Source organism: Ranitomeya imitator, chromosome 5 (genome assembly GCF_032444005.1).
Source record: "Ranitomeya imitator isolate aRanImi1 chromosome 5, aRanImi1.pri, whole genome shotgun sequence".
Lineage (NCBI taxonomy): Eukaryota > Metazoa > Chordata > Amphibia > Anura > Dendrobatidae > Ranitomeya > Ranitomeya imitator.
The window spans coordinates 289,603,065-289,747,243 of record NC_091286.1 but is presented as its reverse complement, the minus strand read 5'-3'; the positions used below and the strand labels follow the sequence as shown (position 1 = coordinate 289,747,243).

The 144,179-nt window shown below is 44.0% G+C and overlaps 1 protein-coding gene across 1 annotated transcript; it reads right to left on the bottom strand.

Moving 5' to 3' along the window:
- Positions 1-37,459: 37,459 nt before the first annotated feature.
- DDO (D-aspartate oxidase) lies at positions 37,460-132,065 on the bottom strand. Its single transcript, XM_069767982.1, has 5 exons — positions 131,917-132,065; positions 95,811-95,986; positions 52,389-52,497; positions 38,802-38,978; positions 37,460-38,238 (listed from the first exon to the last, which is right to left on the bottom strand). Coding segments are annotated over exons 1-5 (1,032 nt in total). The 5' UTR covers positions 131,919-132,065; the 3' UTR covers positions 37,460-37,670.
- Between the last annotated feature and the right edge of the window lie 12,114 nt (positions 132,066-144,179).

Below are 144,179 nucleotides of genomic sequence, written 5' to 3'. Positions count from 1 at the left end.
TGGTAACAATTGCTTTAGTTATTCGGACCAGCTATAGTGTAAGGCTCAGGTGTTCATGTAAAGCTGCATGAACCAGTATGCAGCAGTACAGACACAGAGGGCTAATACTGCATAAAGTGTATGAGAACATGATGCGAGGAACCTTTTTTTTTTTTTTTTATTATAAATAGGCCACACAGGGATCGTTAGGTTAATGCATTGAGGCGGTAGGCCAGTCTGAACAAATGAGTTTTTAGGGTACGCTTAAAACTGTGGGGATTGGGGATTAATCGTATTAACCTAGGTAGTGCATTCCAAAGAATCGGCGCAGCACGTGTAAAGTCTTGGAGACGGGAGTGGGAGGTTCTGATTATTGAGGATGCTAACCTGAGGTCATCACTGTATGTGCTCTGACCGCTATGTCCATTGTAGTACTGAATTGCCTTTCATAACAGTACAGGAAGCCTAAAGTACTAATGATTCTCAATAGAGGGAAAAAAGAAGTTCTGAGACCATTTTTTTTTCTTTGCACTGTGTTTTGCCTTTTTTTTCCCCTAGACATTTGGGTGGTTCAGTACACAGGTGTAGCGATGGACATTAGAAGTCTGTCTTCATTTGTGGATCAGCTCTCGGCAAGAGTACAAAACATTCAAGACACTATTGATCAGAAAGCTATGTTGGAACCAAGAATTCCTATTCCTGATTTGTTTTTTGGAGATAGAACTAAGTTTCTGAGTTTCAAAAATAATTGTAAATTATTTCTGGCCTTGAAACCTCGCTCCTCTGGTGATCCAGTTCAACAGGTTTTGATTGTTATTTCTTTTTTGCGCGGCGACCCTCAGGACTGGGCATTTTCTCTTGCGCCAGGAGATCCTGCATTGAGTAATAGCGATGCGTTTTTCCTGGCGCTCGGATTGCTGTACGATGAACCTAATTCAGTGGATCAGGTAGAGAAAAATTTGCTGGCTCTTTGTCAGGGTCAGGATGAGATAGAGGTATATTGTCAGAAATTTAGAAAGTGGTCCGTGCTCACTCAATGGAATGAATCTGCGCTGGCAGCTATGTTCAGAAAGGGTCTTTCTGAAGCCCTTAAGGATGTCATGGTGGGATTTCCTATGCCTGCTGGTCTGAATGAGTCTATGTCTTTGGCCATTCAGATCGGTCGACGCTTGCGTGAGCGTAAATCTGTGCACCATTTGGCGGTATTACCTGAGCTTAAACCTGAGCCTATGCAGTGCGATAGGACTTTGACCAGAGTTAAACGGCAAGAACACAGACGTCTGAATGGGCTGTGTTTCTACTGTGGTGATTCCACTCATGCTATCTCTGATTGTCCTAAGCGCACTAAGCGGTTCGCTAGGTCTGCCACCATTGGTACGGTACAGTCAAAATTTCTTCTGTCCGTTACCTTGATCTGCTCTTTGTCATCGTATTCTGTCATGGCATTTGTGGATTCAGGCGCTGCCCTGAATTTGATGGACTTGGAGTATGCTAAGCGTTGTGGGTTTCTCTTAGAGCCCTTGCAGTGTCCTATTCCATTGAGAGGAATTGATGCCACGCCTTTGGCCAAGAATAAGCCTCAATACTGGACCCAGCTGACCATGTGCATGGCTCCTGCACATCAGGAGGTTATTCGCTTTCTGGTGTTGCATAATCTGCATGATGTGGTCGTGTTGGGGTTGCCATGGCTACAAGCCCATAATCCAGTATTAGATTGGAAATCCATGTCGGTGTCCAGCTGGGGTTGTCAGGGGGTACATGGTGATGTTCCATTTCTGTCAATTTCGTCATCCACCCCTTCTGAGGTTCCAGAGTTCTTGTCTGATTACCGGGATGTATTTGATGAGCCTAAGTCCGATGCCCTACCTCCGCATAGGGATTGTGATTGTGCTATCAATTTGATTCCTGGTAGTAAATTCCCAAAAGGTCGACTGTTTAATTTATCCGTGCCTGAGCACGCCGCTATGCGCAGTTATGTGAAGGAATCCCTGGAGAAGGGGCATATTTGCCCGTCATCGTCACCATTAGGAGCAGGGTTCTTTTTTGTAGCCAAGAAGGATGGTTCGCTGAGACCTTGTATAGATTACCGCCTTCTAAATAAGATCACGGTTAAATTTCAGTACCCCTTGCCATTGTTATCTGATTTGTTTGCTCGGATTAAGGGGGCTAGTTGGTTCACCAAGATAGATCTTCGTGGTGCGTATAATCTGGTGCGAATCAGGCGAGGAGATGAATGGAAAACTGCATTTAATACGCCCGAGGGTCATTTTGAGTATCTAGTGATGCCATTCGGACTTGCCAATGCTCCATCAGTGTTTCAGTCCTTTATGCATGACATCTTCCGAGAGTACCTGGATAAATTCCTGATTGTGTACTTGGATGACATTTTGATCTTCTCGGATGATTGGGAGTCTCATGTGAAGCAGGTCAGAATAGTTTTTCAGGTCCTGCGTGCTAATTCTTTGTTTGTGAAGGGATCAAAGTGTCTCTTTGGTGTGCAGAAGGTTTCATTTTTGGGGTTCATCTATTCCCCTTCTACTATCGAGATGGATCCTGTTAAGGTCCAAGCCATCCATGATTGGACTCAGCCGACATCTCTGAAAAGTCTGCAAAAGTTCCTGGGCTTTGCTCATTTTTATCGTCGCTTCATCTGCAATTTTTCTAGTATTGCCAAACCATTGACCGATTTGACCAAGAAGGGTGCTGATTTGGTCAATTGGTCTTCTGCTGCTGTGGAAGCTTTTCAAGAGTTGAAGCGTCGTTTTTCTTCTGCCCCTGTGTTGTGTCAACCAGATGTTTCTCTTCCGTTCCAGGTCGAGGTTGATGCTTCTGAGATTGGAGCAGGGGCTGTTTTGTCGCAGAGAGGTTCTGATTGCTCAGTGATGAAACCATGCGCTTTTTTTTCCAGGAAGTTTTCGCCTGCTGAGCGTAATTATGATGTGGGCAACCGAGAGTTGCTGGCCATGAAGTGGGCATTCGAGGAGTGGCGTCATTGGCTTGAAGGAGCTAAGCATCGCGTGGTGGTATTGACTGATCATAAGAACTTGACTTATCTTGAGTCTGCTAAGCAGTTGAATCCTAGACAGGCTCGTTGGTCGCTGTTTTTTGCCCGTTTTGACTTTGTGATTTCGTACCTTCCGGGCTCTAAAAATGTGAAGGCGGATGCTCTGTCTAGGAGTTTTGTGCCCGACTCTCCGGGTTTGTCTGAGCCGGCGGGTATCCTCAAGGAAGGAGTAATTGTGTCTGCCATCTCCCCTGATTTGCGGCGGGTGCTGCAAAAATTTCAGGCTAATAAACCTGATCGTTGTCCAGCGGAGAGACTGTTTGTCCCTGATAGGTGGACCAATAAAGTTATCTCTGAGGTTCATTGTTCGGTGTTGGCTGGTCATCCTGGAATCTTTGGTACCAGAGAGTTGGTGGCTAGATCCTTTTGGTGGCCGTCTCTGTCGCGGGATATGCGTGTTTTTGTGCAGTCCTGTGGGATTTGTGCTCGGGCTAAGCCCTGCTGTTCTCGTGCCAGTGGGTTGCTTTTGCCCTTGCCGGTCCCGAAGAGGCCTTGGACACATATCTCTATGGATTTTATTTCTGATCTTCCCGTTTCTCAAAAGATGTCAGTCATTTGGGTGGTCTGTGATCGCTTTTCTAAGATGGTCCATCTGGTACCCTTGTCTAAATTGCCTTCCTCCTCTGATTTGGTGCCATTGTTCTTCCAGCATATGGTTCGTTTACATGGCATTCCAGAGAATATCGTTTCTGACAGAGGTTCCCAGTTTGTTTCAAGGTTTTGGCGAGCCTTTTGTGGTAGGATGGGCATTGACTTGTCTTTTTCCTCGGCTTTCCATCCTCAGACTAATGGCCAGACCGAACGAACCAATCAGACCTTGGAAACATATCTGAGATGCTTTATTTCTGCCGATCAGGATGACTGGGTGTCCTTTTTGCCTTTGGCTGAGTTCGCCCTTAATAATCGGGCCAGCTCGGCTACCTTGGTTTCGCCATTTTTCTGCAATTCTGGGTTCCATCCTCGTTTCTCTTCAGGACAGGTTGAGTCTTCAGACTGTCCTGGTGTGGATACTGTGGTGGACAGGTTGCAGCAGATTTGGACTCATGTAGTGGACAATTTGACCTTGTCCCAGGAGAAGGCTCAACGTTTCGCTAATCGCAGACGCCGTGTGGGTCCCCGACTTCGTGTTGGGGATCTGGTTTGGTTATCTTCTCGTCATATTCCTATGAAGGTTTCCTCTCCTAAGTTTAAACCTCGTTTCATTGGTCCGTATAGGATTTCTGAGGTTCTTAATCCTGTGTCTTTTCGTCTGACCCTTCCAGATTCTTTTTCCATACATAACGTATTCCATAGGTCATTGTTGCGGAGATACGTGGCACCTATGGTTCCATCTGTTGATCCTCCTGCCCCGGTTTTGGTGGAGGGGGAATTGGAGTATATTGTGGAGAAGATTTTGGATTCTCGTGTTTCTAGACGGAAACTCCAGTATCTGGTTAAATGGAAGGGTTATGCTCAGGAAGATAATTCCTGGGTTTTTGCCTCTGATGTCCATGCTCCCGATCTTGTTCGTGCCTTTCATGTGGCTCATCCTGGTCGGCCTGGGGGCTCAGGTGAGGGTTCGGTGACCCCTCCTCAAGGGGGGGTTACTGTTGTGAGTTCTGTGGCAGAGCTCACTCCTGTGGTCACAAGTGGTACTTCGGCTGATTCTCTCTGTGAGCTTCTGTTGGTGGAGGGAAGTGGTACTGCTGCTTCTGAGTTTCCTCCCTCAGGTGATCTGGTGAGGTCGTTAGGTGCTTCTCTACTTAACTCCACCTAATGCTTTGATCCTGGCTTCCTGTCAATGTTTCAGTGTTGGACTTGCTTTTCCCTGGATCATTCCTGTGGCCTGCTGCTCTGCATAGCTAAGTTCTTCTTTGCTATTTGTTTGCTATTTTTTCTGTCCAGCTTGTCTAATTTGTTGCTGGAAGCTCTGGGACGCAAAGGGTGTATCTCCGTGCCGTTAGTTCAGTACGGAGGGTCTTTTTGCCCCCTTTGCGTGGTTTTCTTTAGGGTTTTGTGTAGACCGCAAAGTTACCTTTTCTATCCTCGATCTGTTAAGAAAGTCGGGCCTCACTTTGCTGAATCTATTTCATCTCTACGTTTGTCTTTTCATCTTAACTCACAGTCATTATATGTGGGGGGCTGCCTTTTCCTTTGGGGTATTTCTCTGAGGCAAGGTAGGCTTATTTTCTGTCTTCAGGCTAGTTAGTTTCTCAGGCTGTGCCGAGTTGCATAGGCAGAGTTAGGCGCAATCCACGGCTGCCTCTAGTGTTGTTTGGAGAGGATTAGGGATTGCGGTCTGCAGAGTTCCCACGTCTCAGAGCTCGTTCTATGATTTTGGGTTATTGTCAGATCACTGTATGTGCTCTGACCGCTATGTCCATTGTAGTACTGAATTGCCTTTCATAACAGAGGGGAAGTTTATGTAACAGAGCCGTGTGTGTACAAGGTGTACAGAGCGGAGCCGTGTATGTGTGTAGTGGAGCAATGTGTACGAAGTGTACGGAGCGGAGTCAGGTGTGTACGAGGTCTACAAAGCTGAGCCGAGGGTGAAAGAGGTGAGCGGATTCGTGTATGTATGGGGTGTATAGAGCGGAGCCGCGTGTGGACGGGTGGACAGAGCGGAGAAGTGTGTGTGTGAGGTGTACGGGCGGAGCCGCGTGTGTACAAGGTGTAAGCAGCAGAGCCGCGTGTGTACAAGGTGTAAGGAGTGGAGCGGCGTGTGTACAAAGTGTAAGGAGTGGAGCGGCGTGTGTACAAAGTGTAAGGAGTGGAGCTGTGTGTGTACAAGGTGTACGGAGCAGAGGCATGTGTGTACGGGTTCTCGGAGCGAAGCCGTGTGTGTACGGGCTGTACACGGCTGTGGGCAGAGCCCAGCATGTGCACTGTGGGGGAGTATTGCGTGTACTCGCCAGCATCAGAATGTGCAGTGCGCATGCTCCGGAGCCAACCAGTACACCCAATACACCCCCACACTGCACAGGTCCGGAAATGACGCACTGCAGCGTCATACCAGGAAGAAACAGCACACCGATTTCAAACGCCGAGAGTGCGCTTGGAATTAGAGCGAGGGAGGACATATTACTATAGGGACATGTTGGTTATAAAATCATTTTTCTCAGCGATTACAGGGCAGTATTAGGTCAGACTACACAACATTGCAACACAACTATAGTGTGCGAAATGAATAGGGAAAATGTGAATTTCGGTGGGAAATATTTTGGCGCGGGGGGGGCCCCATTTGAAAGTTCGCATCGGGGCCCCTCACTTAGTAGTTACGCCACTGAATGCAGGATATAGTGTGGATCTGTATATACAGTATGGTACTGTGTAGGACAGAAGCTGCAAGAAAGAGGCACAGACAGACAGACACAGACGGACACACACACACACAGACAGAGATCATACTCACCCACCGCGACACTGTGAAGATTGAACCACTTCACCTCTGGATCTTCAGTGACTTAAGATCCAGAGTGATGTCCTGCCGCGCTCCGCGGTGGAGAATCCTCTTCTCGTGCCGACATCGTGGCTCCGCCTCCCTTCTCGAAGGTAGCTGAACTCTCATCTGATCTAATCTGATAGCAGAATAGGTAGCTCCTAGGAGCTTCTGTTGGGATCGGAGAAGGCTGCCGTGTGGCATAAGCTAAGCATTAGGTACAGGGAGCGTACTAAGGAAAAACTTATATAGAAAAGGATGCCAGATATAAAATTCTTTATGGTCAATGAAAAGATATACAAATCATAACCTCCTAAAAAATTCATCAGACCAAAAAATATTTATAAAATATTTTATTTATACAATATTATAATAATAAAAACATAGTAATATTACTATAACCATAAACATATAAAAAGGAAATCTTTATTGAGACCATACAATAAGAAAAAATATATAACAAATAACAAAATAAAAAACAATAAAAAATATATAAAAAACAATATATTTGAATGCTTATTAATCCATGCGTAGATTTCAAACTTAATGACAGAGAAATTATTTATTTAGGGATTTAGTATTTTTTATTTGATGTTATTCTTAAATTTATTTCATTATCTTAATTAATATTAAATTTAAACATAATCCCTGTATGTGCAGGACAGGGCAAACCCCAAATGATTGGTACAAAGTACATACATGCAAAAATATATATAAAAAATGAATAATATTGTAAAAATAAATAAATATATTTTTACAATATATGTATGCTATATGAGAGCATATGTGATCCAGAAAACATATCTAAAATGACCAAAAAAAATGTAAAAAATAATAATATGTGAAGAAGTTATATATGTGAATAAATATATAAAAAAACTTTTTGTGTATATATATATAAAAATAATTATATATTTAATAATAAATAATAATAAACAGTAATAGAGTGCCCATAATGTGACAATCCAAATAGATAACAACTGAAATAATGTGTGTGCAAAATAAGTCACTGAGATATAATATTATGCCAGATCACATATATAGCAAAATATACCACACATATATGATATAATGCAAAAACATCAAATATAAATTGCACCAACCAATATAGGGAAGCCTGCCCGGCACACACCACTCCAACGCACGTTTCGCTCACCGCTTCGTCAGGGAGTGATGTGAGTGGGGCAGGAGGACTGATTATATAGCAAAATAACAGCTGCATCTCCTATGTAATCAAGAGACGCCATGGTTACATGGCGCCGCAATGCCGCACACCGCCGCCCACATCACGGCGATCGGAAACCGGAAGCGCGTCACCGAGGGCGTCATATGACGCCGTCGATAACACGCCCCAAGACTCCAACCACCGGACGGGAGCGGCGCATGCGCACAGCGGCGCACAGCGTCTCAGCAGCCATATTAAAGAGGGGCAGAAAACATAGTGCGATGGGCACCAAAATACAGAGTGTTACCACACAAGACACACGCAGCGTTACTGCAGCCACACAAACCTTTACTTATAATGATTGTCATAAAAATGAACGGCAAATATTCGGCATTACAGACATTGCTGAAATCAGAACTTTACACCGAAGGGAGCGGTGCATGCGCACAACAGCGCGCAGCGTCTCAGCAGCCACATGAAAAAGGGGGCAGAAAACATAGTACAATGGGCACCAAACCACAAAAGTGTTACCCACACAAGACACACATATATACGTAGCGTTACTGCAGCCACACAAATCTATTCTTATAAGGTTATCATACTGCTAAAGAACAGAACTTTACTTATTGCCGCATAGATGTATTACCAGCTTACAAATATGGGAAATAAAATATTTAATAATTAGTATTGCCACCAAATAATAATAAAACCACATACACACACATGTATGCTGCCATATAAATTATACATCCATACACACATGCATATACACTACCCCATACACAATATACCCTACAAACCAAGCATACACATCCACACTTACTAATATAATCATACACATAGTCGTATCCCATTATATCAAATACATGCATAACACATATAAAAATCATATATACACCCATATATCCATCCATATCTGTATACTAATAAACTAATGTGCACATGTATCAAAATAATTAAATACATTCAATAATTATATATCTATTATTACAAACACAAAAACTCTAAACTGATAAGCACTCAAACCATACAGACACCATCCATAACATACATGAACCATGCGATACATACAAAGATCATATAAAATATACGATGAATGTTGATAAACCTGTGAAATAAAAAATACATAATACTAAATTGTGACCCATACCCATTATGTATCCATAAATCCATGAAAGTGCCCGATATCTATTTCCATCGCAAAATGGTAACCCAGATTGTACTATGATTAATAGGCCAAAATACATATGATGTCTACCAGTAAAGTATCATATTGCCCATTGTATTTAACTAAACTATCCTAAACAAGAGAACCTTTATATAAATCTATATTTATAGATACCATAACTGTACCCCTAAACCTACATACACCCACATCTTAGAACTACCATAATGTACTTTAATAAATTCTGCAAAAGAATGAATCCACGTATATATGACAAATATATGATAAACCTACAGAAAACTAGAAAAACCCCACTGTTCGTTAAGACCTTTGGGAACCATACATTTAAGGAGCGTGATCCACCTACATTCCCTTTGTGCTAGAATACGACTATAATCCCCTCTCCTATTACCCAAATGTACTCGATCAATACCTCTAACCTTCAAAAGGTGGGATTGTCGAGGATGAAACCGACAAAAATGTCTAGCTAGCGGTTTTAATTTATAAAATTTTTCTTGATCTTCAATATCAATTTTATCAGCAGCTTTAATATCTTTAATATGTTCTAATGTTCTGACCCGATGTTTCTAGATCTTATTTCTAAATTTTGGCCAATTCTTTTACAAGATCCAAGCTTATCCAGAATATTGCCAGATAAACCAATGATTGTCGCGAAACGTAGTAAAACTTTGCGTGAATCTTTGGTTCGCAGTCATTATGTTCCTCCTATGTCACGCTTTATTTTTGATTCCAAGGGCCCCAAATGGGGATCTTATAGTTGTGGTACATGCAAAGCTTTCCAGTATATGGTGAAAACAAATGTATTTTACGATTCTGGCAACCAAACAGAATATAAGGTCTTGCATTTTATAAACTGTCGTACATCTATGGTTATTTACCAAGCCACATGCCCATGTAATCTCATGTATGTGGGGATGACTACACGAGAACTACGGGTCAGAACATTAGAACATATTAAAGATATTAAAGCTGCTGATAAAATTGATATTGAAGATCAAGAAAAATTTAATAAATTAAAACCGCTAGCTAGACATTTTTGTCGGTTTCATCCTCGACAATCCCACCTTTTGAAGGTTAGAGGTATTGATCGAGTACATTTGGGTAATAGGAGAGGGGATTATAGTCGTATTCTAGCACAAAGGGAATGTAGGTGGATCACGCTCCTTAAATGTATGGTTCCCAAAGGTCTTAACGAACAGTGGGGTTTTTCTAGTTTTCTGTAGGTTTATCATATATTTGTCATATATACGTGGATTCATTCTTTTGCAGAATTTATTAAAGTACATTATGGTAGTTCTAAGATGTGGGTGTATGTAGGTTTAGGGGTACAGTTATGGTATCCATAAATATAGATTTATATAAAGGTTCTCTTGTTTAGGATAGTTTAGTTAAATACAATGGGCAATATGATACTTTACTGGTAGACATCATATGTATTTTGGCCTATTAATCATAGTACAATCTGGGTTACCATTTTGCGATGGAAATAGATATCGGGCACTTTCATGGATTTATGGATACATAATGGGTATGGGTCACAATTTAGTATTATGTATTTTTTATTTCACAGGTTTATCAACATTCATCGTATATTTTATATGATCTTTGTATGTATCGCATGGTTCATGTATGTTATGGATGGTGTCTGTATGGTTTGAGTGCTTATCAGTTTAGAGTTTTTGTGTTTGTAATAATAGATATATAATTATTGAATGTATTTAATTATTTTGATACATGTGCACATTAGTTTATTAGTATACAGATATGGATGGATATATGGGTGTATATATGATTTTTATATGTGTTATGCATGTATTTGATATAATGGGATACGACTATGTGTATGATTATATTAGTAAGTGTGGATGTGTATGCTTGGTTTGTAGGGTATATTGTGTATGGGGTAGTGTATATGCATGTGTGTATGGATGTATAATTTATATGGCAGCATACATGTGTGTGGGTATGTGGTTTTATTATTATTTGGTGGCAATACTAATTATTAAATATTTTATTTCCCATATTTGTAAGCTGGTAATACATCTATGCGGCAATAAGTAAAGTTCTGTTCTTTAGCAGTATGATAACCTTATAAGAATAGATTTGTGTGGCTGCAGTAACGCTACGTATATATGTGTGTCTTGTGTGGGTAACACTTTTGTGGTTTGGTGCCCATTGTACTATGTTTTCTGCCCCCTTTTTCATGTGGCTGCTGAGACGCTGCGCGCTGTTGTGCGCATGCACCGCTCCCTTCGGTGTAAAGTTCTGATTTCAGCAATGTCTGTAATGCCGAATATTTGCCGTTCATTTTTATGACAATCATTATAAGTAAAGGTTTGTGTGGCTGCAGTAACGCTGCGTGTGTCTTGTGTGGTAACACTCTGTATTTTGGTGCCCATCGCACTATGTTTTCTGCCCCTCTTTAACCCCTTCCCGACCTTTGACGCCACGTAGGCGTCATGAAAGTCGGTGCCATTCCGACCCATGACGCCTATGTGGCGTCATGGAAAGATCGCGTCCCTGCAGATCGGGTGAAAGGGTTAACTCCCATTTCACCCGATCTGCAGGGACAGGGGGAGTGGTAGTTTAGCCCAGGGGGGGTGGCTTCACCCCTTCGTGGCTACGATCGCTCTGATTGGCTGTTGAAAGTGAAACTGCCAATCAGAGCGATTTGTAATATTTCACCTATTATAACGGGTGAAATATTACAATCCAGCCATGGCCGATGCTGAAATATCATCGGCCATGGCTGGAAATACTAGTGTGCCCCCACCCCACCCCACCGATCGCCCCCCCGGACCTCCGATCTGTCCGGTACACAGCTCCGGCTCCCCTCCGTCCAGTGCTCCGCTCCCCCCCGTGCTCTTGTCCGCTCCCCCCGTGCTCCAATCACCCCCCCGTGCTCCAATCACCCCCCCTGCACTCCGATCCACCCCCCCCGGTGCTCCGTTCCACCCCCCCGTGCTCCATTCCTGCCCCCCCGTGCTCCGTTCCACGCCCCCCGTGCTCCGTTCCACCCCTCCCGCACTCCGATTCCCCCCCCGTGCTCCGATCCCCCCCCCGTGGTCTCCCCCCACCCCATCATACTTACCGATCCAGCCGGGGTCCCGTCCGTCTTCTCCCTGGGCGCCGCCATCTTCCAAAATGGTGGACGCATGCGCAGTGCGCCCGCCGAATCTGCCGGCCGGCAGATTCGTTCCAAAGTGCATTTTGATCACTGAGATAGATTATATCTCAGTGATCAAAATAAAAAAAATAATAAATGACCCCCCCCCCTTTGTCACCCCCATAGGTAGGGACAATAAAAAAATAAAGAAATTTTTTTTTCCACTAATGTTAGAATAGGGTTAGGGTTAGGGGTAGGGTTAGGGGTAGGGTTAGGGTTAGGGTTAGGGCTAGGGGTAGGGTTAGGGTTAGGGTTAGGGCTAGGGGTAGGGTTAGGGTTAGGGCTAGGGTTAGGGTTTCGGTATGTGCACACGTATTCTGGTCCTCTGCGGATTTTTCCGCTGCGGATTTGATAAATCCGCAGTGCTAAACCGCTGCGGATTTATGGCGGATTTACCGCGGTTTTTCTGCGCATTTCACTGCGGTTTTACAACTGCGATTTTCTATTTGAGCAGTTGTAAAACCGCTGCGGAATCCGCACAAAGAAGTGACATGCTGCGGAATGTAAACCGCTGCGTTTCCGTGCATTTTTTCCGCAGCATAGGCACAGCGATTTTTGTTTCCCGTAGGTTTACATTGAACTGTAAACTCATGGGAAACTGCTGCGGATCCGCAGCGTTTTCCGCAGCGTGTGCACATACCTTTAGAATTAGGCTATGTGCACACGGTGCGGATTTGGCTGCGGATCCGCAGCAGTGTTCAATCAGGTTTACAGTACCATGTAAACATATGAAAAACCAAATCCGCTGTGCCCATGGTGCGGAAAATACCGCGCGGAAACACTGCGTTGTATTTTCCGCAGCATGTCAATTCTTTGTGCGGATTCCGCAGCGTTTTACACCTGTTCCTCAATAGGAATCCGCAGGTGAAATCCGCACAAAAAACACTGGAAATCCGCGGAAAATCCGCAGGTAAAACCCAGTGCCTTTTACCCGTGGATTTTTCAAAAATGGTGCGAAAATATCTCACACGAATTCGCAACGTGGGCACATAGCCTTAGGGTTAGGGTTGGAATTAGGGTTGTGGTTATGGTTAGGGGTGTGTTGGGGTTAGGGTTGTGGTTAGGGGTGTGTTGCGGTTAGGGTTGTGTTTAGGGTTATGGCTACAGTTGGGATTAGAGTTAGGGGTGTGTTGGGGTTAGTGTTGGAGGTAGAATTGAGGGGTTACCACTGTTTAGGCACATCAGGGGTCTCCAAACGCAACATGGCGCCACCATTGATTCCAGCCAATCTCGTATTCAAAAAGTCAAATGGTGCTCCCTCACTTCCGAGCCCTGACGTGTGCCCAAACAGTGGTTTACCCCCACATATGGGGTACCAGCATACTCAGGACAAACTGCGCAACAATTACTGGGGTCCAATTTCTCCTGTTACCCTTGTGAATAAAAAAAAATGCTTGCTAAAACATAATTTTTGAGGAAAGAAAAATTATTTTTTATTTTCATGGCTCTGCGTTATAAACTTCTGTGAAGCACCTGGGGGTTTAAAGTGCTCAATATGCATCTAGATAAGTTCCTTGGGGGGTCTAGTTTCCAAAATGGGGTCACTTGTGGGGGAGCTCCAATGTTTAGGCACACAGGGGCTCTCCAAACGCGACATGGTGTCCGCTAACAATTGGAGCTAATTTTCCATTCAAAAAGTCAAATGGCGCGCCTTCCCTTCCGAGCCCTTCCGAGTGCCCAAACAGTGGTTTACCCCCACATATGAGGTATCGACGTACTCGGGAGAAATTGCCCAACAAATTTTATGATCCATTTTACCCTACTGCCCATGTGAAAATGAAAAAATTGAGGCGAAAAGAATTTTTTTGTGAAAAAAAAGTACTTTTTCATTTTTACAGATCAATTTGTGAAGCACCTGAGGGTTTAAAGTGCTCACTAGGCATCTAAATAAGTTCCTTGGGGGGTCTAGTTTCCAAAATGGGGTCACTTGTGGGGGAGCGCCAATGTTTAGGCACACAGGAGCTCTCCAAACGCGACATGGTGTCCGCTAACGATGGAAATAATTTTTCATTCAAAAAGTCAAATGGCGCTCCTTCCCTTCCGAGCCTTACCATGTGCCCAAACAGTGGTTTACCCCCACATGTGAGGTATTGGTGTACTCAGGAGAAATTGCCCAACACATTTTAGGATCCATTTTATCCTGTTGCCCATGTGAAAATGAAAAAATTGAGGCTAAAAGAATTTTTTTGTGAAAAAAAAGTACTTTTTCATTTTTACGGATTAATTTGTGAAGCACCTGGGGGTTCAAAGTGCTCACTATGCATCTAGATAAGTTCCTTGGGGCGTCTAGTTTCCAAAATGGGGTCACTTGTGGGGGAGCTCCAATTTTTAGGCACACGGGGGCTCTCCAAATGTGACATGGTGTCCGCTAAAGAGTGGAGCCAATTTTTGATTCAAAAAGTCAAATGGCGCTCCTTCCCTTCCAAGCCCTGCCGTGCGCCCAAACAGTGGTTTACCCCCACATATGAGGTATCAGCGTACTCAGGACAAATTGGACAACAACTTACGTGGTTCAGTTTCTCCTTTTACTATTGGGAAAATAAAAAAATTGTTGCTAAAATATAATTTTTGTGACTAAAAAGTTAAATGTTCATTTTTTCCTTCCATGTTGCTTCTGCTGCTGTGAAGCACCTGAAGGGTTAATAAACTTCTTGAATGTGGTTTTGAGTACCTTGAGGGGTGCAGTTTTTAGAATGGTGTCACTTTTGGGTATTTTCAGCCATATAGACCCCTCAAACTGACTTCAAATGTGAGGTGGTCCCTAAAAAAAATGGTTTTGTAAATTTCGTTGTAAAAATGACAAATCGCTGGTCAAATTTTAACCCTTATAACTTCCTAACAAAAAAAATTTTTGTTTCCAAAATTGTGCTGATGTAAAGTAAACATGTGGGAAATGTTATTTATTAACTATTTTGTGTCACATATCTCTCTGGTTTAACAGAATAAAAATTCAAAATGTGAAAATTGCGAAATTTTCAAAATTTTCGCCAAATTTCCGTTTTTATCACAAATAAACGCAGAATTTATTGACCTAAATTTACCACTAACATGAAGCCCAATATGTCACGAAAAAACAATCTCAGAACCGCTAGGATCCGTTGAAGCGTTCCTGAGTTATTACCTCATAAAGGGACACTGGTCAGAATTGCAAAAAACGGCAAGGTCTTTAAGGTCAAAATAGGCTGGGTCATGAAGGGGTTAATATGGCTGCTGAGACGCTGTGCGCCGCTGTGCGCATGCGCCGCTCCCGTCCGGTGGTTGGAGTCTTGGGGCGTGTTATCGACGGCGTCATATGACGCCCTCGGTGACGCGCTTCCGGTTTCCGATCGCCGTGATGTGGGCGGCGGTGTGCGGCATTGCGGCGCCATGTAATCATGGCGTCTCTTGATTACATAGGAGATGCAGCTGTTATTTTGCTATATAATCAGTCCTCCTGCCCCACTCACACCACTCCCTGACGAAGCGGTGAGCGAAACGTGCGTTGGAGTGGTGTGTGCCGGGCAGGCTTCCCTATATTGGTTGGTGCAATTTATATTTGATGTTTTTGCATTATATCATATATGTGTGGTATATTTTGCTATATATGTGATCTGGCATAATATTATATCTCAGTGACTTATTTTGCACACACATTATTTCAGTTGTTATCTATTTGGATTTATTGTTGGACTATTGTTTGGACTACTGTTTATTATTATTTATTATTAAATATATAATTATTTTTATATATATATACACAAAAAGTTTTTTTATATATTTATTCACATATATAACTTCTTCACATATTATTATTTTTTACATTTTTTTTGGTCATTTTAGATATGTTTTCTGGATCACATATGCTCTCATATAGCATACATATATTGTAAAAATATATTTATTTATTTTTACAATATTATTCATTTTTTATATATATTTTTGCATGTATGTACTTTGTACCAATCATTTGGGGTTTGCCCTGTCCTGCACATACAGGGATTATGTTTAAATTTAATATTAATTAAGATAATGAAATAAATTTAAGAATAACATCAAATAAAAAATACTAAATCCCTAAATAAATAATTTCTCTGTCATTAAGTTTGAAATCTACGCATGGATTAATAAGCATTCAAATATATTGTTTTTTATATATTTTTTATTGTTTTTTATTTTGTTATTTGTTATATATTTTTTCTTATTGTATGGTCTCAATAAAGATTTCCTTTTTATATGTTTATGGTTATAGTAATATTACTATGTTTTTATTATTATAATATTGTATAAATAGGGTACTAAGGAAGTCTGGCTAGGCTAGCCAGTTCAGTGGATGCTGACGCAGGTCAGGTGCCATGACTCTGCTGCTCTGCGCCAGCCACTGAGATGTAGGACCGTAGTCAGGTCCCTACACTTTCAATAGTTTCTCTTTTGTTAAATGTTCCTTATCATTAGAAATGGTTCACAGCAAAGAGACGTGTATTTTACATGTTTTGAGATACTTATCCCTATTGGTGGGAGGCCCCTGCTTGGTGGGTGGCCCAGGGCCCGGGCACCCCACTAAATCCGGGCCTGCAAGGGACTACATCATAGCGCAGAAGGGAAGGCTTCAATCCCCACCTGGTAAGGGGGATTCCTGAGTCACTTCCAAGCCGGCCGGACCTTATAAGTACCTGTGATCCGGTACCCTGGACTGTGGCTGTCTGAACTCTACAGTAAAAAGGTAAAGAGACTGCAAACCTGTGTCCTCACCATCTTTATCTACCACACCGGGAGCCCTCGGGACCCAGCTTCACTTGTGGAAAGCCATACCATCCGAGCTGCCATAAGATCACCCCAGTGGACCCCTTTAAACAGCATCGGTCACCCCTGACCGAACACCACAGGTGGCGTCATGAACATTCTTACTCTAAACACCCCTTTAAAGATCTTTCCTTTAATTAGGACATCCAGGGCCATGGACCGGGTCGCTGCCACCGTGACCACCCCTTTAATGACGACCAGACCCGGTACCGTGTAACCCCTAGGCCCTGGCTGGGCGTTCCACGTGCCATAGGTTCACCACCACTGACCTATAGTATGTGCTCATAGGTCATACAGGAGCTGTGGAGTTCAGAGCATTATTTCGACTGATCAGTGAGGGTCTTAGGACCTGGACCAACACCGATAAACAGCACTGTGCAGAGCCAGTAATATATACATTTCTTTATTTCATGACAGTTACAGTTTATCCATTTCAAAAGCAGAAAATGAAATGCAGACTGACTTGAAAGTATGCCATCTACTGTACTTTCCTGCCATAGTTCACCCACTTTGTCTAAGGCTACTTTCACACTAGTGTTAACTGCAATCCGTCACTGCGTCGTTTTGCAGAAAAAACGCATCCTGCAAAATTGCTTGCAGGATGCGTTTTTTCCCCATAGACTTGTATTGACGACGAATTGCGACGGGGAGATTCCCGACGCTAGTGTGAAAGTAGCCTTAATTATCCCTCAAAGACCCAGTTGCCAGACTTACAGTTTCTTCTATTTTGCTGCCATCTGCTGGCAATAACATGAATTACAAATATTTCTACTATGATGATGTTTCACGTTAAGAAAACTAGACACTGACAATTAGCTTTGAGATAATAAAGCAATTTGATTTATGATGACAATATTTGTAGGTCATTTTGTGATGATACATTCCCTTTACAGGAAACCTGTCACAGTGAACATGAACATGTAGTTTGATCTGAAGTGCTATTAGTCATTGTAACTGATGATACTGTAAACTCTTCCTATAAGGACAAGACATTGCAGTGTAAAATAGCCCCAGTGGCCAATGGCAATGTCCGGTAGAAAACAACACATGTAAATGAAGAGTAAAAGAATCTCCTATACTAGTTCACATGGTGCGCTTCTCCATTATCATGCCCTGAAACTATGATCAGATACCTTGAAAACAAAACATACCCACATGCAGGCTCGGACTGGCCCACCGGAGAACCGGAGGATCCTCCGGTGGGCCCTGGCACTGACACCTGCTGGCAGGGCCCCCACTTCTCCAGGGCCCCCCCCGGCCGCCCGCCCTCCTTGAAGACGATACTCACCCTGCTCCAGCGATGGTCTCTGCATCTGCACTGCAGCTCGTCCTGAATGAGCGGTCACGTGGTACCGCTCATTAAGGTCATGAATTCATGACCTTAATGAGCGGTGTCACATGACCGCTCAAGCAGGAAGAAGGTGCTGCGCCGCCGCCTGGAGTCGGGACAGAGCGCGAGGGATGTCGGCACGGGCCATGTGTGAATAAAAATCACCAGGAACATTTGCACAGAAGCCAATAAGCCCAATGCGGCCAATCAAAGCTAAAGTAGTGAAGAGACACCAATGCTATCCCCAGCGCCCTCTACCCCAGTTTATAACCGACATAAACACCCTGACCCTCACAAGGATCGCACCGTCCAATTCTATGAACCCTGAAATATTTGAGCATCTTCACGCAGCAACATTGACAATTACAGTGTCCCAGCTATTAAAGTTTCCCAAGATTAAAAGTTATCTACTAACCATCCGCACCTCCCCTCTATTCGTTATGTATAGGACTTTTGCCATGTAATTAATACTATGTAATTAATTGTTTGTGTCTTTTTCAAATAAAATTTCTGGTTTTTATCTTAAAGCACTGACTCAGTGTTCTTTCTTTTTTATTTGTATCTTCAGGGTTCCAATATTGTTGCAATACAGTAGAGCATCAAAGAGCTGCAAAAAAAGTGTTTGCAAGAAGACAAATTTCATTGCTTCTGTTCTGTGTTAGTTACTCGCCTTACATTGAAAAATATTTAGAATTGAGAGTCCTCAGTGGTTGATACCTTTTAATGGCTAACTGAAAAGATGGTAACAAATTGCAAGCTTTCGAGACTACACAGGTCTCTTCATCAGGCAAAGCTTGCAATTTGTTACCATCTTTTCAGTTAGCCATTAAAAGGTATCAACCACTGAGAACTCTCAATTCTAAATATTTTTCTATCCACTGGCTATCACGGTACCAAGCTATTTATCTTTCCTGTATCACTTTACATTGGTAACTCCTGGTAGTATGTAAGGTCACAGAGGGGCGAGATAAAAGCATCAGTGGGACCGAGGTCAGGGCAGGCAGCACAGGTTCAGAGTAAGTAGCTGAGGTCAGGACATGAAAGAAAGACTGCATCATAATTGGAGGGCTAAACAACAAGGCACCTTGACAGGAACTAGATGCAAACAGCAACTGGAACCTAAGCTACTGATATAGCACCTGCTGGTTGGTGATTGGCTGGGGAATCCAAATCCTGCATCATAGCTGCAGCACCCCAGGGTCCTGGTCATTGCAGTAATATCATTCTCCTCTGGGGAGGAGTGGTGTTACGCTTGGAGGCAATGAAAGAGAACTCTGGCAGGTAACACAATGCATGCAACAAGTTCACACTCCAGACCAGAAGGGGGAGCTCTAAACCTGTTTAAGGTGAACTTACCTATAAGAACATCCTGATCTGTAGGGAAAGGGTTGAGTTCCTGTCAGGAAGACAGAGGGAGAGGAAGCATAGGAGCCTGTGGCCTGAAGTGCTGCAGCTCCTAGGAAACAGACGGATAGAAAGCAGAACACATTGCAGCAAGCGTAAAAGAAGTCATAGCAAAGGAGTGGATATCACAGGAGTCCTGCCCTGCACAGGCTGCTTTCTTCTGAGGCGCAAGACCCCGGTAGCTGGAACACTGAGGGAGCAACAGTCCTTCATGCCTTGCTCCAGAGACTGGCATGACAGCTAATTTCACGTTACCTGCCCGCCCTATACCCAGGAGGAAAGGTGGCACCCACGAGAGGCGGGCGCATGATAGAGTCCCTGTGAAACGCCTCAAGCTACCAGTCATACGGGTTTGTCCTATCCATCTGGGGGACAGAGAGAGAGACATAACATCTGTAACATCTTCAACAGTTTGTGAGGACCTTATGAGAAGCTTAGCAGTAAGGTACTACAACACACGGCGCTAGAGGAAGGCTACTGATTTCTACCTGGATAAGGGGACTCTGGACTTGCCTCCAAACCGGCCGGACTCTGCCTGCCCCGTGGTCTGTTCTCTGGACTGTGGATGCTGAAGCCTTCAGTAAAGGTACAGAGACTGCAACCTTGTGTCCTCGTTCTTCTCTACACATCTCACCATTCACCATCTACACATTGGGAAGACCTGGGGATACACTTCACCTGTGGGAAGGTATACCATCTAGCTGCCATAACATCACCCCAGCGGACACCTTAAAACAGCGTCGGTCACCCTGACCGAATACCACAGGTGGCGTCACGAACATATCCCTTTAAAAGACCTTTCCCCCTTTTTACACTTGGGCATGATGTTGGCAAGGCAGTTGGTAGCATGATACAATCCTCATTGAAGTACCTGGCCGATGAACAAGTCAACAACAGGATAATGTCGAAGCAACTATGAAAGGCCTAGAAAAACATGACAGAAAGATTTTTTTTGGAATGCTGAGTTCTGATCTACAGGGTGAATAGCATTGTGATATAACAAATAGGTTCTGCCAGGAGTAGTTCTTCAATAGAGGAAATAGACTTGAAATGATGCCCCTGTTGCATAGGGAGCTGAAGTTGACGGATCAAATCTAGATGGCCGAAATTACTTGCGGAGCCAGATGGGTAACCGTGGAGAGGAACCTATCCTGCCAGGACAGGATAGCTTCAATCACCGATTTTGGAGAGCAGTCTATCTTACCTAGGGTCACCTTTCTAACCAACCCTAGAAGCGGTGATTCTCCGGGATTTACTGGGCACTGATAAACATAATGTCCTTGCCACCACTGTACATGCACATGATACCTTCACTGTAACTCTTTTACAGAGAGTTTGACTTGCTCTACCTGCATCGGCTCTATTGCCTCAGGTGGAGCTTGTGGCAGCAAGGAGTACTGAAAGGTAGGAATCCACCTGGGTAGTTCCCAGAAAATAGAAGACACTTGAGCCTATTCGAGAGCTTGCTTATGTAAATGGATATCAATCCTAGTAGCGAGGAGAATAATGGCATCCATAGAAGATGGTAGATCTCTGCCTGCCAACTCATCCTTGATTCGACCAGACAGACCCTACCAGAAGGTCACCACCAGGACCTCTTCTTTCCAGGCCAGCTTCTTGCCAGAGTGCAGAAGCGTAAGGCATACTTAGCCACAGAACATGAGGTGCGGCCAGGTTCCTAGAATACTGCCCTAAAAATCTCCAAGAATCTCCCAGCATTGTGAGGCTCTGGACCACCATACTCTCAAATGGGGGTTGTCAAAGCCAGGGCTCACCCGGACAGCAGAGAGAGTATGAATGCAATCTTGGTCTGGTCAGAAAGAAAAAGATGAGTGTGGAGAGTGAAGTGGATCTGGCACTGGTTTATGAAACCATAGCTTTCTTTGGGGTCTCCATCAAAGTGGGACAGAAGTGGAAGCTGAAGCTTAGCTACTCCACCAGACACTAGAACTCCAGGAGGCTCCCCAGGAGATAATGACAGTGCTCAGAAAGGAGGGCCTGTTGCAGTTGAGGCACAGGACAGGGTGGACACAGAGGTGGACAAATCTTGCAGCTGAGTTGCCATCACATTAATAGCCTGCATCAGCTGGTCTTAACTTTCATGTTGCAAACGGACCTCCTCATACAGGACCTGCACAAGAGACTTGGCGTCTCTAGATTCTGATATGTCAGCAGGGCCCATGGCCTGAGCTTAAAGGGAACCTGTCACCCCGTTTTTTGAGATTGAGATATAAATACTGTTAAATAGGGCCTGCGCTGTGTGTTACTATAGTGTATGTAGTGTACCCCGATTCCCCACCTATGCTGAGAAATAACTTAAAATGGAGAAAAAGGCATTAAATGACCACATCACGTAGCTACAATGTGTGCGTGATCACGCAATTGCGTACTAAACGGACTTATACTGGCCTAGTCGTCAAAATACCAAGCAAACCAAGGGGGACTGTGGATACCACAGAGAAAACGACACTAGGAACAAAAGTAACAAAATACATCTTTATTGGTACAAAACAACATACACAGTAAAAAAATGGACCATAACATAGGACCCAGTGCCTAGACAGCACAAAACACTGAAAAGGACACGCTGTCTGTGCAGAAAAGACATGCAGAAACAGACCTGGCATAAAACAGATGATACTCAATAAATACTGAGGATAAGAGCAAACTAGCTAGAGAGTAAACTACTATGTAAGATCTGTATCACTGTTACACAGGGCACCTCCCCCACTCCGTCAGTATAAAAGACTCAAACAGGGCCCGCACGGTAATTACCAATTTAAGCAAGTGCACATAGAAGGGCCGGTATGTAAAATTAAAACGGGGGTGGGGTAATACCCATGCACAGGAATACAACAACAAAACCCAGTGTGTAACTAACACTCTAATAGCTACCAGTAACACTCACACCGCAACCCACCGATAACACCCATGAATCATATATAACAGAGCAGACCCAGCTGCTACATGGTATAGTACCTCTCGGTGCGGCTGCTAATGCTCACCAGGACCCGAAGCTGCACGTCCGCCCGACGCGCGTTTCGGAGGGGGACTCCTTCGTCAGGGGGCGTGCCGTAATGGCCAAATACTGCATCTTAAATAACCCACCACCCGATCAACCGCAGCGCTCACCGGAAGTGACGCAGGCTATGCCGGGACTGACTGGCACTCCCGGCGGTGGCGACGTCATGCAAAGGCGCCGCCATAACCATGGCGACCGCCCAAGCATCTAGACGCCACAAACCGCCCGGAGCGACAGCGCCCAGCACGCATGCGTATAGGTGCCGCTGTGGTGATACGGAGATGAATGCCCATGAGCGATGAATGACAGGTATTAAACCGGAAAAACCGGACAGCCGGGCATATCCGTTACCGAGGGACAGACAATATCAGTAACATACATATACTTGGAAAAGTACTAAAAAAGGACTATTCATAAGAGCAGCACATAAGACCAAAATGGCACTATATACAAAGAATATCCAAAATGGACGCGCTGCATAGACGACATTTTCGTCATCTGGCAAGGTGATTGTGTATCTTTTTCCAATTTTGTAGCCGCACAAATGTTCTATTGGTAGTGTTTTTGTTTTTTTCTTCTTTTTCCTATGTTCATTATTTTGTTATTTAGTTGTATGTCTTTTTGTTTTGTATTGTATAGCTGTCTATATTTACTTTTGGATATTCTTTGTATATAGTGCCATTTTGGTCTTATGTGCTGCTCTTATGAATAGTCCTTTTTTAGTACTTTTCCCAAGTATATGTATGTTACTGATATTGTCTGTCCCTCGGTAACGGATATGCCCGGCTGTCCGGTTTTTCCGGTTTAATACCTGTCATTCATCGCTCATGGGCATTCATCTCCGTATCACCACAGCGGCACCTATACGCATGCGTGCTGGGCGCTGTCGCTCCGGGCGGTTTGTGGCGTCTAGATGCTTGGGCGGTCGCCATGGTTATGGCGGCGCCTTTGCATGACGTCGCCGCCGCCGGGAGTGCCAGTCAGTCCCGGCATAGCCTGCGTCACTTCCGGTGAGCGCTGCGGTTGATCGGGTGGTGGGTTATTTAAGATGCAGTATTTGGCCATTACGGCACGCCCCCTGACGAAGGAGTCCCCCTCCGAAACGCGCGTCGGGCGGACGTGCAGCTTCGGGTCCTGGTGAGCATTAGCAGCCGCACCGAGAGGTACTATACCATGTAGCAGCTGGGTCTGCTCTGTTATATATGATTCATGGGTGTTATCGGTGGGTTGCGGTGTGAGAGTTACTGGTAGCTATTAGAGTGTTAGTTACACACTGGGTTTTGTTGTTGTATTCCTGTGCATGGGTATTATCCCACCCCCGTTTTAATTTTACATACCGGCCCTTCTATGTGCACTTGCTTAAATTGGTAATTACCGTGCGGGCCCTGTTTGAGTCTTTTATACTGACGGAGTGGGGGAGGTGCCCTGTGTAACAGTGATACAGATCTTACATAGTAGTTTACTCTCTAGCTAGTTTGCTCTTATCCTCAGTATTTATTGAGTATCATCTGTTTTATGCCAGGTCTGTTTCTGCATGTCTTTTCTGCACAGACAGCGTGTCCTTTTCAGTGTTTTGTGCTGTCTAGGCACTGGGTCCTATGTTATGGTCCATTTTTTTACTGTGTATGTTGTTTTGTACCAATAAAGATGTATTTTGTTACTTTTGTTCCTAGTGTCGTTTTCTCTGTGGTATCCACAGTCCCCCTTGGTTTGCTTGAGAAATAACTTACCAAAGTCGCCGTTTTCGCCTGTCAATCAGGCTGGTCAGGTCGGGTGGGCGTGGTGACATCGCTGGTTCTTACTCAGCTTTACGTTGGTGGCGTAGTGGTGTCCGCATGTTGAGGTGACTAATCCACTGTGGGCACGTGAACAAGCAGCGCGCGATCTGCGCTGTCATCCCTTTCGTCGGTGGGGGCGGCCATCTTCCTGGGGCCACGCGTGCGCAGATCGAGTGCTCTGCTGCACGGGGCTTCAGGAAAATGGCCGCGGGATGCCGCGCATGCGCATTAGAGATCGCGGCGGCCATTTTCCCAAAGCCGAGATGCAAACTCTGTCCATTGCCAGATTGCTCTCATTATGATTTGAGCGCCTGCGGTGCACATACCTTGGCTGGGAGCTTTCATGGCTATGTGCTGCAGACTATGCAGAATGGCAGGTAACTAAAGGGGTGCTCCTGTCACCTCTGCTGTGCCAGTGCAATGATGTCATCAGCTGGGGTTGGTGTGATGATGTCATCGCGCTAACATGTACACGTTGGCCAGACCAGAACTGGAGACTTGGGGGCCACTGCAGAGCGCCAATGGAATAAAAGCGAGGTGAGTATGTCTGCATGTGTTTTTTTATTTTATTAAAATATGGATGAGATGTGTGGGCTCACACTGTATTCAGGATGCATTATGGGGGCTCACACTGTATACAAGAGGTTATATAGAAGGCTATATGGGGCTCACACTGTATACAGGAGGCTATGTGTTGGCTCATACTGTATATAGGAGGATATTGGAGGTCTCCTACTGTATATAGGTGGCTATGTGTGAGCTCCTACTGTTCATTGGATATCTACGGCATAGTTCCAGGCCTACCTCCTACCTGGCTGTAACGTGAAGTCTCCTACGTACGACTTTCCCATCGGACACATAGACTTCGGCCAGCAGGGTACCTCGGGGATAGTTAACTCGCTGTCTAGAACGTTAGTGCAACATACGAGGATACAACTGTCCTTCACAGTGGCAAGGGCCCGGCCTACCAGTAGCCTGGGCGACGTCCCCCTGGTGTGACGGGCTCAGTCAGGACCTTCGGTCCACTTAGTCAGTGCCCAGCTCCCACCCGCAACATCAATATCTGTTCTTGCTATGGCAGAATCTTCATCGGAGTCCTTGGCGACATCCTCACTCGTCCAACGGACTGGGCACACAAGGTGCTCTTTTCCAGACTACAGCTGCTCACCATCTGCTGCAGAATCTTCTGAGTCAGCCAGTGTATGGTCGCCCGTTGCCAATAATCAGGCCCTTCTTTGGCATAGAGATGATGGTCTAGATTCCTCAGCATGTTCATTACCAATGTCACGTCCAATCCTCTTCGGGACGGATGGTTTATGAGCATGATCCCCTTCTTGCCAATGTCTGGCTCGAATAATCAGCCTCGCATCCAGACTATTCTTTATACATCCATCTGACTGTTATTGGCAGCCGTCAGTCTGATAACGCTTCCATCTTCCGGCTCCATCATGTGCACAAATGGATGAACTCCAGGGGCAAAATGATGCATTTCAACCCAGTGTCAACTAGGCAGCATACCTTCTGGTCTTCTAACTTGGTTCCTTAATGGGGCTGCTGGCATATAGGTCATGTTTATCTCGCACTTGACTACTGTGGCGGCTGGAAGTTTAATTATGGATCAGCCTATATCTGTACAGAGATGTCCCTAGTGATATGACCGCATCATCGACAGTGCCAGCATTGGGGCCTCCTGAGTGGTTGTTGTCCCGATCTCACATCCTGGCTGGTCTTGCCGTAGGGCCTTGGGTCCGTGGTACTGCTAGCTGTGCATGAAGTGACTGTGTCCTCATCTGAGCTACCGCTAAGTGGAGCTCCTGTATTTGTTCTTGCATTGCTGTCGTCAGAGTGTGGACGACCTTCCTGAGGGCTGCCGCCTTTTCTAATCTGGCCCGACCTTCTGTAATTTGGGCAATACTCAAGGACTTCTTGATCACAAAATTTGACTCCTCCTGTTCTAGGGCAGCTAGGTAGATGTCATAAAACACCAGAGCTAGGTTGCTTAGGGTCATCTCTCGGAACTTGTCCTGTAAGGACTTATTAGCTATCCCAACAATGAACTGGTCTCTCAGGAGCCTATTCAGCTCTTGAAAAGGGTCGCATCTCCGGATCTCCTATATCGCCTTCTGAAGGGCTTTCGTATACCGCATCAGTGTTTCCCCTTCACGCTGCGGACAGTTAAAGAATTTGCTCCTCAGCTATGCCACCTGCACACAGGCCCCATGGACCCTTTCCAGCAGAGCAAATATCTTTTTTTTTGGTGTCCATCTCGGATTCGGAGCACACCATCAATGTCCACCTAGCATCACCCTGTAAAGCATTCAGAGCTACCTCTGCCGGTAACTCCGGGATCAGGCTACAAACATTTATCACACTCCGAACCCTCACAATCGAGGCCTGAAGGCCTATGTTACTGCCGTCGAATTTGGCCATGTGATGCAGCAGGGTCCCTGCTGAAAGGTACCTTACCTGGGTTGACACTGCGGGGACAGGTCTTATCAGTGACACTGGGGCTAGTTGACTACACTGCGCCAGGTAAAACTGGCCTTGCAGGGCTTTGGTACCTTGAACAGGGCCCTGAGCTGGCCCTGAGGAATTGATTCCCTCCGCTTTCCTGTCCATAACGATCGCGGTATCTTGCGCCAAGTTGTAAGTTGTGTAACGGGGTCTGTTGTTCAGGATACAGTGATGTCGGGCGAGAACACAGTTCATCATCATAATTCTTTTACTTAGTTATTATCCGACTTAACTAGAAAATAGAAACCACTCAAAACATTATACATTCAGCTAGGAGGCTGAGACTCTTGTGTTGTACAGCATAGCACCCAAACAATCTGTTCCTACTATACTTTCTATAGATCTACCTACTGAAGTACCTATCTAAACCGTCTGCCTGTTACGTATTTGCATCCTGGAAACTGGGTCAATGATAGTGTAACATACGGGCTCGCCTGTGGTACAGAACATAAGTTTACAATCTTACAATCAATTACCTCTTTCCCCCAACCAAATATCCCTTTCCCATCCCGATGTGACTTCACTGAATGCAGAGAAATAGTCCGCCCTCAACTATATCGAAAATCCCCTAAAAGTTAACCAACTGCGATGGCTATTTAGCAGTGAACGAAGAATAGCGAAGTTGAACAGTTGTCCCGTACTATAATGTTCCACAGAAACTTTCTCCTGAAACAAAAGGAAGTTCAAATTTGGTCTGAAGTCCATGTAGGCAGTGCACCTAGGTGTGGATTAGGATTCTTAACCCCTTTCTGCCAATGGACGTACTATTCCGTCCATGTGGGGTGGGCCCTACTTCCCGAGGACGGAATAGTACGTCCAGTGCGATCGGCCGCGCTCACGGGGGGAGCGCGGCCGATCGCGGCCGGGTGTCAGCTGCCTATCGCAGCTGACATCCGGCACTATGTGCCAGGAGTGGTCATGGACCGCCCCCGGCACATTAACCCCCAGCACACCGCGATCAAACATGATCGCGGTGTGCCGGCGGTGCAGGGAAGCATCGCGCAGGGAGGGGGCTCCCTGCGGGCTTCCCTGAGACCCCGCAGCAATGCGATGTGATCGCGTTGCTGCGAGGGTCTCCTTACCTCCCTCCCTGATCCAGGCCCGGATCCAAGATAGCCACGGCATCCGGGTCCTGCAGGGAGGGAGGTGGCTTCACAGAGCCTGCTCAGAGCAGGCACTGTGAAGCCTGCAGTGCTCTCAGACAGATCGGTGATCTGACAGAGTGCTGTGCAAACTGTCAGGTCACCGATATGTGATGTCCCCGCCTGGGACAAAGTAAAAAAGTTTAAAAAAAATTTCCACACGTGTAAAAAAAAAAAAAAAAAAAAAAAAATCCTAAATAATGAAAAAAAAAAAAAAGTTATTCCCATAAATTCATTTCTTTATCTAAATAAAAAAAACAAACAATAAAAGTACACATATTTAGTATCGCCGCGTCCGTAACGACCCAACCTATAAAACTGTCCCACTAGTTATCCTCTTCAGTAAACACCGTAAGAAAAAAAAAAAAAAAAAACGAGGCACAAATCAATGCTTTATTATCATACCGCCGAACAAAAAGTGGAATAACACGCGATCAAAAAGACAGATATAAATAACCATGGTACCGCTGAAAACGACATCTTGTCCCGCAAAAAACAAGCCGCCATACACTATCATCAGCAAAAAAATAAAAAAGTTATAGTCCTCAGAATAAAGTGATGCAAAAATAATGATTTTTTCTATAAAATAGTTTTTATCGTATAAAAGCGCCAAAACATAAAAAAAGATATAAGTGAGGTATCGCTGTAATCCTACTGACCCAAAGAATAAAACTGCTTTATCAATTTTACCAAACGCGTAACGGTATAAACGCCTCCCCCAAAAGAAATTCATGAATAGCTGGTTATTGGTCATTCTGCCTCACAAAAATCAGAATAAAAAGCGATCAAAAAATGTCACATGCCCGAAATGGTTACCAATAAAAACGTCAACTCGTCCTGCAAAAAAACAAGACCTCACATGACTCTGTGGCCCAAAATATGGAAAAATTATAGCTCTCAAAATGTGGTAACGCAAAAAATATTTTTTGCAATAAAAAGCGTCTTTTAGTGTGTGACGGCTGCCAATCATAAAAATCCGCTAAAAAACCCGCTATAAAAGTAAATCAAACCCCCCTTCATCACCCCCTTAGTTAGGGAAAAATTTAAAAATTTAAAAGATGTATTTATTTCCATTTTCCCATTAGGGCTGGGGCTAGGGTTAGGGCTTGGGTTAGGGCTAGGGTTAGGGCTAGGGTTGGGGATAGGGTTAGGGCTAGGGTTGGGGCTAGGGTTAAGGCTACAGTTAGGGTTGGGGCTAAAGTTAGGGTTGGGTTTAGATTACATTTACGGTTGGGAATAGGGTTGGGATTCGGGTTAGGGGTGTGTCTGGGTTAGAGGTGTGGTTATAGTTACCGTTAAGATTAGGGTTAGGGGTGTGTTTGGATTAGGGTTTCAGTTATAATTGGGGGGTTTCCACTGTTTAGGCACATCAGGGGCTCTCCAAATGCGACATGGTGTCCGATCTCAATTCCAGCCAATTCTGCGTTGAAAAAGCAAAACAGTGCTCCTTCCCTTCCGAGCTGTCCCGTGTGCCCAAACATATGCCCAACATAGGGGTGCCCAACATATGGGGTATTAGCGTACTCAGGACAAATTGGACAACAACTTTTGGGGTCCAATTTCTCCTGTTACCCTTGGGAAAATACAAAACTGGGGGCTAAAATATAATTTTTGTGGGAAAAAAAAGGATTTTTTATTTTCACGGCTCTGCGTTATAAACTGTAGTGAAACACTTGGGGGTTCAAAGTTCTCACAACATATCTAGATAAGTTCCTTGGGGGGGTCTAGTTTCCAATATGGGGTCACTTGTGGGGGGTTTCTACTGTTTAGCTCCATTAGGGGCTCTGCAAACGCAATGTGACGCCTGCAGACCATTCCATCTAAGTCTGCATACCAAATGGCGCTCCTTCCCTTCCGAGCCCTCCCATGCACCCAAACGGTGGTTCCCCCCCCCCACATATGTGGTATCAGCGTACTCAGGACAAATTGGACAACAACTTTCGGGGTCCAATTTCTCCTGTTACCCTTGGGAAAATACAAAACTAGGGGCTAAAAAATAATTTGTGGGGGAAATTTTTATTTTTTTTATTTTCATGGTTCTGCGTTATATACTGTAGTGAAACACTTCGGGGTTCAAAGTTCTCACAACACATCTAGGTAAGTTCCTTGGGGGGTCTAGTTTCCAATATGGGGTCACTTGTGGGGGGTTTCTACTGTTTATGTACATATGGGGCTCTGCAAACGCAATGTGACGCCTGCAGACCAATCCATCTAAGTCTGCATTCCAAATGATGCTCCTTCCCTTCCGAGCTCTGCCATGCGCTCAAACGGTGGTTCCCCCCCACATATCGGGTATTGGCGTACTCAGGACAAATGGGACAACAATATTTGGGGTCCAATTTCTCCTGTTACCCTCGGGAAAATACAAAACTGGGGGCTAAAAAATAATTTTTGTGGGAAAAAATTTGTTTTATTTTTACGGCTCTGCATTATAAACTTCTGTGAAGCCCTTGGTGGGTTAAAGTGCTCACCACACATCTAGATAAGTTCCTTAGTAGGTCTACTTTCCAAAATGGTGTCACTTGTGGGGGGTTTCAATGTTTAGGTAAATTAGTGGCTCTGCAAACGCAACATGGCGTCCCATCTCAATTCCTGTCAATTTTGCATTGAAAAGTCAAGCGGCGCTCCTTCCCTTCCAAGCTCTCCCATGCGCCCAACCAGTGGTTTACTCCCACATATGGGGTATCAGCTTACTCAGGACAAATTGTACAACAAGTTTTGGGGTCCAATTTCTTTTTTTACCCTTGGAAAAATAAAAAATTGGGGGCAAAAAGATAATTTTTGTGAAAAAAACGATTTTTTATTTTTACGGTTCTGCATTATAAACTTCTGTGAAGCACTTGGTGGGTCAAAGTGCTCACCACACCTCTAGGTAAGTTCCTTAGGGGGTCTACTTTCCAAAATGGTGTCACTTGTGGTGGGGTTTCAATGTTTAGGCACATCAGTGGCTCTCCAAACGCAACATGGCGTCCCATCTCAATTCCAGTCAATTTTGCATTGAAAAGTCAAGTGGCGCTCCTTCGCTTCCGAGCTCTGTCATGCGCCCAAACAGTTGTTTACCCCCACATGTGGGGTATTGGCGTACTCAGGACAAATTGTACAACAATGTTTGGCGGCCATTTTCTCCTGTTACCCTTGGTAAAATAAAACAAATTGGAGCTGAAGTAAATTTTTTGTGAAAAAAAGTTAAATGTTCATTTTTATTTATACATTCCAAAAATTCCTGTGAAACACCTGAAGGGTTAATAAACTTCTTGAATGTGGTTTTGAGCACCTTGAGGGGTGCAATTTTTAGAATGGTGTCACACTTGGTTATTTTCTATCATATAGACCTCTCAAAATGACTTCAAATGAGATGTGGTCCCTAAAAAAAAAATGGTGTTGTAAAAATGAGAAATTGCTGGTCAAATTTTAACCCTTATAACTCCCTAACAAAAAAAAATTTTGGTTCCAAAATTGTGCTGATGTAAAGTAGACTAGTGGGAACTGTTACTTATTAAGTATTTTGTGTGACATATCTCTGTGATTTAATTGCATAAAAATTCAAAGTTGGAAAATTGCGAAATTTTCAAAATTTTCGCCAAATTTCTGTTTTTTTCACAAATGAACACAGGTAATATCAAAGAAATGTTACCACTATCATGAAGTACAATATGTCACGAGAAAACAATGTCAGAATCACTGGGATCTGTTGAAGCGTTCCAGAGTTATAACCTCATAAAGGGACAGTGGTCAGAATTGTAAAAATTGGCCCGGTCCATAACGTGCAAACCTCCCTTGGGGGTAAAGGGGTTAATTACTGATCTAGACAGGTTCTGGTCAAGGACACGATCAGTTTCAATCTGCTGCTGCTCTGGTCTCGGTCTGATGCTTCCACAAGAGGATATCATTGGATTCCCCTCTGGCACATCATCTCCCTGTTCTGAAAAACTGCAGACTGACCTTTAGATGGCCACACTTCCTCTTCCTGTGTTTGACATCATTCAGATTAAAGCCCCTCCTATGACATTTTGCATGCGTCTCAGTCTTTCAGCAATGCTTATGGTACCGTCACACTCAGCAACTTTGCAAAGAGAACGACAACAATCCGTGACGTTGCAGTGTCCTGGATAGCGATCTTGTTGTGTTTGACACGCAGCAGCGATTTGGATCCCGCTGTGCCATCGCTGGTCGGAGCTAGAAGTTCAGAACTTTATTTCGTCGCCAGGTCGGCGTGTATCGTCATGTTTGACATCAAAAGCAACGACGCCAGCAACGAGCATAGGGCCCCTAGATGTGTGTCGGATCGGTATACTCTGGCTGTTTGACATGTGGATCGCCCCCAGACACAGGGCCACGAGTTCTCGGTACCGGGCCTCTCTGGTTCGGTTCTGCTGCTGTCACGGTGGCTAGACCCGGTCCGCGACCCTGCTAAGGGGCGTCCAATAAAGGTGGTGCAGTCTGTCAGGGGTTCGTGACGCCACCTGTGGTGTTCGGTCAGGGTGACCGACGCTGCTGTGGGGTCCGCTGGGGTGATGGAATGGCAGCTGGATGGTATACCTTCCCACAGGTGAAGTATGTCCCCAGGGCTTCCCAGTACGGTGGATGGTGATGGTGTAAGGTGCAGTCAATAACGAGGACACAGGGTTGCAGTCTCTTTACCTCTTTACTGCAGACTTCAGGATCCTCACTCCAGAGTACGTTTAACAGGGCTATCTGAGACCGGCCGGTCCGATGGGCACTTCCAGAGTTTCCCTCGCAGATGGAAATCGTTGCCTACCACCAGCGCCTGTGTGTTGTAGTCCTACCCTGCCGAGCATTTGGAATAGTCCTCACAACTGCTGTTCTCATTCGTCGTTGTCTACAGCTCTCTCTCTGTCTTTAGTTCCAGATGTTGCTAGTTTCTCGTCCCCCAGTATGTTTTGGCTAGGACGCACCCGTATGACGGGAAGACCTGGAGGTCTTCCAGGACCCTAGAGACGCCCCTCTCCCACTGTTGCCCCCTATGTCTTCTTAGGAAATTTAAGGTAGACAGCCAACCTATAATTAACTGTCCTGCGGAGTTTGAAGTAAGGCCTAAAGTCAGTTACTCCCACGGTGTTCCGGCCACCGGCTACGCGCCTCAGTAGGATGTTGCCTCGGTCTCACGGCACGACTCCTACTGGTACTCCTTTTTGCTTGATCTCGTTTACACTGTTCCACAATATCCTTCCCTTCTTGTCTCTTTCTTAGGATACCATCGCAAGGAGGTGCAGGCGCGGCTCCGTTCGCTAGGCACCTGCCAGGTTCCCACGCCTGACAGGGACCCCCCTGTGTCTTCTCCCTGCATCACCCCCTGCAACAGGATGTTGCCTGAATCCAACCCAGTCAGCTTTAGACTAACTTTCTATCCAACCCCTAGTTTTACCAGTGTGAGGAGGGGCCCAATAAATAAAGCCTTTTGCTCACCCTAGTGGCCGGAGTGTGAAGTGTAAAGTGTGCTGGTGATACCTGGTCAGGAGAATTCCTTCAGTGCCATCAGACGTACCATCACTGCCCTTAGTGGCAGAGTGTCATACTGCAACGACCAGGTTTCTGGGGCACTGCACATGGAGCTAACAACCAGCGAGAACGAGAAGTAAGTCGCCGTTACGTCACTGGATCGCTCCTGCATCGTTCTGGAGTTGCTGTGTTTGACGTCTCTACAGCGACCTAAACAGCGATGCTCCAGCGATCTAGTTTAGGTCGGCTCATTGTCTATATCGCTGCAGTGTCGCTGAGTGTGACGGTACCTTTAGGCAACATTGACATCTAGTGACCGCATAACAACAACTGCAAAGATTCAAATCTATTTACAGCAGGTACAGTATTATACTGATGAGGACACAAATATACACATCAATACTACCTTGGTGAGCCGACACACATCTCACAGACCAGACCTTAATCACAGGACAATAAAACTTTAACACTCCTTATCTATTAACTGTTCCAATATTTATGGCCACAACTGCTTCTCCCTCTCCCATACTGAGTTCTACTCCATGTCACTTATTTTATCTATTGCATTATTCCTGTGTCCTCTTGTGCATAAATATGTGACTCTTCAGATTTTGTGTTATTATATTCTTGATGAAGCGACCTAAGTAGTTTTGAAAGCTTGCAATTTGTTACTTTGTAATGGATAACTGAAAACATGGTATCAACAACTGAGAACTCTCAAATCTCAATAGTTTTCTACACTTTAGAAAGACACTAGTTCAGCGTGGAAAGGCATTTTGGAATAAGAACCACTTCTTTATATTATTGGATCAAGGATCTTCATATAAATAAGTGCAGCGCAAACCGTAAATTCAGAGGCTAGCTAGAGGTTCAACTCAGGTAGGGGGGAGCGAAAAATCTGAGTGGACCCCTAACCAGTAACTCTGATTACAACTATGCTGGGACACCAATATTACCAACATATGGTGATGACAGACAATTATCAATAGTGACTTACAGATTATGTTCGTTCATTATTCACGTATTTTCTGTTTGTCCCAGACCAACATGGCAATTTCTTCCAGCCACAACTTATTTTTAGAGATTACAACAAAGACACATTTGATTTCTCACATTTACTACACAGTCCACATCTATTCCCAATCTGCACATTAGCCCTCAAACTGTATAATGGCCACTGCATTAGCTCCCATACTGTAAAAAGGCCCCAATATTAGCTTCCACGCTACATGATGACCTCCACATTAGCCCTCAAACTGTATAATGGCCTTCACATTATCATCCAAACTGTATAATGGGCCCCACATTAAGCCTCACCTGTAAAATGACCCCTGTATTAGCTCCCACACTATAATGGCCCCCACAGTTAGTCCCAAAGTTTATAATGGCCCCGGCATTAGCTCATATACTCTATAATGGGTCCCACATTAGCCCCTACACTATATAATGGGTTCCACATTCTCCCACAAACTGTATAATTGGTCCGATACTATATAATAGCCCCCGCAGTAGTCCCTATAATGTATGAGGACCCTCCCACTTTTTATGATACCCCCACAAGTTTTAATAAAAAAAAAAAAACAACTCTACTTACCTAATCCAGGATCCTGGTGACTCCACCAGCAAGTCTCAGGCGGACCATCGCCCGAACAAGACTTTGGGCGTGCGTCGGCACCTTGGCCATCCTGTAGACCTTAGAGCAACTTGCAATCTACAGAACAGAGAGCAGTAGAGTAGGGAAACTGTCTCCTTGCTCTACCGTGGAGTTTAACTTTATCTACGTGCTGTGCTTGCCAATACAGTTAAGGGTAGAGTAGTTTCGGGTGGGCCCTTATGAGCACGGGCCTGGGCCAGCCACACACTCTGCCCCCCCCCCATGGTAGCTACGCAACAACAGGAATTGTCTTTTTCTTCAGGAAAGACGGCTGCTCCTATTCCCTTCAACATATTTATTAACGATCTGGTAGAATGTTTAGAAGGTTTACACAGTAAAATATCAATATTTGCAGATGATACAAAACTATGTAAAGCAGTCAATACAAGAGAAGATAAGTATTCTGCTACAGATGGATCTGGATAAGTTGGAAACTTGGACCGAAAGGGGGCAGATGCTTTTTAACACTGACAAATGTAAGGTTATACACGTGGGAAGAAGAAATAAATATCACCATTACACACTGAATTGGGTAAATCTGACATGGAGAAGGACTTGGGGATCCTAGTTATTGATAAACTTACCTGGAGCAGCCAGTGCTAGGCAGCGGCTGCCAATGCAAACAGGATCATGATGTGCATTAAAAGAGGTCTGGATATACATGATGAGAGCATTATACTGCCTCTGTACAAATCCCTGGTTAGACTGCACATGGAGTACTGTGTACAGTTTTGGGCACCGGTGCTGAAGAAGGATATAATGGAACTAGAGCGAGTACAAAGGAGGGCAACAAATTTAATAAAGGGGATGGGGGAACTACAATATCCAGAGAGATTAGCAAAATTAAGATTATTTAGTCTAGAAAAAAGATGACTGAGGGCGATCTAATAACCATGTATCTACTATATAATTGACTAAGGGTCACTTCCGTCTTTCTGTCTGTCTGTCTTTCTTTCTGTCACAGAAATCCCAAGTCACTGATTGGTTGCGGCAAAAAGGCCATGACCAATCAGCGACGGGCACAGTCCGGCGGCAAAATGGCCGCTCCTTACTCCCCGCAGTCAGTGCCTGCAGTCCATACTCCCCCCATTCAGCGCTCACACAGGGTTAATGGCAGCATTAATGGACCGCGTTATGCTGCGGTGTAACGCAGTCCGTTAACGCTGCTATTAACCCTGCGTGACCAACTTTTTACTATTGATGCTGCCTATGCGGCATCAATAGTAAAAAGATCTAATGTTAAAAATAATTAAAACAATAAAAAATTATTATATACTCGCCCTCCATGGGCCCCCGGATCCAGCCGAGGCCTTTCCCGCTCCTCGCGACGTTCCGGTGACCGGTCCATGCATTGCGGTCTCGCAAGATGATGATGTAGCGGTCATCATCTCGCGAGACCGCAATGCACTCTTGGGACCGGAGCATCGCGAGGAGCATCGGTAAACCCCTCGGCTGGATCCGGGGGCTCCGGAAGGTGAGTATATAACTATTTTTTATTTAAATTTTTTTTTTTTTTAACAGGGATATGGTGCCCACATTGCTATATTCTACGTGGGCTGTGTTACATACTGCGTGGGCTGTGTTATATACTGCATCTCTGTGCTATATACTATATGGGCTGTGCTATATACTACGTGGCTGTGGTATATATTATATGGCTGGGCAATGTACTACATCGCTGTGCTCTATACTATGTGGCCTGTGTTATATACTGCGTGGGCTGTGTTATATACTACGTCTCTGTGCTATATACTACGCATGGCTGTGCTATATACATGGGCTGTGCTATATACTACGTGGGCAGTGTTATATACTACGTGTCTGTGCTATATACTATGTGGCTGGGCAATATACTACGTGGCTGGGCAATATACTACGTGGGCTGTGCTATATACTACATGGCTGTAAACTACATCACTACATCTAGTAAGTATATAAGGGGACAACACGAGGTTCTGTTTATACCAAGGAAGGTGACCGTCACAAGGGGGCAATCTCTGCATCTGGAGGAGAGAAGGTTTTTCCACTAACATAGAAGAAGATTCTTTTCTGTTAGAGCAGTGAGAATCTGGAATTCCTTGCCTGAGGAGGTGGTGATGGCGAACTCAGTCAAGGGGTTCAAGAGAGGCCTGGATGTCTTCCTGGAGCGTAACATTATTGTATTGTATTTTACAGTGATTAGGATCTTTGGAAGGACGTAGATCTGGGGATTTATTCTGAATATAGGCTGAACTGGATGGACAAATGTCTTGCTAACTATGTTACTATGTAATTCAAACTTTTAAACTGTATTCACCTTTATTGTTGATGGTAATAAATAAAAAAGACATTCAAAAGATACATACTTGGTTTGGAGGATAATGACAAACAAATGGGATAAATAATTAAGATTTTTTTTACTTGTTTTATTTCAAATTTTGCTTGTAGGAACAATTATAATCAAATTAGCAATACAAAAAGTATTATTAGTAAAGACAGTGTATCTAGTTTTTATTAAAACATTTTGTATTAATTTATAATCACCTTCTATTCAAAATAAGAATTCGGAAATGATAGATGTAAACTTTGAATTGAAAACATAATTTGAATATTTGAAAATATTTTTCTTATTATAATTTTGACTTCATAGAAACATTATGTATTAATGGAATCAACTCTTGTAGTAGTTTTGTAGCTGTTTTGGCAGTTCCCCAATGAATAGAAAACCCACCTCCACCATGACCATAGTTGTGAATAACCAGGAGCTGTTGGCCATTTTTAATTAGAATGTCTTTTTCTATCCTTAAGGCCGATCGAGTTGGCCTCAGGCCCACCTTCTCTTGAATTACTGAGACCCCACTCAGGGAAGGTTCCAGGTGACAACATCGATCTAAGATATCTTTTGTGGCCTGAGCATTTGGCATGCAACTCCAGTCATCCTTTTGCCTTGTTCCTCCAAGAGTAACCACCGATATTCCAGGGTAAATGTAAGAATTCCCATCTCCATCTCTAATGAAGTGTTTTATCCAAGGAGCATTGACTTCCAGTACTTGTCCTTTGACAGGATATATAGACTGATCACCAAACAGATCCCTTGAGCCTAGTGCCGAACAGTTAACAACCACATCATATGTTCCATGCAGATCCCAGACATTGTACACTTTTCTGCATTCCAAATGTCCTCCATTGCTTTTAAATCTGTTTTAAAAACAGTAGAGAAACAACAGGTATGACTAATTAGTAGATATCACTAATTATGTATATTCTGAAAGAAAGCCATCTTTCATAATCCTACACATTATAGCAATAATTTTCTTCTCTGTATCACACCCTGTAGACATGCGTTGCTGCCATCCTTCACAGCCAATTGTAAAAATGCCCCCAAACCTAACTTGTATTTCTTACTACAAACAGATGGCTGACAATACCATCCTATAAATTGTACCTGTCATTTCAGGTAACTTTTCAGAAAAAGTTCTCGTGTGTGCATGAGGAAAAATAATTTTTTCAACTAGTTTGTGTACATGAGTAATAACCAATTTCACCAATTGTCCACTTTGCAGGCTCAATTTTAAATTTTTATTGGTCTGAAAATGGGACCAAAGGAGGTCACTTCTAGATTTTTATTTATGCAGTCCATTGGTCAACAAAATATGTGACTTGTGAATAACGTCATAGAATGTTATGTGTCAATGTGCGGTCAGTGAAAAACACTGAAGCCCGATGCAGCTAAACATTTCTAAAACAGATGAAAAGCATACCTTTTCTCCATCCATGGTAAATATTGTGAAGCCTGACATTTTAATGTTGTGAAAGCCTGGCCAAATATGTAAGATGAGAACTTTGCCAGTTCTGCATCGCTCATAATGCGGAAGCCAAAGACGATTTGCCACCAAAATGGGTGGGTTTCTTTAGGGGCTGACTTGAAAATCTGCCATCTGTTAACAAAAAAAAGAACATATATAACCAGATACAATGTGAAATAACTCTCAAGACTGTAGCTAATACAAGTAATAAGAACTGCATAAGTCAGTACGATTTTAAAGGGAAGCCAAAAGCAGATCAACACCTATTAATTAAGTACGGTGTTGTATTTGTCTTTTAACAGCGATTTCAAGCAACCACATTGTTTGGGGAAAATAAACAGCATATAATGATTCTCATCTATACATAGTTCTCGCTCCATATATTCTGGTGAATAGGACTAGACCAGGTGGGCTACGAAGACTAGTCCGCCCTGCCTCCCAATAGCACGCCCACTAAGAATTGACTGAGATCCCTGACCTGCCAATACATTTTCCTCCCTGAATTCTAAATCACATGGATGCTTGTGAACACCATGACTTTTGTCATGCGACGTGGTCCACAGACATCTGGCCTGTAAGAAAAAGTCCACTACGTATGGAGAAGTCCACTACGTATGGACAAAGTCATGGTGTTCATGAGCATCCGTGAGAGTTGGAATTCAGGAAAGAGAGTATAAGGGCAGAACTAATATCTCAGTCCCACCTCAGTGTGCATGTTATCAGGAGCCTTGGGAGGACTGGTCTGTACTTAGCAGACATCTCTGAGATTAATCCAATTCATTAGAATATGTGGAGAAAGAACTTTGAAAAGGTGAGAATAAGTGTACACTGGACTTTGCCCAAAATAATGGGGTAAAATCATTTAAAAAAAAATGAACATAGGACAAGAGAATGAGGTATTGTTTGTGAACTTATGAACATTGTGAACATAATGTTGTGAACATAATCCTTTAAAACGTTTACATGTTATTTTGACTCCTTAAAAAATACCAAACCCAGTGTAGCAGAAACTCAAAAAGAATGTGTAAATGCATTTCAACAGTCTAAAATATCAGACCATGGATGATCCCATATACCTTTAGCATAACCCAAATACCTACAAGGTCCCTAGAAGTGTCCTAGACTGATCCTACCTGTCCGCGGAGGTTGGCACCCTAAGAGGTACGAGATGTGGCGCCCCCACTTGTCGGCGGCTGAATTTGTTTAATCTATCTGACCCTGTTCTGGGCAGGTGGGAAAAGATAGGTACCAAAAGTGATAAAAAAAACCAATATACAAATGTAACAAACCTTATCTAGAAGGTACAAAAGCTTATCAGGAATAAAGGGGGGGTTAACATTTTTAAGGAGATAATAGTATTCCTCTCACAGGGGACAGATGATATATCCCTTGTAGGTATTCATTAGTTACTGGAAGATAAAAGCTGAACTTCTAAAGGTACTGTCACACTAGACGATATCGCTAGCGATCGGTGACGTTGCAGCGTCCTCGCTAGCGATATCGTCCAGTGTGACAGGCAGCAGCGATCAGGCCCCTGCTGGGAGATCGCTGGTCGGGGAAGAAAGTCCAGAACTTTATTTCGTCGCTGGACTCCCCGTAGACATCGCTGAATCGGCGTGTGTGACACCGATTCAGCGATGTCTTCACTGGTAACCAGGGTAAACATCGGGTAACTAAGCGCAGGGCCGCGCTTAGTAACCCGATGTTTACCCTGGTTACCAGCGTAAAAAAACAAACAGTACATACTTACATTCAGCTGTCTGTCCCTTGCCGTCTGGTTCCTGCACTGACTGCTGGCCGTAAAGTGAAAGCAGAGCACAGCCACAGCGGTGAGTCACCGCTGTGTGACTCACCGCTGTGCTGTGCTTTCACTTTCACTTTACGGCCAGCAGTCAGTGCAGGAACCAGACGGCAAGGGACAGACAGCTGAATGTAAGTATGTACTGTTTGTTTTTTTACGCTGGTAACCAGGGTAAACATTGGGTTACTAAGCGTGGCCCTGCGCTTAGTTACCCGATGTTTACCCTGGTTACCGGGGACCTCGGGATCGTTGGTCGCTGGAGAGCTGTCTGTGTGACAGCTCTCCAGCGACCAAACAGCGACGCTGCAGCGATCCGGATCGTTGTCGGTATCGCTGCAGCGTCGCTAAGTGTGACGGTACCTTAAAGAACTTTGAAAAGGTGAGAGTTATTTCTGTACACTGGGAACTTTGCCCAAGTAATGGGTTAAAATCACCATTAAAAAACATATGAAAGCCATGTAATTAGTTGGTAGGTTTTGATCCTGCTGTCAGATTCTCTTTAAAGTTTTTTTCCTTGACTTTAACCCCTTAATCCCATATGACGTACTATCCCGTCCAGGTGACCTGGGACTTAATTCCCAGTGACGGGATAGTACGTCATATGCGATCGGCCGCGCTCACGGGGGGAGCGCGGCCGATTGCGGCCGGGTGTCAGCTGACTATCGCAGCTGACATCCGGCACTATGTGCCAGGAGCGGTCATGGACCGCTCTCGGCACATTAACCCCCGGCACACCGCGATCAAACATGATTGCGATGTGCCGGCGGTACAGGGAAGCATCGCGCAGGGAAAGGCTCCCTGCGTGCTTCCCTGAGACGATCGGTACACGATGATGTACTCACCGTGTACCGAGCGTCTTCTCCCTGCAGTCCCCGGATCCAAAATGGCCGCGGGGCTGCATCCGGGTCCTGCAGGGAGTATTTCCGGGTCGCCTGCAGGTGCTGGTAAGCCTGCAGCGATGTCAGTGAGATCGCCGATCTTACAGAGTGCTGTGCAAACTGTAAGATCGGCCATCTGTGATGTCCCCCCCGGGACAAAGTAAAAAAGTAAAAAAAAAAATTTCCACATGTGTAAAAAAATAAATAAAAATAAATTACTAAATAAATAAATAAATAAAAAAATATTATTCCCATAAATACATTTCTTTATCTAAAAAAAAACAAAAAAAACAATAAATGTACACATATTTAGTATCGCCGCGTCCGTAACGACCCGACCTATAAAACTGTCCCACTAGTTAACCCCTTCAGTGAACACCGTAAGAACCAAAAAAAAAAAAGAGCCAAAAAACAACGCTTTATTATCATACCGCCGAACAAAAAGTGAAATAACACGCGATCAAAAAGACGGATATAAATAACCATGATACCGCTGAAAACATCATCTTGTCCCGCAAAAAACGAGCCACCACAAAGCATAATAAGCAAAAAAATAAAAAAGTTATAGTCCTGAGAATAAAGCGATGCCAAAATAATTATTTTTTCTATAAAATAGCTTTTATCGTATAAAAGCGCCAAAACATAAAAAAATGATATAAATGAGGTATCGCTGTAATCGTGCTGACCCGACGAATAAAACTGCTTCATCCACTTTACCAAACGTGGAACAGTATAAACGCCTCCCCCAAAAGAAATTCATGAATAGCTAGTTTTTGGTCATTCTGCCTCACAAAAATCGGAATAAAAAGTGATCAAAAACTGTCACGTGTCCAGAAATGTTTCAAATAAAAACGTCAACTCGTCCCGCAAAAAACAAGACCTCACATGACTCTGTGGACCAAAATATGGACAAATTATAGGTCTCAAAATGTGGAGACGCAAAAACTTTGTTGCTATAAAAAAAGCGTATTTTAGTGTGTGACGGCTGCCAATCATAAAAATCCGATATAAAAAACGCTATAAAAGTAAATCAAACCCCCCTTCATCACCCCCTTAGTTAGGGAAAAATAATAAAATTAAAAAAATGTATTTATTTCCATTTTCCCATCAGGGCTAGGGTTAGGGTTAGGGCTAGGGTTAGGGTTGGGGCTAGGGTTAGGGCTAGGGTTAGGGCTAGGGTTGGGGCTAGGGTTGGGGTTAGGGTTGGGGTTTGGGTTGGGGCTAGGGTTAGGGCTAGGGTTAGGGCTAGGGTTAGTGTTAGGGTTGGGGCTAGGGTTAGGGTTGGGGTTAGGGTTGGAGCTAAAGTTAGGGTTAGGGTTGGGGCTAAAGTTAGGGTTAGGGTTTGGATTATATTTACGGTTGGGATTAGGGTTGGGATTAGAATTAGGGGTGTGTCAGGGTTAGGGGTGTGGTTAGGGTTACCGTTGGGATTAGGGTTAGGGGTGTGTTAGGGTTAGGGTTTCAGGTAGAATTGGGGAGTTTTCACTGTTCAGGCACATCAGGGGCTCTCCAAATGCGACATGGCGTCCGATCTCAATTCCAGCCAATTCTGCGTTGAAAAAGTAAAACAGTGCTCCTTCCCTTCCGAGCTCTCCGGTGCGCCCAAACAGGGGTTTACCCCAACATATGGGGTATCAGCGTACTCAGGACAAATTGGACAACAACTTTTGGGGTCCAAGTTCTCTTGTTATCCTTGGGAAAATAAAAATGTGGGGGGCTAAAAATCATTTTTGTGGGAAAAATAAGATTTCTTTTATTTTCGCGGCTCTGCGTTGTAAACTGCAGTGAAACACTTGGGGGTTCAAAGTTCTCACAACACATCTAGATAGGTTCCTTGGGAGGTCTAGTTTCCAATATGGGGTCACTTGTGGGGGGTTTCTACTGTTTGGGTACATCAGGGGCTCTGCAAATGCAAAGTGACGCCTGCAGACCAATCCATCTAAGTCTGTATTCCAAATGGCGCTCCTTCCCTTCCGAGCTCTGCCATGCGCCCAAACAGTGCTTCCCCCCTACATATGGGGTATCAGCGTACTCAGGACAAATTGGACAACAACTTTTGGGGTCCAATTTATTCTGTTACCCTTGTGAAAATACAAAACTGGGGACTTAAAAATCATTTTTGTGAAAAAAAAAGAATTTTTATTTTCACGGCTCTGCGTTATAAACTGTAGTGAAACACTTGGGGGCTCAAAGCTCTCAAAACACATCTAGATAAGTTCCTTAGGGGGTCTACTTTCCAAAATGGTGTCACTTTTGGGTGGTTTCAATGTTTAGGCACATCAGGGGCTCTCCAAATGCAACATGGCGTCCCATCTCAATTCCAGTCAATTTTGCATTGAAAAGTCAAATGGCGCTCCTTCCCTTCTGAGCTCTGCCATGCGCCCAAACAATGGTTTACACCAACATATGGGGTATCAGCGTACTCAGGACAAATTGCACAACAACCTTTGTGGTCTAATTTCTTCTCTTACCCTTGGGAAAATAAAAAATTGGGGACAAAAAGATCATTTTTGTGAAAAAATATGATTTTTTATTTTTACGGCTCTGCATTATAAACTTCTATGAAGCACTTGGTGGGTCAAAGTGCTCACCACACATCTAGATAAGTTCCTTAAGGGGTCTACTTTCCAAAATGGTGTCACTTGTGGGGGGTTTCAATGTTTAGGCACATCAGGGGCTCTCCAAACGCAACATGGCGTCCCATCTCAATTCCAGTCAATTTTACATTGAAAAGTCAAATGGCGCTCCTTTCCTTCCGAGCTCTGCCATGCGCCCAAACAGTGGTTTATCAAGAAGACCAAGAGAAAGAAAAGATCATGTCCATAGAGATGGGAGCACCTCAGACAAATATCAAAAATACAAAGTTTTTATTATTGATCAGCATAACAATATACCACACAAAAAAAACCACAAGATTTAAAAACATTTAAAAATGCAACACCAAAAAACACAGCAGTCATATCCTAGTATAGGGAAAATGACAACCCACAGCCCTATCCCCTCCCAAAAAAACAGAGATGTATGTATGTAAACAAATGTAATGATCCCAAACACGGTCACATATTCACATACACTGTATAGAAAAACAAAATATAACTCTCAACCTCAATTGAAGCAGTGCAATGCATGCAAACGCATAGAACTGCTAATATCACAGTACCATATAGCCCTGAAAAGACACAATATTGTGCTAACCGACACGTAGCAATCCATGCCTGGGCAGCTGTTGTAAAAAGAAGCTCATTGCGCATAGGTAGAGAACATGCTGGACATGGTAGTCACATACATGTCAAAATATAACAAATACCCACGCCTGAAAAAGTCCATATGCGTATAAACGATCAGGTCATATGCAGGTTAGAGAGGGAGAGATGTAGGAGAGAGGAAAAGGGGCTGTGGGGTGCAACCCACGCGTATCGCCGCAGCTGTGGCGGCTTCCTCAGGGAAAAGAATAGCATACTGTGTGGAACGTTAGACATGAATATAAACTAAATCATGATGAAATGAATGGTGTTCACCTGTTCAGAAGTGTCAGCGGAGAGAACACATGGAGCAAGGTGGTCGCGGCCATATTGTTAGTCCCGAATTGCGGCGTCTGGCTAATAAAGTTGTGTGAGGGCACAAAGCCGGCGCATGCGCACTGTGCGCGATATGCCTGCACACTCACGCGCCAGTGACAAGTCCCCAGCAACCTGATTCCCATACAGAAAGTATGCCTGCGCGCTGAATGGAGAAGACAAGGGAGAACGCGCACCCATTAAAGAAGCGGTCCCAAGCAAACACGGCACCTACCACAGTAGCCCCGCAGTAGAAACATCATACTGGACAACTGCGGTCTTGAATATAACAATATTGAAAATTAATCTAAATATGTGTGAGACGGCACAAGGAAGCAAGTAAACGTACACAACTCCCCTAGTGCTAGCCCAACTATTACCAAAAACAACCACACTCTTATCCAAATTATCATGCATCCTCCGATACATACTCATGGGACAAGAACGTGCACATTAATAAACAAAAATCCCAAAAATCCCACAGGTATCACACAGACTAGATCAAATGGAGGTCGACGATAGTAACATGCACACACAAAAACATGTATAAAACTATCTATACATAGGATACGGGATGCAGTGCGGTCATGTATAAATACAGAAGGACTTGGCAAAAAACTGCCTAAGTGCGAGATTAGACTCGTCACATAATGATGTGGCCACAGAGTCAACGACCCTCAGCCAAGTATGCCCATATGTACATTGATGGAAAACGCATGGAAAGCGTACAAATGGCCATAAGCGTCCGTAGATCCGCGTGACTAAGCATGGCCTAAAAATTGTGCTATGGTCCAGAGACCAGCAAAAAAGAGGAGGTAAAAAAAAAAAATGAGAAAAGTTGAATAAGTTGGAACCCCAAAAAGGAAAATATATAATAAATACTATAAGGTACTGTGATATCCATCATGTATCATATACAATATTTTTATTTCAAAGTCATGTTAAACAGCAACCCTAAAAAGAACGTATAAATAATAGACCGGTAATAGGGGCAATGCCAAAAAGACCCGAACAGGCCCAAAGAATAAGGGCACATATGAAAATAGAAGGGCCAAGAAATTGAAAGCACCAAATGCCATATGGTACTGTGATATAAACCAAAACCTGATAAACAGAAGCCAAACCATGCTGAATGCACGACAGGCAATACAATGTGTTACAACGTGCCAGAAGCCACACGACCAGTACCCCTATGTCAAATACCACCCCCAGTTCGAATATTAGGCATAAAAACCAGTGAACAAAAGTTCTTCATTTAGTCCATTTGGAGATGTAGTCTTCAGGTCATAGATCCAGCGTGATTCACGTCGTAGGAGTTCCTTAGTTAAGTCCCCCCCACGGATGTTACCCAGAACTTGGTCCACAACCATAATTCGCATGCCTTGATGCCTGCTGTTATGGAATTCCATATAATGGGATGCAACAGAGGAAATGGTCTTGGCTTTTGTGATGTCCGCCTTGGCATTTGCAATGTTTGACATGTGTTGTTGGACTCTCCGTCTCACTTCTTGTGTGGTCTGTCCAATATACAGCTTCGGACATGAACAGATCAGAATGTAAACCACAATCCTTGACCTGCAGTTGGCATAACTCCTCGCTTTTAATTCTCCTGGAAAGATCAGCAAGGTTAGAGAGTTAGTAGCAACCATATAAGGACAAACATTGCAGTTACCACATGGGTAAGTCCCCTCTATCCTGATTCCTGATCCCAATCTCACTGTTGGCCTTTTGAAATGGCTGGTAGTAAGAACGTCTTTGAAATTTCTAGCCCTCCTAGCAATAATCCTCGGTCTATCTGACAGGAAAGGCCTCAATTTCTTCTCATTCAACAATATTTCCCAATGCTTGCTCAAAATATTGTAGACATCCTGCCACTGATTGTTATATGCCGTAATTAGATTAATGGTTGGCATATCTTTAGGGGCTTTTTTCTCCAATAGACTCAATCTATCGCTCTTTCGTGAATGCTCAAAAGCACGTGCTATGGTCTTACGCGGGTACCCTCTTTTAGACAGACGGGTGCTGAGATCATACGCCCCCTCCCGAAAATCCAATTCTGAGCTACAATTCCGCCTTACCCTCAGGAATTGGCCCTTCGGGATATTGTTCCGTACATGCTGAGGGTGAAAGCTTGAATAATGAAGGACGTTGTTTGTCGCTGTGGTCTTACGAAAAATCTTGGTTCGAATCTGGTTCCCAACCTTCATCACCTTCAGGTCCAAGAAATCTACTCATGTCATAGATAAGGAGGCTGTTAAAGTAATATTCAACTGATTACTATTTAATGTGGTGATAAAATTCCTACAATCAACTTCAGAACCCGTCCAGAAAAACAACAAGTCATCGATGTATCGAGACCAACGAAGAACATTGGTTTTGAAATCCTGCAGGGGGCGCACCTGTGTTTCCTCCCACCAACCCATAAAAAGGTTGGCGTAGGAGGGCACACAGTGGGCACCCATAGCTGTGCCAACAATTTGTTTGTAAAACACTCTGTCAAATACGAAGTAGCTGTTGGATAAAACAAATAATAAGAGATCCAAGATGAAAGATTGGTGTCTGCGGTCACCTGTGATTTGTTGGTTCAAAAAAAATGAGACCGCCTCGATGCCCAACGTATGTCCAATACAGGTGTACAATGATGTAACATCCATCGTGACAAGGATGGTGTTCTCTGGAACCATCACATCTTGTAACTGTTGAATCAGGTGAGAGGTATCCTGGATATAAGAACCTAAACGGATGACAAGCGGTTGCAAAAAATGGTCCAAATAGATACAAGGCCTCTCATATAAACCGCCAATACCTGCCACAATTGGCCTACCAGGTGGTTCCTGGATCGATTTGTGTACCTTCGGAAGAAGATATAGGGTAGGGACGACCGGAGACACCGTGGTCAGGAATTTAAGTTCTTTGTTGTCCAAGATATTGTTATGCTTAGCAGAGGTGAGAAGAAGATCCAGCTTCATCTTGAAGATACCTGTGGGATCAGAGGGCAAGACCTGGTAGCATTTTGCATCACTCAGTTGACGTCGAGCTTCTTTTAAATACATATCAGTAGGCCAAAGGACAATGTTTCCGCCCTTATCGGCCTCCTTTATAATAAAGGACGTATTTTCTTTAAGCCTAGTCAAAATCTGCCTTTCTCTGGTACCCAGGTTTTCACCTTGATATTTATTGAGCTGAAGTCTAGCCACATCCTGACTTACCATGTCATAAAAGATTTGGATAGCTGGAGATACTGCAAAAGATGGCGTGATCTGTGAGGGTAAGTGCCAAGACTTCTGACCATCCCAGGCAGCTGAACACTCATTTTCTTCCAGGAGTTGTAAAAGGTCACTAAAAACCTGTCTCTCATCCTGCGGTAGGGAGTCAACAATAGAAGGCTGATGATACATAAGTTTGAATACCAGTTTTCTGCAAAATAAATACACATCCTTAATAAGGGTGAACTTATCCAGCCTATTCATGGGAGAAAAGGACAAACCCAATGACAATACACGCCTTTCCTCGTCTGTCAAGGCATATTCCGACAGATTTATGATTTGCAAGTTACCTGCATCATTAATGTCCGTCCCTAAGGCTGCTTCCTCCTGTTGTGCCTCAGTGATCTCTTGTAGGTCGGGGACCATGCTTGATACCTCCGTCCCTTTTTCTTTGGATTTGGCTGATTTCCGGCGACCTCTTCTATTGCGCTTTCTTGATCGCTTGCGCCTGAGGATAAAAAAATCGCTAGTGGAGGTGTCCCCAGCGGCCATAGGGGAAGGGATCTTTTTATGATGTTCTTGGCCGTCAAATCTCCTGAACCGACCCTGATGTGTCCATCTAAAAATCTGCTGGTTGTCAAAATCACTTTTATCACGAAGGAACTTCCTCCTTTTCTTTTGCATGATATCATTCTCCAAAGTTTCAATAGTCTCTTTTAGTTTAAGCTGAAATGGCAGAACCACACTGTTTGCATCTAAAGTACCAAGCTGTGACTCCTTTTCTTTAATGCTCTCCTTCAGTTTCTCCATGAGCTTCCAGTCATGGTCAATCAATAGATTGATTAAAATGGAGGAACATTTCAGGAGTCCAGCTTCCCAAATATCTTTAAAGTCCTTATCCGCCTCCCATGCTGGAAAAATTTTAACTCTCAAGCCCCTTGGGAAAATGCCTAATCTGTTATACTCTTCCAAACTCTTGGCGTTCCACCACGTTCTTGTGAGTAATTTATGTAGGTGAGTAATCTCAGAACATAGGGTGGTAACTAGTGTTGAGCATTCCGATACCGCAAGTATCGGGTATCGGCCGATACTTGCGGTATCGGAATTCCGATACCGAGATCCGATACTTTTGTGGTATCGGGTATCGGTATCGGATCAATAGGGATGTGTAAAATAAAGAATTAAAATAAAAAATATTGATATGCTCACCTCTCCGGCGGCCCCTGGACATCACACTGGTAACCGGCCGGCTTCTTTGTTTAAAATGAGCGCGTTTAGGACCTGCGAATGACGTCGCGGCTTCTGATTGGTCGCGTGCCGCCCATGTGAACGCCACACGACCATTCAGAAGCCGCGACGTCATTCTCATTCACTAAACTCCTAATTCTAGGAATTAAGGACCTGCGAATGACGTCACGGCTCAGCACTAGTACAACAAAAAACATCCTCAGCTTGACCCCTCCATGCCAACTCCCTAGTCTCCAAATTCATGATGAACACCAAAACAGAGAAACACTAAACAACGAAAAAACCTAAAAAAAATAACACATCTAATAACATAACCAATAGCAATAATTTCAAGGCAAATACTTATGTGCCAACACTCCACTAGAAACACCAGTTGACGAACCAACAGGCCAAAACAGAATGTAGATAAAATGAAAAAAGGCGGAGGGCACCACTAAATATATATCTAAATAATTATAAACTGGGGCTCACCATGGACTTGACAAACTAAAATAAGACCAAGAGAAAGAAAAGATCATGTCCATAGAGATGGGAGCACCTCAGACAAATATCAAAAATACAAAGTTTTTATTATTGATCAGCATAACAATATACCACACAAAAAAATATACAAACAGTGGTTTATCCCCACATATTGGGTATCAACGTACTCAGGACAAATTGTACAACAACGTTTGGGGTCCATTTTCTCCTGTAACCCTTGGTAAAATAAAACAAATTGGAGCTGAAATAAATTTTGTGTGAAAAAAAGTTAAATGTTCATTTTTATTTAAACATTCCAAAAATTCCTGTAAAACACCTGAAGGGTTAATAAACTTCTTGAATGTGGTTTTGAGCACCTTGAGGGGTGTAGTTTTTAGAATGGTGTCACACTTGGGTATTTTCTATCATATAGACCCCGCAAAATGACTTCAAATGAGATGTGGTCCCTAAAAAAAATGGTGTTGCAAAAATGAGAAATTGCTGGTCAACTTTTAACCCTTATAACTCCCTAACAAAAAAAAATTTTGGTTCCAAAATTGTGCTGATGTAAAATAGACATGTGGGAAATGTTACTTATTAAGTATTTTGCATGACATATCTCTGTGATTTAAGGGTAGAAAAATTCAAAGTTGGAAAATTGCGAAATTTTCAAAATTTTCACCAAATTTCCGTTTTTTTCACAAATAAACGCAAGTTATATCGAATAAATTTTACCACTACCATGAAGTACAATACGTCACGAGAAAACAATGTCAGAATCGCCAAGATCCGTTGAAGCGTTCCAGAGTTATAACCTCATAAAGGGACAGTGGTCAGAATTGTAAAAATTGGCCCGGTCATTAACGTGCAAACCACCCTCGGGGCTTAAGGGGTTAATATTGCTAACCTATCATTAGGTCATTGCTATTAGTTTGGTGCAGGTCTGGCTCCCAGTACCCCCACAAAGTCTCTGGAATGATTTTAAAATATTTAGGATGAGAACCTTGATATTTTACCCTACTTTTACATATTTTATTAATTTTATTACTGCAGATCTTCTTAAAGGGAAACTTTGGACAAAGGGAAAGAGTGATTCCTCTTCAAGAAATATACACCTTCTTAAATGGAAACTGTCAGCAGGATTCCACCCCAAGCTATTTATATGTGCATGTAGCACTTTCAATGACAAGTCCATCAATACCATTACATGGCCAGGTCAATCCTCTGTTACTGAGAAATCTACATTTGAATTGATATGCAAATGGGACTCTAGATCTAAAGCATTTGTTACTCCAGCTCTAGTCCATGTTCTGTACCATTTCCTCTTTCTTTACTCACAGCTCCTTTGTCTGAAGTCACCAAATAGAGCCTGTCAGCCAAGCTGTAGGGGCAGTGCTAGGTAGGGAATAGAGCTGGAGTGACAGAGGCTTCAGATCTAGAGCTCAATTTGCAAATCAATTCAAATGCTGATTTCTCAGTAATGGAATAACAGACCGGCCATGGAAAGATATTGCTGGACTAGTCTTTGAAAGCGCTACATGCGCATATAAATTGTTTGGGGTATGAAATTGTGCTGACAGATTGTCTTTAACTATGTCCCAATGCATCTATTATGCAGCATCGCAATAATTTTACCTAAAAATCTGTCTCCAGGGTAACGGACAACCAACCCTTTGTATTCAGGTCCAGAAATCTTACATCTGTCCTCTACTTTTTTCTAACCCACCGAATGTATGTTAGCTTAAATTTGGAAACAGATGAAACTGACTGCAGGATATGATGACTGCAGGATGAGACTACGCAGGGTTTGCTCGTTGATGCAAAAGTCTATACAGTGGGTACGGAAAGTATTCAGACCCCTTTAAATTTTTACTCTTTGTTTCATTGCAGCCATTTGGTAAATTCAGAAAAGTTCATTTTTTTCTCATTAATATACACTATGCACCCCGTCTTGACTGAAAAAAAAACAGAAATGTAGACATTTTTGCAAATTTATGAAAAATGGGGGTGCATAGTGTACATTAATGAGAAAAAAATAAACTTTTTTGAATTTACCAAGTGGCTGCAATGAAGCAAAGAGTTAAAAATTTAAAGGGGTCTGAATACTTTCCGTACCCACTGTATAAGAGGTGTTAGAACCTGTTACAAAGATGTTTCGTGTTCCATACTGGAATAATATAAAAGCAAGATGATTGCAAAGATACATAGCCTTTCCTTTTCTGCTGTGTGCTATTATTGTATATGTAACCCACTTTAACAAACATGCATACAATTTGTACATTCTGGCAGAGAAATAACAAGTACTATTTTTTGCTTAGGTGCCCAAACCATTATTCATTGTCAATTAATGGCAATGAGGCAAAATTTCGTTGTAATTTTGTTTTACTTACCCTGAAATCAAATGGATGCCAGCTTCACCAGCCTGTGAAGAATTAGCAAGTTTAAACAAGTAATCAAAAGTTTCTTTGAACCAGTCTCTCTGTTGATGAAGTGGCGTGTCTTAACGAAACAGAATGGAAAATCATAAATACAAATTACTTAATAACAGGGGGTTAAGTTTTCATATTTAATGCACGTCGCTTCTAAAGTATTTCGCAATAGTTAGTATATCAATTTTATTACATATACTCAAACTACCAACTAGAGTGGTAAAATGTTCTAATTCTTTATGATCGTACATTTGCTAGTTTTGGTTTAGTGACAATGCAACTACCTCTTTCTGTTAATAAATGAGCTGTGCTTCATGTAACTTTGAAGCCATTTCTCAAATGTGTCAGAATTAGTGATGAGCGAATATACTCGGTACTCGAGATTTCCCGAGCGCGCTCGGGTGTCCTCCGAGTATTTGTAAGTACTCGGAGATTTAGTTTTCATCGCCGCAGCTGAATAATTTACATCTGTTAGCCAGCATAAGTACATGTGGGGATTCCCTAGCAACCAGGCAACCCCCACATGTACTTATGCTGGCTAACAGGTGTAAATCATTCAGCTGCGGCGATGAAAACTAAATCTCTGAGTACTTACAAATAGTCTGAGGACCCCCGAGCGTGCTCGGGAAATCTCGAGTACCGAGTATATTCGCTCATCACTAGTCAGAATAAGTGATGCAGGGGCTATTTTTCACTGTCTTTAGAGCCTGGCTTACGCTGGCTCTACTTTGCAGCCAGGTGCTCTTGAGCATTGTTTTTATTGGTGTAATCACCATAGAGCCAAAACACGTTAACTTGAAGAATAACCGCTGTTTTATTATTTTTTCATAAATTAATAGAACACGTCAAAATAAGAAACTTCTTTCTCCTCCAAAACTGATTAATTTTCAAAATTCCCAATTTACAGATAAAATCTTTCACCCCTTCCCGACTAGGACATATGGATAAGCCATGGCGATTTTGCATGATCAGCAATTCTGACAGCTGACACTCGGCTTTCACTGCCAGGAGCGATGCCCACGCCACCCTCCTGGCAGTTTAGCCTCCTAAGTGCTGCAATCAATATCAATTGCAGCATTTAGAAGGCAATGAAAGAGTGGGGGCTCCTTCTCCCCTCCGATCGGCGCTAAGCGACGTCACGTGAGGGGCTGATTGTTGCCATAATGACCAGTCATCGTTATGACGACACGAGCTCTAAAACCGTCCCATTAGTTAACCTCTTCAGTGACCCCTTAACTAAAAATGGAATAAAATGTAATAAAAAAATGAATGTAAATAAAAATGGTATAGCTGAAAATGATATCTTGTCCCGCAAAAAAACAAGCTACGATACAGCTACATCAGCAAAAAAAAAATTATAGCTCTCGGAATAAAACAATGCTATAAAATAGTTTTTATTGTGTAAAAGTGCCAAAAATATACAAAATGTAAACGTGGTATCGCTGTAATCGTGCTGACCCGAAAAATAAACCTGCCTTATCAATTTTACCACACGCGGAACGGCATAAAAAAAAATCCTGAATTGCTGGTTTTTGTTCATTCTGCCTCCCAAAAATCACAATTGAAAGTGATCAAAAAATGTAATGCCTGAAAATGGTACCACTAAAAATGTCAACTTTTCCTGCAAAAAGAAGCCTTGACATAACTGTTGGCAGAAATATGGAGAAATTATAGCTCTCAAAATATGGCGATGCAAAAACTAGTTTTTTTTTTAAAGTGTTTTTAGTGTGTGACAGCAGCCAAACAGAAAAAAATCTATATAAATCTGCTATTGCTGTAATCGCACAGACCCGAAGAATAAAGTCATCTAATCACTTATACCTAATATCTAATAAAACCAATTCTTCACCTGCTGCTGATTTGTTCATTCTGTCTCCCACAGATTGCAGTAAGGCTCTGCTCACATTTATCTTGCGCAGTAACACTTAGCGCTTACACTGGGCTTTTCATGAAAATCTCTGAAACATGCGATTCAGACGGAACCCCCTATGGAAAATTTGCTATAATGAGGCTGATGGAGTCGCTTTGGACATTGTCTGGCATAAGATCTGACAGTGTCTGTCTTTTTAGGATTGCATAAAAGTGCAGTCGGCGACAGTTTTGTGCACCTCTGAAAAGGACACCGCTGAACAGAGGTCAGACAGAGTCCAGAGTAAATCTGCTGCCTCATTATAGTGAATGGATCCCTTGGAAGTTTCATCTGAATCATGTCATTCGGAGATTTAGATGAAAACCCCGATGTAAGTGCTCAGCGTAGAGTGACGGATAAATGTGATCCAAAATGTTATGTAAAATGTTCCCAATAAAAGCTTCAACTCAATCCACAAAAAAAGCAAGTCCCCACTCAGGTCCGTCATCTGTTAATGAAAATATAGGGGGCTTCCACGTTATTGGTAGTACAAAGGTTCTGGAAAAGCACTATGGCTTCTCACCCCCCCAAATAAATCCAGTGAATTCTGCACTCCCAAATCCAAATGCCCTCTTCCGTTCTGAAACCCACAGAGTGCCTAAACCACATTTAGCGTCCACATGTTTGGCATTTCTGTAGTGATGAAAGCCCACCTAATTTATGGTTGCATGTCTTCAGAAGCACGACCTGGGCATAACATACTGGGCACTACAGTGTACAGGCACTACAATGTACGGGCACTACAATAGTAGATTTGCAATTTTCACTCAGCAACATGCACTGCTGTTTGCTTTCAGAAAACACTCATGCAGTCAAATAATCACTGCACCTATAGATAAATTTCCAAAGGAATATCCAAAGGAATATAATTTCCAAAATGGGGTCACTTGAGGTATTCTGCTCTTCTAGCACTTAGGGGCTCTGTATATGGAACCTGCAAACTATTGTAGCAAAATCTGTGTTTCAGGAGGCAAATAGCGCTTTGTCCCAAGTCTCACCATGTGGCTATGCAGTACTGTGTAGCCACATATGGGGTATTTCCACGTTCAGCAAAAATTGTGGGACAAATTTTTGTTGCCATTTTTACCCATTTACCCTTGAAAATGTAAAATCTGGATCTAAAACAAAAAGTTTGTGGTAAAAATATATTATTTTTTCTTCACTGACAAGGGTATAAAATTCTGTGACACATCCAAGGTGTCAATATGATCACTGCACCTTTAGATGAATTCATTGACAAGTGTACTTTGTAAAATGGGATCACTTATGGGGGGTCTGCTTTTCTGGCACCTCAGGAGCTCTCCCAGTGGGTCATGACCCTCACAAACCATAACAGTAAAATCTGCACTAAATTATGGCACATCTTCCCTTCTGAGTTTTTCACTGTGCCTCAAACATAGTTCCCGATTTCATGTAAGCCATTAGCGCACTCACAAGAAATTGCACAACAAACTGAGAGATCCATTTTTTGCTATTAGCCTTTATAAAACAACATTTTAGAGGTATAAATGTAATTATTCTTTCTTCATGGTATACATTTCTGTGAGGCACATGTGGTGTCAATATGCTGACTGCACCCCTTGATGAATTCATTTAGAGGTGTAGTTTGTAAAATGACGGGTTCCTCAGAGGCTCTGCCAAAGTGACACGGTATCCTCAAACCATTCCAGCAAAATTGAACTCCAATATGGCGCTTCTACCCTACTAAGCATTGCACTGGGCCTCAAAAGTAGTTTTCAACCACATATGAGATATCAATGTACGCAGGAGAAATTGCACAACAAATTGTATGGTCCATTTTGCTTCTGTTACCCTTGTGAAAACTAAATATTTGGGGCAAAACTAACAGGTGGCAAAAATGCATTTTTTCATTTTCACAGATCAACATTATACATTTCTGTGAAGCACCTGGGGGTTCAAAGTACTCATCTTACATCTAGATAAATTCATTGAGGGGTTTAGTTTCCAAAATGGTATAAGTAATGGGGGTTTCCACTGTTTAGGCAGTGACTCTCCAAACCCGACATAACGTCTGCTAATGATTCCAGCAAATTTTGCGTTTGTAAAGTCTAATGGCACTCTTTGCCTTCCGAGCCCTGCCTACACATAAGGGGTATCATCGTACTCAGGAGATATTACAGAACAAATTTTATGATGCCTTTTTTCCTGTCACCCTTGTGAAAATTCAACATTTGGGGCTAAAAGAAAATTTTTGTGGGAAAAAAATTGATATTTTATTTTCATGGCTATATGTTATAAACTTCTGTAAAACACACTGGGGTTCAAGGTGCTCACCACACATCTAGATTCATTCCTTGAGGGGTCGTTTCCAGAATGGGGTAACTTGTGGGGGGTTCCCACTGATTAAGCAAATCAGGAGCTCTCAAATTGTGATATGGCGTCCGCTCTCGATTCCAGCCATTTTGGGGTTCAAGAAGTCAAACATTGCTCCTTCTCTTCCAAGCCCTGCCATGCAGCCAAACAGTAGTTCTACTCCACATATGGTGTATACTCAGGAGACATTGCACCACAAATGTTTGTGTCCATTTTCTCCTGTTACTTTTGTGAATATAAAAAATTGGGTGCTAAGCAAAATTTTTGTGAAAAAAAAGTAAAATGTTCATTTTTTACTTCCACAATGCAGTAATTTATGCGAGGCACCTGAAGGGTTAATAAACTTCTTGAATGTGGTTTTGAGGACTTTTTGAGAGAATTGTGTCACTTTTGGGTATTTTCTGTTACATAGGCGCAACAAAGTCACTTCAAATGTCATGTGATCCCTAAAAAATGGTTTTGCAAAGTTTGTTGGAAAAATTAGAAATTGATGATTAATAGTGATGAGCAAGCACTAAAATGCTTGGGTGCTCATTGCTTGGGTCAAGCAATTTGTAATACTCGGGTACTTGAAAGAGCAAAGAGCCCAATGTAAGTCTGGGGGAAACCCGAGAACTTTTACCGCGATCCCCCCCAGAGGCTCCTGTTAAGGTCTAGAAACGTCTGATAATGATGAAAACAGTGCTCAAATGACATGGGAACATCTTGGGGAATGCCCCTGGAAGCATTTCTGACTCCCAGGTCACAGCTTTGAGCAATGTTGTCAGAGTCTTACGCCATTTTTACAGGCGCACCCAAAAACTTACAAAAATGAAACCAAAATGGATTTTCTTGGGAAATATGTTAATGAACATCCTTTCCAGGGTAATAAATTATATATAAGGCAAAATAATTAACCCCCAAAAAATGTTCCTCCACCACTAGGGCTATGTTCACACATAGCATTTTTGATGCATTTTTCAACTTGAGCATTTGCTTTCAACCAATACAAATGCATTCACTGGGAAATATCATTGTAACATTTAATAACCCTAGCTGGCCATGTCATGTGTGACACATCATCAGACACATCTTGTTTCATTTATGAAGGAAGGACTCTGAAAGTCACAAAGCCTATTTTTATAGTGGTATCAGGTGGCATTAATATTCTAAAAGGGCCATTATTATACAGTGGGTCTCCTATACTGTTATTGCCTATGCAGCGAGAGGCTGGGCTGCCAAAAAGTAGGACGCACCCCAATACCTCTTTACCGAGATATACAGGATGTTTCCATTATAAGAAAGTGGGTCTCTCATAGTGTTTGCCTATGCATTGAATGCAAGGCCTACCCTGCCCCAAAGTTACAGCCACCCCAATAAGCCTTTGAGATCACGTACTGGATGGCCACAGGAAAACCAAGTTCACATTATTCATTTGGTACTGCCATACTGTTTGCTTATGCATTGAATGCAAGGCCTACCATGCTCCAAAGTTACAGCCACCCCAATAAGCCTTTAAGCCCACATACTGGATGGCCACAGGAAAAGCAAGTTCACATTATTCATTTAGTACTGCCGTGCTGTTTGCTTATGCATTGAATGCAAGGTCTGCCCTGCCCCAAAGTTACAGGCACCCCAATAAGCCTTTGAGCCCTCGTACTGGAATGCCACAGGAAAGGCAAGTTCATTAGGTGTTGCCATACTGTTTGCTTATGCATTGAATGCAAAGCCTGCCCTGCCCCAAAGTTACACGCTCCCCAATAAGCCTTTGAGCCCACGTACTGGATGGCCACATGAAACCTAAGTTCCCATTTTTTTCATTCGGTACTGCCATATTGTTAGCCTATGCATCGCATGCAAGGCCTGCCCTGCACCAAAGTAACACGCACCCCAATAAGCCTTGCAAGAGACATGGAGGTGGGCCTCCTGAAAACAATGTTCCCAATATTAGGAAGTGGGTCTCCCATAGTGTTTGCCTATGCAGTGAATGCAAGGTCTGCAAAAAATTAGGAGGCACTCCAATGCCCCGTGAAAGAGATGTGGAGGACGGCCTAATAAAAAATGTTCCTATTATAAAGAAGCGGGTCTCCTATACTTGTAATGCCCATACACTATACACTAGAGTATGGGCTGGCAAATATTTTTCCCTGGGGGGGTACACATTTTTTTAAATGTAATTAGTTATTGGTATCATAAACACCTTTGCCAAAAAATAGAGTGACTGTTGCATCACAGAATACGTTGACCCTGGTGTTCTAGTGTTGGTGTCTGAAGAGACCTGGGGTGTACACATTTTTTTTAAAATCATTTACAGGCATCATAAACACCCTTGCCAAAAAATAGTGACTTTTGCATCATGGAATACGTTCACCGTGGTGTTCTAGTGGTGGTGTCTGAAGAGACGTGGAAGATGTCCTCCTATGAATCTATTCCCAATTTAAAGGAGCGGGTCTCCTATGTTTGGAATGCCCATACACTTTTATGGGCTGACAAACATTTCCCTCTGGGGGGTACACATTTTTTTTAATTTAATTATTTACGGGTATCATAAACACCCTTGCCAAAAGATAGAGTGACTGTTGCATCACGGAATATGTTCTCACTCTTGTTCTAGTGGTGGTGTCTGAAGAGACGTGGAGGATGCCCTCCTTAGAATCTATTCCCAATTGAAAGGAGCGGGTCTCCTATATTTGGAATGCCCATACACTAAGTGTATTGGCTGACAAACATTTCACCCTGGGGGGTACACATTTTTTTTAATTTAACTATTTACGTTCATCATAAACACCCTTGCCAAAAAATAGAATGACTGTTGCATCACAGAATACGTTGACCCTGGTGTTCTAGTGATGGTGTCTGAAGAGACGTGGAGGATGTCCTCCTAAGAATCTATTCCCAATTTAAAGGAGCGGGTCTCCTATATTTGGAATGCCCATACACTAAGTGTATTGGCTGACAAACATTTCACCCTAGGGGGTACACATTTTTTTTTAAATTATTTACGGGCATCATAAACACCCTTGCAAAAAAATAGAGTGGCTGTAGCATCACGGAACAGGTTGACCCTGGTGTTCTAGTGGTGGTGGATGATGAGGATGAGGAGAAGGAGGAGGATAACACCAAATAGCCAATATCAGGAAGCGTATACCCATGTGTGGGTGTGAAGAGGTGCATGGGAATACACCTCCCCAAAAAAACACTGTATTGGAGGTTATGTTTCGCTATTATCATTCGGTGCTGTAGAGAAGTCTGGCCCAATCCAGCCCTAGTTCATTTTTAGAAGAGCCAGCCTGTCAGCATTTTCAGTTGACAGGCGGATGCGCTTATCAGTTATAATTAGTGATGAGCGAATATACTCGTTACTCGAGATTTCCTGAGCACGCTCGGGTGTCCTCCGAGTATTTTTTAGTGCTCGGAAATTTACTTTTTATTGCTGCAGCTGAATGATTTACATCTGTTAGCCAGCATAATTACATGTGGGGATTCTCTAGCAACCAGACAACCCCACCAGGTACTGATGCTGACTAACAGATGTAAATCCTTCAGCTGCGGCAATGAAAACTAAATTTCCGAGCACTAAAAAATACTCGGAGGACACCCGAGCGTGCTCGGGAAATCTCGAGTAACGAGTATATTCGCTCAGCACTAGTTATAATTCCACCAGCAGCACTAAAATCCCGCTCTGACAAAATGCTAGCTGCAGGGCAGGCCAGGACCGGACCTCCAAGGTGTAGAGAGCCAGTTTATGCCATGTGTCCAGCTTGGATACCCAATAATTAAAAGGCACAGAGGAATCACGGAGGACATTGGTACGGTCAGCAAGGTACTCCCTCAGCATCTTCCAAAACATTGCACTCCTTGTAACAGTACCCCTTGCCTCTGTGCCAGGGCAATGGGAGGGTCTGAGAAAACTCTCCCAGAAATTTGCCAGTGTTCCCCTGCCTCTGCTGGACTGGATTTGTGTCTTTTTTCACCTGTACTCTGTGGTTGTCCAACGAACTATGACATCTGCTGCCAGTGTTCTCAGATGGGATTTTTTTTAGTAATTCCGCAACAAGAGCCCTCTGGTACTGCACCATTTTAGTAGACCTGTCTGCCTGTGGAAGAAGAGACTGAAAGTTCTCCTTGTAGCGTGGGTCTAGAAGTGTCACCAACCAGTAATGAATGTCACCGAAAATTTTCATAATGCGAGGGTCACGGGAAAGGCAGCGCAACATAAAGTCAGCCATGCGTGCCAGACTGCTAACAGGCAAGACTTCCATGTCCTCCCTGTCTTTAGGCCATCCATGCTGAACAGACGGTATGACAGTTGTGTTTGTAGTACCATCTATAGCGCATGAAGTAGCTCCCGTTCTTCCTCCTCATTGTCTACCAATCCACCTTGGGACGACATGAGGCTGGGCTGTGTGTAATCACCTTGTATGGCTCCTTGCTCCTTGTCCTCATGCTCTGCCTGCAATGCATCCTCTTTCATTGTGAGCAGAGAACTTTTCAGAATGCAGAGAAGCGGGATTGTGACGCTAATTATGGTGTTATCATCGCTCACCATCTTGGTGGAGTCCTCAAAGTTTTGTAGGATGGTACATATGTCTGACATCCATGTCCACTCCTGAGGTCTTATGTTTGGAGTCTGAACTGAATAACGATGGCCTTTTTGATGCTGGCAGTCAACAACTGCCCTCTTCGGCTCACAAATACTTTCCAACATATGCAGTGTAGAGTGGGGACATCACACACCAGTCAGTGAACCGGAAGCGGAAAACGCTGCTGAAATAACGCAAGGGCGGCTCAAGCTGTAGCTGACTTTCTAAAATGGGCAAACAGGCGGCGTACTTACACAGGCGGTGTACTTTCACAAGCAGATCCGGCTGCTCCAGGTAGCTTTTGAGAAACCGTTGAACGATGAGGTTGAGCACATGGGCCAGGCATGGTATGTGTGTGAGCTCACTTTGTCTCAGAGCCGCCACCAGGTTCCGGCCATTGTCACACACGACCATGCATGGCTGTAGGTTCAGTGGTGTCAGCTACAAATCTGACTGCTCTTTCAGAGCTGTCCACAACTCTTCAGCATTGTACGGTTCGTCACCTAAGCAGATTAGCTTCAGCACAGCCTGTTGCTGCTTGGCTGAGGCAGTGCTGCAGTGCTTCCAGCTTGTGACTGATGTGCTCATTTCAGAGATGGAGGCTGAAGACGAGGAGGAAGAGGAGGAGGTGCAGGAGTTGTAGACTGTGGGGGCATCCCTGATTGACGTAGGGCCCGCAATCCTCAGAGTCGAGAGGATGTGTTCCATCCCGAGGTCCGACTGGGTCCCGGCTTCCACTATGTTAACCCAGTGTTCCGTCAGTGAAATGTACCATCCCTGCCCACAAGCACTTGTCCACGTGTCCGTGGTTAGGTGGATTTTCCCAGTAACAGCATTGTTGAGGTCACAGTTAATGTTGTGGGACACGTGCTGGTGTAATGCCAATACAGCACACCGGGAGAAATTGTGGCAGCTGGGGACTGAGAACCTTGGAATGGCCACCGCCATCAGGTTGTGGAAAGCTTCCGTCTCCATGAGCCTAAAAGGCAACATTTCGACAGCAAGCAGACAAGAAATGTGTGAATTTAGCACTGTGGCCTGTGGGGCATTGGCTGTGTATTTCTGCTTGTGTTACAATGACTGGGGTATGGACAAATGAAGGCTGTGCTGGGACAAGGACATGGATGTGCTTGATGATGGTGCTAGTAGACTGTGGGCAACGACAGGTGCAGGGCACAAGGCATCTTCGCATGCACTGTGGACTGGGGTTTGGCTTGCACACACAACAGTGGAAGAAGCAATGGTGTCACCCACAGACACTGTTCCTGGAGCCTGGGGTTCGGCTCACAAAGTTGGGTGCTTTGCTGCCATGTGCCTGAACATGCTGGTGGTGGTCAGGCTGGTAGTTTTGCTACCTCTGCTGATGCGTGCATGGCAGGTGGTACAAATGGCCTGTTTGGGGTTATCTGCAGAGTCTTTAAAAAACAACCAGGCTTGGTAAGACCTCACAGTTGGAATGGCAACTTCCGTCATGTTGGTGTTACGGGGAACGGATGCCCGCCTTCTGTCTGCGACCACCACACTGCTTCTTCCTGCCTGTTGGGGTGCTATGCCTCCTTCCCCATGTGTGCTGCTGTCCTCGCTCAGCATGTCCTCCTGCCAGGTTGGGTCAGCTACTATATCATCCACCACCTTGTCTTCCACATCCATATCCTGGTCCTCCTCCTTGCTTTTTGGCAATTGTGTCTCATCATCATCCACCTCTTGTGACACTTTCCCACTGTTGCCTTCTTGTGACCATGGCTGCTCAAATATTTGGGCATCGCTACATGCAATCTCATCTTCCCCACTTCAAGTAGACTGGCCGAGAGTCCTGAATCTACAAATGGAAAAGTGAACAGCTCCTCGGAGTGTCGAAGCGTGGCATCAGTTGTCTCCGGGCCCTCGGCATGGTGGGAGGAAGGAGGATCAGGGTGAGTAATATGCGGTCCAGACTCATGGCTACTCAGACTTGAACATGTGGTAGACGTGGTGGTGGTGGCAAAGTGACTTGAAGTATTATCCACTATCCAACCAACAACCTTTTAACACTGCTCTGGGTTCAATAGTGGCTGCGGTACCCCAGTAATTGGGACAGGAAGGTCGAGCGAGAAGATGTGGGTGTTTGTTGTGGCTCACTTTCAGCTTGCCCACGGCCTCAGTCTCTGCATGCACCATCAGCATCACGTCCACTTCCCCATCCCTTGCCACGCGCCTTGCCCTTTTTAAATGGACTACTAAAATATTTTCCACGTTCACTACAAATGGCTGAATTTGGAGCAAACTTATATGTGATCAGTGTGTGTGTGTATAAACCACAGTTTACATGATCTGGAATGTAGGTAATTGTTTTTTAAACTGTTAATAACTAGGGTAAGACACAGCATAACCTGCTCAAAGGAGACCTCCAATGCCACAATTTTTAGGCCACAGATAGATCTGGCGTTTGACGAAGATACCTTACTGTTCAATATGTGGCCTGTATTTTTAAATTTTTTACCCCAAACTAGTCTATTGAAGTAGAGTAAGACACAGCAAGAAAATGGGAATGTAGCCCTGAAATGCCACAATTTGTAGCCCACAGATAGATCAGGTGTCTGATGGAGATACCACACTGTTCAATATGTGGCCTGTATGTTTGTTTTTTTACCGAAAAATACTGTATAGAATTACGCTAAGACATGGCGAAAAAGGAGAGTGTAGGCCTGAAATGCCACAATTTGTAGGCCACAATAGATCAGGCTTCTGACGGAGATAGCACACTGTTAAATATGTGGCCTGGACTTTTTTTTTGCCCTCCAAAACTGTGTCAGTAATGACACTACAAAAGAATTATTTGGAGGACTAAAATTGTTAAATATTTAGTGCAATGATATGCGATGTGTGTGACGGACAAAACACAGTGTTAAATATATGAACTGTAGCTAAATATTTTTTGGGCAGCTAAATATTTTTTGGGCAGCTAAATATTTTTTTATCAACTAAATATTTTTTGAGCAGCTAAATATTTTTTTTTATCAGCTAAATATTTTCTGAGCAGCTACAATTTTTTTGGCAGATAAATATTTTTTGGGCAGCTAAATATTTTTTTGCCAGCTAAATCTTTTTTGGGCAGCTAAATATTTTTTTGAGCAGATAAATATTTTTTGGGCAGATAAATATTTTTTTGGTCAGCAAAATGGTGTCAAAACATTTTATAAGACACTCTAAAAAATACTACAGTACCACAAAAAATGCCAGAATTTTCTGCGCACTCAGATGTAATGCCTGGGACGGACAAAGCCATTTAAAATTGCTGGATTTTCAAGCTGTAGTGTTAAAATGATCTGGCTGTAGTTTACATTGTCAACAAGCAAATGGAGAAAAAAAGAGGGTCTGGATTGCTTTGCAATAAAATAATCAGGATTAAGGTGCAAAAAAATATTATTCCTAGCCACTGATACCTGGAGCTAGATATACTTGTATGTAATGGGCAGCAGCAGACAGGAATGGAGCTTTTTGAGGTATGCAGTGAGATCTATATACACATATACAGTGCATGCAGGCCTTGCACTGATGTGTATATATGCACATAGACTCCCCTGCCTACCTAGCACTGCAATCTATATACCCCGTAATTAGTCCTTAAAATGACTGTTGGTTTAGCTGGATATGTGTATTCAACGATGGTAGACCCCACACTGACTAATAAAAGCACAAATCTGACCCTATCTCAGCAGCAGCTCTCCCTACACTCGCTGAGTCCGGATGTGACTGTGACGAGCAGGGCGGCGTCAGGTCTCTTATAAACCTGATGAAGCTGTGCAGCCAGCCAATCACTGCAAGACCACAACAAAGATGGCTGCGGCATTACAGTGCATGGCACACAATCCCTGCATGTTGATTGGGTCTTTAAAGAGCGCCAATCATGCAGGGCGGAGACCCGAGCTTCCGCCAAGCAAACCCGGAAATGCTCGGTGCTCGTCTAGTACCGCGAGTACAGCGATGCTCGGGCGAGTAACGAGCATTACCGAGTATGCTCGCTCATCACTAATGATTAACTTTTAACCCTTCTAACTTCCTAACAAAAAAAATTATGTTTAAGAAATAATGCTGATGTAAAGTAGATATGTGGGGAAATGTTAACTATTTTGTGTGACATTATCTGGTTTAAGGACATAAAAGTTAAAAGTTTGTAAATTGTGAAATTTTCAAAACTTTGTCCAAATTTTCAATATTTTTACAAATAAACACGTCATATTGAACAAATTTTACTACTATCATGAAGTACAATATGTCACAAAAATGAAACAGTTTCAGAATCAGTGGGATCCTTTGCAGTGTTCTAGAGTTATTACCCTATAAAGTGACACTGGTCAGAATTGTAAAATTTGGCCCGGTTATGGAGGTGAAAACTGGCTTGGGGGTGAATGGATTAATGAATACAGAACTTCCCATTACTAAAATAGATGACAGTTGGTGCTCATAAAGTTCCATGGAGAAGCGTAACTGTTGTTTCAGCAGAACTTGGCTGTGTCTGCCTCTAGCTCCTCATCCCTTACCCCAACATAGAATTTTAAAAGCACCAACTATCATCTCATATGTCAGTAATAGGAAAATTTGTCTATACGGAATACAGATTTTAGGCATTTTATCCATCCATTGATAATGGCAGATCAATCCACAAGGTGACAGAAGCAGATTTATCTTCTAAAATATATTACATTGTATTTAAATCTTTACTTGTACTATTGATTTATGAAAAAACAAAAATAAAACTCTCTCTAAAATCCATGGTGAGAAAGGGTCCAGGCCAGGTTAGAACTGCTTTAGAGCTTTGTCATTTTCCTGCAGTCCACCACCAGAGGGAGCTCAATGCATGATCTTTTTGACAACATCAAAAGTGTTCTGTGGTAGCAGTAAAAATGCCAATGCATGGAGCTTCCCTAACGGTGATGCAAGCAGATAGTTTCATAATTTATTGCATTGAGATTTATCAATGCACAGTATTTGACAGATGTCTGGTGTAAATTCAGTTTATGCCAGATAACTATCTTACTTCACAAATAGTAGGCAAGGCTTCAGTGGTATACAATGTGGCTTGTTTATATTTTTTTAAAATCAAGATTAATCAACATGCACCTAAGTGATACATCTGTTCTTTTTGCACTAGAGAGAGAAGCTTGCACACTTCTCACACAGTGCATCACTATTTACAGAGCTCCCTCTACAAAAATCTTTTCCATCAAACTTGAACTTAACAAAAAAGCCAATGCTGAGATTTGCCATAGGGCAGTGTGATTTCTGTATACAGCCCTAGCCTACAGTGTTCATTTTAGGACATGATCACATATCAAAGTCAAACATCAGAAATACTCTGTCTGATACCTGACTCTGAAACTTGATTCTGATACTTGAATTTCACATATCAAAGTCAAACATCATAAATACTTTGATGCCTGACTCTGATACCTGACTCTGATACCTGACTAAGTCAAGTATCAGACTCAAGTATCAGAATCAGGAATCAGACTCAGGTATCAGACTCTGGTATCAGAATCAGGAATCAGACTCAGGTATCAGAATCAGGAATCAGACTCAGGTATCAGAATCCGGTATCAAAGTCAGGTATCATAGTCGGGTATCATAGTCAGGTATCATAGTCAGGTATCAGACTCAGGTATCAGACTCAGGTATCAGACTCTGGTATCAGACTCTGGTATCAGACTCTGGTATCAGAATCAGGAATCAGACTCAGGTATCAGAATCCGGTATCAAAGTCGGGTATCAAAGTCAGGTATCAAAGTCAGGTATCAGACTCTGGTATCAGACTCAGGTATCAGACTCAGGTATCAGACTCAGGTATCAGACTCAAGTATCAAAGTCAGGTATCAAAGTCAGGAATCAGACTCAGGAATCAGAATCAGGAATCAGAATCAGGAATCAGACTCAGGTATCAGACTCAGGTATCAGAATCAGGTATCAAAGTCAGGTATCAAAGTCAGGTATCAAAGTCGGGTATCAAAGTCAGGTATCAGACAGAGTATTTCTGATGTTTGACTTTGATATGTGATCATGTCCTAAAATGAACACTGCACCCTAGAATACAATCCGGATTCACTCTGCCATTTACTAAAAAATCCTATAAACCCTGAAATTACAGATCTTAGCTTCAATCCTTTTATCATATGTTGTTTTTAGATAAGGCAATAAATCACCTGCACATTCACTTTAAAGTCTATGCAGAGCATTTGAAGTTCTATATCACAAAACCAAGATTCCACTGCAGGACGATGAAGTAGCAAGCTGGGTGACAGTTAGGAAGCGGGGTAGAGTGCCAGGGAGGCTAGTCCTGATCTGGAACACCCCAATAAGTTTGCTAAGTTGGCAGATGAGGGGGGTGCCAGTACAGGGATAGCACTGCTGCAGCCAGGCATGTCCTCTGAAAGCCGGAGGAGTGACTGCTCCAGTAAGGAGGGAAATAGGAGAGCAGGGCAGGCCAGACAGGTGCTGGTAGTGGGGGACTCAATTATTAGGGGAACAGATAGGGCAATCTGTCACAAAGACAGGGATCGTCGAACGGTGTGCTGCCTACCTGGTGCTCGAGTCCGACACATCGCTGATCGGGTGGACAGATTACTGGGAGGGGCTGGTGAGGACCCAGCGGTCATGGTGCACATTAGCACAAATGACAAAGTTAGAGGTAGGTGGAAGGTCCTTAAAGATGATTTCAGGGAATTAGGCCACAAGCTGAAAACAAGGACCTCCAACGTGGTATTTTCCGAAATACTGCCTGTACCACGTGCCACACCAGAGAGGCAACGGGAGATTAGGGAGGTTAATAAGTGGCTCAAGAATTGGTGTAGGAAGGAGGGGTTTGGGTTCCTGCAGAACTGGGCTGACTTCTCAGTTGGCTACAGGCTCTACACTAGGGACGGGCTGCATCTCAATGGGGAAGGTGCAGCTGTGCTGGGGGAGAAAATGGCTAGAAGGTTGGAGGAGTGTTTAAACTAGGAATTGGGGGGGAGGGTATTCATTTTATAGGAGGAGGGGAAGATAGTGCAGATAGAGACCTCGGCACAAATAAGGAAGATGGGGGAGGCGGTGGCATGGGGGGTTGGGTTAGAACAGTTTATAATTTAAGAAAGAATAGAGGTACAGAAAGGAACATCAAGTGCATGTATAGTAATGCCAGAAACCTCGCCAACAAAATGGACGAATTAGAACTAATGAAGACACAAAAGAGAATAGTAAAACCAAAAACACTCAGTTTGAAAAAATGTTGCAGTAATCCGCAAGTGCTAGTAAAAGATGTAAAAAACAGGGTATTTGGTTGATACGTTTTTTGCAAAAAATGTATACTAAGCTGCTCTACCAATCTTCACGGTATACCCTTATCAGAGCAGTCCTAACTAATGTATGCAATCCCTATCTGATGTATTTAAAAACCTGATCATCTGTATATAACCTGTGTGAACAGGGTTCAGAGAGGAAAAATCCATGTGTGCATACAGGGTAGAACAGCTTTTGTGCAGATAGCCCAAGAGGAGTGGTGGAACTCCCCAGTCTTGTAGACACAAGAGAACAATTATGGAAACAGGAACACATGGGCTACTTGCACAGTGAACAAGTCTGTATGATCATGTTCACACACCACCAAGAAACCTGAAGACACAAAAGAGAATAGTAAAACCAAAAACACTCAGTTTGAAAAAATGTTGCAGTAATCCGCAAGTGCTAGTAAAAGATGTAAAAAACAGGGTATTTGGTTGATACGTTTTTTGCAAAAAATGTATACTAAGCTGCTCTACCAATCTTCACGGTATACCCTTATCAGAGCAGTCCTAACTAATGTATGCAATCCCTATCTGATGTATTTAAAAACCTGATCATCTGTATATAACCTGTGTGAACAGGGTTCAGAGAGGAAAAATCCATGTGTGCATACAGGGTAGAACAGCTTTTGTGCAGATAGCCCAAGAGGAGTGGTGGAACTCCCCAGTCTTGTAGACACAAGAGAACAATTATGGAAACAGGAACACATGGGCTACTTGCACAGTGAACAAGTCTGTATGATCATGTTCACACACCACCAAGAAACCTGAAGACACAAAAGAGAATAGTAAAACCAAAAACACTCAGTTTGAAAAAATGTTGCAGTAATCCGCAAGTGCTAGTAAAAGATGTAAAAAACAGGGTATTTGGTTGATACGTTTTTTGCAAAAAATGTATACTAAGCTGCTCTACCAATCTTCACGGTATACCCTTATCAGAGCAGTCCTAACTAATGTATGCAATCCCTATCTGATGTATTTAAAAACCTGATCATCTGTATATAACCTGTGTGAACAGGGTTCAGAGAGGAAAAATCCATGTGTGCATACAGGGTAGAACAGCTTTTGTGCAGATAGCCCAAGAGGAGTGGTGGAACTCCCCAGTCTTGTAGACACAAGAGAACAATTATGGAAACAGGAACACATGGGCTACTTGCACAGTGAACAAGTCTGTATGATCATGTTCACACACCACCAAGAAACCTGAAGACACAAAAGAGAATAGTAAAACCAAAAACACTCAGTTTGAAAAAATGTTGCAGTAATCCGCAAGTGCTAGTAAAAGATGTAAAAAACAGGGTATTTGGTTGATACGTTTTTTGCAAAAAATGTATACTAAGCTGCTCTACCAATCTTCACGGTATACCCTTATCAGAGCAGTCCTAACTAATGTATGCAATCCCTATCTGATGTATTTAAAAACCTGATCATCTGTATATAACCTGTGTGAACAGGGTTCAGAGAGGAAAAATCCATGTGTGCATACAGGGTAGAACAGCTTTTGTGCAGATAGCCCAAGAGGAGTGGTGGAACTCCCCAGTCTTGTAGACACAAGAGAACAATTATGGAAACAGGAACACATGGGCTACTTGCACAGTGAACAAGTCTGTATGATCATGTTCACACACCACCAAGAAACCTGAAGACACAAAAGAGAATAGTAAAACCAAAAACACTCAGTTTGAAAAAATGTTGCAGTAATCCGCAAGTGCTAGTAAAAGATGTAAAAAACAGGGTATTTGGTTGATACGTTTTTTGCAAAAAATGTATACTAAGCTGCTCTACCAATCTTCACGGTATACCCTTATCAGAGCAGTCCTAACTAATGTATGCAATCCCTATCTGATGTATTTAAAAACCTGATCATCTGTATATAACCTGTGTGAACAGGGTTCAGAGAGGAAAAATCCATGTGTGCATACAGGGTAGAACAGCTTTTGTGCAGATAGCCCAAGAGGAGTGGTGGAACTCCCCAGTCTTGTAGACACAAGAGAACAATTATGGAAACAGGAACACATGGGCTACTTGCACAGTGAACAAGTCTGTATGATCATGTTCACACACCACCAAGAAACCTGAAGACACAAAAGAGAATAGTAAAACCAAAAACACTCAGTTTGAAAAAATGTTGCAGTAATCCGCAAGTGCTAGTAAAAGATGTAAAAAACAGGGTATTTGGTTGATACGTTTTTTGCAAAAAATGTATACTAAGCTGCTCTACCAATCTTCACGGTATACCCTTATCAGAGCAGTCCTAACTAATGTATGCAATCCCTATCTGATGTATTTAAAAACCTGATCATCTGTATATAACCTGTGTGAACAGGGTTCAGAGAGGAAAAATCCATGTGTGCATACAGGGTAGAACAGCTTTTGTGCAGATAGCCCAAGAGGAGTGGTGGAACTCCCCAGTCTTGTAGACACAAGAGAACAATTATGGAAACAGGAACACATGGGCTACTTGCACAGTGAACAAGTCTGTATGATCATGTTCACACACCACCAAGAAACCTGAAGACACAAAAGAGAATAGTAAAACCAAAAACACTCAGTTTGAAAAAATGTTGCAGTAATCCGCAAGTGCTAGTAAAAGATGTAAAAAACAGGGTATTTGGTTGATACGTTTTTTGCAAAAAATGTATACTAAGCTGCTCTACCAATCTTCACGGTATACCCTTATCAGAGCAGTCCTAACTAATGTATGCAATCCCTATCTGATGTATTTAAAAACCTGATCATCTGTATATAACCTGTGTGAACAGGGTTCAGAGAGGAAAAATCCATGTGTGCATACAGGGTAGAACAGCTTTTGTGCAGATAGCCCAAGAGGAGTGGTGGAACTCCCCAGTCTTGTAGACACAAGAGAACAATTATGGAAACAGGAACACATGGGCTACTTGCACAGTGAACAAGTCTGTATGATCATGTTCACACACCACCAAGAAACCTGAAGACACAAAAGAGAATAGTAAAACCAAAAACACTCAGTTTGAAAAAATGTTGCAGTAATCCGCAAGTGCTAGTAGAAGATGTAAAAAACAGGGTATTTGGTTGATACGTTTTTTGCAAAAAATGTATACTAAGCTGCTCTACCAATCTTCACGGTATACCCTTATCAGAGCAGTCCTAACTAATGTATGCAATCCCTATCTGATGTATTTAAAAACCTGATCATCTGTATATAACCTGTGTGAACAGGGTTCAGAGAGGAAAAATCCATGTGTGCATACAGGGTAGAACAGCTTTTGTGCAGATAGCCCAAGAGGAGTGGTGGAACTCCCCAGTCTTGTAGACACAAGAGAACAATTATGGAAACAGGAACACATGGGCTACTTGCACAGTGAACAAGTCTGTATGATCATGTTCACACACCACCAAGAAACCTGAAGACACAAAAGAGAATAGTAAAACCAAAAACACTCAGTTTGAAAAAATGTTGCAGTAATCCGCAAGTGCTAGTAAAAGATGTAAAAAACAGGGTATTTGGTTGATACGTTTTTTGCAAAAAATGTATACTAAGCTGCTCTACCAATCTTCACGGTATACCCTTATCAGAGCAGTCCTAACTAATGTATGCAATCCCTATCTGATGTATTTAAAAACCTGATCATCTGTATATAACCTGTGTGAACAGGGTTCAGAGAGGAAAAATCCATGTGTGCATACAGGGTAGAACAGCTTTTGTGCAGATAGCCCAAGAGGAGTGGTGGAACTCCCCAGTCTTGTAGACACAAGAGAACAATTATGGAAACAGGAACACATGGGCTACTTGCACAGTGAACAAGTCTGTATGATCATGTTCACACACCACCAAGAAACCTGAAGACACAAAAGAGAATAGTAAAACCAAAAACACTCAGTTTGAAAATTGCATACATTAGTTAGGACTGCTCTGATAAGGGTATACCGTGAAGATTGGTAGAGCAGCTTAGTATACATTTTTTGCAAAAAACGTATCAACCAAATACCCTGTTTTTTACATCTTTTACTAGCACTTGCGGATTACTGCAACATTTTTTCAAACTGAGTGTTTTTGGTTTTACTATTCTCTTTTGTGTCTTCAGGTTTCTTGGTGGTGTGTGAACATGATCATACAGACTTGTTCACTGTGCAAGTAGCCCATGTGTTCCTGTTTCCATAATTGTTCTCTTGTGTCTACAAGACTGGGGAGTTCCACCACTCCTCTTGGGCTATCTGCACAAAAGCTGTTCTACCCTGTATGCACACATGGATTTTTCCTCTCTGAACCCTGTTCACACAGGTTATATACAGATGATCAGGTTTTTAAATACATCAGATAGGGATTGCATACATTAGTTAGGACTGCTCTGATAAGGGTATACCGTGAAGATTGGTAGAGCAGCTTAGTATACATTTTTTGCAAAAAACGTATCAACCAAATACCCTGTTTTTTACATCTTTTACTAGCACTTGCGGATTACTGCAACATTTTTTCAAACTGAGTGTTTTTGGTTTTACTATTCTCTTTTGTGTCTTCAGGTTTCTTGGTGGTGTGTGAACATGATCATACAGACTTGTTCACTGTGCAAGTAGCCCATGTGTTCCTGTTTCCATAATTGTTCTCTTGTGTCTACAAGACTGGGGAGTTCCACCACTCCTCTTGGGCTATCTGCACAAAAGCTGTTCTACCCTGTATGCACACATGGATTTTTCCTCTCTGAACCCTGTTCACACAGGTTATATACAGATGATCAGGTTTTTAAATACATCAGATAGGGATTGCATACATTAGTTAGGACTGCTCTGATAAGGGTATACCGTGAAGATTGGTAGAGCAGCTTAGTATACATTTTTTGCAAAAAACGTATCAACCAAATACCCTGTTTTTTACATCTTTTACTAGCACTTGCGGATTACTGCAACATTTTTTCAAACTGAGTGTTTTTGGTTTTACTATTCTCTTTTGTGTCTTCAGGTTTCTTGGTGGTGTGTGAACATGATCATACAGACTTGTTCACTGTGCAAGTAGCCCATGTGTTCCTGTTTCCATAATTGTTCTCTTGTGTCTACAAGACTGGGGAGTTCCACCACTCCTCTTGGGCTATCTGCACAAAAGCTGTTCTACCCTGTATGCACACATGGATTTTTCCTCTCTGAACCCTGTTCACACAGGTTATATACAGATGATCAGGTTTTTAAATACATCAGATAGGGATTGCATACATTAGTTAGGACTGCTCTGATAAGGGTATACCGTGAAGATTGGTAGAGCAGCTTAGTATACATTTTTTGCAAAAAACGTATCAACCAAATACCCTGTTTTTTACATCTTTTACTAGCACTTGCGGATTACTGCAACATTTTTTCAAACTGAGTGTTTTTGGTTTTACTATTCTCTTTTGTGTCTTCAGGTTTCTTGGTGGTGTGTGAACATGATCATACAGACTTGTTCACTGTGCAAGTAGCCCATGTGTTCCTGTTTCCATAATTGTTCTCTTGTGTCTACAAGACTGGGGAGTTCCACCACTCCTCTTGGGCTATCTGCACAAAAGCTGTTCTACCCTGTATGCACACATGGATTTTTCCTCTCTGAACCCTGTTCACACAGGTTATATACAGATGATCAGGTTTTTAAATACATCAGATAGGGATTGCATACATTAGTTAGGACTGCTCTGATAAGGGTATACCGTGAAGATTGGTAGAGCAGCTTAGTATACATTTTTTGCAAAAAACGTATCAACCAAATACCCTGTTTTTTACATCTTTTACTAGCACTTGCGGATTACTGCAACATTTTTTCAAACTGAGTGTTTTTGGTTTTACTATTCTCTTTTGTGTCTTCAGGTTTCTTGGTGGTGTGTGAACATGATCATACAGACTTGTTCACTGTGCAAGTAGCCCATGTGTTCCTGTTTCCATAATTGTTCTCTTGTGTCTACAAGACTGGGGAGTTCCACCACTCCTCTTGGGCTATCTGCACAAAAGCTGTTCTACCCTGTATGCACACATGGATTTTTCCTCTCTGAACCCTGTTCACACAGGTTATATACAGATGATCAGGTTTTTAAATACATCAGATAGGGATTGCATACATTAGTTAGGACTGCTCTGATAAGGGTATACCGTGAAGATTGGTAGAGCAGCTTAGTATACATTTTTTGCAAAAAACGTATCAACCAAATACCCTGTTTTTTACATCTTTTACTAGCACTTGCGGATTACTGCAACATTTTTTCAAACTGAGTGTTTTTGGTTTTACTATTCTCTTTTGTGTCTTCAGGTTTCTTGGTGGTGTGTGAACATGATCATACAGACTTGTTCACTGTGCAAGTAGCCCATGTGTTCCTGTTTCCATAATTGTTCTCTTGTGTCTACAAGACTGGGGAGTTCCACCACTCCTCTTGGGCTATCTGCACAAAAGCTGTTCTACCCTGTATGCACACATGGATTTTTCCTCTCTGAACCCTGTTCACACAGGTTATATACAGATGATCAGGTTTTTAAATACATCAGATAGGGATTGCATACATTAGTTAGGACTGCTCTGATAAGGGTATACCGTGAAGATTGGTAGAGCAGCTTAGTATACATTTTTTGCAAAAAACGTATCAACCAAATACCCTGTTTTTTACATCTTTTACTAGCACTTGCGGATTACTGCAACATTTTTTCAAACTGAGTGTTTTTGGTTTTACTATTCTCTTTTGTGTCTTCAGGTTTCTTGGTGGTGTGTGAACATGATCATACAGACTTGTTCACTGTGCAAGTAGCCCATGTGTTCCTGTTTCCATAATTGTTCTCTTGTGTCTACAAGACTGGGGAGTTCCACCACTCCTCTTGGGCTATCTGCACAAAAGCTGTTCTACCCTGTATGCACACATGGATTTTTCCTCTCTGAACCCTGTTCACACAGGTTATATACAGATGATCAGGTTTTTAAATACATCAGATAGGGATTGCATACATTAGTTAGGACTGCTCTGATAAGGGTATACCGTGAAGATTGGTAGAGCAGCTTAGTATACATTTTTTGCAAAAAACGTATCAACCAAATACCCTGTTTTTTACATCTTTTACTAGCACTTGCGGATTACTGCAACATTTTTTCAAACTGAGTGTTTTTGGTTTTACTATTCTCTTTTGTGTCTTCAGGTTTCTTGGTGGTGTGTGAACATGATCATACAGACTTGTTCACTGTGCAAGTAGCCCATGTGTTCCTGTTTCCATAATTGTTCTCTTGTGTCTACAAGACTGGGGAGTTCCACCACTCCTCTTGGGCTATCTGCACAAAAGCTGTTCTACCCTGTATGCACACATGGATTTTTCCTCTCTGAACCCTGTTCACACAGGTTATATACAGATGATCAGGTTTTTAAATACATCAGATAGGGATTGCATACATTAGTTAGGACTGCTCTGATAAGGGTATACCGTGAAGATTGGTAGAGCAGCTTAGTATACATTTTTTGCAAAAAACGTATCAACCAAATACCCTGTTTTTTACATCTTTTACTAGCACTTGCGGATTACTGCAACATTTTTTCAAACTGAGTGTTTTTGGTTTTACTATTCTCTTTTGTGTCTTCAGGTTTCTTGGTGGTGTGTGAACATGATCATACAGACTTGTTCACTGTGCAAGTAGCCCATGTGTTCCTGTTTCCATAATTGTTCTCTTGTGTCTACAAGACTGGGGAGTTCCACCACTCCTCTTGGGCTATCTGCACAAAAGCTGTTCTACCCTGTATGCACACATGGATTTTTCCTCTCTGAACCCTGTTCACACAGGTTATATACAGATGATCAGGTTTTTAAATACATCAGATAGGGATTGCATACATTAGTTAGGACTGCTCTGATAAGGGTATACCGTGAAGATTGGTAGAGCAGCTTAGTATACATTTTTTGCAAAAAACGTATCAACCAAATACCCTGTTTTTTACATCTTTTACTAGCACTTGCGGATTACTGCAACATTTTTTCAAACTGAGTGTTTTTGGTTTTACTATTCTCTTTTGTGTCTTCAGGTTTCTTGGTGGTGTGTGAACATGATCATACAGACTTGTTCACTGTGCAAGTAGCCCATGTGTTCCTGTTTCCATAATTGTTCTCTTGTGTCTACAAGACTGGGGAGTTCCACCACTCCTCTTGGGCTATCTGCACAAAAGCTGTTCTACCCTGTATGCACACATGGATTTTTCCTCTCTGAACCCTGTTCACACAGGTTATATACAGATGATCAGGTTTTTAAATACATCAGATAGGGATTGCATACATTAGTTAGGACTGCTCTGATAAGGGTATACCGTGAAGATTGGTAGAGCAGCTTAGTATACATTTTTTGCAAAAAACGTATCAACCAAATACCCTGTTTTTTACATCTTTTACTAGCACTTGCGGATTACTGCAACATTTTTTCAAACTGAGTGTTTTTGGTTTTACTATTCTCTTTTGTGTCTTCAGGTTTCTTGGTGGTGTGTGAACATGATCATACAGACTTGTTCACTGTGCAAGTAGCCCATGTGTTCCTGTTTCCATAATTGTTCTCTTGTGTCTACAAGACTGGGGAGTTCCACCACTCCTCTTGGGCTATCTGCACAAAAGCTGTTCTACCCTGTATGCACACATGGATTTTTCCTCTCTGAACCCTGTTCACACAGGTTATATACAGATGATCAGGTTTTTAAATACATCAGATAGGGATTGCATACATTAGTTAGGACTGCTCTGATAAGGGTATACCGTGAAGATTGGTAGAGCAGCTTAGTATACATTTTTTGCAAAAAACGTATCAACCAAATACCCTGTTTTTTACATCTTTTACTAGCACTTGCGGATTACTGCAACATTTTTTCAAACTGAGTGTTTTTGGTTTTACTATTCTCTTTTGTGTCTTCAGGTTTCTTGGTGGTGTGTGAACATGATCATACAGACTTGTTCACTGTGCAAGTAGCCCATGTGTTCCTGTTTCCATAATTGTTCTCTTGTGTCTACAAGACTGGGGAGTTCCACCACTCCTCTTGGGCTATCTGCACAAAAGCTGTTCTACCCTGTATGCACACATGGATTTTTCCTCTCTGAACCCTGTTCACACAGGTTATATACAGATGATCAGGTTTTTAAATACATCAGATAGGGATTGCATACATTAGTTAGGACTGCTCTGATAAGGGTATACCGTGAAGATTGGTAGAGCAGCTTAGTATACATTTTTTGCAAAAAACGTATCAACCAAATACCCTGTTTTTTTACATCTTTTACTAGCACTTGCGGATTACTGCAACATTTTTTCAAACTGAGTGTTTTTGGTTTTACTATTCTCTTTTGTGTCTTCAGGTTTCTTGGTGGTGTGTGAACATGATCATACAGACTTGTTCACTGTGCAAGTAGCCCATGTGTTCCTGTTTCCATAATTGTTCTCTTGTGTCTACAAGACTGGGGAGTTCCACCACTCCTCTTGGGCTATCTGCACAAAAGCTGTTCTACCCTGTATGCACACATGGATTTTTCCTCTCTGAACCCTGTTCACACAGGTTATATACAGATGATCAGGTTTTTAAATACATCAGATAGGGATTGCATACATTAGTTAGGACTGCTCTGATAAGGGTATACCGTGAAGATTGGTAGAGCAGCTTAGTATACATTTTTTGCAAAAAACGTATCAACCAAATACCCTGTTTTTTACATCTTTTACTAGCACTTGCGGATTACTGCAACATTTTTTCAAACTGAGTGTTTTTGGTTTTACTATTCTCTTTTGTGTCTTCAGGTTTCTTGGTGGTGTGTGAACATGATCATACAGACTTGTTCACTGTGCAAGTAGCCCATGTGTTCCTGTTTCCATAATTGTTCTCTTGTGTCTACAAGACTGGGGAGTTCCACCACTCCTCTTGGGCTATCTGCACAAAAGCTGTTCTACCCTGTATGCACACATGGATTTTTCCTCTCTGAACCCTGTTCACACAGGTTATATACAGATGATCAGGTTTTTAAATACATCAGATAGGGATTGCATACATTAGTTAGGACTGCTCTGATAAGGGTATACCGTGAAGATTGGTAGAGCAGCTTAGTATACATTTTTTGCAAAAAACGTATCAACCAAATACCCTGTTTTTTACATCTTTTACTAGCACTTGCGGATTACTGCAACATTTTTTCAAACTGAGTGTTTTTGGTTTTACTATTCTCTTTTGTGTCTTCAGGTTTCTTGGTGGTGTGTGAACATGATCATACAGACTTGTTCACTGTGCAAGTAGCCCATGTGTTCCTGTTTCCATAATTGTTCTCTTGTGTCTACAAGACTGGGGAGTTCCACCACTCCTCTTGGGCTATCTGCACAAAAGCTGTTCTACCCTGTATGCACACATGGATTTTTCCTCTCTGAACCCTGTTCACACAGGTTATATACAGATGATCAGGTTTTTAAATACATCAGATAGGGATTGCATACATTAGTTAGGACTGCTCTGATAAGGGTATACCGTGAAGATTGGTAGAGCAGCTTAGTATACATTTTTTGCAAAAAACGTATCAACCAAATACCCTGTTTTTTACATCTTTTACTAGCACTTGCGGATTACTGCAACATTTTTTCAAACTGAGTGTTTTTGGTTTTACTATTCTCTTTTGTGTCTTCAGGTTTCTTGGTGGTGTGTGAACATGATCATACAGACTTGTTCACTGTGCAAGTAGCCCATGTGTTCCTGTTTCCATAATTGTTCTCTTGTGTCTACAAGACTGGGGAGTTCCACCACTCCTCTTGGGCTATCTGCACAAAAGCTGTTCTACCCTGTATGCACACATGGATTTTTCCTCTCTGAACCCTGTTCACACAGGTTATATACAGATGATCAGGTTTTTAAATACATCAGATAGGGATTGCATACATTAGTTAGGACTGCTCTGATAAGGGTATACCGTGAAGATTGGTAGAGCAGCTTAGTATACATTTTTTGCAAAAAACGTATCAACCAAATACCCTGTTTTTTACATCTTTTACTAGCACTTGCGGATTACTGCAACATTTTTTCAAACTGAGTGTTTTTGGTTTTACTATTCTCTTTTGTGTCTTCAGGTTTCTTGGTGGTGTGTGAACATGATCATACAGACTTGTTCACTGTGCAAGTAGCCCATGTGTTCCTGTTTCCATAATTGTTCTCTTGTGTCTACAAGACTGGGGAGTTCCACCACTCCTCTTGGGCTATCTGCACAAAAGCTGTTCTACCCTGTATGCACACATGGATTTTTCCTCTCTGAACCCTGTTCACACAGGTTATATACAGATGATCAGGTTTTTAAATACATCAGATAGGGATTGCATACATTAGTTAGGACTGCTCTGATAAGGGTATACCGTGAAGATTGGTAGAGCAGCTTAGTATACATTTTTTGCAAAAAACGTATCAACCAAATACCCTGTTTTTTACATCTTTTACTAGCACTTGCGGATTACTGCAACATTTTTTCAAACTGAGTGTTTTTGGTTTTACTATTCTCTTTTGTGTCTTCAGGTTTCTTGGTGGTGTGTGAACATGATCATACAGACTTGTTCACTGTGCAAGTAGCCCATGTGTTCCTGTTTCCAGAATTAGAACTAATGTTGTTGGAGCATAGTTATGACATGGTGGGTATGATGTTCCATTTCTGAAATACTGAGTTACTGCTACGCCAGATGTAATGGGACATACACCTTCCACAAAGTTAAAATTTTGACTTGTCAGTCCACACAGTATTCTCTCAATAGTCTTGAGGATCATCAAGATGTTTCCTGGCAAAACTGAGACAATCTTTCATGTCCTTAATATTGCTCAGCAATGGTTTCCATATTCGAACTCTGCCAAGAACACCAATTTTTGCCCAGTCTATTTCTTAAGTGGATTCATGAACACTGACCTTAACTGAGGCAAGTGAGGCCTGCAGTTCTTTGGTTGTTGCTGTGGGTCTTTTTGACCTCTTGGATGAGTTGTCACAGTGCTCTTGGGGTAATTTTGGTAGGCCTGACACTCCTGGAAAGGCTCACCGCTGTTCCATATTTTTGCCATTTGTGGATAATAGCTCTCATTGTGCATCACTGGAGTCCCAAAGCTTGAGAAATAGCTTTTCAACCTTTTCCAGACTGATGGATCTCAATTACTTTATCTATCATTTGTTCCAGAATTTCTTTGTATCACGGCATGATGTCTAGGTTTTGAGGAAGTTTTTGGTCAACTTCACTTTGTTAGTCAGGTCCCATTTAAGTGATTTCTTAATGGAGAACAGGTGTGGCAATAATCAGGCCAGGATTTGGCTAGGGAATTTGAATGCAGCTTCCTAAAGATGTGATAAACCACGGTTAATTTATGTTTTAAAGGAGGAGGGGGGAAATCACTTTTTACACAGGGCCTTTTAGGCTTGGATTTCTTTTTTCCTTAATAATAAAGATTTTCATTTAAAAACTGCATTTTTTGTTTACTTGTGTTATCTTTGTCTAATATTTAAATTTGTTTGATGATCTGAAACATTTAAGTGTGACAAATATGCAAAAGTATAGGAAATCATAAAGGGGGCAAACACTTTTTCACACAACTGTACAAGTGCTTCTCACTAAATTAGAATATCATCAAAAAGTTAATTTATTTTTAGTTCTTCAATACAAAAAGTGAAACTCATATATTATATAGAGTCACTACAAACAGAGTGATATATTTCAAGTGTTTATTTCTGTTAATGTTGATGATTATGGCTTAGAGCCAATGAAAACCCAAAAGTCATTATCTCAGTAAACTAGAATATTTTACAACAAGAGCTTGAAAAATGATTTTAAAATCTGAAATGTTGGCCTACTGAAATGTATGTTTAGCAAATGCACTCAATACTTGGTCGGGGCTTCTTTTGCATCAATTACTGCCTCAAAGCAGTGTGGCATGGAGGCTATCAGCCTGTGGCACTGCTGAGGTGTTATGGAACCCCAGGTTTGATATTAGCCTTCAGTTTGTCTGCATTGTTGGTTCTGGTGTCTATGATCTTCCTCTTGACAATACCCCATAGACTCTCTATGAGGTTAAGGTCAGGCGAGTTTGCTGGCCAATAAAGCACAGTGATCCTATTGTTTTTACACCAGGTATTGGTGCTTTTGGAAGTGTGGACAGGTGCCACGTCCTGCTGGAGAATGAAATTTCCATCTCCAAAAAGCTTGTCGGCAGAGGGAAGCATGAAGTGCTCTAAAATTTCCTGGTAGATGGCTGGGCTGACTTTGGTCTTGATAAAACACAGTGGACCTACACTAACAGATGACATGGCTCCCCAAATGAACACTAACTGTGGAAACTTCACGCTAGACCTCAAGCAGCTTGGATTGTGTGCCTCTTCACTCTTCCTCCAGACTCTGGGACCTTGATTTCCCAATGAAATGCAAAATTTACTTTCATCTAAAAACAACACCTTGGACTAGAGTTGAGCGACCTTGACCTTTTTAGAGTCGAGCCGGGTTTTGCGAAACCCGACTATGTCCAAAGTCGGGTCGAGTGAAATCGGCCGATTATGACGTAAAGTCGGGATCGACCGAAACACGAAACCCAATGCAAGTCAATGGGGCAGCATAGTCGGCAGTGAGTGGGGGCCAGGAAAACACCTAGAGTGCCCATTTTAATGTCAAAACCATCCATTCTTCTTAATGAAGCTTGTCAAGCGTAATTTACCTTATAATAATTGGAAGGCATTTGAAATTGGGGGTCATTTGGCTAAAGTTGTGGGGGGTAGGGCTGGTTCAAGTAATTAGTGGGCCCAGGAAATCTGGACCACGTCACGGCAGTGGAGCAGGGAGAGGTAAGTATTTCAACTTTGCAAGTGCTGTGAACCTGAGCAAGCAGGGGGGGCCCACTCGTTGGCATTGGCACTGGCACAGGGCCCCTCAAAGTACAGCGGTGTGTTTGCACGGCGGGGGCGCCTCCCACCGGCAGCAACACTTTTGCGTACTATGAGAGGCCCTGTGCCAGTGACGTCGCCAACTAGTATTCCTCCCCCCACCTGATGAAGGAACCTGCACTTTCATCTGCACCTTCCTCTTTGTCCCCGTGTAAGGTGGTATGGTATGCGGGAAGAGCAACCTGACTTTCAGCAGGGTCACAATGTTGTTGTGTAGCGTGCACGGGGAATGTTGCGTTATGGGTCAATGTACCAGCAGACTCATTTATCACTGGCTGGGCAATGGGCACGATGAAGTGGAAACACAGATATAGGCCCAAAGAAGAAAGTGGGCTAAATGCAGTTCAAAATTGGTAACACAGGAATAACCAGGGGGCATTGCAGTGGAGGACAACTGGAATGAGAGGCTGACACAGAGAGTAGGGCCAAATCAGTAAGTAGTCGAAATGCAGTTCAAAATTGGCAACCGTAGTAAACAGGCGGCACAGCTTTGTTCAGTGGAGGAGAACAGCAAGGAGTGGCAGACACCGATAGTAGGCCCCAACCCAACTAGTAGGCCAAATGCAGTCTAACATTAACAACTACTTAACGAGAGGCTGAAAATGGTATTTCAGGACAGGAAACCAGGAGAACAGCAAGGAGTGGCAGACACCGATAGTAGGCCCCAAACCAACTAGTACGCCAAATGCAGTTGTTCCATTTAACCACAATTTAATGAGAGCCTGAAGATAGAAGCTCAGGAAAGGCAACCTGGGGAACACCTTGGAGTGTAACACACCATCTCTCTCCACCCCATACCCATTTTGTAGGCCTAATGCTGTGTACTTTTCTACAACTACTAAACGAGAGTCGGAAGACCGAAGCAATGGCAAGGAAACCTGGGGAACACCTTGGAGTGTAACACACCATCTCTCTCCACCCCATACCCAATTTGTAGGCCTAATGCAGCCTACTTTCCGACACCTACTAAACGAGAGCATGAAGATCGAAGCTCAGGAAAGGCAACCTGGTGAAAACCTTGGAGTGTAACACAACCTGTCTCTACACCCCATACCAAATTTGTAGGCCTAATGCAGCGTAGTTTCCACCAACTACTAAACGAGAGCCGGAAGATCGAAGCTCATGAAAGGCAACCCGGGGAACACCTTGGAGTGTAACACAACCTCTCTCTACACCACGAAAGGGCTGATTCTTAGGAAGGAAGGCTGTTGTAAATAAGCATTGCGCATCCGAGGGTGATTATATTCTTATTCGGTATCTACTCACCCTCGGACGCGCCATGCTTCTTGATTTGTAATTAATGTTTATTTGCAATGTGCTTTTGACTTACTCAATTATTTTTTTAATTATTGATTTTATTAAATTAATAGTTTAACATCTTATTGGAAATAATTTAAAGGAGACGCGACAGGACAACACTCGGTGGATGCCATATCTGTGTTAACAACTCCAAAAAACTTTCAGTTAACTTCTTGCAGGAGAAAGAAATTGTAGCTGTTGGACCTTTGTAGTACAGTTCCAGATATTTGTTGTGTGTTTGTTTTGATTGTTAAAATGTCTGCATTTGAGATCTCAACACGATCTTATTTTTTATAATCAAATTAATTTTTTAAATATTTTATTAGGTTGGTTCAAGGGGTACACGGGCCGCAGTAGACAGGTCAGTGGAGGCCTAGTGGAAGGAGGGACCGCAGATGCGCCACTGTTTCACCCATACACAATTAGTAGGCCTAATGCAGCGTAGTTTCCAACAGCTACTAAACGAGAGCCGGAAGATCGAAGCTCAGGAAAGGCAACCTGGGGAACACCTTGGAGTGTAACACAACCTCTCTCTACACCACGGAAGGGCTGATTCTTAGGAAGGAAGGCTGTTGTAAATAAGCATTGCGCGTCCGAGGGTGATTATATTCTTATTCGGTATCTACTCACCCTCGGACGCGCCATGCTTCTTGATTTGTAATTAATGTTTATTTGCAATGTGCTTTTGACTTACTCAATTATTTTTTTTAATTATTGATTTTATTAAATTAATAGTTTAACATCTTATTGGAAATAATTTAAAGGAGACGCGACAGGACAACACTCGGTGGATGCCATATCTGTGTTAACAACTCCAAAAAACTTTCAGTTAACTTCTTGCAGGAGAAAGAAATTGTAGCTGTTGGACCTTTGTAGTACAGTTCCAGATATTTGTTGTGTGTTTGTTTTGATTGTTAAAATGTCTGCATTTGAGATCTCAACACGATCTTATTTTTTATAATCAAATTAATTTTTTAAATATTTTATTAGGTTGGTTCAAGGGGTACACGGGCCGCAGTAGACAGGTCAGTGGAGGCCTAGTGGAAGGAGGGACCGCAGATGCGCCACTGTTTCACCCATACACAATTAGTAGGCCTAATGCAGCGTAGTTTCCAACAGCTACTAAACGAGAGCCGGAAGATCGAAGCTCAGGAAAGGCAACCTGGGGAACACCTTGGAGTGTAACACAACCTCTCTCTACACCACGGAAGGGCTGATTCTTAGGAAGGAAGGCTGTTGTAAATAAGCATTGCGCGTCCGAGGGTGATTATATTCTTATTCGGTATCTACTCACCCTCGGACGCGCCATGCTTCTTGATTTGTAATTAATGTTTATTTGCAATGTGCTTTTGACTTACTCAATTATTTTTTTAATTATTGATTTTATTAAATTAATAGTTTAACATCTTATTGGAAATAATTTAAAGGAGACGCGACAGGACAACACTCGGTGGATGCCATATCTGTGTTAACAACTCCAAAAAACTTTCAGTTAACTTCTTGCAGGAGAAAGAAATTGTAGCTGTTGGACCTTTGTAGTACAGTTCCAGATATTTGTTGTGTGTTTGTTTTGATTGTTAAAATGTCTGCATTTGAGATCTCAACACGATCTTATTTTTTATAATCAAATTAATTTTTTTTATATTTAATGATGTTGGTTCAAGGGGTACACGGGCAGCAATAGACAGGTCAGTGGAGGCCTAGTGGAAGGAGTGACGGCAGACAGGCATCAAAGGCCTAACATTGGGCTGGCTGTAGGCAAGTTAAAATTGGTTCCAAGGGAACACGGCCATCAGTGGCCTGGTCAGTGTAGTTGTAGTTGAAAGAACGGAACGCAGACAGGCTTCGAAGGCCTAACATAACAAACTTGGGCTGGCTGTAGGCACTTTTAAATTTGTTCCAGGGGTACATGGGCAGCAGTGTATGGTCAGTGGAAGTCTAGTGGAAGGAGTGACCGCAGACAGGCTTCCAAGGCCTAACATAACAAACTTGGGCTGGCTGTAGGCACTTTTAAATTGGTTCCAGGGGTACACGGGCAGCAGTGGTCTGGTCAGTGGAAGTCTAGTGGAAGGAGTGACCGCAGACAGGCTTCCAAGGCCTAACCTAACAAACTTGGGCTGGCTGTAGGCACTTTTAAATTGGTTCCAGGGGTACACGGGCAGCAGTGGTCTGGTCAGTGGAAGTCTAGTGGAAGGAGTGACCGCAGACAGGCTTCCAAGGCCTAACATAACAAACTTGGGCTGGCTGTAGGCACTTTTAAATTGGTTCCAGGGGTACACGGGCAGCAGTGGTCTGGTCAGTGGAAGTCTAGTGGAAGGAGTGACCGCAGACAGGCTTCCAAGGCCTAACATAACAAACTTGGGCTGGCTGTAGGCACTTTTAAATTGGTTCCAGGGGTACACGGGCAGCAGTGGTCTGGTCAGTGGAAGTCTAGTGGAAGGAGTGACCGCAGACAGGCTTCCAAGGCCTAACATAACAAACTTGGGCTGGCTGTAGGCACTTTTAAATTGGTTCCAGGGGTACACGGGCAGCAGTGGTCTGGTCAGTGGAAGTCTAGTGGAAGGAGTGACCGCAGACAGGCTTCCAAGGCCTAACATAACAAACTTGGGCTGGCTGTAGGCACTTTTAAATTGGTTCCAGGGGTACACGGGCAGCAGTGGTCTGGTCTGTGGAAGTCTAGTGGAAGGAGTGACCGCAGACAGGCTTCGAAGGCCTAACATAATAACATAGGGCTGGCTGTAGGCAAGTTAAAATTGGTTCCAAGGGAACACGGCCATCAGTGGCCTGGTCAGTGTAGTTGTAGTTGAAAGAACGGGACGCAGACAGGCTTCGAAGGCCTAACATAACAAACTTGGGCTGGCTGTAGGCACTTTTAAATTTGTTCCAGGGGTACATGGGCAGCAGTGTATGGTCAGTGGAAGTCTAGTGGAAGGAGTGACCGCAGACAGGCTTCCAAGGCCTAACATAACAAACTTGGGCTGGCTGTAGGCACTTTTAAATTGGTTCCAGGGGTACACGGGCAGCAGTGGTCTGGTCAGTGGAAGTCTAGTGGAAGGAGTGACCGCAGACAGGCTTCCAAGGCCTAACATAACAAACTTGGGCTGGCTGTAGGCACTTTTAAATTGGTTCCAGGGGTACACGGGCAGCAGTGGTCTGGTCTATGGAAGTCTAGTGGAAGGAGTGACCGCAGACAGGCTTCCAAGGCCTAACATAACAAACTTGGGCTGGCTGTAGGCACTTTTAAATTGGTTCCAGGGGTACACGGGCAGCAGTGGTCTGGTCAGTGGAAGTCTAGTGGAAGGAGTGACCGCAGACAGGCTTCGAAGGCCTAACATAACAAAATTGGGCTGGCTGTAGGCACTTTAAATTGGTTCCAGGGGTACATGGGCAGCAGTGTATGGTCAGTGGAAGTCTAGTGGAAGGAGTGACGGCAGACAGTCTTCGAAGGCCTAACATAACAAAATTGGGCTGACTGTAGGCACTTTTAAATTGGTTCCAGGGTAACACGGCCAGCAGTGGCCTGGTCAGTGTAGTAGTTGTAGAAAGAAGGGACCGCAGACAGGCTTCGAAGGCCTAACATAACAAAAATGTCAAAACAATGGTATTGTCAGTGCCAGGCATTGAAGGATGTCAGCGCCTAGACTACACATTGGTGAAGCTGTGAGAGATAATTTTGCTAGTGGTAGAGCACTGTTTGAGCTGGGGGGGGGGAACTGTCTTGTGGCCGGCGGTACAGGCACAGGGCCCCTCATATTACAACGGTGTGTCTGACGTTGGGTGCGCACCACCACCGCCAGAGACACTTTATTGTACTATGAGGGACCCAGTGGCAGTGCCGTCGACCAAAAGCGGCCACACCCACCTCTTCAGACAAACAGCACTCTCAAGGGTCCAAGCGCAAAGTGGCGATAGCACGGCCCCGTGTGGGGAGTTTGGCCATTTCGTGAGGTGGAAACATGTCGTATGCTGGACAATCAGGTGAAGAAAATTACGAGATTGGAAAAGTCATTCAGAATAGTCCACAGGCAAGATCTTTTCATAGGAAAGCTAGGTGTCAGCCGGGCAGGGTGGGGCAAAAGATTTTGAAATCCAGTTGTGGTTCATTTTAATGAAGGTTAGATCATCTACATTTTGGGTAGCCAGACGAGTCCTTTTTTCTGTTAGTATTGAACCTGCAGCACTGAATACTCTTTCTGATAGGACACTAGCTGCCGGGCAAGCAAGCTCCTGCAATGCATATTCTGCCAATTCTGGCCAGGTGTCTAATTTGGATGCCCAGTAATCAAATGGGAATGACGGTTGAGGGAGAACGTCGATAAGGGATGAAAAATAGTTTGTAACCATACTGGACAAATGTTGTCTCCTGTCACTTTGAATTGATGCTGCAGTATCTGTCCTGTCTGCGGTCATAGAAAAATCACTCCACAACCTGGTCAGAAAACCCCTCTGGCCAACGCCACTTCTGATTTCTGCCCCTCTAACACCTCTGGTCTGCTGGCCCCTGGAGCTCGTGTGAGAACGATCACGGGCGCTGTGTGCAGGGAATGCCAGAAGCAAACGGTCAACAAGAGTTGATTGTTTTGTTGCTAATATTAGTTCCAAGTTCTCATGTGGCATAATATTTTGCAATTTGCCTTTATAGCGAGGATCAAGGAGGCAGGCCAACCAGTAATCGTCATCGTTCATCATTTTTGTAATGCGTGTGTCCCTTTTGAGGATACGCAAGGCATAATCCGCCATGTGGGCCAAAGTTCCCGTTGTCAAATCTGCGGTTGTGCTTGGTTGAGGGGCAGTTGCAGGCAAATCTACGTCACTTGTGTCCCTCAAAAAACCAGAACCCGGCCTTGCCACGCCACCAATTTCCCGTGCCCCCGGGAAAGCTTCCTCATTAAAAATATACTCATCCCCATCATCCTCCTCATCCTCCACCTCCTCTTCGCCCGGTACCTCGTCATGTACACTGCCCTGACCAGACAATCGCTGACTGTCATCAAGGCTTTCCTCTTCCTCTGGTGCAGACGCCTGATCCTTTATGTGCGTCAAACTTTGCATCAGCAGACGCATTAGGGGGATGCTCATGCTTATTATGGCGTTGTCTGCACTAACCAGCCGTGTGCATTCCTCAAAACACTGAAGGACTTGACACATGTCTTGAATCTTCGACCACTGCACACCTGACAACTCCATGTCTGCCATCCTACTGCCTGCCCGTGTATGTGTATCCTCCCACAAAAACATAACAGCCCGCCTCTGTTCGCACAGTCTCTGAAGCATGTGCAGTGTTGAGTTCCACCTTGTTGCAACGTCTATGATTAGGCGATGCTGGGGAAGGTTCAAAGAACGCTGATAGGTCTGCATACGGCTGGAGTGTACAGGCGAACGGCGGATATGTGCGCAAAGTCCACGCACTTTGAGGAGCAGGTCGGATAACCCCGGATAACTTTTCAGGAAGCACTGCACCACCAGGTTTAAGGTGTGAGCCAGGCAAGGAATGTGTTTCAGTTGGGAAAGGGAGATGGCAGCCATGAAATTCCTTCCGTTATCACTCACTACCTTGCCTGCCTCAAGATCTACAGTGCCCAGCCACGACTGCGTTTCTTGCTGCAAGAACTCGGACAGAACTTCCGCGGTGTGTCTATTGTCGCCCAAACACTTCATAGCCAATACAGCCTGCTGACGTATGCCAGTAGCTGCCCCATAATGGGAGACCTGGTGTGCAACAGTGGCAGGTGCGGATGGAGTGTTTGTGCGACTGCGGTCTGTGGACGAGCTCTTGCTTCTGCAGGAGGACGAGGAGGAGGAGGAGGAGGAGGGGGTGCGAACGGCTACAGACAACTGTTTACTAGACCGTGGGCTAGGCAGAACTGTCCCAAACTTGCTGTCCCCTGTGGACCCTGAATCCACCACATTTACCCAGTGTGCCGTGATGGACACGTAACGTCCCTGGCCATGCCTACTGGTCCATGCATCTGTTGTCAGGTGCACCTTTGTGCTCACAGATTGCCTGAGTGCATGGACGATGCGCTCTTTAACATGCTGGTGGAGGGCTGGGATGGCTTTTCTGGAAAAAAAGTGTCGACTGGGTAGCTCGTAGCGTGGTACAGCGTAGTCCATCAGGTCTTTGAAAGCTTCGCTTTCAACTAACCGGTAGGGCATCATCTCTAACGAGATTAGTCTAGCTATGTGGGCGTTCAAACCCTGTGTACGCGGATGCGAGGCTAAGTATTTCCTTTTTCTAACCATAGTCTCATGTAGGGTGAGCTGGACTGGAGAGCTGGAGATCGTGGAACTAGCGGGGGTGCCGGTGGACATGGCAGACTGAGAGACGGTGGGAGATGGTATTGTTGCCGCCGGTGCCCTAGATGCAGTGTTTCCTACTACGAAACTGGTGATTCCCTGACCCTGACTGCTTTGGCCTGGCAAAGATACCTGCACAGATACAGCAGGTGGTGCGCTAAATGGTGGTCCTACACTGCCGGAAGGGATGTTGCGTTGATGACTAGCTTCATTGGCCGAGGGTGCAACAACCTTAAGGGACGTTTGGTAGTTAGTCCAAGCTTTCAAATGCATGGTGGTTAAATGTCTATGCATGCAACTAGTATTGAGACTTTTCAGATTCTGACCTCTGCTTAAGGAAGTAGAACATTTTTGACAGATGACTTTGCGCTGATCAATTGGATGTTGTTTAAAAAAATGCCAGACTGCACTCTTTCTAGCATCGGATACCTTTTCAGGCATTGCAGACTGAGCTTTAACCGGATGGCCACGCTGTCCTCCACCAGGTTTTGGCTTTGCCACGCGTTTTGGGCAAGATACGGGCCCGGCAGATGGAACCTGTGGCGATGTTGATGCCTGCTGCGGCCCCTCCTCCTCCTCTGCTTCAGAACTGCTGCCGCCTGCACCCTGTTCCCCCAATGGCTGCCAATCGGGGTCAAGAACTGGGTCATCTAATAACTCTTCTTGTACCTCCTGCGCAACTTCCTCTGTGTCACCGTGTCGTTCGGTGGTATAGCGTTCGTGATGGGGCAACATAGTCTCATCAGGGTCTGATTCTTGATCAGCACCCTGCGAGGGCAATGTTGTGGTCTGAGTCAAAGGACCAGCATAGTAGTCTGGCTGTGGCTGTGCGTCAGTGCACTCCATGTCAGATTCAATTTGTAATGGGCATGGACTGTTAACTGCTTCACTTTCTAAGCCAGGGACGGTATGTGTAAAGAGCTCCATGGAGTAACCCGTTGTGTCGCCTGCTGCATTCTTCTCTGTTGTTGTTTTTGCTGAAGAGGACAAGGAAGTGACTTGTCCCTGACCGTGAACATCCACTAACGACGCGCTGCTTTTACTTTTACCAGTTTCACGAGAGGAGGCAAAAGAGCTAGAGGCTGAGTCAGCAAGATAAGCCAAAACTTGCTCTTGCTGCTCCGGCTTTAAAAGCGGTTTTCCTAATCCCAGAAAAGGGAGCGTTCGAGGCCTTGTGTAGCCGGACGACGAACCTGGCTCCACAGCTCCAGACTTAGGTGCAATATTTTTTTCCCCACGACCACCTGATGCTCCACCACTACCACTACCCTCATTACCAGCTGACAATGAACGCCCCCGGCCACGACCTCTTCCACTAGACTTCCTCATTGTTTTAAAAACGTAACCAAACTAACGTTATTTGTTGCAGTCACACAACTTACACGGTGAGCTATAACTTCAGTATGATTTAGCTACCCCTTTACAGGTTGGTGAGACCACAGCGAAAATCAGGCCCAATGTTACACACTCTTTTTTTGGTAGCTGCAAATTAGAGAGATGCCCCACACGCAGGACTGTCACTGAAGCACAAATGTTAATATTAATGTCACACTATTATTTGTTTTTTATTTTTATTTTTTTCAGGAACACTTTAGAAACCCCCCCAAAAAAAAAAAATTGATTTTTGCAGGGAGAATTTAGAAAACAAATGTAACAAACTATATGCTTTCTATGGGCCACTGAGTGAGAGATGACGCACACAGGAATCAGGAGTGGCACACAAGCCCAGAGGCCAATATTTTTCTACCAATGATTGATGGAGTTATTTTCTCTGGTAGATTTTGGAACCCAAATCAAGGAAAAAAAATATAGGCTTTCTATGGACCACAATTGGAGAGAGAGAGAGAGAGAGAGAGAGAGATGGCACACCCAGGAGTCAAGACTGGCACACAAGCAGAAAGGCCAATATTAATCTCCCATTTTTTTGGGGGTTTTTTTTTTTTTTTTTTTTTTCAGGGAGACTTTAGAAAAAAAAATAATAAAAAAAATATGATTTTATCAGGAAGAATTTAGAAACCAAATAAAATAAAATGATTTTTTCAGGGAGAATTTATAAAAAAAATAAAAACAAAAATAGGCGTTCTATGGCCCACTGACTGAGAGATGACGCACACAGGAGTCAGGAGTGGCACACAAGCCCAGAGGCCAATATTTTTCTACCAATGATTGATGTAGTTATTTTCTCTGGTAGATTTTGGAACCCAAATCAAGGAAAAAAAATATAGGCTTTCTATGGACCACAATTGGAGAGAGAGAGAGAGAGAGAGAGAGAGAGAGGGCACACCCAGGAGTCAAGACTGGCACACAAGCAGAAAGGCCAATATTAATCTCCCACTGTTTTTTTTGTTTGTTTTTTTTAATTTTTTTTCAGGGAGACTTTAGAAAAAAAAATAATAAAAAAAATATGATTTTATCAGGAAGAATTTAGAAACCAAATAAAATAAAATGATTTTTTCAGGGAGAATTTATAAAACAAATAAAAACAAAAATAGGCGTTCTATGGCCCACTGACTGAGAGATGACGCACACAGGAGTCAGGAGTGGCACACAAGCCCAGAGGCCAATATTTTTCTACCAATGATTGATGTAGTTATTTTCTCTGGTAGATTTTGGAACCCAAATCAAGGAAAAAAAATATAGGCTTTCTATGGACCACAATTGGAGAGAGAGAGAGAGAGAGAGAGAGAGAGGGCACACCCAGGAGTCAAGACTGGCACACAAGCAGAAAGGCCAATATTAATCTCCCACTGTTTTTTTTGGTTGTTTTTTTTTTTTTTTTCAGGGAGACTTTAGAAAAAAAAATAATAAAAAAAATATGATTTTATCAGGAAGAATTTAGAAACCAAATAAAATAAAATGATTTTTTCAGGGAGAATTTATAAAACAAATAAAACCAAAAATAGGCGTTCTATGGCCCACTGACTGAGAGATGACGCACCCAGGAGTCAAGACTGGCACACAAGCAGAAAGGCCAATATTAATCTCCCACTGTTTTTTTTTTTTTTTTTTTTTTTTCAGGGAGACTTTAGAAAAAAAAATAATAAAAAAAATATGATTTTATCAGGAAGAATTTAGAAACCAAATAAAATAAAAATGATTTTTTCAGGGAGAATTTAGAAAACAAATAAAACCAAAAATAGGCGTTCTATGGCCCACTGACTGAGAGAGAGAGAGAGATGGAACGCTTAGTACTGGCACACAAGCCCAAAGGGCAATATTAATCTCCCTTTTTTTTTCCAGGGAGAATTTCTAAAACCCAAAAAAAAAAAAAAATAGGCTTTCTATGGCCCACTATTTGTGAGAGAGATGGGACGCTCAGGACTGGCACAGATGGCACGCTCAGGACTGGCACAGAAGCCCAGAGGCCAATATTAATCTCCCTTTTTTTCTGGGAGAATTTATAAAACCAAAAAAATATTTAAATAGGCTTTCTATGGCCCACTATTTGTGAGAGAGATGGCACGCTCAGGACTGGCACAGATGGCACGCTCACAACTGGCACACAAGCCCAGAGGCCAATATTAATCTCCCTTTTTTCAGGGAAAATTTATAAAACCAAAAAAAAAATTAAATAGGCTTTCTATGGCCCACTATTTGTGAGAGAGATGGCACGCTCAGGACTGGCACAGATGGCACGCTCACAACTGGCACACAAGCCCAGAGGCCAATATTAATCTCCCTTTTTTCAGGGAAAATTTATAAAACAAAAAAAAAAATTAAATAGGCTTTCTATGGCCCACTATTTGTGAGAGAGATGGCACGCTCAGGACTGGCACAGATGGCACGCTCACAACTGGCACACAAGCCCAGAGGCCAATATTAATCTCCCTTTTTTTCAGGGAGAATTTATAAAACCAAAAAAAAAATTAAATAGGCTTTCTATGGCCCACTATTTGTGAGAGAGATGGCACGCTCAGGGCTGGCACAGATGGCACGCTCAGGACTGGCACACAAGCCCAGAGGCCAATATTAATCTCCCTTTTTTTCAGGGAGAATTTATAAAACCCAAAAAAAAATAAAATAGGCTTTCTATGGCCCACTATTTGTGAGAGAGATGGCACACTCAGGACTGGCACACAAGCCCAAAGGCCAATATTAATCTCCCACTGTATTTTTATCAGGGAGAATTTATACACCCCACAAAAAAAAATACAGAAAAATGAAAAGGCTTTCTATGGCCCACTATGTGAGAGAGATGGCACACACAGGGATGGCACTCTAGCAGAAATGCCAAATTGCCAATCTTAATCTCCCACCAAAAAAAAAAAAAAAAAAAAAAACAGGGAATGTCCTACAATTACTATCTCCCTGCCTGCAGTAATCTCAGCCAGGTATGGCAGGCAGCTACTATCTCCCTGCCTGCAGTAATCTCAGCCAGGTATGGCAGGCAGCAATAAGGAGTGGACTGATGCACAAATGAAATAAAAAGTGTGGACAAACAAAAAAGATAGCTGTGCAGAAAGGAAGGAACAAGAGGATTTGTGCTTTGAAAAAAGCAGTTGGTTTGCACAGCGGCGTACACACAGCAATGCAGCTATCAGGGAGCCTTCTAGGGCAGCCCAATGAGCTACAGCGCTGAGGGGAAAAAAAAAAAAAAAAAAACTTCCACTGTCCCTGCACACCGAGGGTGGTGTTGGACAGTGCAAATCGCTGCAGCACAAGCGGTTTTGTGGTTAATGGACCCTGCCTAACGCTATCCCTGCTTCTGACAAAGCGGCAGCAACCTCTCCCTAAGCTCAGATCAGCAGCAGTAAGATGGCGGTCGGCGGGAACGCCTCTTTATAGCCCCTGTGACGTCGCAGACAGCAAGCCAATCACTGCAATGCCCTTCTCTAAGATGGTGGGGACCAGGACCTATGTCATCACGCTGCCCACACTCTGCGTTTACCTTCATTGGCTGAGAAATGGCGCTTTTCGCGTCATTGAAACGCGACTTTGGCGCGAAAGTCGCGTACCGCATGGCCGACCCCGCACAGGGGTCGGATCGGGTTTCATGAAACCCCGACTTAGCCAAAAGTCGGCGACTTTTGAAAATGTTCGACCCGTTTCGCTCAACCCTACCTTGGACCACTGAGCAACAGTCCAGTTCTTTTTCTCCTTGACCCAGGTAAGACGCTTCTGGTGTTGTCTATTGGTCATGAGTGGCTTGACACAAGGAATGCGACATTTGTAGCCCATGTCCTGGATACATCTGTGTGTGGTGGCTCTTGAAGCAATGACTTCAGCAGCAGTCCACTCCTTTTGAATTTTCCCCAAATTTTTGAATGGCCTTTTCTAAACAATCCTTTCAAGGCTGCAGTTATCCCTGTTGCTTGTGCACTTTTTTGTCTACACTTTTTCCTTCCACTCAAATTTCCATTACTATGCTTGGATACAGCACTCTGTGAACAGCCGCTTCTTCTTTTGTGGCTTACCCTCCTCGTGGAGTGTGTCAATGACTGCCTTCTGGACATCTGTCAAGTCAACAGTCTTCCCCATGATTGTGGCACCTACTGAAACAGACTAAGGGACCTTTTAAAATGCCTAGGGAGCCTTTGCAGGTGTTTTTGTTAGTTATTCTAATTTAATGAGGTAATGTCTTTTGGGTTTTCATTGACTGTATTCCATAATCATCAACATTAACAGAAATAAACACTTGAAATTTATCACTCTGTTTGTAATGACTTTATATAATACGAGTTTCACTTTTTGTATTGAAGAACTGAAATACAAAAAATATTTTTTCACTTAAAGTAAAAAGGTTTAAATTTTATATCTATATTTTGCTAATTGACAAGAAAAATTCTTATACATTTTAGGAATATTACTAGCTCATACTTACCGGGATAGGGGTGAGGAATAAGGCAACCTGCTGCAACATCACCTGTGGTGTTTGGAGAGAATGTCTCAGAAATGACAGTGACTGTGCACTGCGGAAGACTTTCCGTAATACAGAGTGCTGTTGAGAGACCAACCAGTCCTCCTCCAATTACTGCAACTCTTATTTTTTGTCCAGGCCTGTGGATAAATAGGAGATATTAGCTTTATTATTTATAATAAAGCAGTGGTGTGCATAATTCACAGAAAAAATGCTATGTGTAAGTAGTATGACAGAGTTTCCATATTGGTGAATGTTTGTAAATGTCAATTTGTGAATCACCTGAACTTTGTAATATACATTGCAGACTCATGTACCAGAATTCTGCACATGCCGAGTTCCACTTTTAATATTTGTTTTAGCCTTTTTATTTCCTCTTTGTCCATTGATGGGGGTTAGCATAACAGGATGTGACATATCCAATAAAGGGTGTGGTTTAAGCAGTGCTCTGGAGTTGGTGTCCATATTGATGGAATCTGATTTGGTACAAAATGAACCAACTCCAACTCTTAAAATAAATAATACATTGGGTACAGCACTACAATGCAGGATATGCTGTAAATGTTTTCATAAGAATTTGGAATGTCCTATAAATGTCTGTTCTATACCTGATCTAAGGATCTCGGCTTTTAGTTGAGTTGAATCTGTCCTACACTTTATGTACATGCTCAGTAGTGAGGTAGTGCTGTGGAGTCGGAGTCAGAGGTTTGGCTTATCGACTCCACAGCTCTGGGTGTTAATAATCTCCATAATGTGTTTAATTTGATAGTAGGGATAGAGGCAGGTAATGTTTAGGATTAGCCCAGAGTGGACAGGGCTACGCTGAAGGGAAAGTGACAATTTGCTGTAAGAGAGTCAGATAGGGCCTGGAGTGCATAGAAAGAGGACCTAAGGTCCATTGTGAGCAGTGTCACATTCTGGGGTGTCCCTAAAGTGAGAGGTGACCAAAGGAAAGAGATAGCGAGATCCGAAGCAGAAGTGACTAAGAGGCAGAGTGATCTACCAGACACTGATCCTGGGAGAGGATGCCTAGATGCTAGGCCCAGAGTTTATAACTCTAGAAGGTAATGGGCCTAGATAGGACTGAGTACATGAGATCAGTAAAATGTCCCTTGCAGAAGCTCCAGAGTGTCAGCATAAAATAATAATAATAATAATCTTTATTTTTATATAGCGCTAACATATTCCTCAGCGCTTTACAATTTGCACACATTATCATCGCTGTCCCCGATGGGGCTCACAATCTAAATTCCCTATCAGTATGTCTTTGGAATGTGGGAGGAAACCGTAGAACCCGGCAGAAACCCGCACAAACACGAGGAGAACATACAAACTCCTTGCAGATGTTGTCCAAGGTGGGATTAGAACCCAGGACCCCAGCGCTGCAATGCTATCCACTGAGCCACCGTGCTGCCCTATAAAAAGAGATAAGGACCGGCCATACTTGCACCGTAAGTGCCACAGGTGTGTCAGATGCTACAGTCGCTCTGCATCTGGCTGCAGAAGGACACTGCATTTGGCATTGCAGATGCCTTATTAATCCTTCTGACTTTTGCACCCAGTGGCAACCTCCCTCAGGCTCTAATTAGATATGGGAAACTAGGAAAAACAGAGCACAATAGAGTCTTAACTGATAACACAATAAGGTGCAGAGAAAAAAAATGAATCTGCTCACCTGATGAAGTTGCACTTAAGCCACATGTTTTGTGCATATCAGCCACTGCAAGACACAGGTCCATAAGAGTGGCACAAGACCCGGGTGATGTGTCAGTGGATGCGCTGCTGATGAGTATATTCAGATAGTCGATGATATTTTCAAAAGCTTTATTGGATAGGTTTTAGGTCCACACGTTTCAAAGTCATACACAGGACCTCTTTATCAGAACAAAACCTAACCTAAAACCTTAAGTTTTGTCCTGATAAAGAGGTCCTGTGTATGACTTCGAAAGTGCATCAAATGCGCAGTGTAATGCACAGCCAAAGTTAGTCTATGTGAAATTGACATTTGCTGTGCACATTCTGCAGAAAAAACGCGCGGAATCTCTGCTTTTTTTTTCCACAGCATGTCAATTCTTTTGGTGGATCTACAGCGTTTCTGCACCCATTGACTTCTACTGTGTCAGGAACATCCGCAGCAAACCCGCAGATGTAAAAAAGATCTGCGGTTTTGCTGTGGATGAAACACTGCAGATCGGGTGGAGGCAGAGTGTGGGTGGAGCTATGTACGTGTATGTGTGTGTGTGCCGGTGTTTGCGTTAATCTGTGTCTCTGTGCGGGTGTGCGCGGGTCTGTATGTGTGTGCGGGTCTGTGTAAGCAGCTATTGTCTGATGAGATTACTGCTCCCATCCAGCATTGAATGCTCACAGTGACAGCATTGCCGATGATGGGAAAGTAGTCCCATCAGACAATGGCTGTGTTCAGTAGTAAAAAAACCCATACAGAACATATAACATACAGGACATACACATAACATACAACACATAAGATAGAGTACATACTTACCATAACCAAAATTCCCAAAGCCCTCGATTCTCCTTTAATAAAAATAACATAATAAACAAACCTATGCTTACCTTTCTGCCATAGTCCAGTTAATAACGAGTGACCCACGAGGATCTCCCGTGTAGAACAGTGACATCGCTAACAGCGCTCTACAGGGGCCCCGCGATGAACTGACAGCGGTGGTAATCCTCTACGATGTATATCTCTCTGCCGCTGCCAGGAGAGAGGTCACTTAAGCTCATTCTCTCGCCGGCAACACTGTGTGAGAAAATTCACACGCAGCATTGCCGTAAAGCAAGAGAATGAACTAAGGTAAGCTCTTCAGTAATGCACTGCAGGAGCCATTATCTCCTGTCAGTGCATCGTGGGAGGTCCTATAGAGCAGTGACATCACCCGATGTCACTGTCCTATAGGGGAGATCATTGTGGGACACTCGTTATTAATTGGACTGAGTCGGACAGGGAGTATACGGTTGGATTATTATTTTTTACTTTTTTGCAGGTGATCGATGGCTTTGGGGAATTAGAAAGAACATCGGAAAACAAATAGACAAGAAAGGGAAAATCAAAAAACGTGTAACATGTAGTCCCTTTAAAACAGTATATATTTTATTTAGTTTAGGGAGTTATTCTGACAGCTAAGTGTCTGGTTTCTTTTGGGTTAACCCCCCCTTTTTTCACTGGCTGTTGCTGAAATCATCTATTTTTTGTCTATCCGACTGTGCATGTGTATCGGTACCTACTATTGGCTATTAGAACCCACTGGGTAGCTCATCTAGTGTGTAGCTTGAAATATCCCTTTAGGACTTTGTACCAGTGTGGCATCATGTTATTACTGTGTACCTAGAGACAATTGTAGCTATACTGAGTTGTGTTACATTGTTTCACATTCTAAAATATATTAATTGTTTTGCCAAGGGGGTGCTACCATGCACTGTGTCTATCTTAGACTAAATCAGGTCATTCGTTATTCTGTACCTGTTCTCCCACTGTCATCTCGCCATTGATGCACGTAGTTATGTCCCTTGCTGATACATAACAGGACTGCTGTATTGCAACGCTGGGAGCACATGTTTTGTTTGGCTCCACGCACTAGTATATATATATTTTTTTTCTCTAGTGTCTCTTGCAGCGTCGGACTGGAGCACTTTGGGCCCACCAGAGAAAATCATTCTTGGGGCCCACTATGTAGCTACATAGAAATAGATACAAGACCACCAATTGTGCGGTAAAAAGCGCTAATATCGGGGTATAATATAAGGTAGTTCACGTCTTAATAATGTAGCAAGGGTTGTGGTAGGCCCCTCACAGAATATAATGTAGCCCCCTCATAAAATATAATGCAGTCCCTTCTCATAGAATATAATGCAGCACCCCACAAAATATAATGCAACCCTCTCAGGTATGACGCAGTCCCCACCATAGAATATAATGCAGCACCCCATAGGGTATAATGCAGCCCCCTCATATAGTATAATGCAGCCACCACAGAATATAATGTATTCCCCTGAGAGAATGCAGTTCCACCACAGAATATAATGCAGCCCCCCCATAGAGTATACTGTAGCCCCCTCATATAGTATGATGTAGCCCCCATAATATTATGTAGTCCCCTGAGAGAATAATGCAGCCCCACCACAGAATATAATGCAGCCCCCCATAGAGTATACTGTAACCCCTCATATAGTATGATGTAGCCCCCCATAATATAATATAGTACCTTGAGTATAATGCAGTCCCCCCACAGAATATAATGTAGCCCCCCAGGGCCGTATTTAGAGTTTCTGCTGCCCTAGGCACTTTTAGCGCTGCCTCCCCCTTTGGTGAGTATGACACTATCGGCAGTGACTTTGGCAAGAATCGCTGATGTGAAAGTCGCCTTTTGCAGCAGATCCGGCAGTTTTTCTGCATCTGCCGTGTAACGGATCACTTACGGCAACACTGCATTCGGCCTCATTCATTCCCTATGGGATTTGTGCCACTTGCCATGATCTGGCAAATGTGGTACCATACCACCCAACTTTTGAAGGGAAGGAGGTATTAAGTTTGCGGCGCGCGTAGTGCGCCGCGGCAAAATTTAGGCCACGCCTCTGACCAGACCCATTTCACAACTAGTCACACCCATATCCACGTCCCAACCGCAGCCATTTAGCACTGCTGATCACACTGTTTTATATACAATAATTATAAGCAAACAAAAATATGGCCACACAGTGCTCCATACTGTATAATGGCCACACATGATGCTCAATACTGTATAACGGCCAGCACACATGATGCTCCATACTGTATAATGACCGCACATGATGCTCCATACTGTATAACGGCCACCACACATGATGCTCCATACTGTATAATGGCCACACATGATGCTCCATACTGTATAATGGCCACACAGTGCTCCATACTGTATAATGACCGCACATGATGCTCAATACTGTATAACGGCCACCACACATGATGCTCCATACTGTATAATGGCCACACATGATGCTCCATACTGTATAATGTCCAATGGCCACACATGAAGCTCCATACTGTATAACGGCCACACACGATGCTCAATACTGTATAATGACCCCCCTCCTGTATGCATGGCTCATCTCCCTCCTATCCCATATACATAGCTCATATTACCCCCTCCTGTATGCATGACTCATATCTCCCCATGTATGCATGGCTCATATCCCCCCCTGTATGAATGGCTCATATTATCCCTCCTGTATGCATGACATGCATGGCTCATATCCCCCCCTGTATGAATGGCTCATATTACCCCTCCTGTATGCATGACTCATATCTCCCCATGTATGCATGGCTCATATTCCCCCCCCCCCTGTATGCATGGCTTATATTCCCCCCTGTATGAATGGCTCATATCCCCCCCCCCCTGTATGCATGGCTCATATCCCCCCCCCTGTATGCATGGCTCATATCCCCCCCCTGTATGCATGGCTCATATCCCCCCCCTGTATGCATGGCTTATATTCCCCCCTGTATGAATGGCTCATATCCCCCCCCTGTATGCATGGCTTATATTCCCCCCTGTATGAATGGCTCATATCCCCCCCCCTGTATGCATGGCTCATATTCCGCCCCTGTACACATGGCTCATAGTCCGCCCTGTATGGCTCATAGTCCCCCCTGCATGGCTCATAGTCCCCCCTGCATGGCTCATAGTCCCCCCTGCATGGCTCATAGTCAACCCTGCATGGCTCATAGTCCCCCCTGCATAGCTCATAGTCCCCCCTGCATGGCTCATATTCCCCCCTGCCCTGTATGCAGGCTTATCTCTCCGCACCCGCTCCTGCTTGGCGCGCCGGCTTATGTCCTCCTTCATCCCCCCCGTCCCCCCGTCCCTCATACTCACCTGTCCCACTGCACTGCTGTGCCAACATCCCTCGCGCTCTGTCCCGACTCCAGGCGGCGGCGCCGGCGCAGCACCTTCTTCCTGCTTGAGCGGTCATGTGACACCGTTCATTAAGATCATGAATATGCGCATATTCATGATCTTAATGAGCGGTGTCACGTGACAGCTCGTTCAGGACGAGCTGCAGTGCAGACGCCGAGACCATCGCTGGAGCAGGCAGGGTGAGTATTCAAGGCGGCGAGGGAGGGGGCCCTGGAGCGGGGGAGGGGGCCCTGGAGCGGGGGGAGGCCCTGCCAGCAGGTGTCAGTGCCAGGGCCCACCGGAGGATCCTCCGGTTCCCCGGTGGGCCAGTCCGAGCCTGGTCTCTTGGCTGAATATGAGATGTCATTGAGGGAGGACGGTATATAGATTTTTGTGCACCTTAGTTTCTCTACCCTACATCTTCCTTCATTTCTTTTTATTGCTTATTGTTTTCCCTCCTATAGCTGACTAGTTATATTAACAGGGATAGCAGGTGTCAGCCGTCGCGGAGTGGGGGCGCCAAAATATCTATCAGGGTGCCAACCTCCACTGCTAGGAAGGGATAGCAGGCGAGTGTAGGGTTATCTGTGAGGAAAGGTGCACTAGTGGATTCGTTTTTGTATTCCATTTTTCTGTGTTCACTGGGAAGTGGTATTTTTTAGATTATCTCTAAATAAAATATATACTGTTTTAAAGGGACTACATGTTACACATTAGGCATGGTTGTAAGTATGGTGAAATTAAGAATATTAACCCCTCTGTGACCTTAGACGTACTATCCCGTCGAGGTGCCCTGGGCCTATCTGACCCTTGACGGGATAGTACGTGATGCCCTTTAATGCGATACCGCGACTTAAGTCGCGGTGATCGCATTAAAATTCCGACGCCATCTTACCTGGGAGAAGATGGCCTCGGCATCCAGGGCATTGTCGCCGCCCACCCGCTCTCTCGATCGCTGTGATTGGCTGTTCAATTCTGAACAGCCAATCACAGCCATTCTCATTGTTTCAGCCAATCGGAGCGGCTGAAACAATGAGGTGACAGGCTAGGATCGAGTACCGATGTACTCGATCCTAGGTCCGGTGCCTGGCAACGCCAGGCACCGGCAAGAACACCCCGGATTGGCGCGATTGCCGATCGTATCGATCGCGCCAATCGCAGGGCACCGCGCGGTACTACCTGAGTGGATCGGTGCTCTAATAGGATAGGACACAGTGCAGGCCCAGCAGGGCCTGCAGGAGCCGATTGGCGCGATCGATGTCATCGTCGATCGCGCCAATCACAGGGCGCAGCGGCGATCACGCTGTGACTGCTCTGTGCCCTGCAGGTGACCTGGCTGTGACCTGCCTAGGATCGGCGCGAACAGCTCCGATCCTAGGCAGGTCACAGCCAGGTCACCAGGAAAGCTCTGATTGGTGGGATCGATGTTATGGTCGATCCCACCAATGACAGGTCACAGCAGCAGCATGACCGCTCTGTGACCTGTCTGTGTCACCTGCCTGACCTGTGTATGACCGCTCTGCAGGGGTCCTCATTCTAGCTGAGGATTCCTACAGAGCGGTCATACTGCTGGATCTCCCTGCTGGATTTTGTGCCTGAATCTCCCTGCCGTGCTGGGTATTGTGGTGCCACAGCAGCCTGTAGCACCACAATCCCTGCTAAAGAAGAAGACAACTAAACGTAAGTTTTATCCGTGCCCAATCCCCGTTCATCCATGCCCAATCCCCGTTCATCCGTGCCCAATCCCCGTTCATCCGTGCCCAATCCCCGTTCATCCACCCCAATCCCCGTTCATCCACCCCAATCCCCGTTCATCCACCCCAATCCCCGTTCATCCACCCCAATCCCTGTTCATCCACCCCAATCCTCCCTTCCCCCTCTTTTTACCCCCTCCACCCCCATTTGTGCCGCCTCCGTGCGCACATTTAGTAGCCGCCGAGCGTTGATTGGTGACACAGTTCACCGATCAACGCTCGCGCTCGCTTTTTTTCCCTCACCCCCGTTGCGCCAACTCCATACACACATCCCGCAGCCGCCAAAGTTTGATAAGTGACGCAGTTCACTTATCAGAGTTTGTGCCTGCCATTTTCCTTTTTTTTTTCACCCCCCTTTTGTGCCACCTGACTACAACCGTACGTTTTGATCACTGATCCCTGCCCAATCCCCACTTCCACCCCCATCTCCCTTCCCCCTCTTTTTACCCCCCTTTGCACCTCCTTCCGTGCCCCCATTTAACAGCCACCGAGCGTTGATTGGTGACGCAGTTCACCGATCAACGCTCGCGCTCGCTTTTTTTCCCTCACCCCCCTTGCGTCAACTCTGTACACACATCCCACAGCCGCCAAACTTTGATAAGTGACGCAGTTCTCTTATCAGAGTTTGTGCCTGCCGTTTTCCTTTTTTTTTTTTTCACCCCCCCTTTGCGCCACCTGACTACAACTGTACATTTTGATCACTTATCCTTGCCCAATCCTCACTTCCACCCCCATCTCCCTTCCCCCTCTTTTTACCCCCCTTTGCACCTCCTTCCGTGCGCCCACTTAACAGCCGCCGAGCGTTGATTGGTGACGCAGTTCACCGATCAACTCTCACGCTCGCTTTTTTCCCCTCAGCCTTTTTGCGCAACCTCCGTACACACATCCCGCAGCCGCCAAACTTTGATAAGTGACGCAGTTCTCTTATCAGAGTTTGTGCCTGCCGTTTTTTTGTTTTTTTTCTCCCCCCCCCTTGCCCGACCCTCGTGCGCACATCAAGCAGCGGCCAAATTTTGATAAGTGAAACAGTTCACTGATCAGAGCTGGGCCTGCTGTTTTAGACTTTTCTTTTTACAGGTTTTTCTTCTCTTTTTAGCATTTTCTTTTCGGATAAGTTTGCACAAATCACTATCCCCCCACACATACACATACAGTTATCAATAAAGTGCACCCAATCACCATATTCACACAAAAATGTCCCGCTCGTCCCGTTCGTCCCAACAGCGCTATTCATTGGAGGAGGCATATGCTTTCCTTGCCTCCGACACTGATAGCGAGGGAGAGGATCCCACTTTTCTTTACTTTTCTGATTCTTCTTCCTCCTCCTCCTCCTCCTCCTCTTCCTCCTCATCTTCCTCCTCGGGTCCTGCGGAACCGCCACGCAGACGCCCCAGGACAGAAGATGAGGCAGCCCCCACCACTCCTGAACCAGCGCTCCCCACTGCGGAACCCACATGGACCTCGCTCCCCTGAAAATTACGAGCCACTCATTTCTGATTTTGTGGCAGAATCAGGAATCAAGTTTGACACCACGGGCCTCACAGAAACAGACTTTTTCAAAGTCTTTTTCTCTGAGGATTTTATTAACCTCATGGTGGAGCAAACTAATTTGTATGCTCGTCCATTTTTGGAGCAAAACCCCGGTACATCATTTTCCAACTGGTCTCCTGTAGACGCAGTTGAAATGATGCAGTTTTGGGGCCTGGTCCTCCACATGGGGATCGTGAAGAAGCCAGAAATGCGGCAATATTGGAGTGTAGATGTTTTATATAACACTCCAGTGTTCCGAATGGCCATGGTTCGGAAACGTTTTGAGGCCATCCATAAATTCCTGCATTATTCCGATAATGCACAGTGTCCCGCACGAGATGACCCCAACTTTGACCGTCTGTTCAAAGTTCGGCCGGTCATCGAACACTTCAACAAAAAGTTTTCTGAAGTGTACGTGCCCAAAAGGGACATCTGCGTGGATGAGTCCTTGGTCCATTTTAAGGGGCGGCTCGGATTCCGTCAATACCTGCCCAACAAAAGGGCCAGGTACGGAATCAAACTCTACAAGCTGTGTGAGAGTGCCTCAGGGTACATCCACAGGTTTAGAGTGTATGAAGGGAAGGACAGCAGGATTGAACCCCCTGAGTGTCCTCCTGTCCTGGGAGTGAGTGGGAAGATCGTGTGGGATTTGGTGCACCCACTGCTGGATAAAGGTTATCACCTCTATACTGATAACTTTTATACCAGCATCCTACTCTACAGATCCCTCTATGCGCGAGGTACCGCAGCCTGCGGTACTGTTCGCAAAAATCAGAGAGGCCTCCCAAAGACGCTACTTGGGCAGATGCTCAGAAAAGGTGAGAGCAAGGCCCAATGTAGCGACCACCTGCTGGTGGTCAAGTACAAGGACAAGAGGGATGTCCTTCTCTTGACCACCATACATGGTGATGGCAGAGCCCTCAGCACTGTACGGGGTACCTCTACACAGGTCTGCAAACCGGACTGTGTACTGGGCTACAACAAAAGCATGGGGGGGGTTGATCTCTCTGATCAACTCCTCCAACCATACAGTGCTTTGAGAAAGGCCAAAGTGTGGTACAAAAAGCTGGCCGTGCACATTGTACAAATGGCAATGCTCAACGCTTTCCTGCTGTTACGATGTGCACGCCACACCGATACGTCGTACCTTCAGTTCCAGGAGGTAGTGGTTAAGGCCCTGATATTTGGTACTCCGGAAGGAGAGGGCCCCAGTACTTCCGGAACTGAAGGTGCTCGTATCGTACCAGGTCAGCATTTTCCGGGGGTGGTCCCGCCAACCGGCAGAAAAGGTAAGCCGCAAAAAGGTGCCGAGTGTGTTACAAAAGGGGAATACGCAAGGACACCATTTATCAATGCGACACCTGCCCCAAAAAACCTGGCCTGTGTATGAAGGATTGCTTCAAATTGTACCACACCTCCATGCACTACTAATTTACTTTACAAGAAAGCGTACATTAGTTCCAAAAAGGGGGCACATCTAGATAAGTCCCTGGGGGGGGGGGGGGGGTCTAGGTTCCAAAATGATGTCACTTGTGTTTTTTTTTTACTGTTTAGGCACATCAGGGGCTCTGCAAACGGAACATGATGACCGCAGACCATTTCATCAAAGTCTGCATTCCAAAACGTCACTACTTCCCTTTCGAGCCCCAACGTGTGCCTAAACAGTTTTTTCCCACATATGGCATACTAGCGTAATCAGGACAATTTGGACAACAACTTTTGGGGTCCAATTTCTCCTGGTACCCTTGGGAAAATTAAAAATTGGGGACTAAAATATCATTTTTGTGGGAAAAAATAGGATTTTTTATTTTCACGCCTGGGCATTACAAACTTTAGTGAAGCACATGGGGGTTCAAAATTCTCACCACACACCTAGATAAGTTCCTTAGGGAATACAGTTTCCAAAATGGGGTCACTTGTTGGGGGTTTCTACTGTTTAGTCACATCAGGGGCTCTGCAAATGGAACATGATGCCAGCAGAACATTCCATCAAAGTCTGCATTCCAAAACGTCACTACTTCCCTTTCGAGCCCCAACGTGTGCCCAAACAGTAGTTCCTCCCCACATGTGGGGTATCAGCGTACTCAGGACAAATTGGACAACAACTTTTGGGGTCCAATTTCTCCTGGTACCCTTGGGAAAATTAAAAATTGGGGACTAAAATATCATTTTTGTGGGAAAAAATAGGATTTTTTATTTTCACGCCTGGGCATTACAAACTTTAGTGAAGCACGTGGGGGTTCAAAATTCTCACCACACACCTAGATAAGTTCCTTAGAGGGTCTAGTTTCCAAAATGGGGTCAGTTGTGGGGGGTTTCCACTGTTTAGGCACATCAGGGGCTCGCCAAACGCGACATGGCGTCCGATCTCAATTCCAGCCAAATTTAGCTTGAAAAAGTCAAACGGCGCACCTTTCCTTCTGAGCCCTGCCATGTGCCCAAACAGTGGTTCCCCCCCACATATGGGGAATCAGCATACTCAGGACAAATTGGACAACAACTTTTGTGGTCCAATTTCTCCTTTTACCCTTGAAAAAATAAAAAATTGGGGACTAAACGATCATGTTTGTGGAAAAAATAGGATTTTTTTTTTTTTTACGCCCGGGCGTTATAAACTTTCGTGAAGCACTTGGGGGATAATAGACCTTAGGGGGTCTAGTTTCCAAAATGGGGTCACTTGTGGGGGGTTTCCACTGTTTAGGCACATCAGGGGGTCGCCAAACGCGACATGGCGTCCAATCTCAATTCCAGCCAAATTTAGCTTGAAAAAGTCAAACGGCGCTCCTTTCCTTCTGAGCCCTGCCATGCGCCCAAACAGTGGTTCCCCCCCACATATGGGGTATCAGCGTACTCAGGACAAATTGAACAACAACTTTGGGGGTACAATTTCTCCTTTTACCCTTGAGAAAATAAAAAATTGGGGACTAAACGATCATGTTTGTGGAAAAAAATAGGATTTTTTTTTTTCACGCCCAGGCGTTATAAACTTTCGTGAAGCACTTTGGGGATAAAAGTGCTCATGACACATCTAGATAAGTTCCTTAGGGGGTCTAGTTTCCAAAATGGGGTCACTTGTGGGGGGTTTCCACTGTTTAGGCACATCAGGGGCTTGCCAAACGCGACATGGCGTCCGATCTCAATTCCAGCCATATTTAGCTTGAAAAAGTCAAACGGCGCTCATTCCTTCTGAGCCCTGCCATGCGCCCAAAAAGTGGTTCCCCCTCACATGTGGGGTATCAGCGTGCTCAGGATAAATTGGACAACAACTTTTGAGGTCCATTTTCTCTTTTTATCCTTGGGAAATTAAAAAGATTATTGCTGAAAGATCATTTTTGTGACTAAAAAGTAAAATGTTAATTTTTTCCTTCCATGTTGCTTCTGCTGCTGTGAATCACCTGAAGGGTTAATAAACTTCTTGAATGTGGTTTTGAGCACCTTGAGGGGTGCAGTTTTTAGAATGGTGTCGCTCTTTGGTATTTTCTGCCATATAGACCCCTCAAAATGACTTCGAATGTGAGGTGGTCCCTGAAAAAAATGGTTTTGTAAATTTGGTTGTAAAAATGAGAAATTGCTGGTCAAATTTTAACCCATATAACTTCCTTGAAAAAAAAAAGTTTGTTTCAAAAATTGTGCTGATGTAAAGTAGACATGTGGGAAATGTTATTTATTAACTATATTGTGTCACATAACTCTCTGGTTTAACAGAGTAAAAATTCAAAGTTGGAAAATTGTGAAATTTTCAAAATTTTTGCCAAATTTCCGTTTTTTTCACAAATAAACGCAAGTTATATCGAAGAAATTTTAGCACTATCATGAAGTACAATATGTTACAAGAAAACAATCTCAGAATCGCTAAGATCCGTTGAAGCGTTTCGGAGTTATAACCTCATAAAGGGACAGTGGTCAGAATTGTAAAAATTGGCCTGGTCATTGACGTGCAAACCACCCTTGGGGGTAAAGGGGTTAAAATACTTTTTTTCTGGCTGTGTATGTTTTTAGATCTTTTACTAGTATAGGATTAGTAATGGATAGGTGTCTTATTGACGCCTCTCCATTTCTAACTAGGCTTGATGTCACCTTACAATACAAAGGTGACATTAACATCTTATTACCCCATGTGACACTGCTACAGGGCAGTGGGAAGAGAGAGGCTAAGTGTTGGAATTGGCGCATCTTACAGATGCTCCATTTCTGGGGTGGCTGGGTGCTGGTATTTGTAGCCAGCGGGTCCAATACCCATGGCCCCTCTCTAGGCTATGAATATCGGCCCGCAGCTGTCTGCCCAGCCTTTCTGGCTATAAATTATTAGGGGATCCCACGTCATTTTTTGGGGGGTCCTCCTATTTTAATAGCCAGTAAAGGCTACATAGACAGCTGTGGGCTGATATTCATAGCCTGGGAAGATATATGGGTATTACCCGCTTCCCAGGCTATAAACACTGGCACCCCAGTCGCTGTCTTTCCCACTGTGGACTTGAAAATTGCGCTGGGGTCCACACAATTTTTTTTCCATTTTTAAAAAAAAATTAAACAGATATTGCGTTTAAGGCCGGGGTCACACTTGCAAGAAACTCGCACAAGTCTCGCACCTCAATACCCAGCACTACCGGCGGCACTCGGGACTGGAGTGTGTGGCTGCATGTATTTCTATGCAGCTGAACGCTCCGGTCCGAGGGCCGGCAGCAGTGCCAGGTATTGAGGTTCGAGACTCATGCGAGTTTCTCGTAAAGTGTGAACCAGGCCAGATAGATAGATCTATAGATAGCTCTATCTATCTATCTATCTATCTATCTATCTATCTATCTATCTATCTATCTATCTATCTATCCCATATCTATCTATCCATCTGTCCCATATCTATCTATCTATCTATCTATCTCTTCCAAATCTATCTATCTATCTATCTATCTATCTATCTATCTATCTATCCCATATTTATCTATCCATCTGTCCCATATCTATCTATCCATCTATCTATCTATCTATAGATGTATCTATAGATCTATCTATCTATCTCTTCCAAATCTATCCCATATCTACTGTATCTATCTATCTATCTATCTATCTATCTATCTATCTATCTATCTATCTATCTATCTATCTATCTATCTATCTATCTGTGTGTAATGGAGTGTGGGTTGGACAAATGTTAAAGAGGAGGTTGGACCAGAAATGACATCACAATTCTTTTTTTTTCAATAATAGATTTATTTAGGTTTCAAAAACGCATACAAATCTGCATGAAAAAAAAAACGCATAAAAAACCCATCAAAAACGCATCAAATCCACACCTGGGTTTTCTGGTGAGAGAGGAAGAATCTGCACAGAAAATTCCACAGGCAAATCTGCAATGTGTGCATACACCTTAATGAGAAAGAAGACGCATAACTGCGGGTCAATTAAATGACTTTTGCTAAAGAGGACTATAATGTTGAGCTTGGTTGTGGTGAAGTAGTAAGAAACGTAGCAGGGTATTAGATCAGGGTATTAGATCAGCGACCAGACAATGGAAAGTTGATGTCCCATCCTGGGACAAGGTAAAAAAAAAAGTTTTAAAAAAAGGTTTTGTTTTTTTTAAATCTCAAAATAGAGAACAAAAAAATGAAAAATATTATACCAATAAATACATATGCCTTTATGTAAAATCAAAAATAAACAAATTAGGTTGTCGAAACGCAGGAGAGGGAGTCTCTTTACAACTGTAAGTGATGTAGTGCACCGGTAGCCAGTGATGAGGCAGTGACCCACAAAGTTCAAACATAAAAGTCTTTTTAATGTGTTAGCTTCACACAGAAAAGGTTCCAATCCACAGAAATACATATAACTTCAGTGTTCAATTCACACCAGTTCATAACAGCTTCCTTTAGATTGCAGTCACTACACATGCTAGTCCTCCTCTGACTAGTTCCATGGGTGTCCTGCACCGCTGTATCACAGTCTCTACTCACAGCTGTACACAGACCTTGACATCCTCCTGTCTGCAGCTGTGACACACGCCAGTCCTTACTTCTGGCACAGAACAGTCTACCTCCAGTTCACCTCTGGGTACAAGACCTGTCCACATCTGTGACTAGTCCTCATGGACAGCAGCAACACTGTGTATGCTGTGGGTTGCCAGGTCTCACTCTGCCCTTGACACACCTGAGACTCCTCAGACTCAAATCTAAAACCTCTCTATAGGTTTGTACTACCTGATAGAAGAGGTGCTCAAAACTGGATGTGACAGTGTGTTGAGAGAATACTGAATGGGGGTATTGGGAATGGGAACCCCTGGATATCAGTGTACTGCTCTGGAGTGATTTCTGTGGAAAAGCTTTGGTTATCATTATACCTCTAATGGGGGCTTTGGTTGACACTACTTTGAAAGGGGTGGGAGCTGGATGTGGCTCGCAACCCTCTCTCTAAGCTGAATGTGGCTCTCAAGGTCAGAAAGGTTGGGGACCACTGCTATAGGGCTTTTAACAATTGTAATCACAGCTACACCTGCGACTACAATGCCCCCTCATGGCCTCACTATGCCTGTGTGCATCCTGGGAAGAATAAACAGCGCCCATTAGCTGTAACAGGGGTCACTGCCTCACAGTCCCTAAACTACTTAATTAATAAGATGCACTGCAAGGAGTTGACATTCGCCTATACTTGCCAGTTATGAAATATGTGGGTTAAGGTGATTGATTATGGTGGTTTAATTATCATTGTTATGTCCTGTATTATATCTATGTATAAGTCTCCATACCTTTTATAGGACTATATATATTTGATTAGTTTATTAGTATATCTAAAGGTACCGTCACACTAGACGATATCGCTAGCGATCCGTGACGTTGCAGCGTCCTGGCTAGCGATATCGTCCAGTGTGACAGGCAGCAGCGATCAGGCCCCTGCTGTGCTGTCGCTGGTCGGGGAAGAAAGTCCAGAACTTTATTTGGTCGCTGGACTCCCCGCAGACATCGCTGAATCGGCGTGTGTGACACCGATTCAGCGATGTCTTCACTGGTAACCAGGGTAAACATCGGGTAACTAAGCGCAGGGCCGCGCTTAGTAACCCGATGATTACCCTGGTTACCATCCTAAAAGTAAAAAAAAACAAACACTACATACTTACCTACAGCCGTCTGTCCTCCAGCGCTGTGCTCTGCACTCCTCCTGCTCTGGCTGTGAGCGTCGGTCAGCCGGAAAGCAGAGTGGTGACGTCACTGCTCTGCTTTCCGGCCGCTGTGCTCACAGCCAGTACAGGAGGAGTGCAGAGCACAGCGCTGGAGGACAGACGGCTGTAGGTAAGTATGTAGTGTTTGTTTTTTTTTACTTTTAGGATGGTGTTGTGAATTCTGTGGCAGAGCTCCCTCCTGTGGTCACAAGTGGTACTTCGGCTGATTCTCTCTGTGAGCTTCTGTTGGTGGAGGGAAGTGGTACTGCGGCTTCTGAGTTTCCTCCCTCAGGTGATCTGGTGAGGTCGTTAGGTGCTTCTCTACTTAACTCGTCATATTCCTATGAAGGTTTCCTCTCCTAAGTTTAAACCTCGTTTCATTGGTCCGTATAGGATTTCTGAGGTTCTTAATCCTGTGTCTTTTCGTCTGACCCTTCCAGATTCTTTTTCCATACATAACGTATTCCATAGGTCATTGTTGCGGAGATACGTGGCACCTATGGTTCCATCTGTTGATCCTCCTGCCCCGGTTTTGGTGGAGGGGGAATTGGAGTATATTGTGGAGAAGATTTTGGATTCTCGTGTTTCTAGACGGAAACTCCAGTATCTGGTTAAATGGAAGGGTTATGCTCAGGAAGATAATTCCTGGGTTTTTGCCTCTGATGTCCATGCTCCCGATCTTGTTCGTGCCTTTCATGTGGCTCATCCTGGTCGGCCTGGGGGCTCTGGTAAGGGTTCGGTGACCCCTCCTCAAGGGGGGGTACTGTTGTGAATTCTGTGGCAGAGCTCCCTCCTGTGGTCACAAGTGGTACTTCGGCTGATTCTCTCTGTGAGCTTCTGTTGGTGGAGGGAAGTGGTACTGCGGCTTCTGAGTTTCCTCCCTCAGGTGATCTGGTGAGGTCGTTAGGTGCTTCTCTACTTAACTCCACCTAATGCTTTGATCCTGGCTTCCTGTCAATGTTCCAGTGTTGGACTTGCTTTTCCCTGGATCATTCCTGTGGCCTGCTGCTCTGCATAGCTAAGTTCTTCTTTGCTATTTGTTTGCTATTTTTTCTGTCCAGCTTGTCTAATTTGTTGCTGGAAGCTCTGGGACGCAAAGGGTGTACCTCCGTGCCGTTAGTTCGGTACGGAGGGTCTTTTTGCCCCCTTTGCGTGGTTTTCTTTAGGGTTTTGTGTAGACCGCAAAGTTACCTTTTCTATCCTCGATCTGTTAAGAAAGTCGGGCCTCATTTTGCTGAATCTATTTCATCTCTACATTTGTCTTTTCATCTTACTCACAGTCATTATATGTGGGGGGCTGCCTTTTCCTTTGGGGTATTTCTCTGAGGCAAGGTAGGCTTATTTTCTATCCTCAGGCTAGTTAGTTTCTCAGGCTGTGCCGAGTTGCATAGGCAGAGTTAGGCGCAATCCACGGCTGCCTCTAGTGTTGTTTGGAGAGGATTAGGGATTGCGGTCTGCAGAGTTCCCACGTCTCAGAGCTCGTTCTATGATTTTGGGTTATTGTCAGATCACTGTATGTGCTCTGACCGCTATGTCCATTGTAGTACTGAATTGCCTTTCATAACAGGATGGTAACCAGGGTAAACATCGGGTTACTAAGCGCGGCCCTGCGCTTAGTTACCCGATGTTTACCCTGGTTACCAGCATCGTTGGTCGCTGGAGAGCTGTCTGTGTGACAGCTCTCCAGCGACCAAACAGCGATGCTGCAGCGATCCGGATCGTTGTCGGTATCGCTGCAGCGTCGCTAAGTGTGACGGTACCTTTAATTGTCTTGTACTAGACCCTGCATGCACCAACACTACTATGCATTAGCACTTTATAAACTATTGAGTTACTCATTATTAATTATGGAACTACGATTTTTGCACTAGAAACCAATTCAATAATAATCTTTATTTTTATATAGTGCTAACATATTCCGCAGCGCTTTACAGTTTGCACACATTATTATCACTGTCCCCGATGGGGCTCACAATCTAAATTCCCTATCAGTATGTCTTTGGAATGTTGGAGGAAACCGGAGTACCCGGAGGAAACCCACGCAAACACGTGAAGAACATACAAACTCCTTGCAGAAATGTACATATATCCCTTTATATTCCTTGGGTGTGCCCCCCATTGTTTCTATAATGTTTTAATGTATGTTTATGTCATTGTTTTGTGATCTTTTTGTTGTCACCGGATTTAAATAAAATAAAATATGATCATGGTTCACATATTTTGATGTACTGAGACTTTATGGTCGGTTCCGCTTTTCTCTTTTTCTCTTATGTAGAGGGTTGTAGAGGGTCCTCATGCTGCATGTTCGTGCTATTGGGGAAATCATATTGCATGTGGGGGTATTATTCTTTGTGGGGCGTGGAGTGTGACACATAGGTGTAGGGACCCTTACACTGACTGACATCATATTGTGTGTGGGGGCCCTCATACTGTAGGCAGGGCCGGTGTTAGGGCAAGGTAGATTAGGCAGCTGCCTAGGGGCCCCATCCCCTTGAGGGCTCCCAGCATCTACAGCAGAAACTCCACTGATAATCAGTGAAGCTTCCGATGCAAAGACTGTATTAGAACTTGTAGTCAGGGCTGCTACTAGGAATTTCGGGGCCTCATACTGGCAAAATTTTTGGGGCTCCCTTGTGACTCCACCCAGGCTCCACCACTCTCTCTTGGAAAAACTCCACTTCTCACCAATCACATACAAGGAACAAATACCACCACACCATAACCAGACCACATATTACCACCGCATAGTGATCAAGTCACAGCACATACAAGGAACTAATACCACCACACCATGGCCGGACAACATATTACCAACACATAGTGACTGAATACTACAATACTGATCATTAATAAAAAAAACAATATCACCAAAAGTGCAATTATACAATTATACACAGGAGATCTGTACTTAATATGCAGTATCTGTGTACAGGTATTACAGTGATTACCGATGCCATTATACACAGGAGCTCTGTATATAGTGTACAGTGTAGAGGTAATACAGTGATCAATGTATAGCAATCTAGGAGAAAAGGCGCCGCACAGCTGGTCCTCAATAGCTAGTGGTAACTTCGGTGCATAGTAACTTCTCTAGGATCCAACTGCCAGGTAGAGGTGCACGCAGGAAAAAAGTATAAACCACTGGCAATATGTAGAGAAAAGCGGCAACACTCACCAGTCTTGTGTGGTCTGATTCATTTATTGGAAGGGTGCATACACCGCATCTTCACGGCATCGGCATCGGGTCCCGTGGAAGCGCTACTGTCGGTGCGAAACGGCCGTCGTCACATCCTGCTCACCTCCTTCCTTGTGTATCCCGATGCCGTGAAGATGCGGTGTATGCACCCTTCCAATAAATGAATCAGACCACACAAGACTGGTGAGTGTTGCCGCTTTTCTCTACATAATACAGTGATCACCAGTGACATTATACACAGGAGCTCTGTATATAGTATCAGTGTACAGGTAATACAGTGATCAACAGTGACATTATACACATGAGCACTGTATATATTGTACAGGTTATACAGTGATCAATGACATTATACACAGGAGCTCTGTATATAGTGTCAGTGTAAAGGTAATACAGTGATCACTGGTGACATCTCTAAGTGAAGTCCTTCATCTTTTGCTTTTCATCTTCATCCAGCACAGACCGCCATCACTTCTTCCAGCCATGGCTTGTCTTTGCAGGAAATAACACAGTTATCTAAAGCATTGCTTGTAGAACACATTGCTTAATTTCTCTCAACTTCTACTCTACATCAGATGAAGAAAAAAAGGTGACATAGTGTTGCTCTGCACAGTTACAGGGCCACCCCCCCATATAAAGCAGTATCCTCAAAAAATAAAATAAATACATGACTGCATATCCCCCATCCTGGCCCTCACGTGTCTCATTCCTGGGTCCAGCCATATGTTCTTCCATCCTGCCCTCATCAGTATCCATTCTGCCCTCATGTGATGTCCCTTGATCCTGCCCCATCTGCCCCGTGATCCTGATCCATCCGTCCCATGATCCTGCCCATCTGTCTTTATTGTATCCATCCTGCACCATGCGTCTTCATCCTGCCCCATGATCCTGCACCATGTGTCTCCATACTGCCCCATGATCCTGCCCCATCTATCTCCATCCTGCCCAATGATCCTTCCCCATCTGTCTCCATCCTGCCCCATGATCATGCACGGCAATAGAGTTTAACTGAACCTGCGTATCAGACGCAGGTTTTTTTCTGCACCGGCAGAATCCTGCTGCTCGGGCATGATGACCGATTGGGCCCCATACGCCAGTCAAGGCAGTAATGCCCTGATGGTGGCCCTGCCTATAGTGTCATCATGATCATGTGACCTGCCAGATGACCGTGATGTCACCACAGGCCATGTACTCATTGACCACTGTGCCTGTCCTCCTGCACGGAGCCTCTGAGGGAAAGGGAGAGCTAGACTCTGCACCTACCAACCTGAGCTGTGAGATAAGAAGTGCAGCACCCACTGTGCTGCTCCTGGTGAAAATGGTTCCTGACCTGCTGTCAGCAACTCCTGCTCTTGTGGACAGTCACAACAGAGGAGAGGGCAGGGAGGTGTCTGCTGGGAGCAGGAGAAGCTGCAGCTCATAATGTGGAACATCTCATTCCCTCCAGCATAAAGCAGTGCGTGTATCTGAGCTGTGTGCAGTGTGTGTAGTTGAGGTGTGCGCTGTCTGTGAGCTATGTGCATATATGAATCACATATATCAAATGAGCATTTGTTGTGCAGCCTGTGTGTGCCATGTACATGTGTGTATAAGTGTGTGTCATGTACGCAGGGCCAGTTTTAGGCAAAGTAGGGCCCTAGGCAAAAGTTTGAAATGGGGCCCAAATGCTAACATATTGCACATCACACAGAAGCATTTCTGTTGTATTTACATGCGCTGAGTTCAGGCTGCTAAATGAGAGTGATCAACAATATTGAAGTCGTTCACTTGTTTCCCGGCCTCTCTACACCAACTGAGAAAGAATGATGAGAACAGAACAATCACTATTAGATCAATCTGTCCCCATGCAATATCTTGTTATCAGCAGCATATCTGCAGTTTACATGGGCGATGTGCTGCTGTGAACAATTATTTCTGTTCCGGGATAAACAATCTAATCACTCGATGAATATGCAGCATTTTGTTTGTTTAGTAAAATACACCCCAAAGTCTTCCACATAGTATGTGCACAACAGTCCTCCATATTGTAAAGTGTATACCCCATAGTCATCCATATAATATAATGTGCCCCATAGTCCTCCATATAGTATAATACACTCCCGTTAGTCCTCCATATAGTATAATATACTCCCCATAGTCCTCCATATAGTATAATACACTCACTATAGTACTCCATATATTAAAATTCACTCCTCAGTCCTCCATATAGTATTATACACTCCCCATAGTCCTCGATATAGTATAATACACTCCTCAGTATTCCATATAGTATAATACACTCCTCAGTCCTCCATATAGTATAATACACTTCTCATAGTCCTCCATATAGTATAATACACTCCTCATAGTGCTCCATAAAGTATAATGCACCACCAAAAAGGAGTCATCCATGTAGTACAATTCACTTTCCATAGTATAATGCACCCCATAGTTCTTCATATAGTATAATGTATTCCCCATAGTCCTCGATACAGTATAATGCAGCCCACATATAGTATACTGCAGCCACCGCATAGAATATAATGAAGGCCACCTCATAGAGTATAGTGAATCCACACATACAATATAATCTAGCCCCCCATAGAATATAATGCAGCCCCCATAGATTACAATGTAGCTCCCTCATAGAGTATGATGCAATCACCCCTCATAGATATAATATATTTAATACATAGAATAAATTTAATACATAGAATATAGTGTAACCCCCCATAGAATATAATACAGTCCACCTCCTCATAGAATATAATGTAGCCCCATAAAAGAGTATGATGCAATCCTCCCTCATAGAATATAATACAGCCCCCCATAGAATATAATGTAGCCCCCCATAGAATATAATACAGACCACCTCTCCATAGAATATAATGTAGCCCCATCAAAGAGTATGATGCAATCCTCCCTCATAAAATCTAATACAGCCCCCCCATAGAATATAATGTAGCCCCCAGATAATATAATACAGCCCACCTCTCCATAAAATATAATGCAGCCCCATCAAAGAGTATGATGCAATCCTCCCCAATAGAATATAATACAGCCCCCCCATAGAATATAATGTAGCCCCATAAAAGAGTATGATGCAATCCTCACTCATAGAATATAATACAGCCCCCCCATAGAATATACCGTAACCCCCCGAGAGTGGCCCGACAATCCAGTACTCTCTCATTGATATATTTTAAAAAAAAACACACACAATCTTCACCTCTCCTCATGCCCCTCGCTGTTCCTGGCTCGGCTTCGGTCTCAGCAGCTGCAGTCTGCCTGGCCCACAGCAGGTATGCGATGAAGTGACGTCATTGCGTGCCTGCTGTGTCAGAGGCAGATGGGAATGATGGGAGAGGGAGCATCAGCTGACGTCCTCTCGAACATCATTGCTTTGAACTGTACCGACATAATAGACACCAGTATAGTTGAATGTGTTGGCGCTGGCAGGGGGGGAGTTGGCGCTGGTGGCAGGTGACTGGCTGGGGACCCCTAGGAGAGCTGGGGCCCTAGGCAGCTGCCTGGCCTGCGTGCTGCTAACGCCGGCCCTGTGTGTACGTGTGTAGAAGTGTGTGCCGTGTAAGTATGTTTATGAGTGTGTGCTATGTACGTGTGTGTGTATAAGTGTGTGCCATGTACATGTGTGTGTATAAGTGTGTGCCATGTACATGTGTGAGTATAAATGTTTGCCATATATGTGTGTGTGCCATGTACACGCGTGTGCCATGTACATGTGTGTGCCATGTATGTATGTACAGTATGTGTGTGCCATGTACATGTGTGTGTATAAGTGTGTTCCATGAACATCTGTGTGCCATGTACATGTGTGTGCCATGTACGTTTCTGTGTGCCAGGTACATAAATGTATGTATGTGTATAAGTGTGTGCCATGTACATGTGTGTGTGTGTATAAGTGTGTGCTACATATGTACACTGCTCAAAAAATAAAGGGAACACTAAACTACCACATCCTAGCTATCACTGAATGAAATATTTCAGTTGCAAATCTTAATTCATTACATAGTGGAATGTGTTGAGAACAATAAAACATAAAAATGATCAATGTAAATCACAACGAGTATCCCATGGAGGTCTGAATTTGGAATAATACTCAAAATCAAAGTGGAAAATCAAATTACAGGCTGGACCAACTTCAGTGGAAATGCCTCAAGACAAGGAAATGATGTTCTGTTGTGTGTGTGGCCTCCACATGCCTGTATGACCTCCTTACAATGCCTGGGCATGCTCCTGATGAGACGGCGGATGGTCTCCTGAGGGATCTCCTTCCAGACCTGGACTAAAGCATCCACCAACTTCAGGCTTATAGCGCAGACTCCCTCTGCTACACATACCGGCCATTTACAATTATATATATATATATACAGTGGGGCAAAAAAGTATTTAGTCAGTCAGCAATAGTGCAAGTTCCACCACTTAAAAAGATGAGAGGCGTCTGTAATTTATATCATAGGTAGACCTCAACTATGGGAGACAAACTGAGAAAAAAAAATCCAGAAAATCACATTGTCTGTTTTTTTAATCATTTTATTTGCATATTATGGTGGAAAATAAGTATTTGGTCAGAAACAAAATTTCATCTCAATACTTTGTAATATATCCTTTGTTGGCAATGACAGAGGTCAAACGTTTTCTGTAAGTCTTCACAAGGTTGCCACACACTGTTGTTGGTATGTTGGCCCATTCCTCCATGCAGATCTCCTCTAGAGCAGTGATGTTTTTGGCTTTTCGCTTGGCAACACGGACTTTCAACTCCCTCCAAAGGTTTTCTATAGTGTTGAGATCTGGAGACTGGCTAGGCCACTCCAGGACCTTGAAATGCTTCTTACGAAGCCACTCCTTCGTTGCCCTGGCGGTGTGCTTTGGATCATTGTCATGTTGAAAGACCCAGCCACGTTTCATCTTCAATGCCCTTGCTGATGGAAGGAGGTTTGCACTCAAAATCTCACGATACATGGCCCCATTCATTCTTTCATGTACCCGGATCAGTCGTCCTGGCCCCTTTGCAGAGAAACAGCCCCAAAGCATGATGTTTCCACCACCATGCTTTACAGTAGGTATGGTGTTTGATGGATGCAACTCAGTATTCTTTTTCCTCCAAACACGGCAAGTTTTGTTTCTACCAAACAGTTCCAGTTTGGTTTCATCAGACCATAGGACATTCTCCCAAAACTCCTCTGGATCATCCAAATGCTCTCTAGCAAACTTCAGACGGGCCCGGACATGTACTGGCTTAAGCAGTGGGACACGTCTGGCACTGCAGGATCTGAGTCCATGGTGGCGTAGTGTGTTACTTATGGTAGGCCTTGTTACATTGGTCCCAGCTCTCTGCAGTTCATTCACTAGGTCCCCCCGCGTGGTTCTGGGATTTTTGCTCACCGTTCTTGTGATCATTCTGACCCCACAGGGTGGGATTTTGCGTGGAGCCCCAGATCGAGGGAGATTATCAGTGGTCTTGTATGTCTTTCATTTTCTAATTATTGCTCCCACTGTTGATTTCTTCACTCCAAGCTGGTTGGCTATTGCAGATTCAGTCTTCCCAGCCTGGTGCAGGGCTACAATTTTGTTTCTGGTGTCCTTTGACAGCTCTTTGGTCTTCACCATAGTGGAGTTTGGAGTCAGACTGTTTGAGGGTGTGCACAGGTGTCTTTTTATACTGATAACAAGTTTAAACAGGAGCCATTACTACAGGTAATGAGTGGAGGAAAGAGGAGACTCTTAAAGAAGAAGTTACAGGTCTGTGAGAGACAGAAATCTTGATTGTTTGTTTCTGACCAAATACTTATTTTCCACCATAATATGCAAATAAAATGTTAAAAAAACAGACAATGTGATTTTCTGGATTTTTTTTTCTCAGTTTGTCTCCCATAGTTGAGGTCTACCTATGATATAAATTACAGACGCCTCTCATCTTTTTAAGTGGTGGAACTTGCACTATTGCTGACTGACTAAATACTTTTTTGCCCCACTGTATATACTAGCTATTGAACCCGTTCTACGCCCGGGTGCCGAGCATTTATATTGGTATATGGTCTCCATCCTGGTATGTGCTGCTCCATCCTGCGTCCCCATCCTGTCATGTGCTGCTCCATCCTGCGTCCCCATCCTGTCATGTGCTGCTCCATCCTGTGCCCCCATTCTGTCATGTGCTGCTCCATCCTGCATCCCCATCCTGTCATGTGCTGCTCCCATCCTGCGCCCCCGTTCTGTCATGTGCTGCTCCCATCCTGCGCCTCCATTCTGTCATTTGCTGCTCCCATCCTGTCATGTGCTGCTCCCATCCTGCTCCCCCATGCTGTCATGTGCTGCTCCCATCCTGCTCCCCTGTTCTGTCATGTGCTGCTCCCATCCTGCGCCCATTCTGTCATGTGCTGCTGCCATCCTGCGCCCGTTCTGTCATGTGCTGCTGCCATCCTGCACCCGTTCTGTCATGTGCTGCTGCCATCCTGCGCCCGTTCTGTCATGTGCTGCTGCCATCCTGCGCCCGTTCTGTCATGTGCTGCTGCCATCCTGCGCCCGTTCTGTCATGTGCTGCTCCATCCTGCGCCCGTTCTGTCATGTGCTGCTCCCATCCTGCGCCCGTTCTGCCATGTGCTGCTCCCATCCTGCTCCCCCATGCTGTCATGTGCTGCTCCCATCCTGCTCCCCTGTTCTGTCATGTGCTGCTGCCATCCTGCACCCGTTCTGCCATGTGCTGCTCCCATCCTGCACCCCCGTTCTGTCATGTGCTGCTCCCATCCCGCGCCCCCGTTCTGTCATGTGCTGCTCCCATCCTGCGCCCCCGTTCTGTCATGTGCTGCTCCCATCCTGCGCCCGTTCTGTCATGTGCTGCTGCCATCCTGCGCCCGTTCTGTCATGTGCTGCTGCCATCCTGCGCCCGTTCTGTCATGTGCTGCTCCCATCCTGCGCCCGTTCTGTCATGTGCTGCTCCCATCCTGCGCCCGTTCTGTCATGTGCTGCTCCCATCCTGCTCCCCCATGTTGTCATGTGCTGCTCCCATCCTGCTCCCCTGTTCTGTCATGTGCTGCTCCCATCCTGCACCCGTTCTGTCATGTGCTGCTGCCATCCTGCGCCCGTTCTGTCATGTGCTGCTGCCATCCTGCGCCCGTTCTGTCATGTGCTGCTGCCATCCTGCGCCCGTTCTGTCATGTGCTGCTCCCATCCTGCTCCCCCATGCTGTCATGTGCTGCTCCCATCCTGCTCCCCTGTTCTGTCATGTGCTGCTGCCATCCTGCGCCCGTTCTGTCATGTGCTGCTCCCATCCTGCTCCCCTGTTCTGTCATGTGCTGCTCCCATCCTGCACCCGTTCTGTCCTGTGCTGCTGCCATCCTGCGCCCGTTCTGTCATGTGCTGCTGCCATCCTGCGCCCATTCTGTCATGTGCTGCTGCCATCCTGCGCCCGTTCTGTCATGTGCTGCTGCCATCCTGCGCCCGTTCTGTCATGTGCTGCTGCCATCCTGGGCCCCGTTCTGTCATGTGCTGCTGCCATCCTGCGCCCGTTCTGTCATGTGCTGCTGCCATCCTGGGCCCGTTCTGTCATGTGCTGCTGCCATCCTGCGCCCGTTCTGTCATGTGCTGCTGCCATCCTGTGCCCGTTCTGTCATGTGCTGCTGCCATCCTGCCCCCGTTGTCATGTGCTGCTCCCATCCTGCGCCACCATTGTATGATATGCCCCCCATAAGACGCTCCAGTGTGTATGCCCCCGTATGCTGCTGCCATATAAAAAAAAAAAAATACCATACTCACCTATCGTCCGGCTCCACTGCAGGTGTGTATTCAAGAAAATGCCGCTGGAAAGCGCGGACTGCGCAGGCGCCGATTCCGGCAGCAGGAATCGGCGCCTGCGCAGTCCGCGCTTTCCGGCGCCATTTTCTTGAAGACACACCTGCAGTGGAGCCGGAGTGTGTCTTCAAGAAAATGGCGCCGGAAAGCGCAGACTGCGCAGGCGCCGATTCCGGCAGCAGGAATCGGCGCCTGCGCAGTCCGAGCTTTCCGGCGCCATTTTCTTGAAGACACACTCCGGCTCCTCTGCCTGTGACTGGTAAGTCAGAGGGCGGCGCCGGCGCGCATTAAGCGCATCATCGCGCCCTCTGAACTGTCACAGCAGAGGAGCCGGGAGACGGAGCCGCACGCAGCGCTGGAACGGGGAAAGGTGAATATACTTACCCTCCTGGCGGTCCCTGACTCTCCGGTGGAGATCGCGGTATGCGTCCAGTGTTTACGCATACCGCGATCTCCTGGGAGCGTCACTCTGTGGGGGCCAGACTGCGCCGGCACTTGCGCCTGCGCAGTCTATAAAGGCTTCGGACAGAGTGACGCTCCCAGCGTTATGTTATAGATTAGTATATGTAGATGGCTGGGTATAGATGCACAGTGGCAGTGTGTGTGTCATGCACATTTTTAAACACTGGTTGCACAGACAAGAGTTTCCTTTTCTGGGCACCTGGGGGCTGCTATTTTTAGGCTGTGGGGGCCAATATCCATCCCTTACGAGCCTGAGAGTACCAGCCCCCAGCTGTCTGCTTTAGCAAGGCTGGTTGTCAAAAATGGGTGACCCCACGCCGTTTTTTAAAATTATTTAAATAATTTAAAAAAACAGCGTGGGGACCCCTCTATTCTTGATAGCCAGCCTTGTTGAAGCTGACAGCTTAGGGTTGCAGCCCCCAGCTGTGAGTTTTGCCTTGCTGGGTATCAAAAACAGGGGGAAACCCATGCCACTTTTTAAATTATTTATTGACAGCGCAGGAGCCGGCTAATGAATACACCCATCAGCCGCTCCTGCTATCGCTGTTATTAGCAGTAGCGGGTGTCGGATGATGGGAGCTGTAGTTCCATCAGGGTGACACCAGTGACCGGAGGTAAACTGTATACCTCCGATCACAATTGAGCATTCAGGCAGTCTTCTGACAACATGGAAACCACGACTCTCTGACCGGCTGGAATGATTTCACCGCTGATCAGAAGTGGTGTTTGCCATGCCGTCATGCACATGACAGCTCGGCAAACACTGGATGTTCTGGCCCCCTATGCAAGTGAATGGGGTCTGGGTCCGGGTCTGGGTACTGTTCTGGTACCCAAACCCAAACTTTTTTTAACTATTCGGCCGAACCCGCTGGACCCGAACATCCAGGTGTCCGCCCATCTCAATTATATACTGCATTTAAGGAGTCAGAGTTTGTCCATTTTATACCACCAAAATGGACACTGACTCTGACTCGACAGCCCTGCTGCTAATAACATGATACTGCATGGGGACAGATTGATCTAATAGTGATTGTTCTGTCCCTGTAATTCTTCATTAGCTGGAGTAAAGAGGTCGAGAAACAAGAGCCATACGACTTCAATGTTGTCGATCATACTCATTGAATGGCCTGAACTCAGCGCATGTAAATACAATCAAAATATTTGAGTGTCATGGTGCAATATGTGAGCATTGGGTCCTTATTTTAATTTTTTGCCTAGGGCCTCACTTTGTCTAAAGCCGTCCCTGAATGTAGATGGCCATCTTTCTGTGTGGAGACACTTTAGGGTCATCATGCTGTGGGAGAAATTGTACTGTACTGGAGTTACTGTAGCGGCATCATACTTTGCTGATGGCACTGGGCGTGAGAGGGAATGTGGCACAAATTCACTGAGGATGTATCATAAACCCTGTTTCCATAAAAATCAGACCTATCCCAAAAATAAGCCCTAGCATGATTTTTCAGGCTTTCTGGAGTATGTTTAAAATATAACCCTAATCGAAAAAAGGCCCTAGTTGCCATACCTCACAACTTTTGAAGAAGGCAAAGAGGGACAAACGTAGCTGCAAATTTTAGGCCACACCCCTGACCACACTCATTTCACAACTAGTTACACCCATATCCACACCCCAACCACACCCATTTAGCACTGCTGATCACACTGTTTCATAAACAATATAAACAGAGCAAAATATGGCCACTCAGTGCTCCATACTGTATAATGGCCACACATGACGCTCCATTCTGTATAATGACCACACAGTGCTCCATACTGTATAATGGCCACACAGTGCTCCATACTGTATAATGGCCACACATGATTCTCCATACAGTATAATGGCCTCACATGATGCTCAATACTGTATAATGGCCTCACATGATTCTCCATATTGTATAATGGCCACACAGTTCTCCATACTGTATAATGGACACACAGTGCTCCATAGTGTATAATGGCCCCACATGATGCTCCATACCGTATGATGGCCCCACATGATCCTCCTCTCTGTGTGGAGACACTTTAGGGTCATCATGCTGTGGGAGAAATTGTACTGTACTGGAGTTACTGTAGCAGCATCATACTTTGCTGATGGCACTGGGCGTGAGAGGGAATGTGGCACAAATTCACTGAGGATGTATCATAAACTCTGTTTCCATAAAAATCAGACCTATCCCAAAAATAAGCCCTAGCATGATTTTTCAGGGTTTCTGGAGTATGCTTAAAATATAACCCTAATCGAAAAAAGGCCCTAGTTGCCATACCTCCCAACTTTTGAAGAAGGCAAAGAGGGACAAACGTAGCTGCAAATTTTAGGCCACACCCCTGACCACACTCATTTCATAACTAGTTACACCCATATCCACACCCCAACCACACCCACACAGTGCTCCATACTGTATAATGGCCACACAGTGCTCCATACTGTATAATGGCCACACATGATTCTCCATACAGTATAATGGCCTCACATGATGCTCAATACTGTATAATGGCCTCACATGATTCTCCATATTGTATAATGGCCACACAGTTCTCCATACAGTATAATGGCCACACAGTGCTCCATAGTGTATAATGGCCCCACATGATGCTCCATACTGTATGATGGCCCCACATGATCCTCCATACTGTATAATGGCCACACATGATGCTCAATACTGTATAATGACCACACAGTGCTCCATAATGTATAATGGCCCCACATGATGCTATGTACAGTATAATTGCCACACATGATGCTCCATACTGTATAATGGCCATAAATGATGCTCAATACTGTATAATGGCCACACGGTGCTCCATACTGTACAATGGGCACACATGATTCTCCATACAGTATAATGGCCTCACATGCTCCATACTGTATAATGACCACACATGATTCTCCACACTGTATAATGGCCCCACGTGATGCTCCATACTGTATAATGGCTACACATGATGCTAAATACTGTATAATGGCCACTGTTGTGAATTCCGTTCTTGGGCTCCCTCCGGTGGTTGTAAATGGCACTTTTGTGAATTCTGCCCTTGGGCTCCCTCTGGTGGTTTTGAGTGGAACTGCTGCTCCTTGGGTTTAGCTTTAGCAGCTGCTTTCACTAATCGTCTCTCCTGGCTCTGCTATTTAACCTGGCTTTAGTCTTTAGCCTATGCCACTTGTCAATGTTTTCTGGCTGGATTCACATCTCTGCTTGGATTCTCCTGGTTTCCTGACCAGTTCTGCTAAGATAAGTTATGGTTTGCTCATTTCAGTCCACATGTTGTGGACTTATTGTTCTGTGCATTCTATATTTGTCCAGCTTGTCATTATGGATTTTTTTCTGTTAGCTGGAAGCTCTGGGAAGCAGATTTACCCTCCACACCTTTAGTCAGGTGTGGAGATTTTGTAAACTCTGTGTGGATTGTTTTGTAGTTTTTATACTGACCGCACAGTATCCTTTCCTGTCCTATCTATCAAGCTAGACTGGCCTCCTATGCTAAAATCTGATTTAATCTCTGCGTATGTTATTTTCCCCTCCTCTCACCGTCAATATTTGTGGGGGGCTATCTTTCCTTTGGGGATTTTCTCTGAGGCAAGATAGGTTTCCTGTTTCCATCTTTAGGGGAAGTTAGATCTTAGGCTGTGCCAAGGGGTCTAGGGAGCGTCAGGTACCCCCCTCTGCTATTTCTAGTTGCGCTGCTAGGTTCAGGGTCTGCGGTCAGTACAGATACCACCTCCTTCAGAGCTTGTCTCATGTTGTTCCTAAACCACCAGATCATAACAGGCCACACAGTGCTCCATACTGTATAATGGCCTCACATGATGCTCAATACTGTATAATGGCCTCACATGATGCTCCATACTGTATAATGGCCACACATGATGCTCAATACTGTATAATGGCCACACAGTGCTCCATACAGTATAATGGCCCCACATGATGCTTCATACTGTATAATGGCCTCACATGATGCTCAATACTGTATAATGGCCACACATGATGATCCCAGTGTACAGTTGGGGCTGTAGATGTGTCCCAGCAGCTCTGCTTACAGGCAAAGATTTCACCACCTGTCGCTGTCCACACTGCTGCCTCACAGATCCTGCACATTGCAATGTAGCCCAGCTCTGCAAACTCTGCATGCACTCAGACAACACCACTATCTACTGGCTCCACACCATAACTGCTGTAGCATATAAAGGATACATATATATATATATACACTGTGCCTATGACTAACAGGCTGCATTGGATTGCTCTAACTGCTGCCACTACTCCTGGTTTATAATGCCTTGTACTGTAAGCAGAGCAGAGCAGGGCCAGCTGCATGTATGTGTGCAGTACACACACGCTGACTGACACACACACACACACACACACACACATGTACCTCAGAATGTCCTTTCTGAACCACCACCCCGGAAGAAGATATGGAGGGGCGTGGCCTAATACAAGGGGGCGTGTCGGCTGCTTCTCCTGCTGGCTGTGCGGGAGAAGTGGACAGCCTCAAAAGGGCACAGTCTCAAAATCAGGCAGTCCCGCAGTATGAGGGATGGTTGGGAGCTATGCACCTTGCATTCCATGCATAGGCAAACAGTATGGGAGACCCACTTCCTAATAATGGGAACATTGTTTTCAGGAGGCCCTCCTGTACGTCTCTTGAAAGGGGTATTGGGGTGTGTCCAAATTTTGGGCAGCCCTGCCACTAACTGCTTATGCAATAACAGTATAGGAGACCCACTGTTTAATAATGGGAACAACAAAGCATAGCCGGCTGATGGCTCTCTAAGAATAGTGAGGAACGACTGCTGGCCCTTTAAGAATAGTAAAGGCCACCTGTAAGCTCTATAAAAATGAAACAAGATGTGTCTTCTTATGTGTCACACACCACATGGCCATGGGGGGGGGTCACCGGAAAAAATACTTGGGTTTCCCATAGACTTACATCGGGCTCGTTGCTCAGGTCGAGCACCCGAGTATTCCAATTTGCTCAACCCGAGCAACGAGCACCCGAGCATTTTAGTGCTCGCCCATCACTAAGCACATGCGATTTTTTTGAATCACTTTAAAGGGTGGTAAAGCAAACAAAAACAAATACTATGTTTGTTTATTTTTTTCTTAACACTATTCACCTTTAGTTCTATTTGACGTGTTAAGGCCCCTTCACATTAAGCGACGCTGCAGCGATACCGACAACGATCCGGATCGCTGCAGCGTCGCTGTTTGGTCGCTGGAGAGCTGTCACACAGACCGCTCTCCAGCGACCAACGATGTCGGTAACCAGGGTAAACATCGGGTAACTAAGCGCAGGGCCGCGCTTAGTAACCCGATGTTTACCCTGGTTACCATCCTAAAAGTAAAAAAAACAAACAGTACATACTTACCTACAGCCGTCTGTCCTCCAGCGCTGTGCTCTGCACTCCTCCTGTACTGTCTGTGTGAGCACAGCGGCCGGAAAGCAGAGCGGTGACGTCACCGCTCTGCTTTCCGGCTGACCGACGCTCACAGCCAGTACAGGAGGAGAGCAGAGCACAGCGCTGGAGGACAGACGGCTGTAGGTAAGTATGTACTGTTTGTTTTTTTTACTTTTAGGATGGTAACCAGGGTAAACATCGGGTTACTAAGCACGGCCCTGCGCTTAGTTACCCGATGTTTACCCTGGTTACCAGTGAAGACATCGCTGGATCGGTGTCACACACGCCGATCCAGCGATGTCAGCAGGAGTCCAGCGACGAAATAAAGTTCTGGACTTTATTCAGCGACCAACGATCTCCCAGCAGGGGCCTGATCGTTGGTCGCTGTCACACATAACGATTTCATTAACGATATCGTTGCTACGTCACAAAAAGCAACGATATCGTTAACAATATCGTTATGTGTGAAGGTACCTTTATCTTTATCTTGCATAGTTGCAACAAGCAAAAAAACGCATCTCTTGGGTTTTGATTTTTTCTCCCCTTACAGATTTTACTGATCGGGTGAATTAATTAGATATTGATAGATCAGACTTTTATGGATGCTGCAATACCAAATATGTGTATTTTCTTATTTTTTTTAATTTTTTTAGTAAAAAATAGTATTTACTAAATAGTATTTAGAATTACCCTGGGGAAAGGATGATTCAAATATTCAAGGCCGTCATATATTCCATACTATGAATGTCAAATATTCAGTAAACTATTCTATCAAACACATTTCTGCAGTCAGTATATGTAGTAGTAATCTAGCTGAGCTCTTCCCCATCCCTCCAGGAGGGACATTTAATAGATAGATAGCAGGATCCAGCCCAACCTCCACATAGAGAACCCTTCGTATTAAGACTTTCACATCCTCCCAAAATCCGGATATCTGTGGGCAGGACCAAAAGATATGATGCTGGGAGCCCACCGCTGAACTGCAGTGCAAGCATCGATTTGAGAGTTGTGGATTCAGTCTGTGGAGGAGCTCCGGAGTATGATATCAAAACATCAATATCTTTGGGCTCTTTCACATGTCCCAGAAAATCAGAACGAAAAATTAGGAACTTAAAACTTAACATTTAATATTACCATTAAAATACCACGACACATCTGAAATGAAATGAGAGAACTGTAAGTGTTTTTTCCAACTTTAATCCCTTTTTATTTGTAATCGTCTGTATATACATAATTGTATCATTTTATAATATCTTTTTACCCTTTTGTAAACACTGCCTATCTTTTGGAGTAAAATATATAAAATTACTAGCTTCGTTTCTCCTTGCTCTATAACGTGCTGTCACGTCCTCTGAAGTGAATTAAGCTACTAATTGGCGGATTTGTCCTGCACCTTTGGCAAACCTGGTAGTGATGGATGACGCTGATAATTATTGTTCCTGCCTGAGTAGGAGTAGTTATATCGCCCTCAATGCAGTGTGCCCATTAGCCAGTACATAGTAAGGCAGACTTTCTGGCGACTAATTACCCTAGGTGCAGTACCCTGTCTGACCTGAGGGTAAGGGGGTGCCAGAGAGCTGCAAGTTCCAAACCGGAACTGGGAAGTGGGATATAGATCAATCCCCTTTGGAAAAGAATCGGGGCAAGCAAACAACCTCGGTTCATGACATATTGGTGTGAGCGGTGGGGATGATAAAAATATCCTCCCTGTGATTCGTGACAACCAGAAATAAACGGACATGTGAAACCGGCCTTAGGTTGGAGCCAGAGGAGCGTATGGCATCCAATGTGAGACCCTCGGCTCCTGCTCTGCTGCGAGCGGGAGCCGAGTGTCATGTGTCTGTGCTCCGAGCCTCTCGCACAGAGAGGAACGGAGGACAGCTGCGGAGGAGGCAGAGAAACTAATTTCTCCATCTCCTCCATTTCCGGGGTCAGCGTATAACACACATCACTCGGATGATATCCGAGTGATGTGCGTTGTCTCACTCGCACCCATAGGCTTATATGCTGCGATTTCACTCTCACGTTGTAAACGGCCGAGATAAAAAATGATGATGTGAGCTGCCCCATAAATGAATACTGATCCGAGAGCTATGCGATGTTTTATCGCATAGCACTCGTCAGTATTCATCGCTAACGTGACCCCCGGCCTTATACTGAATCTCCTTATAGAGAGGGCAGATTATTATTATTAACCCAAAATTAACCCTTTAGTCAACGGGCCCCTTTTGCATACCCTTTAAAAAAAAAAAAACAGTCTGTAAAGACACCTTCAAAGAGCCATATAACAAGGAAGCAAGATGTTTTATCTGCATAAACTGAAAAAACTCTTTATTGGTTATAGCAAATTTAGACTTAATAACATCAAATGTAAGAGCCTCCAGTGTGTCCCCATCGGCTGAGAGGATTTTTAAAATAACAATTATATGGCAAGGTTGCTCCTTTTAACAAGAACTTTGCAATTTTAACCATTTATGGCTATGAGAATAACCCTTTAAGCATACCTTTTTAAAAGTGAAAAATCGCTGCCACCTTTTCATGTAAATAATAGATTTAGTCTAAGCGGCTTTACGGTATGGGAGCGTTTCACACACTCATTATGGCAGCAGGTAAAGCCATATAAAACGAATAAAGCATTTATTATTCACGGTGTCGTTACATGGTCAGAGGAGAGCAAATTTGCAATTTTTTGATTGTTGAGCTAGCCATCTGCCCCTTTATTTCAGGATTGGAATTAACCCCTTTATTCCATTTTGCTTTTGAGCTAAATATGATGTATGTGATGTGAAGCAGTAGAATCAAATTTTCGGCAAATTCTGATAAATGTTTACACCTCACCGTGTGCAAGGCTGATAATGAACAGCTCTGTATAAATATGTATTTCTATATACATGTTATTCTACTTACATTATAAGATCATGTGACTTGCTTTTGCTGCTCCGGAAATGAGGAGGCGTGAGGTCTTTTCTATTATTAGAAAGGGAGGTGGGAAGGAGAATATCAGAGTCCAATCCACTAGGAAGGCTGTCTGCAGACTGTGACTACGGCTGTGCTATGAAAGCACAAGTTTCAGGACAGCGACGTGACTAGACACCGAGCAACGCACATGATGTAATTCCATCAGTCCAAGAGTATTTCTTTATTATGGAGACCAGCTTAACCCCTTAGTGACAGAGCCAAATTTTAAAAACCTGACCAGTGTCACTTTATGTGGTAATAACTCTTGAACGCTTTGACAAATTCTAGTGATTTTGAGATTGTTTATTCGTGACAAATTATACTTTATGATAATGGTAAATTTAGGTCAATATGTTTTGTGTTTATTTATAAAAAAAAATCAGAAGTTTGACAAAAATGTAAAAAAAATAAGCAATTTTCAAACTTTGAATGATTATCCCTTTAATCCAGATAGTCATACTACAGAAAAATATTAATAAATAATATTTCCCACATGTCTGCTTTACATCAGCACCATTTGTAAAATGTTGTTTTACTTTGGTAGCATTTTAGGAGGTTTAGAAATGTAGCAGTAATTTTACAGGAAATTTACAAGATTGTTTTTATTAGGGGCCTATCCGGGCTGGAAGTGACTTTAGGGGTCCTATATATTGGAAAGCCTCCAAAAGTGATACCATTTTAGAAACAGCACCCCCTGACATACTCAAAACTGCTGCCAGGTAGTTTATTAACCCTTCAGGTGCTTTTCAGGAATTAACACAAAGTGGCATGATAGGAATGAAAAAGTAGATTTTTACCACCTAAATGTTGCTGACTTGCTAACAGGTCACTGTCTCTAAGGCCGCTATTTGCTCATGAATTGCCATGGCAGACATGAGGGCCACACAATCATGATCTCAGGGTGCCGAGTGGGGATAAAGAGGAAGCCCCCACACTCTTTTAAACATTTATATGATACTAGATGGCAGCCCGATTCTAAAGAATCGGGAGTCTAGAATCCATATATACTTTATTTATTCAAATGTAAGAATAATACAATTAATAAATAATAGTAAGAAAGAACAAAAATAATAGGCAGTATATGGAGAAAACACCAAACAAAAGTTCAAAATTGGTGTGAAAATGTCACTGAACCACTTCACAACTAAATATATATAGTTTTGGTAAATGGTATTATCATTTTTTTGACGAAATTCGGCAGGAGCTTGAAGAGCAACGTCACTGGGCCCGCCTCCACGCAGTAGAAACTTCCTGTGAGGTAAAAATTCAAAAATCACACCAAAATGGCGGGCGGAGTGTGTCACAGTACGGCACGTTTCTGATTGGTCGCTCGCAGCAGGCGGCAACCAATCAGACACTGGACACTGTTGACGTCACTTATCTCCGGACATTAGCTCCGGACATTAGCTCCGGACATTAGCTCCGGACATTAGCTCCGGACAAAGCCACGGAAGTTGGCACAAATTGCAGGAAGTAGTATTCTAGGGAATTATATATTAGATAGTCATTATTGACAGCAGCATCTAAGGAGTTAAACAGATATGGACGGTGCCAACACTGATCATGGCTAATACAGCAAGTTGTCAGCTATAGTGAACAGCCGACAGCTGCTGGATTGTCTCCTGTATGGTGATGCTATTCTCTTATATCTCAGGTCAATTAAAAGACATATTGGCGGTCATTAAAGGGTTAATAGGAATTATTTTCCCTCTTTTCAGGTGTGTGTTTGTATTTGCTCTAGTTTTCACAAGCCCATTTATACATTATTGTCATTTTTACTTCTTTGGAGGGGCATGTAGTAATAATAGGCAGTAATGCTAGTGCAGTACAAGGCTTTATAACAGCAATCAGAGTGCAAAATATCTCGATTTAGAAAAAAAAAATCACAAAATACTAAAAAAAATATTTTAATTGTACCCATAAGTAGAGATGGGCGAAACCGAACAGTAAAGTTCGGCATCCATATCGAAAACCTAGTTTTCAGGCACAGACACCGAACACCGACTTCATCAGGAAGTCTGTGTTAGACCGGGGTCACACTAAACGTATGGCAATCCCCACAAACAGGCAATCCCCACATGTATTCAAGATGTCTAGCAGCCGCAAATCATGCAGTTGTGTCGACATAAACTAAATCTCCGAGCACGCCGAATTACTCCAAGACCACCCGAGCATGCTTAGAGAAACTCGAGTAACGAGCATACTCGCTCATCACTACCTACCACCTGTTGCGTCGCAATTAGTGATGAGTGAGCACGAAAATGCTCAGGTGCTCGTTGCTCGGGTATTGCGTGGGAATTTTTCTGAATATTTTCTCATACTCGAGTTCATCTGAGGCTATGCCAGCAGGGGGCGCAGCACCGCAAGTCTAGGTAGCTACGTTCCCTGTTATGATCAGGTGACCTTGGAGCAGCATGAAAACTTTCACTGGAGTAGGTGGTAACTATACTGACAGCAAACCCTGATCTTATCACTGCAACTAGAAGTAGCCGTGGGGTGTGCCTAACAAAACCTAGACACCTCGACACAGCCGGAGGACTAAATACCCCTATAGATGGAAATAGGAATTTCTACCTTGCCTCAGAGCAGAACCCCAAAGGATAGGCAGCCCCCCACAAATATTGACTGTGAGTAGTAGAGGAAAAGACACACGCAGGCAGGAAACAGGATTTAGCAAATGAGGCACACACTAGCTAAATAGGAAAGGATAGGACAGGATACTAAGCGGTCAGTATTAAAAATCCTTCCAAAAATATCCACAGCAGAAAATACAAAAACTCCACCATCTAACTAAAGATGTGGAGCGTATATCTGCAACTCCAGAGAATCCAACAAGACTGAGAAAACACTGACACAGTCTAAGCTGGACAAGAGAAAAACAAATGAATAGCACAGAATATAAGCACACTGCATGTGTGCCACAGAAACAAAAACCAGACACTTATCTTTGCTGAATTGGCAACTAAGCAGGAGAAGCCAGAAAGTGATCCAACACTTCAGAAGAAACATTGACAACTGGAAAGGACTAATGAATCCTGCACACCTAAATATCCGAGTCAGAAATGCAATCAGCAGATACACCTGGCCAGGACTGCGACTCAGAGACAACTGCATTCCCACCTACAACCACTGGAGGGAACCCAAGAGCAGAATTCACAACAGTTCCTCTGCTTTCCATTCATTCCCCAGTTTTTACTGGCAGGGGTGGCTGCATTAGCAGGCTCCAGCTTGTACAATTATTTAACCCCTTCAGATGGATTTACAGTGTGGGACAAGAGTGAATGACGGAAGGTATGGGATATTGTTGATTTTTTATTTTAACTTTGTTTCAGGTGACAAGGGTCTTCAATTGGATTGAGAGTATAATAAACTATTACAACACCCTGTGTCTATTTCACTAAAATACTTTTTTCCTAATGTGTGTGTGTTTTATTAACCATTTACTACTACTGGATTAATAATGGATATGTGTCTTATTGACACCTCTCCATTATTAACCTGGCTTAATGTCACCTTACAATAGCAAGGTGATATTAACCCTTTATTACCCCATATCTCACCGCTACACGGGAGTGGGAAGAGAGTGGCCAAGTCCCAGAATAGGCGCATCTTACAGATGTGCCTTTTCTGGGGTGGCTGGGGGCAGATGTTTTTAGCCGGGGGGGGCAATAACCATGGTCCCTCTCTAGGCTATTAATATCTTCCGTCAGTCACTGGCTTTACCATTCTGGCGGAGAAAATTGCGCAGGAGCCCCCGCCAGTTTTTTCCACGATTTAACCCTTTATTTTAACAGCTAGAGTCTCCAAATTTTGCACATACACACTACTAACATGTATGTGTCTCACTGACATAAATATATCTATCTATATAATTGTCTTGGGTTTAATTGTCTGTCCTGGAAATCCCACGTCGCTGATTGGTCGAGGCCGCCAGGCCTCGACCAATCAGCGACGGCTGGCCTCGACCAATCAGAGACTGTGCCCGTCGCTGATTGGTCGAGGCCACCAGGCCTCGACCAACCAGCGAGGGGCACAGTCTGCCACGAATTCTGGAATCATCATTGTCCTCCACTGCTGTCAAGTGCCGCCATTGTGTTGTCTAAGGGTCTAATTGTCTGTCTGTCTCAGATATCAGCCAATCAGCGATATTAGTGCGGGATTTAACCCCTTTCTGACCTCGGATGTGATAGTACGTCCGAGGTCAGAAGCCCCGCTGTGATGCGGGCTCCGGCGGTGAGCCCGCATCAAAGCCGGGATATGTCAGCTGTTTTGAACAGCTGACATGTGCCCGCAATAGACGCGGGCAGAATCGCGATGTGCCCGCGCCTATTAACTAGTTAAATGCCGCTGTCAAACGCAGACAGCGGCATTTAACTACCGCATCCGGCCAGGCGGCCGGAAATGACGGCATCGCCGACCCCCGTCACATGATCGGAGGTCGGCGATGCTTGTACATTGTAACCATAGAGATCCTTGAGACCTCTATGGTTACTGATCGCCGGTAGCTGTGAGCGCCACCCTGTGGTCGGCGCTCACAGCACACCTGATTTTCTGCTACATAGCAGCGAATAGCAAATCGCTGCTATGTAGCAGAGCCAATCGTGCTGTGCCTGCTTCTAGCCTCCCATGGAGGCTATTGAAGCATGGCAAAAGTAAAAAAAAAGTTAAAAAAATGTGAAAAAAATAAAAAAAATATAAAAGTTTAAATCACCCTCCTTTCGCCCCAATCAAAATAAATCAATAAAAAAAAAAACCAAATCTACACATATTTGGTATCGCCGCGTTCAGAATCACCCGATCTATGAATTAAAAAAAAGCATTAACCTGATCACTAAACGGCGTAGCGAGAAAAAAATTAGAAACGCCAGAATTACATTTTTTTGGTCGCCGCGACATTGCATTAAATTTCAATAACGACCGATCAAAGGAACGTATCTGCACCAAAATGCTACCATTAAAAACGTCATCTCAGCACGCAAAAAACAAGCCCTCAACCGACCCCAGATCATGAAAAATGGAGACGCTACGAGTATTAGAAAATGGCACAATTTTTTTTTTTAGCAAAGTTTGGAATTTTTTTTCACCACTTAGGTAAAAAATAACCTAGTCATGTTAGGTGTCTATGAACTCGTACTGACCTGGAGAATCATAATGTTAGGTCAGGTTTAGCATTTAATGAACCTAGCAAAAAAGCCAAACAAAAAACAAGTGTGGGACTGCACTTTTTTTGCAATTTCACCGCACTTGGAATTTTTTTCCCGTTTTCTAGTACACGACATGCTAAAACCAATGATGTCGCTCAAAAGTACAACTCGTCCCGCAAAAAATAAGCCCTCACATGGCCAAATTGATGGAAAAATAAAAAAGTTATGGCTCTGGTAAGGAGGGGAGTGAAAAACAAACACGGAAAAACAAAAAATCCCAAGGTCATGAAGGGGTTAAACACCACTGACAGCGCAACATACAAACATACATACATATTCTAGAATACCCAATGCATTTGAATCGGGCCAACATCTAGTATATATATATATATATATATATATATATATATATATATATATATATATATATATATATATACAGTATAGACCAAAAGTTTGGACACATCTTCTCATTTAAAGATTTTTCTGTATTTTCATGACTATGAAAATTGTAAATTCAGACTGGAGGCATCAAAACTATGAATTAACACATGTGGAATTATATACTTAACAAAAAAGTGTGAAATAACTGAAAATATGTCTTATATTCTAGGTTCCTCAAAGTAGCCACCTTTTGCTTTGATGACTACTTTGCACACTCTTGGCATTCTCTTGATTAGCAGAAATGGTCTTCCAACAATCTTGAAGGAGTTCCCAGAGATGCTTAGCACTTGTTGGCCCTTTTGCCCTCACTCTGCGGTCCAGCTCACCCCAAACCATCTTGATTGGGTTCAGGTCTGGTGACTGTGGAGGCCAGGTCATCTAGCGTAGCACCCCATCACTGTCCTTCTTGGTCAAATAGCCCTTAGACAGCCTGGAGGTATGTTTGGGGTCATTGTCCTGTTGAAAATAAATGATTGTCCAACTAAACGCAACCGGATGGAATAGCATGCCGCTGCAAGATGCTGTGGTAGCCATGCTGGTTCAGTATGCCTTCACTTTTGAATAAATCCCCAACAGTATCACCAGCAAAGCACCCCCATACCATCACACCTCCTCCTCCATGCTTCACAGTGGGAACCAGGCATGTAGAGTCCATCTGTTCTGTTGTGAATTCTGTGGCAGAGCTCCCTCCTGTGGTCACAAGTGGTACTTTGGCTGATTCTCTCTGTGAGCTTCCGTTGGTGGAGGAAAGTGGTACTGCGGCTTCTGAGTTTCCTTCCTCAGGTGATGTGGTGAAGTCGTTAGGTGCTGCTCTATTTAACTCCACCTAGTGCTTTGATCCTGGCCTCCAGTCAATGTTCTAGTATTGGACCTGTTTCCTCCTGGATCGTTCCTGTGGCCTGCTGCTCTGCATAGCTAAGTTCCGCTTTGCTCTTTTGTTTGCTGTTTTTTCTGTCCAGCTTGTCTATTTGTTTTTTCCTGCTTGCTGGAAGCTCTGGGAAGCAGAGGGTGTACCTCCGTGCCGTTAGTTCGGTACGGAGGGTCTTTTTGCCCCCTTTGCGTGGTTTTTGTAGGGTTTTGTGTTGACCACAAAGTTACCTTTCCTATCCTCTCTCTGTTCAGAAAGTCGGGCCTCACTTTGCTAAATCTATTTCATCTCTACGTTTGTCTTTTCATCTTAACTCACAGTCATTATGTGTGGGGGCTGCCTTTTCCTTTGGGGTATTTCTCTGAGGCAAGGTAGGCTTATTTTCTATCTTCAGGCTAGCTAGTTTCTCAGGCTGTGCCGAGTTGCATAGGGAGCGTTAGGCGCAATCCACGGCTGCCTCTAGTGTGGTTGGAGAGGATTAGGGATTGCGGTCAGCAGAGTTCCCACGTCTCAGAGCTCGTTCTATGTTTTTGGGTTATTGTCAGGTCACTATATGTGCTCTGACCTCTATGTCCATTGTGGTACTGAATTGCCTTATCATAACAGTACTGGAGGCCCAAAGTACTAATGATTCTCAATAGAGGGAAAAAAGAAGTTCTGAGACCATTTTTTTTTCTCTGCACTGTGTTTTGCCTTTTTTTTCCCCTAGACATTTGGGTGGTTCAGGACACAGGTGTAGCGATGGACATTAAAGGTCTGTCTTCATGTGTGGATCAGCTCACGGCAAGAGTACAAAATATTCAAGACTTTGTGGTTCAGAATTCTATGTTAGAACCGAGAATTCCTATTCCTGATTTGTGTTTTGGAGATAGAACTAAATTTCTGAGTTTCAAAAATAATTGTAAACTATTTCTGACTTTGAAACCTCGCTCCTCTGGTGACCCAGTTCAACAAGTTAGGATCATTATTTCTTTTTTACGTGGCGACCCTCAGGACTGGGCATTTTCTCTTGCGTCAGGAGATCCTGCATTAAGTAATATCGATGCATTTTTCCTGGCTCTCGGATTGCTGTACAATGAACCTAATTCAGTGGATCAGGCAGAGAAAAATTTGCTGGCTCTGTGTCAGGGTCAGGATGAGATAGAGGTATATTGTCAGAAATTTAGAAAGTGGTCCGTACTCACTCAATGGAATGAAGGTGCGCTCGCAGCTATTTTCAGAAAGGGTCTCTCTGAAGCCCTTAAGGATGTCATGGTGGGATTTCCTATGCCTGCTGGTCTGAATGAGTCTATGTCTTTGGCCATTCAGATCGGTCGACGCTTGCGTGAGCGTAAATCTGTGCACCATTTGGCGGTATTACCTGAGCTTAAACCTGAGCCTATGCAGTGCGATAGGACTTTGACCAGAGTTGAACGGCAAGAACACAGACGTCTGAATGGGCTGTGTTTCTACTGTGGTGATTCCACTCATGCTATCTCTGATTGTCCTAAGCGCACTAAGCGGTTCGCTAGGTCTGCCACCATTGGTACGGTACAGTCAAAATTTCTTCTGTCCGTTACCTTGATCTGCTCTTTGTCATCGTATTCTGTCATGGCATCTGTGGATTCAGGCGCTGCCCTGAATTTGATGGACTTGGAGTATGCTAGGCGTTGTGGGTTTTTCTTGGAGCCCTTGCAGTGTCCTATTTCATTGAGAGGAATTGATGCTACGCCTTTGGCCAAGAATAAGCCTCAGTACTGGACCCAGCTGACCATGTGCACGGCTCCTGCACATCAGGAGGTTATTCGCTTTCTGGTGTTGCATAATCTGCATGATGTGGTCGTGTTGGGGTTGCCATGGCTACAAGTCCATAATCCAGTATTAGATTGGAAATCCATGTCTGTGTCCAGCTGGGGTTGTCAGGGGGTACATGGTGATGTCCCATTTCTGACTATTTCGTCATCCACCCCTTCTGAGGTTCCAGAGTTCTTGTCTGATTACCGGAATGTATTTGATGAGCCCAAGTCCGATACCCTACCTCCGCATAGGGATTGTGATTGTGCTATCGATTTGATTCCTGGTAGTAAATTCCCAAAAGGTCGACTGTTTAATTTATCTGTGCCTGAGCACGCCGCTATGCGGAGTTATGTGAAGGAGTCCTTGGAGAAGGGGCATATTCGCCCGTCATCGTCGCCATTAGGAGCAGAGTTCTTTTTTGTAGCCAAGAAGGATGGTTCGCTGAGACCTTGTATAGATTACTGCCTTCTAAATAAGATCACAGTTAAATTTCAGTACCCCTTGCCGTTGTTATCTGATTTGCTTGCTCGGATTAAAGGGGCTAGTTGGTTCACCAAGATAGATCTTCGTGGTGCGTATAATCTTGTGCGTATTAAGCGAGGCGATGAATGGAAAACTGCATTTAATACGCCCGAGGGCCATTTTGAGTATCTAGTAATGCCATTCGGACTTGCCAATGCTCCATCAGTATTTCAGTCCTTTATGCATGACATCTTCCGAGAGTACCTGGATAAATTCCTGATTGTGTACTTGGATGACATTTTGATCTTCTCGGATGATTGGGAGTCTCATGTGAAGCAGGTCAGAACGGTGTTTCAGGTCCTGCGTGCTAATTGTTTGTTTGTGAAGGGATCAAAGTGTCTCTTTGGTGTTCAGAAGGTTTCATTTTTGGGGTTCATCTTTTCCCCTTCTACTATCGAGATGGACCATGTTAAGGTCCAAGCCATCCATGATTGGACTCAGCCGACATCTCTGAAAAGTCTGCAAAAGTTCCTGGGCTTTGCTAATTTTTATCGTCGCTTCATCTGCAATTTTTCTAGTATTGCTAACCCATTGACCGATTTGACCAAGAAGGGTGCTGATGTGGTCAATTGGTCTTCTGCTGCTGTGGAAGCTTTTCAAGAGTTGAAGCGTCGTTTTTCTTCTGCCCCTGTGTTGTGTCAACCAGATGTTTCGCTTCCATTCCAGGTCGAGGTTGATGCTTCTGAGATTGGAGCAGGGGCTGTTTTGTCGCAGAGAAGTTCTGATTGCTCGGTGATGAAACCATGCGCCTTCTTTTCCAGGAAGTTTTCGCCTGCTGAGCGAAATTATGATGTGGGCAATCGAGAGTTGCTGGCCATGAAGTGGGCATTCGAGGAGTGGCGTCATTGGCTTGAAGGAGCTAAGCATCACGTGGTGGTCTTGACTGATCATAAGAACTTGACTTATCTCGAGTCTGCCAAACGGTTGAATCCTAGACAGGCTCGTTGGTCGCTGTTTTTTGCCCGTTTTGACTTTGTGATTTCGTACCTTCCGGGCTCTAAAAATGAGAAGGCGGGTGCTCTGTCTAGGAGTTTTGTGCCTGACTCTCCGGGTTTATCTGAGCCGGCGGGTATCCTCAAAGAGGGAGTAATTGTGTCTGCCATCTCCCCTGATTTGCGGCGGGTGCTGCAAAAATTTCAGGCTAATAAACCTGATCGTTGCCCAGCGTAGAAACTGTTTGTCCCTGATAGGTGGACGAATAAAGTTATCTCTGAGGTTCATTGTTCGGTGTTGGCTGGTCATCCTGGAATCTTTGGTACCAGAGAGTTAGTGGCTAGATCCTTTTGGTGGCCATCTCTGTCGCGGGATGTGCGTTCTTTTGTGCAGTCCTGTGGGATTTGTGCTCGGGCTAAGCCCTGCTGTTCTCGTGCCAGTGGGTTGCTTTTGCCCTTGCCAGTCCCGAAGAGGCCTTGGACACATATCTCTATGGATTTTATTTCAGATCTTCCCGTCTCTCAAAAGATGTCAGTCATTTGGGTGGTCTGTGATCGCTTCTCTAAGATGGTCCATTTGGTACCCTTGTCTAAATTACCTTCCTCCTCTGATTTGGTGCCATTGTTCTTCCAGCATGTGGTTCGTTTACATGGCATTCCAGAGAATATCGTTTCTGACAGAGGTTCCCAGTTTGTTTCGAGATTTTGGCGAGCCTTTTGTGGTAGGATGGGCATTGACTTGTCTTTTTCCTCGGCTTTCCATCCTCAGACTAATGGCCAGACCGAACGAACCAATCAGACCTTGGAAACATATCTGAGATGCTTTGTTTCTGCTGATCAGGATGACTGGGTGTCCTTTTTGCCTTTGGCTGAGTTCGCCCTTAATAATCGGGCCAGCTCGGCTACCTTGGTTTCGCCGTTTTTCTGCAACTCTGGGTTCCATCCTCGTTTCTCTTCAGGGCAGGTTGAGTCTTCGGACTGTCCTGGTGTGGATACTGTGGTGGACAGGTTGCAGCAGATTTGGACTCATGTAGTGGACAATTTGACCTTGTCCCAGGAGAAGGCTCAATGTTTCGCTAATCGCAGACGCTGTGTGGGTCCCCGACTTCGTGTTGGGGATTTGGTTTGGTTATCTTCTCGTCATATTCCTATGAAGGTTTCCTCTCCTAAGTTTAAACCTCGTTTCATTGGTCCGTATAGGATTTCTGAGGTTCTTAATCCTGTGTCTTTTCGTCTGACTCTTCCAGATTCTTTTTCCATACATAACGTATTCCATAGGTCATTGTTGCGGAGATACGTGGCACCTATGGTTCCATCTGTTGATCCTCCTGACCCGGTTTTGGTGGAGGGGGAGTTGGAGTATATTGTGGAGAAGATTTTGGATTCTCGTGTTTCAAGACGGAAACTCCAGTATCTGGTTAAGTGGAAGGGTTATGCTCAGGAAGATAATTCCTGGGTCTTTGCCTCTGATGTCCATGCTCCCGATCTTGTTTGTGCCTTTCATATGGCTCATCCTGGTCGTCCTGGGGGCTCTGGTGAGGGTTCGGTGACCCCTCCTCAAGGGGGGGTACTGTTGTGAATTCTGTGGCAGAGCTCCCTCCTGTGGTCACAAGTGGTACTTCGGCTGATTCTCTCTGTGAGCTTCCGTTGGTGGAGGAAAGTGGTACTGCGGCTTCTGAGTTTCCTTCCTCAGGTGATGTGGTGAAGTCGTTAGGTGCTGCTCTATTTAACTCCACCTAGTGCTTTGATCCTGGCCTCCAGTCAATGTTCTAGTATTGGACCTGTTTCCTCCTGGATCGTTCCTGTGGCCTGCTGCTCTGCATAGCTAAGTTCCGCTTTGCTATTTTGTTTGCTGTTTTTTTCTGTCTAGCTTGTCTATTTGTTTTTTCCTGCTTGCTGGAAGCTCTGGGACGCAGAGGGTGTACCTCCGTGTCGTTAGTTCGGTACGGAGGGTCTTTTTGCCCCATTTGCGTGGTTTTTGTAGGGTTTTGTGTTGACCGCAAAGTTACCTTTCCTATCCTCGCTCTGTTCAGAAAGTCGGGCCTCACTTTGCTAAATCTATTTCATCTCTACGTTTGTCTTTTCATCTTAACTCACAGTCATTATGTGTGGGGGCTGCCTTTTCCTTTGGGGTATTTCTCTGAGGCAAGGTAGGCTTATTTTCTATCTTCAGGCTAGCTAGTTTCTCAGGCTGTGCCGAGTTGCATAGGGAGCGTTAGGCGCAATCCACGGCTGCCTCTAGTGTGGTTGGAGAGGATTAGGGATTGCGGTCAGCAGAGTTCCCACGTCTCAGAGCTCGTTCAATGTTTTTGGGTTATTGTCAGGTCACTATATGTGCTCTGACCTCTATGTCCATTGTGGTACTGAATTGCCTTATCATAACACTGTTCACCTTTTCTGTGTCGCACAAAGACACGGTGGTTGGAACAGAAGATCTCAAATTTGGACTCAACAGACCAAAGCACAGATTTCCACTGGCCTAATGTTCATTCCTTGTTTTCTTTAGCCCAAACAAGTCTCTTCTGC

What these genes read in the sequence shown, in the direction of transcription:
- DDO (XM_069767982.1), bottom strand. An exon ending in GGCATCCATTTGATTTCAGG is followed by an intron (nt 38,979 to 52,388) that starts GTAAGTAAAACA and finishes TTTTGTTAACAG; the next exon opens with ATGGCAGATTTTCAAGTCAG. An exon ending in TTACCATGGATGGAGAAAAG is followed by an intron (nt 38,239 to 38,801) that starts GTATGCTTTTCA and finishes TTTTTAAAACAG; the next exon opens with ATTTAAAAGCAATGGAGGAC.